Source organism: Xyrauchen texanus, chromosome 14 (assembly GCF_025860055.1).
Source record: "Xyrauchen texanus isolate HMW12.3.18 chromosome 14, RBS_HiC_50CHRs, whole genome shotgun sequence".
NCBI lineage: Eukaryota > Metazoa > Chordata > Actinopteri > Cypriniformes > Catostomidae > Xyrauchen > Xyrauchen texanus.
In genome coordinates, this window is record NC_068289.1 from 26,395,992 (window position 1) to 26,517,887 (window position 121,896).

The 121,896-nt window shown below is 40.1% G+C and overlaps 4 protein-coding genes, 3 long non-coding RNA genes and 1 pseudogene across 9 annotated transcripts; 3 read left to right on the forward strand and 5 right to left on the reverse strand.

The window, feature by feature from the left end:
- The first annotated feature begins 30,385 nt into the window (after positions 1-30,385).
- LOC127654909 (ribonuclease H2 subunit B-like) lies at positions 30,386-81,872 on the forward strand. Of its 3 annotated transcripts, XM_052142457.1 has the most exons (18): positions 30,392-30,507; positions 30,597-30,665; positions 30,813-30,907; positions 31,032-31,158; positions 31,245-31,365; positions 31,450-31,541; positions 31,674-31,758; positions 72,096-72,161; positions 74,091-74,162; positions 74,271-74,378; positions 74,484-74,560; positions 74,662-74,776; positions 74,878-74,942; positions 75,086-75,191; positions 75,275-75,356; positions 79,178-79,223; positions 81,434-81,511; positions 81,730-81,872. In XM_052142457.1, exons 3-18 carry the CDS (start codon positions 30,873-30,875, stop codon positions 81,835-81,837), a joined length of 1,383 nt encoding a protein of 460 aa, XP_051998417.1. In that variant the 5' UTR covers positions 30,392-30,507; positions 30,597-30,665; positions 30,813-30,872; the 3' UTR covers positions 81,838-81,872. The 3 variants fall into 3 exon arrangements, with proteins under 3 accessions (XP_051998418.1, XP_051998417.1, XP_051998420.1); XM_052142458.1 differs by lacking the exon at positions 30,813-30,907 and having other exon boundaries at positions 30,386-30,507; positions 81,730-81,844; XM_052142460.1 differs by lacking the exon at positions 30,813-30,907 and having other exon boundaries at positions 30,597-30,658; positions 81,730-81,844.
- LOC127654910 (uncharacterized) lies at positions 32,820-34,961 on the reverse strand. Its single transcript, XR_007971974.1, has 2 exons — positions 34,715-34,961; positions 32,820-32,998 (listed from the first exon to the last, which is right to left on the reverse strand). It is a non-coding gene; the product is annotated as an uncharacterized LOC127654910 (long non-coding RNA).
- LOC127654911 (uncharacterized) lies at positions 49,920-58,911 on the reverse strand. The gene is made up of 4 exons (XR_007971975.1): positions 58,516-58,911; positions 58,094-58,320; positions 57,087-57,264; positions 49,920-51,775 (listed from the first exon to the last, which is right to left on the reverse strand). It is a non-coding gene; the product is annotated as an uncharacterized LOC127654911 (long non-coding RNA).
- A 1,730-nt stretch (positions 81,873-83,602) lies between the features above and the next one.
- Positions 83,603-86,168, reverse strand: LOC127654724 (uncharacterized protein C13orf42). Its single transcript, XM_052142023.1, has 3 exons — positions 85,758-86,168; positions 85,290-85,434; positions 83,603-83,853 (listed from the first exon to the last, which is right to left on the reverse strand). Exons 1-3 carry the CDS (start codon positions 86,166-86,168, stop codon positions 83,603-83,605), a joined length of 807 nt encoding a protein of 268 aa, XP_051997983.1.
- Positions 86,169-94,075: 7,907 nt separating this feature from the next.
- On the forward strand, positions 94,076-94,942 carry LOC127654696 (TLR adapter interacting with SLC15A4 on the lysosome-like; annotated as a pseudogene).
- Positions 94,943-95,153: 211 nt separating this feature from the next.
- LOC127655347 (E3 ubiquitin-protein ligase TRIM39-like) lies at positions 95,154-104,052 on the reverse strand. The gene is made up of 6 exons (XM_052143112.1): positions 103,591-104,052; positions 98,353-98,448; positions 97,976-98,206; positions 97,817-97,839; positions 97,620-97,738; positions 95,154-97,528 (listed from the first exon to the last, which is right to left on the reverse strand). The coding sequence occupies exons 1-6, from the start codon at positions 104,050-104,052 to the stop codon at positions 96,993-96,995; spliced, it is 1,467 nt and encodes a 488-aa protein (XP_051999072.1). The 3' UTR covers positions 95,154-96,992.
- Positions 104,053-104,209: 157 nt separating this feature from the next.
- Positions 104,210-117,654, forward strand: LOC127655348 (uncharacterized). Its single transcript, XR_007972031.1, has 4 exons — positions 104,210-104,344; positions 115,674-115,789; positions 116,057-116,193; positions 117,328-117,654. It is a non-coding gene; the product is annotated as an uncharacterized LOC127655348 (long non-coding RNA).
- LOC127655346 (E3 ubiquitin-protein ligase TRIM35-like) lies at positions 114,280-121,595 on the reverse strand. Its single transcript, XM_052143111.1, has 7 exons — positions 121,301-121,595; positions 120,654-121,069; positions 117,037-117,132; positions 116,398-116,628; positions 116,248-116,270; positions 116,045-116,163; positions 114,280-115,956 (listed from the first exon to the last, which is right to left on the reverse strand). Exons 1-7 carry the CDS (start codon positions 121,512-121,514, stop codon positions 115,421-115,423), a joined length of 1,635 nt encoding a protein of 544 aa, XP_051999071.1. The 5' UTR covers positions 121,515-121,595; the 3' UTR covers positions 114,280-115,420.
- Positions 121,596-121,896: the final 301 nt, after the last annotated feature.

Genomic DNA, 121,896 nt, shown 5'->3' on the forward strand with positions numbered 1-121,896 from the left:
ATGATGAAACTTATTTGGCTTTAGACATTTTATACATGATGTATCTTGCGTTTTTCACACTTCTCAATGGTACATTTTTCAACACATCGGCAACAACATCATTGACCACTCCATCTTCAACAGGGGTAACAGATGTCTCTTTGTGGTAATGCAAGCGTTAATGTGTTACTATCCCGATCACCCTGTTTAACTACTGTTAAAAATCTTTGTAAAGCTGAGGTGTAAAGCTTTGCCTTCTGATGAGTATCCAAATTGTCTTTATACAAAATATTTCTTATAGCAACATCCAGTTCGTCTTCCACGGATTGTTGAATAGATTCTCGGGTATTGGACATCTTAAGTTTGTCTATTTGATTTTGAGGAACTAAAAACAGCTTCTCAGCATACTCCATCTTCAACCTTGTTTAGACGTTATCAGACTGGTTATAAAGGGGACTGCTATGCTCAAGAGCAGAAGAAGGAATCCTCCGTACTGGTTGATCATGTGTTTTTTTCTGGATACACCAATCTTTTTATTGGCTATGTATTTAATTTCAGTCCTTCTCCTCTTCAACCGGCAATGTTGCTGGGTCATTAGCGAAATTGTGCCATAGAGAACATTAAGTGTGACCTCACACAATGTTAAAATGAGCTCGTCGGATGCTGATTGCATAATAAGACGCCTTTGCATCGGGGTCGCTTTAAATAGCATTTTTAACAGGGGTAGGTTTCTAGATAGTCTAGAAGACATTTTACCAAAATCACTGTTTTCTTTTTTGAATGTAAACTACTGGCTGGTTTGAAAGTAACCCCGTTCTGAGACGAAAATGTTCAGGGGTTTTTGCTTTATAGTCTATTATGAGGTATCCAAAAGTTGGTTGGTAGCATCTTGATAGCATTCCATAAAATATTTTGTATTTCCGGGGTACATTTGTTTCCCCAACACATTTATCTGATTGTTATTACGAGGATTCTTAAACAATATTAAATAATTTGTATTCAAACTGATGGCTCTGCTGGATTTACCTTGGAAAAATAAATTCTGCACAATATAAATAGCGCTGAGGTTTCTATGGTGAACTTTTTGCGTGAATAACTTTTCCACATCAGAGTTTCCACTCGCCTCCATCGTGTCGTCAATTATCAACAGATTCGTTTTATTGACAGGTTCATTCAGAGATTGCGGTAATCCTTCCATAAATTTAATATTATACATTGTAATATTATTACAGTTCACCATACAGTGGTTGCCAGCAATCATAAATGTACACAATGTTTTCAATATTTTTAGAAATCATATTTACAGCAGTTTCCAACAACATTTTTACAAAATAAGACTTTCCAGAATTTGAAGGTCCACTTATTACACATGAAAAAGAATGTTGAAGTCTAAAATCAAAACCATCAACCTCCCGCACACTGCTGCGATTTAACTTTTTAACAACTGACTTGTGTTGCAAAGTGAAGTTCTTTTTATTCCTCATGATGTTGTCTGTGTAGGCTAGGATGTGTCTGGTATCATGCAATTTTACATAACTGTCAACAAGACCGATCAAAGTGTCTAATCTAATGGCCATGGAATTTTCGGCATTCAAAGTTATACCCTTTGCTTTCATACATCCGTATGATTTAGGCCCTCCTGAGCAAAATTCTGTGATGTGATCATCATTGCCAATTTCGTCAGTCAGATCTCCTAAATAAGGCCCCAGAGAAGGTTCCCAATTGCCATCTCTAGAGATAAAGATAACACTGTCTGTGTCGCTATACAACAATCTGTCACCCAGTTTATCCATAAGGCTATACAATTCTAACCGTGCATGTGCTGTTGTAAAGGTCCCAAGAAATATATTCACATCCCGTGTGTTGTTCATGGCGCCATCATCATGTCTGTACTGCACCAGCGCAATTTTATCAGACACACATGTGAAATATTTAATGTCATACTGACAGGCAAATATGATGTGAGCAAAGTCTTCTGGGTCTTTCAAAAGTCTAGAAGTGGGTAGATTTTCTCTCATTGAAAAACGTCCCCACAGAATATTCAGCAACAATTTGTTGATAGACCTCTGCGCAGGGTTGTGACAGATCTTTGCAGGATCGAGTTTAATCCCTTCTTTTTTAAAGTAATCATCGACATAGCCTTTTTTGTCTGACTCGGGTGACTACGTGAGAGGGGTAGTCTGAGGCCTCCTGTTTAAACTTCAGAAAGGTCTTTACATAATCGGAAAACAGTGTTTCTGATTTATGTGCAAAGTGCCACACCCCTGAGACATCCATCACAATATACCCCTTCTCAATCTCCTTCAACAATTCAGTGCTCACCCAGCAGCCTGAGATAGATCTCTCCTCATCTGTATGCGTACAAGATGTAACATTGATTTGTTTCTCAGCGCATGTTCTGCATAGAGGAAACATGAGTTTCCCTGCACCCCTGTAAGGAAGCACAGGATTAATAAATTCGTAATATTTTTCAAGGGGTTCAAAATCCTTGAAGATTATTTCAGGATGTCCAACAGGGTAACTTTTTCGAGCCTGACAGTAAGGATAAAGACTTGTGAAATCAACATATCTGATGATCTCATTTTCTGTGGTTTTGTGGTACAACTTGTAAGTGTTTGTACGCCCCCCAAAAATTGCATCACGCGGTTTCAGTCTCTCAGGTGCCGAATAAGTGGTCATAAACGCAATTACATGAGGGTCAGTTTGTTTAAGTTTCTTCCATACACACTCATGCATCACCTCAACGTCTAAAAGTATGCGTTCTTCAAAACATCAATCTTTTCATTAAACTGCCTCCTGAGCACTCCAAAAGGAATGTTTGACAGGGGGTTTGCATAGTCAGGTCTGTAACGATACTCGTGACCATGGTGAAAACATCTGGCAAATTCTAGAGCTCTTCGTACACCATAAACAAAGTACCCTCCAAATTTCACTTCGCCGTGATTTAGGGCATGGTGAATGTCTACGTCACAGGTTTTTTTCACATACTCAAGCCATTCAATAGAGATGTTAGAGCATGTCTTATACTGATTGACGTATGCATTATTATGCATCAGAGCCAGTGTATTTCTATAGAGAAATTGTGTCTTGAAAGTACCCATACAGCAACTAGCAAGAGTCACGAAGCTGAAAGGATCTACCTGTGTGTATCGCATGAACTCATCTCTAAATTGAATGCATGCATCACGTAATAAAACGATGTCGTTCATGCAATAGATGCCAATATCTTTTCTGAAATCAAAGACTTTACCATCGACTGTTGCGTACCAAGAAGGTGAACAAGGACAGCCTCCTCTCCTGTAGGAACAAAAGCACTGACCTAACTGCGCACCTCTGTGGGTCTTCGGCTCGGGAAGAACACTAATTTGCGAACAGGCGCCACTTTAGGGCGTAAAGATGCCTGGTAGAAGGGGCTCTGGCTTGGTTGATTGTGTCTATGACGATCGATGGTAGACCGGCTAGCTCTTCCGCGTCCCGTCCAAGGGCCAGATGTGGAGGTTCCAGAGGTCTGGGTGCGGATGCCAGAGCGTGCCCCATCCCTGAGAATGAAGGTCCTTCCTCAGGGGAATTCGCCAGGGAGGGGCTGTCGCGAGAAGCATGAGATCCGAGAACCAAGTCCGAGTGGGCCAATGGGGGCCACTAAGGTGACTTGCTCCTCATCCTCCCTGACCTTGCACAGCACCTGTGCAAGAAGGCTCACTGGGGGGAATGCGTACTTTTGCAGCCCCGTGGGCCAGCTGTGTGCCAATGCGTCTGCCCCGAGTGGAGCCGCTGTTAGGGCATACCAGAGCGGGCAATGGGAGGTTTCTTGGGAGGCAAACAGGTCTACCTGGGCCTTGCCGAACAGTTCCCAAATCAGCTGGACCGACTTGGGGTGAAGACTCCACTCTCCACTGGGCAAGCGTTGACATGACAGCGCGTCCGCTATCACATTGATGTTGCCGGGGATGTGAGTGGCTTGAGTCGTTGCTGGCTCCAAAGGAGGAGACGACGGGCAAGTTGTGACATGTGGTGGGAGTGTACTCCGCCTTGGCGATTTATGTACGCCACCACTGTGGTGCTGTCTGACCTGACCAGGACATGTTTGTCCCGAACTAAGGGGAGAATCTTCCTCAGGGCAAAGAAAACAGTCAGCAACTCTAGGCAGTTGATGTGCCAGCGCAGCGGGGACCCTTTGCAACGGCCCGCGGCTGTGTGCCCGTTCCACACGGCACCCCAACTCGATCTGGATGCGTCGGTCATGACCAGGACGTGTCGGAACACCTGCTGCAAGGGTACTCCTGCCCGCAGAATGCAGAGGTCTGTCCAGGGTTTGAGTGTCTCACGGTGCGTGCCCCGGTGCCATGCTCGTCTCGGGACTCGAGTCTGAAGCCAGTGCTGAAGTGGTCTCATATGCATCAACCCCAGCGGCGTGCCTGCCGCGGAGGATGCCACATACCCCAGGAGCCTTTGGAAAAGTTTTAAAGAGACCATAGTGCCTGGCTTGAAGGAAGCGAGGCATTTCAGCACCGAATGTGCACACTCGTTGGTGAGACGTGCTGACATTGAGACGGAGTCTAACTTCATGCCGAGAAAAGAGATGCTCTGCACCGGGGCGAGCTTGCTCTTTTCCCAGCTGACCTGAAGTCCCAAACGGCTGAGGTGCCTGAGCACCTGGAACAGGAAAAAATACTTTAGGGGAATTACAGTAATGTTTTCTTGAACTTATTAGTTTATTGTACGTACAGTAAGGGAGTTATTGTCAAAATTTCACCTGTAGTAAGTCAGTATGGTCACTAGGAAAGCACTACAGCCTTTGGAACAGGAAAAAATACTTTAGGGGAATTACAGTAATGTTTTCTTGAACTTATTAGTTTATTGTACGTACAGTAAGGGAGTTATTGTCAAAATTTCACCTGTAGTAAGTCAGTATGGTCACTAGGAAAGCACTACAGCCTTTGGAACAGGAAAAAATACTTTAGGGGAATTACAGTAATGTTTTCTTGAACTTATTAGTTTATTGTACGTACAGTAAGGGAGTTATTGTCAAAATTTCACCTGTAGTAAGTCAGTATGGTCACTAGGAAACCACTACAGCCATTGGAACAGGAAAAAATCCCTTTGGTGAATTACTGTAACTTTTACATAAAACATTTTTGCGTACTGTATGTACAATAGCCTACACAAAAGTACACTAAAGCAGTCTAGGTGAATACGCAGCAAATATCAAACCTGAAACTATTTTTACCCTGGTTGGGTTTTTATTTTTAAACTTGACTATGTTCATGGTGCTGTCCACGTAGGCTATGTGGTCCTGAAGGTCCTACATGATCAAGTCTGCAAGTTGCTTTTTATATTCGCTTCGCATATTTGCGGAGTTCCGCGTTCAATATCTCATGAGCTGAATATTGTTACTACACAAATAACATTGTTTTAATATTTTAATCTCCTCAAAACGAGCTTTCCTTCGGGTTTGCACTTTGCAGATGGTCCCTTCTTAGCAGCCTGTGCATAGAGATCAATGTATTTTGTCCAGTGCGAAGGAAAGATCGTTTTGAGGAAATTTATGTTGTAGCTTCTGGTGTTTTATCTGTAGTTATATGTGATAGGTGTTGTGTGTAGCAACAACGTTTAGTTCACGAGTTATTGAACGCGGAAGTCCGCGAATGTGCGAATATGCGAATATAAAACCAACTTTACCTAAGTGGTTTTTTAAGAGACTGACGATCGTCCATGATCAAGATTTGTTTTTGAGAGAAATTATTTTGTGATTCAGATAATTTGATCTATGCGTGCCGCGTGCGAGCTGCGCCACGCCATTTTGTTCCAGAAAGTTCCTGAGTTTTTCCTGGGCCACGCTGAAACATTTCTTGTGTTTTTTTTATTACCCTGCCATCCTTACGACATTTCACTGTCCTGTCTCAGCTGTTGTTCAAGTCATCGCAAGTCATCGCAAGTCATTGCATCAAAGTTGTTGTTGCCACAGACTGGTACAACAGTTCGATACACACACACGAACATTTCCCTGATAGGCCTATAGAGTGAACTAAACTGAGTGTTTGAATGAACTGAGGGTTTCAACTGTCAATTTGAAACTGTGTTTGTGATAACTGAGTCTATTGGAAACCAAATCATAAAATTGATCCATAAGAATCGTTTAAGTGGATCATTTGGGTGGAATGAGTTATTTGAAGTGAATCATTTGGATTGAACTATAAGAGTCATCGACATCCAGTGTTGTTTGTAAATCGGTTTGTGCCCTAAAACTGAAATTTATTTTTTGGAAACATTTCTGAGTGTTAAAAGAGTTTTTTTTTTTAAGTGTTAACCATTTGAAGGTTTTCAAGGACTTCCGAATAACTATTTTATTTTTGTTACTTTTTGTTATTTTATTCTATTGAAGTCCTTTCTGGAGAAATATAATTTCCTAAGGGAAGAAAAATAAATTATTAATTGTTAAAATTAAGACATTTGACAGTTATTTTTAAACTTACCTTGGGGTAGGGGCGTCTCACTTGCACTATTGAGATTAGGTAGGAGGGGATGTGAATTTTAGTTTTTTTCATCACATGCACTTCAGGAAGCCACCGTATCGACATACTCACCTGAAGCCTACACTACCCATTCCTCTAGATTATTCTAAAATAGTGTAAGGTACAACATATACACATAACGTGTATATTGAGGCTCAAAGCACTGGAGTGGGGACTAAGATCCTTCCGCTTCCAAGTCTTCCAGGGTAATGTTTTAATTTACCCTACGAGGCGAGACTTACAGTCCCGTTACATATACATCCAAGAATTAGTCACGCAATGAATCACTGTATACACTTTTGGTCTGCATATCGGTGTTAATAAATATCCATATCTGTGATTCTCCACACGCAATCGCCTACTAAAAATAATAACTAAAAAAACAGCCACAAACGCTCTTTTTCGTTGTAAAAAGCAAGCTGGACAGAATGTTGTTTTTGAAATCATATGTTCTTTTATTTCTGTAAGTGGTTAAACAGTTATTAGGTGTTATTTTTCTACAAAATGTTTTACAATGTTTATACACGTTTATTAATCAGTGGTCAATCTAAAAATGTTTTTATTTTAAGCCATAGTAAAAACTATTTACATTACATATGCTTCTTCAGATTTGAAAACCCACCCCATTTAAAACAAATGCCGAGTGTATTTTATATCCATTAAATTCTTTTAAAATGGCATTTATTTTATCCATGTGTGCGTTTCTTCACGCGCACTGGTCTGCTAAAAACAAGCTAATACATTCAATAGTATTATAATTAAAAACAGTTAATGAGTTAAATCACATGACAGAAAGACGTGCGGTAGTTAAATATATGGACAGCAGTTCGTGAGAGGGTGTCGATACGTATTTTTTGAGCTAGCCAATGAGGCAGGCGCCAATTGGTGGGAGTGGGGATATCCTGAGCAGCTCCGTCTATTTAAAACAGAATGTCCAGGGTCTTTTAGTCATCTGTCACCGCCATTCAGGAACATGTAAGAGACGACAGAGGATTCAACACATTAGGCCTATTCTATTTTAAAATGGCATTTATTTTCAGAAGTATGTGATTTTTTGAAATATTGGTGCTTTACAGGTTAAAAACGTACATTTTGGTATCTTGATTTTTAATTGGTTTTTAAACATTTTGTATGTGCGTAATTCAGGACATATCGACAAATATGAAAATCTGGATCGTATTGATCAACTGTGTAAGTATACGTAAAGATAATTTTTTCATGTATTTATATATTAGAAGTGTTTAGATATTATGTGACTATATCCTTGTTATTTTCAGTGACTGAACCGTTAATTAATAAAACAGCAAATCTGTCAACAGACCCACTCTGCAAGGTATGTACATTGTCTCCACGTTTTCACGGCACTCTGCCGCCAGATTTCAACAGTCCCGGCACACTGAATACGGACCACCGCCCACGACTGTTCCCTGAGTCTAGAGGACACCTGCACTGGACCTCCTCCTCAGGCACGAAACCACCCCCTGCCGGGCGCGCGGAGCAAGGTCAGTGCTTTGAGTTTGTTCTCAGCACCAAAGCCTCGGGACGCACCCTGCCTCCTGACGCCACACTACCTGCTCCGCCCCGTTTATACAACAATAAATATGCGAAGCGAATATAAAAAGCAACTTGCAGACTTGATCATGTAGGACCTTCAGGACCACATAGCCTACGTGGACAGCACCATGAACATAGTCAAGTTTAAAAATAAAAACCCAACCAGGGTAAAAATAGTTTCAGGTTTGATATTTGCTGCGTATTCACCTAGACTGCTTTAGTGTACTTTTGTGTAGGCTATTGTACATACAGTACGCAAAAATGTTTTATGTAAAAGTTACAGTAATTCACCAAAGGGATTTTTTCCTGTTCCAATGGCTGTAGTGGTTTCCTAGTGACCATACTGACTTACTACAGGTGAAATTTTGACAATAACTCCCTTACTGTACGTACAATAAACTAATAAGTTCAAGAAAACATTACTGTAATTCCCCTAAAGTATTTTTTCCTGTTCCAAAGGCTGTAGTGCTTTCCTAGTGACCATACTGACTTACTACAGGTGAAATTTTGACAATAACTCCCTTACTGTACGTGCAATAAACTAATAAGTTCAAGAAAACATTACTGTAATTCCCCTAAAGTATTTTTTCCTGTTCCAATGGCTGTAGTGCTTTCCTAGTGATCAGACTGACTTACTACAGGTGAAATTTTGACAATAACTCCCTTACTGTACGTACAATAAACTAATAAGTTCAAGAAAACATTACTGTAATTCCCCTAAAGTATTTTTTCCTGTTCCAAAGGCTGTAGTGCTTTCCTAGTGACCATACTGACTTACTACAGGTGAAATTTTGACAATAACTCCCTTACTGTACGTACAATAAACTAATAAGTTCAAGAAAACATTACTGTAATTCCCCTAAAGTATTTTTTCCTGTTCCAATGGCTGTAGTGCTTTCCTAGTGACCAGACTGACTTACTACAGGTGAAATTTTGACAATAACTCCCTTACTGTACGTACAATAAACTAATAAGTTCAAGAAAACATTACTGTAATTCCCCTAAAGTATTTTTTCCTGTTCCAAAGGCTGTAGTGCTTTCCTAGTGACCATACTGACTTACTACAGGTGAAATTTTGACAATAACTCCCTTACTGTACGTGCAATAAACTAATAAGTTCAAGAAAACATTACTGTAATTCCCCTAAAGTATTTTTTCCTGTTCCAATGGCTGTAGTGCTTTCCTAGTGATCAGACTGACTTACTACAGGTGAAATTTTGACAATAACTCCCTTACTGTACGTACAATAAACTAATAAGTTCAAGAAAACATTACTGTAATTCCCCTAAAGTATTTTTTCCTGTTCCAAAGGCTGTAGTGCTTTCCTAGTGACCATACTGACTTACTACAGGTGAAATTTTGACAATAACTCCCTTACTGTACGTACAATAAACTAATAAGTTCAAGAAAACATTACTGTAATTCCCCTAAAGTATTTTTTCCTGTTCCAATGGCTGTAGTGCTTTCCTAGTGACCAGACTGACTTACTACAGGTGAAATTTTGACAATAACTCCCTTACTGTACAATTATCACATATATTTATGTAATAAACATTATTACATGTGTTTATTACATATGTTTATGTAATAAACTGTAATTCCCCTATAGTGTTTTTTTATATTTATATTCAAATGGTTGTAGTGCTTTGCTAGTGATCAGACTGACTTACTACAGGTGAAATTTTGACAATAACTCCCTTACTGTACGTACAATAAACTAATAAGTTCTAGAAAACATTACTGTAATTCCCCTAAAGTATTTGTTCCTGTTCCAATGGCTGTAGTGCTTTCCTGGTGACCAGACTGACTTACTACAGGTGAAATTTTCACAATAACTCCCTTACTGTACAATTATCACTTATATTTATGTAATAAACATTATTACATGTGTTTATTACATATGTTTATGTAATAAACTGTAATTCCCCTATAGTGTTTTTTTATATTTATATTCAAATGGTTGTAGTGCTTTGCTAGTGATCAGACTGACTTACTACATGTTGAATACTGCCAATACCTACCTTACTGTAAGTATATTACAATCATATTATTCTGAAGAAATTATTCTATTTTCACCTTTTTTCATGTTCCAGAGGTTATAGCATGTTCCTAGTGATCACTGTACTCAATTAACTTCGATCAATGTATTAGGTAAAAGTATGTATTATAACTGCTGTTCCTTGTACAACACATTTCTTTCATTGATTTAAGAAATTCAGATACTTTACATTTATCATATTTTCAACGTTATAAATAAGCAACACCCTTATTGTAATGATTCAAGTTAAGTTTTTGTTATGAAGTCCTGAAGAAGTGGATTCTGGAATACAGGATAATGTATGGAATTCAGAACCATGGACAGCGCCGTTTCCAGCGTGCGAAAAACATGTGTTGTGCCAAATTTCAACCCCCGCCAAATTGTTACCCTCTATTGGTACGTTTAGGATTAGTTATGGGGAGTGGTTAGTGTTAGGATTAGGCAATCAGGTACTGACTTCAACGAGGGGGGGTAATAATTTGGCAAGGGGTCAAAATTCGGCACAACACCGGAAAGGACACGCCCACACACTCATCTTATGTTCAAAAAGCATTTCTATAATCACAATTCAGTCACTGCAAAGATTGAAAAAAAAAAAAACATCTTACCTTAAGTTAGAATAGAGTATTATGCCTTGGCTTGACTTCGATGTGAACCCAAAGTGTGTGAGTGATACACTCTGGTTTAGCTATCGCTTGCTTGCTAGACATTTTTAGTATGACTTCTCAGTTTCTTCTGTTTGGCGCACATGGTTAATTGGCATACGTGCACAGGACTGGTTGGCTCAGCTTGGCAAAAAATAGAACATTTGTGAATAAATGTTTTGAATTCTGAATACTGGACATGGTGAGCTTAAAAACAATTTAGTGACAATAACATTTTATTTAGAAATATTTATATTTTGCTTTTGATGCTTTCAGAGGGTCTCACCCAGCTAACACAAATACGTGACTTACATAACTGCAACATTTATAATAATATGGGAGGACATATTATAAGTGGTCTAATTTAAGTTGTCCTAATTGGCCCAAAACTATTTTAGGGACTTTTTCAACGACATATGAACGATACAGACTCAAAAATTCGTGCATTTACTATAGAACAAAGCACAAACAGCAAAAACAGTATGCAAACAGGTTATACATTTAAATGAACAAGGTTTTCCCCAAAAGCTTGACGTCTTCATTTTGGTGGCCCTAATAACAAAGCAAGAATAAGAAAAGAAAAATGCAAGAATAAGAACAGTTCAGTGTTTTCCAATTGAACATTTAAATACACAAAGCAATTAGCATTGAAAGATAGAATCTGCATAAGCAGACAGTTTTGTTTAAAAATCGCTCATATATTTTTCTAAACATTGTCACAAAGTTATGTTGTGGCAAGTGCATTATTTCCCTTTAAAAAATGTTTATAACTTCATGACATGTATCACTATAATCTAGAAAACCTTAGTTTGAAATCATTACTTGTTACATTTAATAATACATATTATTTTGTTTTTCTTCTTCTGAAGTTGTGATTACGATAAAAAAAAATTTTAACTAGGAAACTAGGCCTATTTATGATTATTGCTGAAGGCAGCATTAAACCCCCAAAATGTCAGGTGGTGGTGCAACTGTCTGAACAAATGAATAGACTAAGAAAACAATTTAACATGGTGTCTTAATAATAAAAAATTTGAAACAGTGCCATCATTTTAGGTTTGAAGCCTTTCATGTTATTGTTTTTTTTTTTTTATAAATATCAGTAGTTTTAAAGCTATTGAGGTAATTGAGAAACTTTTGGCCAGCAATTTGTATATTCTCAAATATTATTATGAATTTACAAGGTAATAACAGTAAACATGATAATGCATCATCCAGAGGAGCCTAACTGATCTCATTGGCAGAGTGAAAAAGTTTGTAGAGCTCTCTCAAATACTGATAAAAAATGCTAATTTCAAGTATGGGTAGGTTGGTGGTACACTTTCCATGTCAGGTGGTACAACATCATATTTTTGTTGTACCACCTGACATAAAAACTGAAATTATTTTAAACACTTTAAAATATCATTTAACATCTGAAAATTGTTTAAACACATTGTCTTCAAGAGTGTTGATGTCATTAGAAGTCTTACCAAGTGAGGCTGGATCCGAACTGGAGCTGCTGTAATCTCTAGTAAAATATGCTGAGCATCCTGAGATACAAACAACGAGACAACAGGAGAAAGATAGGATTGCTGCTGGTCATATTATTTCAGGCAAAAGATGGTCATGTGCACTTTTTACTATTTCATCACATAGTACAATATTATGATATGTGTTAATTGAATGCTTAGCTAAAGAGATGTGTCTTTAATCTAGATTTAAATTAGGATAGTGTTTCTGGGCCCCCAAACATTATCAGGGAGGTTATTCTAGAGTTATTGTCGTGGAATATCACGATGAATCTCTCTAAGTTGTAAGAAAACTCTCAGAGTCTTGAGTTCCAGATGCCAAAGTTGTAGTTTATTGAACACCAACAAACATGAGACCGGCCAGCTGTCTGCTCTGACATTATCCTCCTAAGTTCTCAGTTATATACCTTTTTGTTATCTTGTTACCCACTATCTCTGACTAACAAGGTCACTGCCTTGTTTCTTTCCCTCGCCACCAATATGTTTTATCTCCTTCATTAATTAAATATTGGTGGAAAATCCCCCGCCTATCTATTAAAAAGAAAACATACATCAGCTGGTAACTTCACATATCTTGGACATATGTCATAGTTCATGGGAACCCTTACAGTAAGGCGGCCTTGTTTATTTCGCGGCCTTGTCTGTTCCTTCACATTATCATGAAAGAAAATGCAAGCTCCACAGATTTTTAGCTCATCAAGAAAAACATCATGGCAGCAAGAAAAACATCATGGCAGAAAAACACCAGCCGCAAGATATCATACAAGACACCATTCATATTTTTTTTTTTGTTTGCTCATACACCTGTTTTTCAAGGTTATATACCATTCTTTGTGTTCTCTGCAGCATCAACACTTTTAGTGACCTCACATGCTCTCTCCTGGGTCACACAAAGGCCTGGAAACTCATATATGTATTTTGATATATAAAAACATACTAGAATATTGAAAATATACTATATATTTCCCTTACATTCTATAGGAAATCATCTGATTTTAATGAGAAATCATGGCCCAACGAGTCGTCATTTTAATTTAGTGCATTTTTATGTCTATGCACAAAAAAGGGGCTGACATTTAAGTGTTTTTTAAGGTTAGCACTGTTATGGGGTTAACAGCTGTCAGATCCAGGACCAGATATGATGAAAGAAGACCAGGAGTCGTGAAATTCAATCAAATAAGTAAAATTTTACTGAAGAATATTTTGCAGTTAAATTGGTAAAGCCAGCGTCAAAGTCACGAGGAGGTCGCAAGCCAACTCTACCTTACAAACAAATCTCACACAAGTATACCTTTTACAAGGACATGCATTACATCTTTGCTACTTCTGATTGGCTAAGACAACATAAAATCTAAACAATTATACATTTATACTTTATTCTTTAGAGACATACACATGAAAGAAGTAAGATTTTGTGAACTAGATCATGTAAATCACATAGAGGTTGACCCCTGTAACCTTTACTTGGTCAAGAAAAATCAGACACCATAATGCACTTAAAAATATAATGGTAGAAATGCTGACAACAAAATATGATTAAAACTATATATGAATCACTCTTTGAATATAGTAATGATTATATTGTTGAATATAGTAATGATTATATAACTTGATTCGCACTTGTTATAGGAATAATGTAAAAACTCAAAGGATATATAGATATAGTGAAGAGACAAGGGATTCTGACCGCAACCCTTCAGCACAAAATATAATTAATAATATGAAACTAAGATTAACTCAGTAAACTACATGCATGCATGAACTAAATCATTTTGATCACACATAGTATTTACATTACAACAGTACATCATCAGACATGCTAATTTACATGGATTCAAAACACACCATATTTTTTTTTTTGTGAGACATCTCTTACATTTAAGCAAGCTAACATATACCCTTCTTCAGTGGTTAAATTGGCTTTTGTAGGGAGGGGGAGCCCTTATTTACGGTGAATGGTCATCATTTAAAATCCCGCCGTAAAATGACTTAATGTGTTTTTACACCAAAGGGGCTCTTTTTCCAGTATTAATGTGTAAGTTAGGGTTGAGTAGTTATTCAAACAAAGACAAATACTTTACAATTCACTTATTTTATTATTATTTTTTATTTGTGCAATTTAGAAACGTTGAAGTCCCTTCGCACCTGTATGTTAATGTAACTCTTGCAGTAATTATTTATCATATTCATGCTGCCTGTGTTATTCTGTTGAGTGTTGAAAAACCATCGAGGAGAAACGCATCATGACAAGTTTTAGAAAGAAAAAAAAAAAAGAGTAAACTCGTCCGCTTTGCGACAAACATTAGTCGTTCTATACATTTTTTTATTATTATTATTATTAAAACTGAATAATAAATTAACTGGGAAGTAGAGATGGCAAAATAAATGTATAATCTCTGCCTTTATTGAGTTTTGTAATGCCTGATAGAAAAGTATCTATCTTTGTAGAGCAATACAATACTTTAGGCAATTGCAGAATAGTCCCATTAGTCACAGATACACTTCAGAAAATTGAGTACACAACTATTTCTGGGCTTAAAAGTTACAACAAACCAAATCAATGCAGAACATTGTATCTCAAAAGCATTACAATGTGGCCCCCTATGCACTACTTAAAGCCCGATGTGGCCCCTTTACCAAAATAGTTACAAATATTAATAATTACACACATCACCTTTACAAATTTGTTTCAGGATTTTACACAAGTAAAAGTAAAATGTTTCAGTTTCATATGAAATAATCTAAAGGTAGAATTATTAGAATTATTATTAGACATCAACAGTGGTCGTTTAAAGTTTCAAGATGTGTTTCAGCTAGTATTTATTTTTCATAAATACATTAATTTATTATTATTATTTAAGACTATAGCACACTGACCTAACCATGGAAATGAGGAGCCTTTCCTTCTGTGTAATATGTGTATAAATATGTAATATTATGTAATAAATGAGATAATAATGGGCCCATATTAAGTACAGTTTCTGTAGATTTTGACATCAACAACAAAAATAATGTCACATGATGCATGTCCTTGTACCGGAAAACCATGAACAAATCTATGCAACATAAAAGGAAATGCAACCCAGGATACATTAAATACAGGTTATGTTTAATCTATGGCAGGACGACACAGAGGCGTTTCCAAAACTTTTCAACTCGCAAGCAAAACTTTTCAACTCGCAAGCAAAATATTTACAGCGGCAAAAAAGACAGCAGAAAAGAGAGCAAAATGTGTGGGTTTGTGATGAAAAGTTTTTGAAGTGCACAAAAAAAAAAAGTTTTCAAAAGATTACACGCACTGCAAATAATTTTGTTATCAACTTCTTTATTTTTGAGCATTTAGAAGACTTTTTTGCACTCTTTTATTTTTTTTAATTACAAAATAATAAATTTTACTCTCAAACACAGTATGTTTGATTGAATAATAAAGACACAAAGGAAACTCCATAAGTACTATCCTCAACATCCTCTCTCCTCATCTGAATCATATGTGATGCAAAAGAACAGATACAGCACATAACTTATTGCAAATCAGCTTCAAACAACTAATTCATCAAGTGCTACATATTTCAAATTGTAGACCAATACCATTGAAGAAAATGTATTGGGAAGAGCAGATCAGTGGGATTGCCCTTAGATCTATCATGATTCTTGAATTTTCATGTAATTTAACATAAAGTCATCACAAAAGAGTTATATTATAGTGAGTAAAGTGAAGCAAAAAAAATTTTTTTATATAAATAATTTACATTTTTTGAAATAAATAGTCAAAATCATGTATAAGATCCTAAGTTAAAGCAATACATGAATGATTTTAGTCTAAGTTCATTGACACACTATGGCATCGAACTGTATATAATTCTCCATGTTCATCTGTCAAAATCCTTTGATTAGGATCATTGAGATAAACAATGTTTCACTTTTAACTTTCTCTAAAGTAAAGTGACTGATTAATTGTTACCAGTTTCCATGCCTGATTCTGGCACATCTTTGCTACCCTCAAAGTGTATATTTCCTACAAACTAATATCACAAAACAAGTCACACATACATTTTATGTTAATGCTTATTGGTTATCCTTAGCGAAAACAACACCTGATAAACAAGAAAATTATGCTACGAATAGGACTCGAACCGCGGTCTCCGGCGTGAGAGGAGCTTGAAATAACCACGAGGCCGGAGGCTATAACATATGATAGTAGGCGGTAGTGGATGTCTTGAGGTTTAGCCTACTGTGGGTGAAAGCCAGCTAGATGATGATTTTTTGACTTTAAGGACAAAAGCAAATGAGAATTCTTACCCACTGACTTCTTACGGACATTTTAGAAGCCCCATTTGCTTCATGTTTGCTGTCTTTCCTGCTAACTGCTGTTAACTCGCCACTAAGTAACGTTAGTTGATGTCAGCTCCTCCCCTACCTGCTGCATATTCAACAGAGAGGAATAAACGGAGTCGCCCATAGGCTACCGACAGCAAAGGAACTTATTCTATAGGCTAGATTATGCCTATGTCTATTTTTACAGGCTGTATGCAGTATGTGCAAAGCCAAAACACAATGAAATAATGCAACTTATGATTTCGGGGGTTTACATAGGCTTTTGTCCGGTTTCATATTTGTCAGTCAACTTTTCAAAATTCATTCGGGGCTACACTCAAAACATTCAAAATCGGCTGCCGCCGCCTCTGAAGGAGACGGAGCTGAGCTCCGTCAGGGTGTGTTGTGGACCTGAGGAGGCGGAGCTGCGCTCCGGTGCGCTCCGGCCCAATTTAACCTCTGCCCTTCTTCTTAACTCTTACAACAGTTATCTCGTACCACAGATAACATCTGCTCTTATCCTTCTAATCATTACCTTGTCACCCTAGGTAATTAAGTTTAAATGTCATCTTCACTGCCACTTTGACTGGAATCATATGTGTCACATACATGCAAATCATGATGATGTTGAAACGTAGATGACACAGCATTTCTAATCAATTGCATTACACATGGCCACAAACACAAGATCAACAAGAACGAGCAAACTATACAAATTACCATCATCATCGCATTTGTCACATTACTAAAAATACCTTTAAACCATCCCCATCCAAAAGAGAATGAATTAGTCTTTGACATGGAGGTCAAATTATGTATCCCTTCTTCAATGACATGGCCTTTTGCATCATTATCTGGAATGTATGTGCAGCACGTTTCTCCCACTATCACACAAACTCCACCTTGTGATGCCGTAAGTTGGTCTAAAACTAAACGATTCTGCAGAACCGTGAGTCTTAGTCCTCTCAGCTCCTCCTTGATGCCTTCCATCATAATATTTGTCGTGTCAATGAAAGAAATCAGTTCATACCTGGTTACCTGTACCTCTTCCATTACTGATGCAACAGCTATTCCAGGCACAAAAAAGCCAGCAATTTCTCAGCTATGTTCCAGATGTGATGATTTCTTGGCACTGGGCTGTCTTGCACAATGTTAAGCAGTCCCCTTTTCTTTGGTTTCATAACTTCATGTGGTTGGTGCTGTATGACCATTGCTCCTCCGTGCAGTTGAACTAGAGCACATGTTCCTGTCCAGTTTATAGGCAGAGACACATAGATTGCATACCCACACTGCCAGTATACATTTTCTAGTACTCCTGTGCCCTCTTCATCTGGTACATGCACAGTTGCACAAGCAGCCTTACATGCATCACGTATGGATTTGTGTGATTTCAAGTATTCGAAAGCCATTACAGCTTGTGTCGAACTCCCAATGGCAATAGTAGGGTCAAATAAGCATCTATAACAACGTCGTTGTGTGATAGGATTACTGTCGTTCTCTTTGTAGATTACGTTGCATTTACTCTTTGGTGTTTCCCCTAAAGCATAAGTTCCTGAAACTCTGCTGTAACATGTGAGATTAGTTGGTATGTTCCGAACAGTTGCTGCCTTGCCAAACACTCTTTTTGTCACCTTCATTGTTGTCCATTGCTTGTTGTTTAAAAAGAGGATAGTATTCTCGTTATATAAAGTTGCTGCCACAGCCAGTGTAGCCATGAAGGTTGATGTGTTGTGATCTTGGTGCGGCCACAAGTCCGCTCCAGCGGTACTGTGCGTGAACTGTGTGCACACGTAGCAGTTCGGAAACCCACTTTTCTTTGCTGTATGGTTGGTTAGTCTCCACCACAGGTTCGTAGCATATGGATGAGGAGGGCTGGGATGGTCCATCCAGGACTCAGATAAGCTTGCTAAAAAAATCTTCTGCTGTTTCTCGTACTCGTCTCGGTCGCAAAGTATGGTTAACTGAAGCAGTACCATTCCTCATCATTCTCACAGGCTCAGGATCAATGCCTTTTTTTGGAGTGAGCAGTAAAACAATCAATAATGACAGAACAACCAGTACGCATGTCGTAGCTCTCAGACCGCAGTGTCCAAGAATTCTCATAGGATGCCATGGTCGTCGGTGTAGCTCCATATTGCTCCCAGTAGCCTTAATTGATCTGGGTCATTCAAGTCCAGCCCGTGACACTGCGTGTTCAGCTCACAATACACTGGCTGTGTGTGCCTGTCTTTCCCAGAAATAACGACTTTAATTCCCCCCCAAAGAAAGTATGAATAACAATGGAAAGTTACCACAGGCCTCGATGTGAACTTTGTTTTATCTTATCACAAGTAGCGATAGGGTAAAAATGTTGTCCATCTCCAAACTTTCCCATAAGAAAGTTATGGGAACTTTCTTATGGGAAATGTTGTCCATCTCCGTTGTTATTCATACTGTAATCATCTGCTGGTCAGATGGAGTCAGAAACAATGACTCTGTGAGAAAGAGAGAGGGTCAGACATTTAGTGAGACAGTGAATAGGGATGTGGACGGCATAGTCAGACTTTGACACTATCTCTCACACTGTAGAATGGGGAGGCCTAAAAAAGGCACCACACCTGTAAGATCAGATCTATGTTCACAGGCTGGAGGGATTGATTCTATGATAAAGACGCTGCAGAAAGCTGATATTTTGAATAGAAACACAGAATATTCCTCAGAGATATGGTCCCAACTTGCCATAGATTTACTTAATGAAGACACACAGAAAAATCACCATTGGTTATGGGTCGTCTGGAATCACAACCGCAGAGGCCTGAGAGAACAAGTACATCTGGCTGCAGAACATCATACCAATGGGACTGAAGAAATCCAACCCGCAGATCAAGGTAAAATAATTCAATCACAATACTAAAATAAATAAGAAGCTTTTACAGTGTGCTTATTTATTTCAATATTTTATATTATTTGTTTAAGATAACAAAAGTATTAAAAGTTTTTATTCAGCTTTGGTACTATTTTCACAAGATGTACATTTTCCAAACTCTTAGTGCTAATATCACAACAGATCATCAAAAGTGCATTTTTTTCAAACATTTCATCATGTTTTCAATTGTGTAAGTACAATTCACAAAATCACAAAGTATCCTTTTCACAACACAAAATAAATGTTTCATCTACATGAATGTTTCATTCACAGTCACTGTCTTTCAGAAAGCTCTTACTATCAAACTTTTGATTTGCATCTCTTCTTGTTTAGTTTACTACATTTGTCTATTATTTAATCCAAATGATCTTAATGGTTAATCAATGAATCATTTGGTACACCTATGCATTTCTATAGATATTGATTCAATACACAGTTTCTATAGAACTTGTTTGCAATTTTTCGATATGGATAACCAAATGAATTATTTTTACATAAGTGATTTATAGATATTAACCACCACAATGTTCAAAGTGTGTGCACAAGCATGTGTGTGTGTGTGTGTGTGTGTGTGTGTGTGTGTGTGTGTGTGTGTGTGTGACAGAGAGAGAGAGAGAGAGAGAGAGAGAGACGGATAAATTTGTCATTTGTGCAAACACTGTAAAGCAGAATAGAGTGTAAGGGAGAGGAAACACTCAATGAAAACATCAGATTGATCAGAGATGCATCAATGGAAGGGAGACAGATGGAATAAAATGCATTTTACATTACAGTATGTATGCCATGTGATACTGTAAAAATGGTAGTTACATTATTGTAACTCAACCTTCATCTGTAAAGGTCCACTACTGTATAGATTTGGTCAAAGAGTGAAATCATTCACTGTATTACCAGCAAATTCTGTTAGCACAGAACCTCATGGCTGTACTTCATCACACCTTTTGATAACACACTGGATAATATTACAAACATTATGGATTCAATTACTTCTAATGTGGCAACTGTAGCCTGTACTGTATTGTAATTAATTCAGGAACAATGGTGATTTGAAACATGTATCTTGCATTGTTTGCTGTTGAATGAAGTGATTGTTAAAAGTACTAAATTGAAAGAAGATCATACTGTTTCGGGGATTAAACCAAACGTCCTCATGACATATTACAATAATCTTGTGTTTGAAACAATGATTATGTGGACTGAAAAGTGTATAACTGTAAGGAAAGCATGAGATCAGGTTCTGAAAGAATGACTAGCTGTTACAAGTGTGATCAGTTTGGATATTTGTACTAAGAGTTTTGAAAATGTTCACCTTGTGAAAATAGTACCCAAGCGAATAAATTAACTGTAATTAAATATAGAAATGAAATATGACAAATAACAAGGTTCTGTTTGGTCCTAATAGGGATACACTGAATTCCCCTTCTGTCGCTCTCTTACGTTGTGTCAGAGAACGACACTAGGGGTCTCTCTTGAGCGCCGATATTCACCTCTGTACTATGAAAAAAGGCCAATGAGAGTTGGCAGCCAGTATTTGCATGTCCCGCCCCCGGACATACGGGTTTTTAAGCGGCGCAAATACGGGAGTTCATTCAGAAAATTTCTTCGGAGCCGATGGTCGTGTTTGCAGTTTGCTGCGTGACTACACACCGAGTTCCTGCTATCCTCTGCTGCATGCTGTTGGATTCTGCGGCGCACAACAGCGGCTTTCTCCTGGTTGCACGGCTGTGCACTTCCTGCCCCTGAGCGCATCGACAGTTGCAGAAATAAGAAAGATCTCTCACGAGTCTTTCTTTCATAAAAGAGTTATTTCCTTCTAAAAGAGTAATTTCTCTAAAAGAGCAAAAACACAGCGGCGTGAACGTCCTTTTAAGGACGCCGTCTTTTAAAGATGCCCTTCCGCTCCTGTGTTGTTCCTGGATGCGGTAGAGTACTCTCCGCTTCCGACGGCCACAGGCGTTGTCTCGTGTGTCTGGGCAGTGATCACACCGAGGCTGCGTTTGTGGATGGTTCATGTTCTCACTGCGAGAACATGACCATGACAACGTTAGCGGTCGCAGCTTGCTTACAATCGTAAGCAAGCCACTCCAGCCGCCCCGTGTCGCTCCTTCTTCCCACGGGATTGAGGACGATGCGGCTGGCGATGGAGCCGATTTGGGGATGGCAGCGGTGCAGCTCGCCGGTACGCCCCTCGGACCACCCGCGCCCGGCACGCTCGTTGACTCCCGTCCTCGCTCGAGGTGGCGGCGACTCGCCTCACAGCCAGTCTGCCTATCCTCAGGCGATGGAAGCAGATGAGTTCACCGCGACATCGGAGGGCGTGGGCTCTGACGCTGAGGGCTCCTCTGGGCTGCCGCCTCGGGCTTGCACGCCCAGCAGGAGGCCGACGCGCAGATGTCCGATATGCTTTCCGGGCAGCCAATAGCGTGGGCCTGGATTGGAACCCTCCATCCTCCCCGCAGCCATCACGGCTAGACGATTGGTTTTTGGCCGTGGGCGCCGCCACAGCCTCGCCCCCAGTACCTTTCTTCCCGGAGGTGCATGATGAGCTGACGTCTTCGTGGAGAGCACCCCTCTCCACTCGCCGTGCCACCTGCTCATCCGCCCTCGCCACCCTCGACGGCGGAGCGAGCCACGGGTACACGGAGATCCCCAGGTGGATAGAGCTGTTGCGATCCATCTATGCCCGGAAGCACTACCACCTGGCGGGGCCGCCCTGTACTCCCTTCCCGGTCCTGTAGAGCAACATCCTCGCTCACCGCGAAGGCCTACAGCGCTACCGGAAGCGCCGCTTCCGCCCTGCATGCCATGGCTCTCCTGCAGGTCCATCAAGCCAAGGCACTCCGCAACATGCACGGGGGTGGCCCTGATCCCGACACGCTGCAGGAACTGTGCTCAGCGACCGACCTAGCCCTGAGAGCTACGAAGGTCACAGCGCGGGCACTCGGGCAGGCGATGGCCACTCTGGTGGTCCAGGAACGTCAGCAATGTCTGGACTTGGTTGAGATGCGTGAAGCCGACAAGACTCGCTTCCTCAACGCCCCTGTCTCCCAGTTCGGCCTCTTCGGTGACACCGTGGAGGACTTTGCCCAGCAGTTCTCCCTGGTGAAGAAGCAGACGGAGGCCATTTCTCACATCATGCCATCTGCTCGCCGAGGGCGTCCTCCTGCGGCCAGAAGACCTTCTGCTCCGCCCCAACCTGGGCCCAGCTCTCAGCCCCAGCGTCGAGCAAACCGCAGGAAGCGTACGCCCCCTGCCTCACGGACCCCGTCGAGGACACGGAAGGCTCCCAAACGTCCCTGAGACAGCGGACCCAGAGGACGAGAAGTTAGCTCCGGAGATGGTGAGACCGCTCCGTCCCCCGGTGGAGGGCCGGGAGGAGAATCTTGTGTTTTTCATTTGCCGCACCCCTGACGGGGCTGCGGTACCCAAATTCTCAATAAAAGAGCTATTTCCTTTACCTCTGGGTCACATGGCCCGCAAATGCCGTTCTCACGGCACTTTTGTTTCAGGCCTCAACAGTCCCGGCGCCCAGGATGCGGTGCTCCGCCCTCAGCCCCACGAATGTTCCCGGTCGGCCGGTTCAGACGGAGTCCAGAGGACGCCGACATCAGACCTCCTCCTCTGTCATGAACCCGCCCCTGCCGGGTGCGCGGAACAAGGTAAGTGCTTTGAGCTTATTCTCAGCACCAGAGCCTCGGGACGCCACAGAGCCTCCCGACGCTGCGTTACCTGTTCCGCGACCGCTGCGAAGCCCCGCCGGTACGTCCAAAATACTTGTCCCCTTGGTGCCCCTAGCACAGAGCGCAGAGGCATGGCTTTCTCTGCCCAGCTTGTCACGCTGGCTGCACCGGACCATTCGACTCGGTTACGCAATTCAGTTTGCCAGGTCTCCGCCCCCCTTCCTGGGCGTTCATTCCTCCGCAGTGCACGGCGAACATAACCTCTCCCTGCGCGAGGAAATCGCCTCCCTTCTAATCAAGGACGCGATAGAGCCTGTCCCTCCAACTTAAACGAAGAAGGGTTTCTACAGCCCTTACTTCGTTGTACCCAAGAAAGGCGGTGGCATACGACCGATCTTGGACCTGCGAGTTTTCAATCGGACCCTGTCCAAATTCCCGTTCAAAATGCTCACCCAGAAACAAATCCTATCTGGCGTTCGGCATCTAGATTGGTTCGCAGCGGTAGACATGAAGGACGCGTACTTTCACGTCTCAATTCGCCCTCGACACCGACCCTTTCTACGGTTCGCGTTCGACGGCCAGGCGTATCAGTACAAGGTCCTCCCTTTCGGCCTGTCTCTGTCCCTCGCGTCTTCACGAAGGTCGCAGAGGCGGCTCTTGCCCCGCTACGAGGAGCGGGCATACGCATACTCAATTACCTCGACAATTGGCTCATTCTGGCCCCCTCGCAGGAATTACTATGCGACACAGAGACCAGGTGCTCGAGCACCTCCGCGCTTGGGGCTTCAGGTCAACTGGGAGAAGAGCAAGCTCACCCCAGTCCAGAGCATCTCTTTTCTCGGTTTGGAGTTAGACTCAGTCTCAATGACAGCACGTCTCTCCAACGAGCGTGCTCAGTCAGTGCTGGAATGCCTCGCTTCCTTCAAGCCAGGCACCGTGGTCCCGTTGAAACGCTTCCAACAGCTCCTGGGGCATATGGCATCCTCCGCGGCGGTCGCGCCACTAGGGTTGATGCATATGAGACCACTTCAGCATTGGCTCCAGACTCGAGTCCCGAGACGAGCATGGCGCCACGGCACGCACGCCGTGGAAATTACCACTGCCTGCCTCCAAACCTTCAAACCCTGGACAGACCTCTGCTTTCTTCGGGCAGGGGTACCCTTGCAGCAGGTGTCCCGTCGCGTTCTGGTTACAACCGACGCCTCAAATTGGGTTGGGCGCCGTGTGCAACGGGCGCGAGTCGCAGGCCGGTGGAACCAAGGCCTGCTGCGCTGGCACATCAACTGCCTAGAGCTGCTGGCCATTCGTCTTGCCCTGAAGAAATTTCTTCCGATGATTCGTGGCAAACATGTCCTGGTCAGGACAGACAGCACCACGGTGGTGGCTTACATAAACCGCCAAGGCGGAGCACGCTCCCCACATGTCACAGCTCGCCCGTCGTCTCCTCCTTTGGAGTCAGCAGCGACTGGAGTCGCTGCGCGCCACTCACATCCCCGGCAACCTCAATGTGATAGCGGACGCGCTGTCAAGACAAACCTTGCCTGGCGGAGAGTGGAGGCTCCACCCCCAATCGGTCCAGCTGATTTGGGACAGGTTCGGCAAGGCCCAGGTAGACCTGTTTGCCTCCCAGGAAACCTCCCACTGTCCGCTCTGGTATGCCCTCACAGAGGCTCCCCTGGGGACAGATGCTCTGGCACACAGCTGGCCCGTGGGGCTGCGCAAGCACGCTTTTCCCCAGTGAGCCTTCTTGCACAGGTGCTATGCAAGGTCAGGGAGGACAAGGAGCAAGTCACTCTGGTGGCCCCCTACTGGCCCAACCGGATGTGGTTTTCGGATCTCATGCTCCTTATGACAGCCCCTCCCTGGCGAATTCCCCTGAGGAAGGACCTTCTTTCTCAGGGACGGGGCACGCTCTGGCACCCGCGCCCAGACCTCTGGAAACTCCATGTCTGGTCCCTGGACGGGACGCGGAGGGTCTAGCCGGCCTACCTTTAGCCGTCATAGACACTATTAACCAAGCCAGAGCCCCTTCGACCAGGCATCTTTACGCCCTGAAGTGGCGTCTGTTCGCGAACTGGTGTTCTTCCCAAGCCGAAGACCCGCAGAAGTGCACAGTTAGGTCAGTGCTCGTGTTTCTTCAGGAGAGGCTGGAGAGTAGGCTGTCCCCCTCCACCCTCAAGGTGTATGTTGCTGCTATCGCGCCCACCATGACACGGTAGACGGCAAGTCTCTTGGCAAGCACGACTTAATCGTCAGGTTCCTAAAAGGTGCCCGGAGGATGATTCCCTCCCGGCCTAACCTATTTCCCTCCTGGGATCTCTCGGTCGTCCTGATGGGACTCCGAAACCCCCTTCGAGCCGCTTGACTCAGTTGGACTCAGGGCCCTCTCTCTCAAGACTGCCCTGCTGATCGCTCGCCTCCATCAAGAGGGTCGGGGACCTGCATGCGTTCTCTGTTAGCGACGCCTGCCTGGAGTTCGGTCCGGCAGACACTTTCGTGATCCTAAGACCGCTGACCGGGCTACGTGCCCAAGGTTCCTACCACACCCTTCAGGGATCAGGTGGTGAACCTGCAAGCGCTGCCCCGGAGTAGGCAGACCCAGCCCTCTCACTGCTGTGTCCGTACGTGCCTTACGTATTTACCTGGACCGCACACAGAGCACCAGACGCTCTGAGCAGCTCTTCGTCTGCTTTGGGGACAGCAGAAAGGAACGCTGTCTCCAAGCAGAGACTCGCCCACTGGGTTGTCGATGCCATTTCCTGGCTTATCACACCCAGGCCGTGTCCCCCCTTTGTGGGTCCGAGCCCACTCCACCAGGAGTGTTAGCGTCCTCATGGGCACTGGCTAGGGGCACTGCCCTAGCAGACATTTGTAGAGCTGCGGGCTGGGCAACACCTAACACTTTTGCGAGATTCTACAATCTCCGAGTTGAGTCAGTTTCGTCCCGTGTTCTCTCAGGTACCGAGCCCGTAGAACTCGGTGGCATGCCGACGATCTGACCGGGTGGATCGCTTGCACCCAGCCCTTCCCCTAACCAGGGGAAACAGTGCGCCTTCTTCCCAGGAGATCCCAGGCTTGGGACACTGGTTGGCTCCTCCCTAGCCCTTGCGGGTCGCAGTTCTGCTGGAGGGACTCGCCGACCCAAACCACTGTGGGTACCGCTAGCTACCCTGTACTGGTATAGGGGCCCCACAGGTAAGGCCTCCTGCTCGGACTCCCCTGTGTGTAAAACCACGGTTCTGTCCCCTCACGTGAGTTGATGCCGTGTTTCCCTTAGGCAGTCACAGCTACCTCAGGTGCCATGCTGTGTGCTCCCCTCTCTGAGGCTGGTGCTACCACCGCGACTACTGTTCAGCATAAGGCCTAGGTATAGGCCATGCGATGTATGTGCCACTCAAATTTGCCTCCCCTCCGGGTAGGTGTGGCCTCCGCAGGGTCTTCCCCGCCCTACCAAGGGCTAAGACCCCCTTCCCTCAATGCGTGTAAGGGCCCCGGCCGTAGTTGCTCTATGCGAGAAACGTAGAGAGAAAGAGGCCCAGCCAGGCTGGCCCGCTCCCATGTTGGCGGCCGTCACCTTGTTCCCCCCTCCGGGGTAACGATAAGGAATCCTGATGGCTTAAATGGGGCATTGGGGAAGGGTACATGCGGCCTGATACAGTTGGTCGTTCTGCACGTAGGAATACCTGCTCGCTCCTGTATCAGCGGATCACGTACCCGGCTCAGCGCATGGCGCTTTTTAAGTGGACCCCTAGTGTCGTTCTCTGACACAACGTAAGAGAGCGACAGAAGGGGAACGTCTAGGTTACGTATGTAACCTCAGTTCCCCGATGGAGGAACGAGACGTTGTGTCCCCCTTGCCACGTCGCTGAGCCGAGCCCCTGTTGTGGCCGGACCATTTCCGGCTCCTCAGAAAAATCCTGAATGAACTCCCGTGATTTGCGCCGCTTAAATACCCGTATGTCCGGGGGCGGGACATGCAAATACTGGCTGCCAACTCTCATTGGCCTTTTTTCATAGTACAGAGGTGAATATCGGCGCTCAAGAGAGACCCCTAGTGTCGTTCTCTGACACAACGTCTCGTTCCCTCCATCGGGGAACTGAGGTTACATACGTAACCTAGACGTTTTTGTCCGAAAGAGAAAAAAGTCCAAAAATATCAACTGCAACTATGACGCCCCACTTATTTTAATATAGGGATATTTTCTGTTTAATTTTTGTGTTACTTTAAATAAAAGTGTGGTTATTTTATATTATTGCCTTTTTTTTATTGAGATTCAGTAAAATTATTGCTTTTAATTTAAAAGTATAATAATAATAATAATAATAATAATAATAATACAATTCTAAAAAATAATTGAAAATAATAAATTAATAACTATATATATATATTTGTTTTTTTGATTGTTTGTTTTTTAAGGACCAACATTTTTATTTCGGTGCATATATTTATTTATTCCTAATATTTTCTTTATTCATAATAAATAAAATATTTTTTCAGTCATTTTCCATTTATAAATGAAATGATTGTTAAAATTTGCACATAACAAAACATTTATTGTATTGGAAAAATGTATTAATTGATTAAAGTGATCTACCACAGATACAGAAGTGGCAGATGTGGAAACCCAGTTTGACACAGAGATTTTGAAAAGAGAGACAGACTTCGACTCACAACCTATTTACCAAGAGCCAGATACTGACTCGGAGGGTCTAAAGAGTACACCTGAGCCCACAAAGGTACAGGAAGGAGAGCCTGGAGTAAATGTTCAGAGACAATGTCCAGAGGTACCAAAACAATTTGTTATCTCTATGAAAAGAAAAATATGGAATGGGATCAAGCCACGAATATGGTCCTCAAAATTAAGACCACCTTGGACAGACCATGTGTATGACAGCTTTAAAGACCAAAATCCATGTTGTACTCTCTCATTTAAATATCAACATGCCAAGACTCCCTGGAGCAGAAAAAAAAAACTTCCATATTTACATATAAAGGCAGTCTGCACATTTTCAACTTGCCCAGCCAAATACACTTTCACAATGCAAAATAATCCTGCTGCACTGGGAAAATGTGATGTGAAAATGTTAGTCCAACAAACTGGAGATATACACCACAAACTTTCAGAGAAAAAGGCTAGGCCAGCAACCAAACTAAAAAGAGGGAAAATAGCAAAGGCCTTAACACATGGACCCAGTCAGTATTTTTACAGCGCACTACAATCAACACCAAACGAGCAGCTCCTGGCTGGGAACATGACGGAATCTCTCAATAAAAAAGTGTTGAAAGTTATAGGCTCAGAAATGAGGAAAAAGGAGTCCATTCACTCCAATGTCATGATGGAAATATACTTAATGCAGACATTGCTCAAGGAATGTGACACAAAATACTTCAAGGTACCAGGCTACGTACAGCTTTTCAGTATGAATCCGTTCATTGTTCATTCGTACACCGAGCTTGGCATCAGCATTCTTGTGCATCATTTGCGAAGTAAGTCTCCCGTGTCCCTCTATCTTGATGCCACTGGAGGAGTTGTGTCAAAAATACCGAACAGCCGAAGCGTGTGCTGTACTATGCACTCGTTCTTCCAGGGAACGCTAGAGATGCTCCACCTCTTCCCATCTGTGAAATGCTCTCCAACAATCACTCAATACCACCAATCACATTCTGGCTCATGCAATTTACATTGCATTTGTCAAAATACACACAAATAAATGTTCACCAGGTCGAGACTGATTACAGCTGGGCTTTAATACAAAGTGTAATGCTTGCTTTCAACAAAGAGCACATCAGCTCTTACCTCGACAGAGCATACAAGTTCTGCATTGGGAAAACATCATGGGATGAAATGAAGTCATATACTGTCTTGCACATTTGCTCTGCACACATTTTGAAAGCTGTCAGACAGGCAATCTCTAGGCAAACGGATGACAAAGGACTGAGAGACTTTGCCACGTATGCTTCAGTAAGACTCCAAAATGCCAACAACATGACTGAATCAAGAATTGTGTTCCGTGCATTTTGTGGCCTGCTCACAACCCCACAAAACACAAACCTTGTCTAAGAAAGTCTGTGTGTTTTGGAGAGTGTCATTTCAAGATCCAAAGAGGATACACTGGAAGAAACTTCCCAATCTGAAGACTGGGAAATGTGTGAAAGTGAAGAGAGAAGACATGCAATGACCATCATTGGCAGATCACCATTCACTGCTTTCTTCCAGTAGATCATGAAAGAGGTGAAGGAAGAAGAGGAAGGTGATGAGACATGTTTGGCCAAAGAGGACAACCCATACTTTTGTCCGGGCATCCTCACTGTCTACCTACTGATACCTACCTTGCCATTTTTCCTCTTTGGAGTGGCTTGCTGTTGGGAGACCTGACTACCGGTAGGTATGAATCTTGTGAACAGGATTTGGTGACAACATTGACACTACCAAAAACAAGAGATACCAATTGTCACATAGAAAGGTGGTTTGGAATTGTCAAACATTCCATAATGCATAAACAACAAAATGTCAAACCAGGAATCTTCATAAGAAAAATGCATCAGTCTCTGCAAACAAGATATACAGAGCACATCATTCTGCATAACCTTCCTCAAAAGCTGTTGCTCCAGCCTGAGCCACCTCTGAACCTTGATCAGTGTCAAGAAACTTGGATGAAGAAGAAGGAAGAACGTTTCCCAAACACCAAATCCAAATTCTTTTCTGTTCCTCAGAGAATGCCTGTTCCACAAAAAAAGAAAAGAAGGATCCACAAAGATAAGCCAAAAAGCCACAAACAGTCAAGTCCTGAGCCAATGCAGCTTCCTGCAGAGGCACTCCCTGTAGAGGAAGAGGTAATTAAGTTAGTACAACAAATGAAACTATTTATTGCATATATTCAGCTAACTTATTATTGACTATATGAAGTGTTTAACATTCACAGATTGACATGTTATGGACAAAACCGCACAATGAACTGGTTGTAGCCATTGTGAAGTCTGAAGATCAGAATCTGGAGTTCCTGTTACATCACAAGGAGTTCCTAACACTGAAGCCGCATGACTGGTTATTTGGAGAGGTACACATATCATAACAAAAATATATAGTAAATACAAAATTGTACTATATATACATTTATAAACTATAAAAAATGTTGTACCTAAGAAAAGTAAATGCCAGATTCTAAATGTTTTTTCTCAATGTACGTACTAATTGAAATAAATTGAATAATTGCAATGATTTATCTTTTTTTTTCCCAGACGATCGAAGTGCTATTTAAGAGCTGTACTTAATGCAAAGGGTGCAAATATCTACCAGCTAAGCCATTACACCACAAGTGTCATTTTAAATGGCCCAGAAGACCAGGTCATACGACAAGGTTTGAAAAAAGTGAGTGCAACTACTTATGATTCTGCATTTTTATATGTCCATGTATTTTACAGTACACAAATACGTTTATTTACATTTCTGATATATAGGTCAACTTTGAGCAATATGATGGGGTCATCTCTGTTGTAAATATCAGACACGTGCACTGGAGGTTTGTGGTAAGTAAAAATATATTATAAGTAAAAAATACAATTAATGTGTATGACTATTACAGATAAACATTGATACACCCATACATAAATGTTTGACCTTTTCACAGACATTTAATTGAATGACTAATTATTATTCTTTTTTTTTATATTTAGTATCTACATGCTACAACTAACACCATTTTCATACTTGACCCTCAACGTGGTAGTGATGAAATGAAACTTGCCACACAAGCATGCAAAAAAATTTTGTATGTTATGTTGTATAAAAAATCTGTAACCTTTTTCGATCTACAACACTAATATTGGAATATTAGCATATGGATGTTGCTGAAGACCACCACAACCCCACACACTGTATTTTTCCTACAACAGGGAATATTTCAGGAAGAGAGGAAACCAGCACGGAAGAAAAGACTGGGTGGACACTATGTGGAAGCCTGGGACAATACACCATTCGTTCCAGGAGGATGCTTTCAGCTGTGGTGTCTTTGTGATGCAGGTAAATGGAGGGAAAACTACTTTACATAAACACTGTTCTCACATTTTCCCATATGAGACTAGTAATGTTCTCCGCTCTCCTTCTAGATGGCCAAGCAGGTGGTGGAACACTTTCCAAACATTCCTGAGAGCATCAACATAATACCCAGCAAAGAGGAGATGTGCCACATCAGGAAAAATGTTGCCAAAACAATTTTGCAGGCATCAGGTATTGGCAAACTATTTGGAAAGAACAGTTTATTTCCAGAGACAGAGTGATGGAGTATAATTATCTACATTATCATAATCGCAGTGTCGAGAGATGAGTATTGCTCTGTATGTGGACAAAAAGACACTAAGAAAAAAAAAGGCCAAAAGGACCAAACAGAGGAGCTCTGCACCTGGGTATTCTTTATGTCATTATTGCCTATTTGTTGAAAGTGAAAAGAAATTGAAGAGAAAATGAGTTTTCACAAATACATTTCATAATTACAACAGTTTCTGAATAAATCTAACAATGTTCTATTTTTCTTCCAGGTTCAATGTGAATTATGCCAGAGGTGGTTTCATGTCCAGTGCCTCGAAATTAATCTGCCACCAAAAGAGGAACCATGGATTTGTGGTTTGTGTTTGTAAGCTATTCAGTTAGGAGCTCATGCTAAAAGTGTGTTTAAATTGTAAAAAATATGTATGTATTTGATGAAGCAGAAAAAATACATACATTTTCTTGCTTATGTTTTATCAGTTTTGCTTATGCTTTATCATTTAATCATTTGTATATTAAATATCATTTAACCAAATCTAATCACTCATATTGTAAGAAACATTACTATTAGGTTGATGTGTTTACCATTATTATCATTTGAAATGTATGCTTGCTGCTTTTCTTTTATTAATTTGTATGCCTCAAATGTAGCTGACTGATTTAGAAGTCTGTAAGTGTCCATAGACAGACCACAAATGCTTGAATGTCTCAGAATAAAGTGACAAATGAATGTTCTCTTAGCTAAACCTCTTGCAGAAGGGACATGTTGTGCAGTTCTGTATTGTGTATTGTATTAAGATGAACATAAAATAAACAACTTTCTGACTGACACTTTTAGGGTACCAGACAATGTGTGTATGCCTCACCCCACTTGTCCTGGCAAATTATCTCCGCCCCATAATTCCCTTTAGAAAACAGACAATATAATTTTCCTTCAATGACTTAATATCAACAAAATATCTCAACATTGCTGATTCCAGATTCATTTCTGGAAGCCGGGCTAAATTAGCAAGCACTGTTACTGCATTCAGATATCAGAAACAGACATTAAAGAATACATGAAAAGAACATTTCAGTAATTACACTGGTAAATTCTATAACAAAGTAAAATCTCACAAGCCTAGAGAAGTCATTCAACTCATGTGATATTTAGAAAGAAAAATATTGATGAATACCTTGATAAGTCACTTATTACATTTACATTGAAGCAGCAGTTTATTCCAAAATCCACACCCAAAATAAACATCTTGTTTGCTGTCATGTTTTCTGAGTACTTGTCAATAATCTGATGGATTCAGTACCACGGACAGTAATATTTCTGCAGGACTGTAAACATCAATCAATGTACATGAATTGTGTTATTGTTAGAGTTCCATGTTAAACACAGGTGTCATACAACAGGAAAACATAAAACAGTGTTTAGCCATTCTTTTTATTCAACACCTGGAGAACACTGTTACACACTCTTTATCACAGATAAAAACAGAAAAACAGAGGTGAATAAAACAGCAATACATGGGCTGTAGTATGTTCTGTAGAGTCCAGACAAGATGATCCAACTTGCTTTGTAGCAGTCGTCTCGATGCTTTTCAAAAACCTTTTGAAATAAATCATATGTCATTATTAAAACCACCACACACAGTTCTTTTTCATTTTTTTTTTCTCAAATAAATAAATAAATAAATATAAACGGTTGTAAAATGAAGCAATTAACTATGTTCAGGAGATTAAACATGATTTTCCTTTCTACAGTCTGGATTGTTACCAAATTACAGTTCATGTACAGATTCATTCATTATTATTTCTTATACTACAGGGCTGTTGAATGCTTGATTCTGATTGGTTGAGAACATTCTAAGGTGTGCAATTATTTTCAGGGAAACGCACGGCTAAAGTAGTTCCAGGCAGGTCTTGACCGCATTACAGTTCCATATCACTTCGCGTAGTCAACTGTAATAACGGAAAATAGGATACAATTCATAACAAGAAGTGACAGCGACAAATCCACTTCAATTTCAAGAGGAAAAAAAATGACAGACTATTTTGATTTTCCGTAAGTAAATTTTAATATTTATGGTGAACATAAACATTTTAACAACTGGGCGACCGCAGTATTGGATAGCTCAGATGAAAAAACAAATAAACGGAAGAGGACATCAAAGGCAGCCGGCAACAACAAAAGACATAAAACAATCAGCGAAGAACAGCTAGACCGACTCCAAAAAAAACAACAGCTTGGGCTGTCAATGTGTTTAACGTGCAGTTTAATTTTAATAAATAAATTCGTTCGAATTAACGAATGAATTATAAAGTATGAATTAATAAATAAATTAAATAATATGACGCACATGATTTTCTGTCTCATTATTGCAACCTCTGTCTCTCTAATAACTACACTAATAACTGCATTAGTCTGCTGTCAGTGGCTCAAACCTCCGTTACTAACTCTAAAATGACGTTTTGGAATTAGCAACGGAGGCATGGGATTAGATGCGTAAGAAATTAGTCCTACATACAAGAGCGTTTTAATGACAAAAACTTGACAAACGTCTAGAATCACATCATCTGAACAATGTTTCGAGGTGTGGTAACTGTAGTATAAGCGGAATAATTGACTCCGGGCCGTTGAATTATTAGAAAATAATGCACACCCGAGGTGTAACGGCCACTCCGCTTCGCGTCGTGACCGCATTACCACCCCGGGTGTGCATTATTTTTCTAATAATTCAACGGCCCGTCGTCAATTATTCCTTACATAAACACCTTTTTAAACACCATCATTATAATGCAGGTTTTGTTGCTAAAGGACATTCTATAGCATCAGAACACATAATGTGAGAGGCTACATCTGCAGTTGGCTAAAATGTAGTTGTCTGTTTGCACACGATGAAAAACAATATTAACTTTTTAGACGGTCCCTATCTTGGTTACGACACACATTGAATATTCATCTCTAAAGTACACGCTTAAAAATATACTTGCCCATTTTGATCGATTGTAAAAAATGTTGTAGTTCACAACCTTTGTTGTCAATATCATGTAGCTGCTTCGAATCTGAAAAAAAAAAAATAGCTTTATTGACTATTTAATTGAAAAAGTTCTTTAACGTGAATGTGCGAATATAAAACCAACTTTACCTAAGTTAAAAAAAAAAAAAAAAACGAATCACTCCTTCAAAACCGATTCGCCGAAAAAAAATCAATGTCTCTTGCTCCAACACAGTTTATGGATAACTCACAAAAACAGTAGGACTCTCAGAATTCTTACAGTCAGAATAACGGCAAAAAAAAACAGTGTTCTGAATGAAACTCACGGCTCCAACGACTCTCTCTCTCGCGTTCCCAGCCAGTCTCCAACACCGTTCTCTGTCCGATGACGCAATCGACCGAACTTCTGCTTTAACCTCGTCTCCAGTCTCACACAACAATGTTAATGTACACTAAACCCACCAAACTTAATCTGACCGTGCACCGCTGTCTTACATTACAGCGTCAGCGAAAACATGTCGACCTCTCGTACCGCGATCATGACGTGTCTGCCTCGTAACACTGCTCACTCCTCTTCTTCCCAGATGTCTTTGCATCTCCCGTGAACACGCCGGAGAAAGAAAAAACCTGTCAAAATAAAAGTCCCCATAGAGAAAAATACCTCCGTTACATATGTTTAGTTAAAAACTCTTTTAGAACTGAATAAAGCAACATTGGGATGTTTGATAGTTTAATCTATGCCTGAATCATTTAAAAGGACTGTCGATAGGCTATACTAAAAACCCCGTTTTTTGTTGTGAAATATTTCGGAGATCAAAGATTTAAAATGACACTGCGAAATCTTGTAGTGTCTTATCACAACAATACCCCATGAACGCGGATCCAATTAACACCCCTAAAGTCTGGTCAAAAATACAAATTTAATTAACCCCCAGTTGTTTCATCGAAAGGTCAAATGTACACCAATTAAGTCATAAATCAAAGGCCATAAATCATTTTTTGTCACAAGGTATATAATACTTACTACTGATATGGTAGAATGGGATTCTCATTTTAAGGTTTTGGTATATATACATGTTCGGAAATACTTTTATTGGACGGATTAAGTTACTTTATAAACACCCGGTAGCAGCGGTACAAACAAATTGATTAATTTGAGATTATTTTAATCTGGAGTCTGCATCTAGAAATGCAAGGGTTCACCTTATGCAATTCAAGATTTTACATAGAGTCTGTTTGACCCTCCCTAGATTGTATAGGCTTGATCTTAAAGACACACCCAACTGCTAGTGATGTCAACCAGAAGATGGAGACACAACCCATGTCTTTTGGGGATGTGTTAAGATCCAAGAAATTTGGTTGAGGATTCAGAGTTTTATGTGTGAGATATTGGGCTCTCAAATTGTATTTAGCCTCAGACTCTGTATTTTAGGTGATGGGGTGGTCATTAATATGGAGAATAAGCATGTACTGTAAAATAACTGGGTCCTAACTAGTATTATAATTGCCAGACAGATAAGTTTAAGGGGCTGGAAGTCAGCTGGAGCCCCCATTTCAGGAGTGGTGCTCGGAGATGGGCAGGGTGTCAGCTTTTGAGGCATCCAGAAGACTGGGGAGTTTAGACCAGTTTGTGGAGAAATAGGATATGTATCTGTCTTTTTTGGAGGGCTCTCGGGGAGGGACAGTGTAGAGAGAGGTGTAGTGGATGTGGGTGTTAATTATATTTAGTTTTTTGTTTTTTGTTTGTTTGTGTGTCTATGGTTGTGTGACCACTGGGGAGTTGTTGGGGGTCGGGCTGGGGGGGTAACTGTGAGGGTTAAATGTTGATTCTATTAGTGTGTGTTTTGTTTTTCATTGTTTAATAGTTGAATCAATAATAAATGTTAAATCACAAAAAAAAATTATATTACTGAAAGGGGATGTGCGTTTTCTTCTGTATAAGTCCTGGAATGTCCATCGGCTTTCTCCAGCCACTCCAGCCATTGCCCTTGCGCAGCTCCGTCGAGTGTTTCAGTTCAGGCCACGGGTCAGGAGGCTGGTTCTGTTCCCATCCTGGACACATATCACAGTGCACGCTCAGGTAGGGCCGCATCCAGCAATTCACAGCAACAGTGAGTGAGCCACCATTAACTTCTGATATGTTTCACATCCGGTTCTAATGCGCAGATCCAATTATATAACGTAAACTGCTTGTTCTGTTGTCCAATGACAAGCCGTCTTACATCCTCGAGTCGAAAGTTCAATGGATGCCCTCACGAGTCAACAGTCCAATGTTTTAACTCAATTCTCAGTTGGTTAAAGAAAAAGAAAAGGAAAACAAAAAGTAAAAGCAAAATGAAAAATAAGACATTGGCAAATGGGTGAGGAAAGGCAATTGGCAAATGACTTAAGAAAAGCAATTGCCAAATACCTTTTTAAAATGCAATTTAAAAGGTGCTTTTAAAGTGCATTAAAAGTGAATTAAAAGACTCATTAATGTACTCATTTATTGCTACATTTAATGACAATTTAAACATGAAATCTGATTTATTAATCCACAATTGTATTGTTAAATATAATGACATTTTAAACAAATTAATTAAAAAAAACATTTATGAGACGAAAAGATGGCGGACGAGTAGTAGAAATGTTTGACTCCCGTTCCCAAGGTCTTTCATATACTTTCATCTCTAAAAATCCATATTCCCTTCTCCATCTTCTGCAGCAAGTTTATATAACTTGTGAACATTGCATGGCCTTCGCAGATATGGCTTCTAAGGCTGCAAAGCAAAATAAAAAAGATACCGCGCCAAATGACTATGTAGCCACTAGCGACGTGAGCATGGCTGCACTGACCAACTTGCTGGAGGACCACAAAGCAGACCTTTCTGCTGAATTTAAGATGACCATCTCTACCCTTGAGTCTAAAATGTACCTGGTGCAAGCGACTGTGTGTAATAACGGGCAACGTATTACTTTGCTGGAGTCCAGCGCCGACTCGTTTGACGAAAGGCTGTCATCCTTGGAAGTTACGTGTGCAGAGCTAGCTGCTAGCAACGCCAAGCTGAAGGCCAATGCAGTGGACCTGGAGGCCCGCAGCCGCCGTAATAACATCTGCATAGTCGGACTCCCGGAGTCGATCGAGGGCCCTCAACCAACTGCCTTTTTCTCCTCACTACTACCCCAGCTTCTCGGCGAGCATACACTGCCCTCTCCTCCCGTTCAAGACCACACACACAGGTCACTAACAGCCAAAACGAAGGAGGGCGAGAGGCCGAGGCCCGTAATCATCCGGTTCCACAGCTACCAGACCAAAGACAAAGTCATCCGTGAGGCGTGGAAGAGGAGAGCGGAGCTACGCTATCAGGGTAAACCTATAGCCTTTTATGAGGACTATACATTCGAAGTTATGGAACAACGGGCAGTCTGTCGAGACGTCATGGCCAGGCTATACCAGAGAGGACTCAGACCTGCCCTCCAGTACCCTGCCAGGCTAGTGATCACGGCGGAGAATGGTGACAGAGTTTGGCTATCATCCATAAAAGAAGCCGAGAAGTTCCTCTCGTCCCGAGACACCTAGCATGGTCTGACATGGCAACTCTTAATAGCCTGAATGCTAACTAGCTGTATTGCCAGCTCCGGCTAATGCTAACTGAATAAGAGCTTGGACTTTGGACTCCACTGCTGCATATTGGTCTCATGTTGTTGTTTCCCGCAGCCATGTTTTTTTTGCCAACGTGGCAGCATGGTGGATAATGCCTCTAAGCTAGAGCTACCTGCAGATGTTTCTTTTCATTTTATTTTCTATTTTTCTCTCTATAACGGTTACTATCTGTCACGATTCACTGTTGTCTGCCCTGTGTTTTGCCTCTGTCATCTGTTCCCCATGGACTACACTTCCCATAATTCCCTGCCCTCATCACTGCCAGATGTCTTCTATTGTCCTCACCTGAGTTTGATCTACTCATTAGTCTTTTTGTATATTATGCCCTGTTGGTTGCTTGTTCTTTGTCAGTTGTTGAATGTATGAAATTGAATGTATCCTGACCTACCGTGTTTTGCCTGTGCCCTTCGTGGATGTTTTCTCCTGTCTATGTTTTTGTCTCCCCTCGTGGATGTTTTATTTTGTACCTGTGTCTCCCATTTATTTGTATTTGTTTATTTTTTCATTAAAATCCTTAGCTGCACCTAGATCCAGCTCTCTTGACTTCTTCCCTGCATTACACTATCAATACTGCTATTTACAGTGGCCTTGGATCTCTGAGGTGCCCTACAGTACTATGCACTCCAATGCAAACTTTAATTACCTCAGTTAACTGATGTTTACAATATTTGAATGCATATCCACCCTGTTGCTTTAGGGGTGCTGTTCTTTTGTGTATAAATGTATATAGGCATATGGGAAAATGCACCTCCAAACTGTTACACCCTAGTGCTTCTTTTGAGATAGGTGTGGGCATTAAGAATGTTTCATTTAGTAAACTTGTGAGTTCTGTTTTTCTCTTTTTAGGTTATTATTCTGGGGATGGCAGTTTTTGATGGGACAGAATTTTCTGCTACTTAGGAATGTATCCAGGGAGATACAAAAAAGGTTCTTTTTTTTTTATTAATTATTTTTTTTTGGTGTGTGTGTGTGTGTGTGTGTGTGTGTCAGTGTGTGTATCCCCCACCCCCACCCCTTTTTTTTCATGTCCGTTTCATTTCTTGGAACGCCAAAGACTTAAATAATACCACTAAAGCCAATAAGGTAATTTCGCATTTACAGCAGCTTAAAGGGGACATTCTCTTTTTACAAGAGACCCACCTTCACACTTCTGAAATCTCATGTATTAAAAGGCCATGGATGGGCCACTTCTTTCATTCTAGATTTTCCAAGAGGGCTAGAGGAGCGGCTATTATTATACACAGGGACATTGCTTTCGAACCCTACACTGTTATTTCTGAGCCCAATGGGCGATATATAATAGTATCAGGCAAGTTACAAAGTACTCCGGTGGTCCTGGCCTCGATATATGCCCCGACTTGGGATGACGAGAAATTTATAAATACTTTTTTCGCTGCTATTCCTAATCCCAATGATCATAATATCATTCTTGGTGGTGATTTCAATCGGGTTCAGGACACTGAACTTGACAAATCTTCCACCACACGACTTGCTGTCAAAATCGGCTGATTCACTAAAGTTCCATGCGGCACAACTGGGCCTAGCAGATCCTTGGAGGACCAAATTCCCTACCGGAAAATGGTTTTCGTTCTTCTTGCACGTCCATTGCACTTATTCACGAATCGACTATTTTTTACTTGACAAAAGGCTTCTGCACAACATAATTTCCTGTGACTACCACAGCATAGTGATATCTGACCACGCCCAGACTTCCATAGAAATCAATTTTCCTCACAGCAGCCAGCCTTCTAAATTCTGGTGATTCAACTCCCATTTGCTATGCGAGCCCAAATTCTCTGATATTCTTTCTTCACAAAGTCAGTTTTTCTTTGAAGTTAATGACACGCCAGACATGAGTAACAACACACTGTGGAAGACCTTTAAGGCTTATGTAAGGGGACAAATTATATCTTTTGTATCCTACCTTATGAAGTCTGAGCAAGCGAAATTAAGAGAAATATCAGACGATATCCAAAGACTTGACATCCAATATTCTGCCAATCCCTCTGCTTTGGTTTATAAAAAGCAGCTCCAGCTTCAATCTGAATATAATTTATTATCAACGGGTAAGGTCGAGAGGCAACTTTTGCAGACAAAACAGCAATTGTTTGAGTAGGGGGACAAGGCGGGCAAACTGCTTGCATATCAGGCTCGAGCGGCCAGTGCTTCTAGACTAGTCCCTAGCATTAAATCTCCTTCAGGAGACAATTCGACCGATCCTAAAGTAATTGGCAATGCGTTTTATGATTATTTTGCCTACCTTTACTCTTCTGAGTACTCCCCTCGTGACTGGGAAGGTCCTAACCCCCTTGATCATCTAATATATCCCCAGGTTAATGAAGAGCTTGCTGCCACCATTGGTGCACCCTTAACTGTTTCTGAAATAAAATATGCTATTAAATCCTTACAAAGTAACAAGTCACACTAAAGCTTTTTCTTCTGTACTTGCCCCTTACTTGGTCAGAGTTTTCAATGAAGCGGTATTGAAGGGTCACCTACCCCCCACATTATCGGAGGCCTAGGGTCACCTACCCCCCACATTATCAGAGGCCTCTATTACTTTATTGTTAAAAAAGGACAAAGACCCTCTTCTTTGTAGCAGTTACAGGCCTTTTTCACTATTGAATGTAGATTTCAAGATTTTAGCTAAAGCTCTGGCCTGCCGCCTTGAAAAAAATCATGCCAGCTCTGATAGACCCTGATCAGACCGGCTTTATTTCAGGAAGGCACTCATTTTCAAACACCAGGAGGTTGCTTAATATAATTTTTTCTCCTCCCACCGATTCGCCAGAAATTGTCCTCTCTCTGGATGCTGAAAAAGCTTTTGATCGGGTTGAATGGAATTACCTGTTTTATATACTTAACAAATTTGGTCTCAGCCCTGACTTTATAGCTTGGATCAGGCTCCTTTACACCTCCCCTGTTGCATCAATCAAAGTTAATGGTATTAAATCCCGCCTATTTTCATTGTCTCGTGGCACTCATCAAGGTTGCCCCTTGTCCCCATTGCTGTTTGCCCTGGCTGTCGAACCCTTGGCCATATGGCTCCATGCTGAGGAAAGATTGGAGGGTATCAGACGTTATGGTATGTCTCATAAACTTGCTTTGAATGCAGATGATCTTTTGCTTTATATTTCAAATCCTGCGTCCTCTCCCTGTAATTTTCGGCATTTTAGAAAGATTTGGGAAATACTCCGGTTACAAGATAAATCTCGGTAAAAGTGAGTATCTCCCAATTAACCCCTCTGCCGAGCAGCTTCCTCAAGATCTCCTTCCTGCTAAAGGGCCACTGAAGGTTTTAAATATCTGGGAATCCTTGTTACCAACTCATCCCAAGAGCTTTTTGCCAAAAATTTCAGCCCGCTTTTATATCGGTGTAAATCAGATTTTGCCAGATTGTCTTCCCTCCCTCTTTCACTAATGGGGCGGGTCAACCTAATGAAAATGGTGGTACTGCCCAAGTTTCTTTATGCTTCCCAAAACATTCCCATACTTATAAGTAAGTCTTTTTTCTCTTCTCTAGACCAGTTAACACACACTTTCTTATGGTGCGGTGGGCGTGCTCGCATTAGGAGAACAGTCCTCCAACTCCCTATGTCTAAGGGAGGACTAGCTTTGCCAAACCTTCGTCACTACTACTGGGCCTGCAGCATTAGTAGACTTCCATTCTGGAACACAAATAAACTACAGAGCAATCAACCTCAGTGGGCCCATATAGAAACTTCTTCCTCGCATCTCTCACTTTGGTCGGTGATCTGCTCCCAATTGCCACTTCCAATTAAGCAATTATCTTCAAATCTGACAGTGAGAAATACACTTAAAGTCTGGAGACAATTTAGGAGACAGTTTGGCCTACATACTTCATCAGGTCTGGCTCCAGTCCTTCATAACCATTCATTTCTTCCTTCTTGCTCATACCCAGCTTTCCAGATATGGTCAAACAATGGCCTGTTACTATCAACGACCTCTATGCTGATGGCATTTTCTATTCTTTTTTGGATTTATCAACAAAATGTAACCTTCCAAATAGCCATCTGTTCCACTACTTCCAAATTCGACACTTTACTATCTCAATCGCCTAACTTTCCTAAACAACCTCCAAGTTCTATGATTGATAAATTCCTATCACAAAACTCAAATCAACGGGGCCTCGTATCGACAGTTTATAATCTCATTTCAAACATGAAGTCAAACTGTTTGGACGCCCTAAGGACTACTTGGAGCCAGGATCTCTGAGTCACTTTAGCAGATGAGCAATGGGAGCAGATATTATCCTCTTCGATATGTGCAAGACACAGCCTTATACAGTGCAAGATTCTATACAGAGTCCACCTTACAAACGCAAGATTAGCTAGAATATACCCTGATAGAACTGATAAGTGCAACAGGTGTAATCAATCGCCTGCTGACTACATGCACATTTTTCTGCTCTGTCCCAAGTTATCAGCTTTCTGGTCTGGAGTATTTGGTACAATTAGCTCAGTCCTAGACAAACCTGTACACTTTGACCCCTTGTCTATTCTGTCTCTTCTGTCCTGGTGTGTGTGTGTGTGTGTGTGTGTGAGCGTGTATTTATCACTTTGTGGGGACCAAATGTCCCCATAAGGATAGTAAAACCCGAAATTTTTGACCTTGTGGGGACATTTTGTCGGTCCCCATGAGGAAAACAGCTTATAAATCATACTAAATTATGTTTTTTGAAAATGTAAAAATGCAGAAAGTTTTCTGTGAGGGTTAGGTTTAGGGGTAGGGTTAGGTTTAGGGGATAGAATATAAAGTTTGTACAGTATAAAAACCATTATGTCTATGGAAAGTCCCCATAAAACATGGAAACACAACATGTGTGTGTGTGTGTGTGTGTGTGTTTGTGTGTGTGCGTGTGTGAGTATGAGTGATGGGTTTTTGTTTTCTTTTTTGTGGGTGGGTTATAGGGAAGGTATTACAGGTGTGGGGAAGGTCCAGTAAATGGGTTTGAACCTCCTTCTGTTATTACTTATATGTACAACACTTTGTTTAAGCAAATGTAATAACTTGGAAAAACCAATAAAGAGATTTGAAAAACAAAACAAAAAAAACACATTTATATGTGTCTATTTATTTGTAATTTTTTAACTGGTTTATTTATTCACATTTAAATGTGTCTATTTATTTGTCCATTTATAAATTGGTTTATTTATTCACATTTATATTTTCAAATTAATAGATTGATAATTTATTCCTTCATTCTTTTTTAAATGGCACTCCTGGGCTACATTACCACGTACATATGCATGGAGGAAAAACCTGCAAAAATAATAAATAAATGTAATAATAAGAAAATATATAAAGGAATAAATGTCTTGATAAAACAAATATAATTAGATTTTAATGAAAGTTATTCCTGAATTTATTTTTGTATGACTTTTTTTTTCCTTTATTATTTTCTCTTTTTATTTTTATTCTTTAAAACTTTTTTTATTCTTTCATTTGTTTTTTTAAATTATGTATTTATTCCCACATGTATTTATTTCTATATATAAATATTCCCACATGTATTTATTTTTGTATTTATTCTTACATTTCTGTCTCTTGTATGATAATTATGTGGGCGGTCCTGCTTACCATTGACTTATTGTAGATTGAAGCGTGTGCTCGATTACTCTTGACTTGTTTCGATGTGACTTTAGGTCATAGCCATATCGTGTAAACTATAGCTATTTATGGGGCTAAAAACACAAGAGCTTAAGTCAATCCAAGATTTATTGGTTATACTACAATCACAAAATAAATGGGGAGCTGTTTCTTCAACGAAACCACAAAATGAGCAAGTTTCATAAATTACATGATTTAATCTTATACTTTTTCTTTTTTTTCGGTGTATATAACTTCATATTTTGATGTCCGCAAATCCATACTATTCTGTTGTTATGATTGTTCATTGTAAAAGATACAACCATGCTTCAATTCCCTGATCGTTTATGTATGTATGTATGTATACATCTGCACAAAAAAAAAAAACTTAGCTGACACTTCATATATCTAGAGAGTTGCGCAACTTGCGAATTAAGTCGATAACCACGCATCAAATGACTATGTTTCATTTAGAGTAGAGGTGCTTATTGATGTTTTAAGAGAGCTGTATGCTGGTATGAATGTCGAAGCACTGGCTGTTAAACTCTGCCAAACGTTTCCCTGCATATTCTAAATATGTGCGAGTCAGGGGGTGCTAAGGTGGGACGTCCATCTTATTTGCTTCCGAAACGTACTATTGAGCTCTCAACCAATGAGTCAAGTCAAGTCAAGTCAAGTGGTTTTTATTGTCGTTTCAACCATATACAGTTAGTACAGTACACAGCAAAACGAGACAACGTTCCTCCAGGACCATGGTGCTACATAAAAACAACAAAGGACCAACATAGGACCACATGAGACAACACAACGAAATAAAATACCTATATAAAAAACCTATATACCTATATAAAGTGCACGTGCAAACATGTGCAAAAAGTACAGGACAGTACAACAAATTACTGACAATGAACAGGACAATAGACAGTGCAGCGCCGACCAGTACTCAGTAGTGCAAAAAGATGACAGTTTCTAAAATGTAAACATAACATACTATGAGATAATGTTCTATGCACATAGCAGTTATTGAGGTAGCAGACAGTTATAAAGTGACAGTTATTAAAGTGCAACTCAGGACACGTGTGTGTCAAACCAGTCTCTGAGTATTGAGAAGTCTGATGGCTTGGGGAATAAGCTGTTACACAGTCTGGCCGTGAGGGCCCGAATGCTTCGGTACCTCTTGCCAGACGGGAGGAGGGTAAAGAGTTTGTGTGAGGGGTGTGTGGGGTCGTCCACAATGCTGGTTGCTTTATGGATACAGTGTTTTTTGTAAATGTCTTTCATGGAGGGAAGAGAGACCCCAATGATCTTCTCAGCTGTCCTCACTATCCTCTGCAGGGCTTTGCGGTCCGAAACGGTGCAAGTCCCAAACCAGGCAGTGATGCAGCTGCTCAGGATGCTCTCAATAGTCCCTCTATAGAATGTAGTGAGGATGGGGGTGGGAGATGTGCTTTCCTCAGCCTTCGAAGAAAGTAGAGACGCTGCTGGGCTTTCTTGGTGATAGAGCTGGTGTTGAGGGACCAGGTGAGGTTCTCCGCCAGGTGAACACCAAGGAATTTGGTGCTCTTGACGATCTCCACAGAGGAGCCGTCGATGTTCAGCGGAGTGTGTTCAGCTTGTGCTCTCCTAAAGTCAACAACCATCTCTTTTGTTTTGTCGACATTCAGGGACAGGTTGTTGGCTCTACACCAGTCTGTCAGCCGCTGCACCTCCTCTCTGTATGCTGACTCGTTGTTCTTGCTGATGAGACCAACCACGGTCGTGTCATCGGCGAACTTGATGATGTGATTCGAGCTGTGCATTGCTGCACAGTCGTGAGTCAGCAGAGTGAACAGCAGTGGACTGAGCACACAGCCCTGGGGGGCCCCAGTGCTCAGTGTGGTGGTGGTGGAGATGCTGTTCCCGATCCGGACTGACTGAGGTCTCCCAGTCAGGAAGTCCAGGATCCAGTTGCAGAGGGAGGTGTCCAGGCCCAGCAGGTTCAGCTTTCCAATCAGGTGCTGGGGAATGATTGTGTTGAATGCTGAGCTGAAATCTATGAACAGCATTCGAACGTATGAGTCCTTATTGTCTAGGTGGGTGAGGGCCAGATGGAGGGTTGTGGTGATGGCATCGTCCGTTGAACGGTTTGAACGATACGCAAACTGCAGTGGGTCTAGTGAGGGGGGCAACTGGGTCTTAATCTGCCTCATGACGAGCCTCTCGAAGCACTTCATGATGATGGGTGTAAGTGCGACGGGACGGTAGTCGTTGAGGCAGGACACTGAAGACTTCTTTGGCATGGGGATGATGGTGGTGGCCTTGAAGCACGTTGGAACAATGGCGCTGCTCAGAGAGATGTTGAAGATGTCGGTAAGAACATCTGCTAGCTGGTCTGCACATCCTCTGAGCACTCTGCCAGGAATGTTGTCTGGTCCAGCAGCCTTCCGTGGGTTGACTCTACGTAGAGTTTTCCTCACATCTGCCGTGGTAAGACAGATCACCTGGTCGTTGGGAGGAGGGGTGGACTTCCTCGCCATCACGTCGTTCTGCACTTCAAACCGAGCGTAGAAGTCGTTCAGCGCATCTGGAAGGGAGGCATCTTTGTCACAGGCAACTGATGTTGTCCTGTAGTTGGTGATGGCCTGGATGCCCTGCCACATGTGCCGCGTGTCACCGCTGTCCTGGAAGTGACTGTGGATTCTCTGGGCGTGGCGCGCTTTGCCTCTCTGATTGCCCGTGACAGTTTGGCCCTAGCTGTTCTTAGGGCTGCCTTATCGCCTGCTCTGAAGGCGGAGTCTCGGGACCTCAGCAGCGTGCGCACCTCCGCAGTCATCCACGGCTTCTGGTTGGAGCGTGTGGTGATGGTCTTGAGAAAGTGACATCATCAATGCACTTGCTGATGTAGCTGGTCACTGATGCTGTGTATTCCTCCAAGTTGGTAGAATCGCCATATGTTGCAGTCTCCCTGAACATGTGCCAGTCAGTACACTCAAAACAGTCCTGAAGAGCAGAGATGGCTCCTGCTGGCCAGGTTTTCACCTGCTTCTGAAGCGGTTTTGTGCGTCTGACGAGCGGTCTGTATGCTGGAATTAACATAACAGAGATGTGGTCTGAGTAGCCGAGGTGGGGGCGGGGCTCCGCCGGCACGCGCCTGGGATGTTTGTGTAAACAAGATCAAGCTGCTTCGCCCTCTCGTTGCAAAGTCCACATACTGATGGAATTTAGGGAGCACTGTCTTGAGATTTGCATGGTTGAAATCTCCGGCGACAATAAACAGTCCGTCGGGGTGAGCGTTCTGCAGTTCGCTCATAGCCCCATACAGTTCACAGAGCGCTTCCTTAGCGTTAGCGCTGGGGAATGTAAACTCGGTTATGCAAACAGTGGTGAATTCCGTGGTAGATAAAAAGGTCTGCATCTAACAGTCACAAGCTCCAACAGCGATGAACAGTAACTAGAGACTAGCATAGAGTTCTTGCACCATTCCGTGTTTATGTAAACACACAAGCCACCACCGCGAGTCTTACCGCAGAGAGCTGTATTTCTGTCGGCACGAAACGAGGCGAGCCCGTCTAGCTGAATAGCGGCATCCGAACTCTGTCGCTGAGCCACGTCTCCGTGAAAACAAAGACGCAGCAGTCTCTAAACTCACGCTGCGTAGCCTGCTGGAGTCGGATATAGTCCAGTTTATTGTCCAGGGAGCAAACATTTGAGAGCAGGATAGACGGGAGAGCCGGCCGGCTAGGGTTTGTTTTAGCCTAGCATGGACCCCGCCCTCTTTCCGCGCTTCGCTTTCGCGACACCGCTACGACGTCCTCTCCCCGCCACCGGCATCAGGCGACGCCGAGGGCTGGAGGCCTGGTCTCCGCAGCAAGCCGAGTACGCGTAGCGCCTCCTGCAGGTCATCATGCAGCTTGGTTTTTGCATGAGTCTTATATTTGTGTAGTGTCTGGCGATGGTAGACACGAACACTGGTTGCTCCGATGTCCATGTGTTGCAAAAGTCGGGCTTTTTTAACAAAAATAGCACCATTGTGGATCCGGAGTGGCCGCTGCGTGCTACCGCGCCGCCATCTTGGATCAATGATGCACTGGAGCAACGCAAGGACCTATAGAATCAATTCCATGCCACATATATTTGCAAAAATATAAAGTATTGAGCAAACAAAAAAAAAAAAATTTAAAACAAAAATTAAGTATCACAAACGTAAAATAAAGTATCGAGAGAAAAAAAGAAAGTTTTGCAAACAAAAATAAAGAATTGCAAAATATAAATAAAATATAGCAAAAACCAAGATGTAATTAATTGCAAAAATCAATGACTGTTGTAAAATAATCTAAAGATCTTTTATCCTTTTTTATCTCTGCAACAGATTTTTAGGCAGCAATGATTTTGCCACACATCTTTTTCTTTGCAATACCTACTAATTATTTTGCAATGCTCCTTTTAATCTGCATTTCCATCACGCGTGAGCTCGTGATACCGTTTTGCCTTTGCGCTTCACTTTTCTCTGCGTTTCACTTTATGGCACTGTTTTGACGTAGGGGTGGAGTCAGGGGATTGGGGCGTGTACAACTGGCTCAGTGATGCCTCTCTGGAAGTACGTCATTAGCTTGAGACACGGATCAAACATCATGGCTGAGCACAGGCATGCAGGTGGATCTCAGGTATATAAAGTTGATTGTTTAAGGAAACTCATTTTAAAATATTCAATGGGGTATACCCGTCAAGTGAATTTTTAAGACAACGGTTTAATTTTGAAGAAAATGCCTGTACTTTTTGTCAAATTGACAGAGACGTTCTGATCATCTTTTTTTCTCGTTTTTCTTCAAATACTTTTTGGGAAAATATGTCTTATTGGTTGGAATCAAAGATTCACTCACTGCCCACTTTTGCTAGGAAACATGTTATGTTTGGAGTGCTGTTGGACGAGAAAAGAAATGAATTTCTTATTAATGTAATGTTGATACTGGGCACATTTTTCATTCAGAAGTCCAAATGTATGAAGACGAAACCTTATTTTTCCCTTATTTAAAAGAGAATTGATTTCCAGCGTTGGAATGTATGTAAAGTAAAACGGCCCAGAAATTGGCTGGAATAATAAGAGACCTTGAGCTCTTAAAAGAGGAATAAAGAGACCCCTCTGTATTTGTATTTTTTATTTTATACATTTAATTTATTTATTTTATTTTAACTGATATGTGCCTTGCTTAATACTCATTTATAATACCTGTACTTACCAATGCCATTGTAGATGTACATTCTGTTTTTTGTTCTGTTCTTGGTGTTCAATAAAAAAAAAATAATTGTTTCCTTTTATTTAATTAGCATTAAATGTGCTTTAACAGCGTTTGCTTCAGATAAAGAAGTTAGAGATCAGTTAAAGCGGTGGATTTATTAGCCATACTCGCTAACATAGCCAGCATCTGCAGTTTATTCTCTCTCAATTAATTGACTGGACTATTGATTGATTCTTATGTTTACTTTATAGATTATAATTGTCTATACCATAGTATGTTGTCTTCTAAAAAAATGTAAACTCCATATTTAAAAATATATAAATAGATGTTACATTATCACTGTTAAAGGAGACAATAAATAGATTACAAATAAAAAGTTAAACGATCGTAACAAATAAGCATCCCAGGAAACGATCTACAAACAATAAAAGAACATCACTTATAATGTTAATTGTGCAAAAGCAAAACAAATTTAACAGATTGATTCTTAAGGGTAGGTGCTGATAACCTGGTTATATCCTGCTGATTATACTCGAGGCAGAGAAACAGCAGGAGAAAGCTGTTGTTGCTGCTGCTGACCCTGAGCTGCCTAAATATGACCAAAGCTTTCAGTCAGAACACTAAGATTCGTCACGACATCAGGATATTCTCTCTGCTAAATGTGACATGGCAAATCATTACATGAGATGACCTAGATACACGTACATTTACTGTGAGCATTGTAAGAACTTAAGTAGCTTGTGAACAGGTTCGTTGAGCAATGGAGGAGTCAGGAGACAGCGAAGCAGGTTTGAAATCAGCACTTTAATTTCTTTCACGAACATATAACGGTCACCGCCGTAGAAATGTAAACAAACAAAACAATATCACACTCAGTCTGTGGAGCTTTCTGGATCCACTCTCCCTCTCGACATTTGGCGTCCCTTTAAATGTCTTTCTCCGTATCACTACAACAAGACACAGGTGTTAGAGATAATTACAAACCAAGTGACAAGCCTAACCGCTCTCTCTCTCTCCCGCAGACCGACACACGACCATTGGGCGCGCCCCCCATGCCACATAGCTGTATAACGCAGGGTTAAGAATATAGGGGATGTGAACATTTTATATTTCAAAACTGTATTTTTATAGACAGAACACATGCACGTTTGTTACGATCGTTTAACTTTTTATTTGTAATCTATTTATTGTCTCCTTTAACAGTGATAATGTTACATCTAAATATGGAGTTTACATTTTTTTAGAAGACAACATACTATGGTATAGACAATGGGCTATATGCATGGAACATTAATGACAACTTCCGGAATAATATAAGCCAGCTCAAAAACTTCCGGTGAAACGTCACTTGCTGTAGCGGCATATTAAATTTTATGATAGACAGTGTAAATATAGCCTGTAAGGCGATATCAATCTTTTTTTTTTTTGCACACAGTTATTCACTTGTTTAAATCGATTACAAAAATAAGTGAACGAAATGAAAAAGACGTTTAAATTTCAGCATTTTGAGTGGACTTCAGCTGGGCACTGTTGCGTCCCTCATTGTTCATCCTCAGCTAAATTCAATTCGGCTATTAGTTTTCAAACTTACCCCTCCGGCGACCAACAACGGCCCGCCATGGTGCTATAACCGTTGTTTCTCCCCTCTTTGCTGGCTCAGTAAGTGACAAGCAGATCTTTGAAGAGTCAGGAATACTTACATCACTAAAATATCATTAAAATATGTGTATTGAAAATAATATGATATATTTTTAAAATAATTGTTTAAGAAATAAAATAATACAAATGCAAACGTGGCAACAACAAAAAATCCCTTGGTGTCCCCTTCAAAAATTGCTCTTGAGAATCGTTATGTTTATTGTCCCCCCAACATTTTGATGAAATTTTCGCCCCTGGGCTTTCTTAAGGATGACTGTGTGCCCTGTAAAGTGTACAGGCCTGCATTTCTTTCTGGGAGATTTCAGATGCCTGCACGCGAGGTCAGGGAGACCCAGACTATTGCATATCTGAGAGTGCATGATGAGCGCCTTATTCGCCGTTTAAAGGAACACAAATTCTTTGACATGGTTATCCCCTAAATATGTTTGGTAACATTAACCATCTCTATGTAGTTGCATGCCTTCTGTTAAATTACCAGAGCTTTTTGCTTTAAATTGCTGGGTCTAAATGTATGCATCAAGACCAGTGCTGCAGTTCTGTTTAGTATTGATACTATTTTACTGTTGTTAGCTACTGCTTTTGTTCAATGATAAAGAATGGATTTACATCTCTACATCATCATACAGGGATCTGTATTTTCCCCTCATTTTCAGTTTCATGCTTTCAGTGAATAAACCTACATTTGTTTGTAACTGCCTTTTTTAAAGGGCTCCCCAAAGCATTGTGTGTTTTATTGTGGCCATTACAAACAGCATTTAAACAATACTATTTTAGGTACTAATGAGATATAACCTCAAACACTCACATAAATAACATTTATAGGAAAATATGTAATTTAATAAATTAATGATGACATGTTCAACTACATAACATAATTTGTATACATTGTATACTAGAATTCTGTTCTATTAGAATATATTTGTGGCAGATGACAATAGTGAGCACATGAAAACTGCTAAGAAATGTAATGAAAACCAAACTATTTGAACTTTGTAAAAAAACTGATTGAAAGTTAACCATGGAAACTGACAAGCCAAAAGCATAGGTAGGTAAAAGTAATCAACCTTTTGTTTGATTGTTTTTATGACTCTCCCATCTCTGAATATTCTTTGAATAAACCATTTAATAAATGCTATTCCCATTGTTGTTGTGGGTGGAGCAGTTTCCCTTGGCATTCCTCGGTAAATCTCATTCACACGCAGAACTGACATGTCTGGAAGGTCACAGGTCCGGTCACAGGCCCCGTTGTACAAGTTACTCTTGAAAATATACACAACTGAACAGTTAGACAAGCATGTATGTACTGTTTGTTATTATCATAAATTAATGCTTGTCATGTCAAATTCTACTTCAGTGTTGTGTAGCTCTATGCTACAGAGATGTTGTGTGTGTGTGTGTGTGTGTGTCTCTCTCTGTATGGACATTCAGTTCAACTAGATTAAAAAGTTTGAGTACAAACTTTAAGTTGGCTTGTGAAAGTTTGGACCAGAAAGTTTGAAGTTTAAAGTAGTTTGAAGTTTAAATTACTTTAAATTAGTTTATAGTTTAAAGTAGTTTATAGTTTAAAGTAGTTTGAAGTTTAAAGTAGTTTAAATGAGTTTAAAGTAGTTTATAGTTTAAAGTAGTTTATAGTTTAAAGTAGTTTGAAATTTAAAGTAGTTTGAAGTTTAAAGTAGTTTGTAGTTTAAAGTTTAACTTAGTTGCTAGATAGATAGATAGATAGATAGATAGATAGATAGATAGATAGATAGATAGAGAGAGAGAGAGATAGATCGATCGATAGATAGATAGATAGACATTGACCCTCAAATAGATAGATAGACAACAGACAGACAGAGAGACAGATAGATAGATAGATAGATATTGACCCTCCGATAGATAGATAGATAGATTGATTGATCCTTGCTACCCTGAGTCCCATGAACAAAGCCAGAAGTCTTTATGTTGTTCTGTTGCAGAGATATGTGATTTGTTACTCGGTTGCTAGGGTAACCCCATCTGGTTGTTAGGCAGATACCATAGTGATACTTATCAAGTCTTCTTGCCATCCTGATTGAAATAAACCAACCCAGAAGTCTCTACGATTTTCTGTTGCAGAGATATGTGATTTGTTACTCGGTTGCTAGGGTAACCCCATCTGGTTGTTAGGCAGATACCATAGTGATACTTATCAAGTCTTCTTGCCATCCTGATTGAAATAAATCAACCTAGAAGTCTCTACGACTTTCTGTTGCAGAGATATGTGAATTGTTACTCGGTTGCTAGGGTAACCCCATCTGGTTGCTAGGCAGTTACCATAGTGATACTTATCAAGTCTCCTTGCCATCCTGATTGAAATAAATCAACCCAGAAGTCTCTCTGATTTTCTGGTGCAGAGATATGTGATTTGTTACTCGGTTGCTAAGGTAACCCCATGTGGTTGCTAGGCAGTTACCATAGTGATACTTATCAAGTCTCCTTGCCATCCTGATTGAAATAAATCAACCCAGAAGTCTCTCTGATTTTCTGGTGCAGAGATATGTGATTTGTTATTCGGTTGCTAGGGTAACCCCATGTGGTTGCTAGGCAGTTACCATAGTGATATTTATCAAGTCTCCTTGCCATCCTGATTGAAATAAATGAACCCAGAAGTCTCTCTGATTTTCTGGTGCAGAGATATAGTTATTGCTAAATGGTTGCTAGGGTACTCTGTTTAGTTGCTAGGGAGTGGCTTGACCATTGCCAATCATGAAACTCCAAAGGCTGCTTGTCAGTATGAATGATATAAACCAACTCCCATGCCTCTGTGACATTCAGAATGGAAGATATCCCTCTATGGATTTTGGTTGTTAAGGTGCTCGACAATGGTTGCTAGGGAGGGGCTAGGAAGTGTTGAGGTGATTCATGATTGGCTGTTTGCTGCCCCGAGTCAAACGAGACCACCCTTGTGTTTCTATGACACTTCTATCCGGAGATATCCCTTTGATATCTTTCATTAGAAGTCTATGGGAGTTGTTGCTAAGGTGCTTTAAATTGTTGCTAGGGCATGGCTTGATAGCTTCACAATGATCCCGAGAGACTGATTGGTCGTCTGAGTAAAATGAGCCCGCCTCCTTGTCTCTATGACACTGTGATCCAGAGCTATGTTCAATACAAAATCCAGGGCTGACAGGCCCTTTTTGTCTGTGTGTGTTCCCAAATTAATGACTCTAATGAGCCGGTTCTTTTGACTCTACAGTGTGAAACATACAGTGTGACCAGTGTAGTCTGATTCCCAAATTAATGACTCTAATGATCCAGTTCTTTTGACTCTACAATGTGAAACATACAGTGTGACCAGTGTAGTCTGATTCCCAAATTAATGACTCTAATGAGCCAGTTCTTTTGACTCTACCATGTGAAACATACAGTGTGACCAGTGTAGTCTGATTCCCAAATTAATGACTCTAATGAGCCAGTTCTTTTGACTCTACAATGTGAAACATACAGTGTGACCAGTGTAGTCTGATTCCCAAATGAATGACTCTAATGAGCCAGTTCTTTTGAATCTACAATGTGAAACATACAGTGTGACCAGTTTAGTCTGATTCCCAAATGAATGACTCTAATGAGCCAGTTCTTTTGAATCTACAATGTGAAACATACAGTGTGACCAGTTTAGTCTGATTCCCAAATGAATGACTCTAATGAGCCAGTTCTTTTGAATCTACAATGTGAAACATACAGTGTGACCAGTTTAGTCTGATTCCCAAATGAATGACTCTAATGAGCCAGTTCTTTTGAATCTACAATGTGAAACATACAGTGTGACCAGTGTAGTCTGATTCCCAAATGAATGACTCTAATGAGCCAGTTCTTTTGAATCTACAGTGTGAAACATACAGTGTGACCAGTGTAGTCTGATTCCCAAATGAATGACTCTAATGAGCCAGTTCTACAGTGTAGTGTTAAAAAGTTTAACTTAGTTGCTAGATAGATAGATAGATAGATAGATAGATAGATAGATAGATAGATAGATAGATATTTACCCTTAGATATATAGAGAGATAGATATAGATAGATAGAGAGAGAGAGATAGATATTTACCCTCAGCTAGATAGATAGATAGATAGATAGATAGATAGATAGATAGATAGATAGATAGATAGATAGATAGATACTGACCCTCAGATAGATGCTAGCACGTTTTTAGCATGTTTTAGCGTGTGGCTAGGAAGATTTTAGGTCATTACTTTTTGGCTGCTTGATAAAAGAAATCCTCTGAGGGAGAGAGAGAGGAGAGATGCAGGGCTGACAGGCCCTTTTTGTCTGTGTGTGTGAAAATGTCAGTTGGAATTTGAATTTCTGAACATTCCGCAATGTTAAGTCAATGGGAGTTTTTTCCGAGTTTGATCATCATTTTTAGGAAAACCGTAAGTCCGATCAGTTAGAAAAGATATAGCAACTCGAGTCAGAACAGTTTGAGTGTCTGAGCCGAGTTTGGAGTATGTGGAGTTAAAGCTCTAGGAGGAGTTATATATAGAAATTTCACCGCTAAGAAGAATAAGCGGAACTAGAAAAAGTTCGTCGAGACAAACTTTAAGTTGGCTTGTGAAAGTTTGGACCAGAAAGTTTGAAGAAGTTTAAAGTAGTTTGAATTTTAAATTAGTTTAAAGTAGTTTAAAGTAGTTTATAGTTTAAAGTAGTTTGAAGTTTAAAGTAGTTTGAAGTTTAAATGAGTTTAAAGTTTAAATTAGTTTAAAGTAGTTTGTAGTTTAAATTAGTTTAAAGTTTAAAGTAGTTTGTAGTTTAAAGTCGTTTAAAGTTTAACTTAGTTGCTAGATAGATAGATAGATAGATAGATAGATAGATAGATAGATAGATAGACACAGATAGATAGATAGATAGATAGATATTTACCCTCAGATAGATAGATAGATAGAGAGAGAGAGATAGATATTTACCCTCAGATAGATAGATAGATAGATATTGACCCTCAAATAGATAGATAGATAGATATTGACCCTCAGTTAGCATGATGCTAACACGTTTTTAGCATGTTTTAGCACTTCGCTAGGCAATGCTAGCATGTGTTAAGCATGATGCTAGCACGCTTTATCATGTTTTAGCAATTCGCTAGATGATGCTAGCATGTGTTAGCATGATGCTAACACGCTTTTAGCATATTTTAAGCACTTCGTTAGGCGATGCTAACATGTGTTAGCATGATGGTATCACGCTTTTAGAATTTTTTAGCACTTCGCTAGAGCGATGCTAGCATGTGTTACCATGATGCTAACACGTTTTCAGCATGTTTTCACACTTCGCTAGGCGATGTTAGCATGTGTTAGCATGATGCTAAGACGCTTTTAGCATGTTTTAACGACTTCGCTAGGCGATGCTAGCATGTGTTAGCATGATGCTTAGCACGTTTTTAGCATTTTTAGCACTTCGCTAGGCGATGCTAGCATGTGTTAAGCATGATGCTAAGACGCTTTTAGCATGTTTTAACGACTTCGCTAGGCGATGCTAAGCATGTGTTAAGCATGATGCTAAGCACGCTTTTAGCACGCTTTTAGCATTTTTAGCACTCGCTAGGCGATGCTAGACGTTTTTAGCATGTTTTAGCCCTTCGCTAGGCGATGCTAGCTTGTGTTAGCATGATGCTAGCACGTTTTTAGCATGTTTTAGCACTTCGCTAGGCGATTTTATCATGATGCTAGCACATTTTTAGCTTGTTTTAACACTTCGCTAGTCAATGCTAGCATGTGTTAGCATGATGCTAGCATGTTTTAGCGTGTGGCTATGAAGATTTTAGGTCATTACTTTTTGGCTGCTTGATAAAATAAATCCTCTGAGGGAGAGAGAGAGGGAGAGATGCAGGGCTGACAGGCCCTTTTTGTCTGTGTGTGTGAAAATGTCAGTTGAGATTTAAATTTCTGAACATTCCGCAATGTTAAGTCAATGGGAGTTTTTTCCGAGTTTGATCGTCATTTTTAGGAAAACCGTAAGTCCGATCAGTTAGAAAAGATATAGCAACTCGAATCAGAACAGTTTGAGTGTCTGTGCCGAGTTTGGAGTATGTGGAGTTAAAGCTCTAGGAGGAGATAGATATAGAAATTTCACCACTAAGAAGAATCGGAATAATAATAAGTTTAAGTAGGATTTCAGTAAGTTGGCTCTCACAAGCCAACTTAATAATAATAAGTTTAAGTAGGATTTCAGTAAGTTGGCTTTCACAAGCCAACTTAATTAGAGGTTCATCTTAAGTCTAATCAAGACTAGTCTAAAAATACAAAGTACAATTTTACATATCCAGTACATATTTTAATTCATGTAGCAGACATACTGCCCGTTACTACAGATTACCTGATCACTTCAGCCAATCTTCTCTCTTTGGCCTAGCTGACAACACCACCATCTCATTTGTTGGACCAGGCTTAAAGCCCGGTCAAGAAATTTGTACAAGAACTTATTTACTTTGTGTAAAAAATGTTTAGCTCATATGGTCATATTTTCAGAAGGAAGGATGCTGCATGGAGCCTTGAAAGTTGATGCGATTTATGTGACATAACCAGGAAGAAGTGAGACAGATAATGTTGAAAACATCACCTGGGTTCTAGGTTTGTGCCACTGTAGCTCAGACCCTGTGCAGCTGTGAGTAGGGGGACAGCCGTTACTCCCTGCTGGCTGTAATGTGAGGTCTGGTAGAGCAAATCTGCAACATGATTGCATAGTGCAAGCCCTGACAGGTCAACAGCTCAATGGGTTTAGAGTCTTTGAGAACAACCTGTAAAAAAAATAAAAATAAATAATTATCAATTGATACTGTATCTCATGTGTTTTGAGATTCAGGTAAATAATTGTATTGAGAGTGGCTGAGATTACTGAAATACATATTTAATAACAGAACTACATGGACTCACAGTGTAGCTAATTATGCGTTTTAAACATGCTCATGGTGTACAATGTCAAATGCTGGTAACCTACCTGCCTCTACTCTCTGGGAATTTCTACCTGTGTCCACGATGTCTACTACACAATAAACAGAGTGTACTATGTACTGTTGAGTAAAATACTTTTTGAAACACAGTGTAGGCCCTAGTTGGTGCACGGTTCTGTTGGTGCAACAGTAGGCTGTAGGTCCAAATAGCATTACAGTCACTATCTATTTTTCAGCCTATTTTATACTGGCACATGGAATTCCCAGAAAGCAGAACGTATTAACATTATTGAACCTGCTCTCATTCCCCTACACTCAAGTTGTGTGGTCTCTCTTTTTTCCTCATCGACCTGAAGCAGCTTGCCCTCACAGACACCTCTCCTGCCTTATTCTTGTCAGAAACTGAGGCAACGAATTAAGCAAGGACCACATAGCAAGACAAAATGTTATGCTAGTGCCAAGCCAGGTTATGTCAAGGAGAGTAGCGGGAGACAGATCTATATATCTAAATGCTGCCAACTTAGCGGTTATATTCTGTTTACCAATGCTAACATTAAACTATCGTTGGTCTTTCAACTTAACAGTAGCTAACTTACGTTCGATAACGTTAGCTAAGTTAGCTGTCTATAGCTAGCTTAAAGAACGAAATAATTATAGTGTACTTTTGCTAACTTACCTTCGTAGTCATGGATATAGCTGGATATAATACATCCCTTTTCACGTTTGCTTGATGAAGTCTTTGAATTTGAATGAATCAGGCGGTGTAAATCATCATTTGTGTTGACTCGAGGTAGATCCTGCAGGCAGCGCGTATAGAACATCTTCAGGAATGACAGTTGAACGGAAATGCCTGAGCTGGCTTATCTAAACCAGGAAGTAACCGTGCATATAGCCCATTATAATCTATAAAATAAACATAAGAATCAATCAATAGTCCAATCAATTGAGAGAGAATAAACTGCAGCTGCTGGCTATGTTAGCGAGTATGGCTAATAAATCCACCGCTTTAACTGATCTCTAACTTCTTTATCTGAAGCAAACGCTGTTAAAACACATTTAATGCTAATTAAATAAAAGGAAACAATCAACTTTATATACCTGAGATCCACCTGCATGCGTTTGCTCAGCCATGATGTTTGATCCGTGTCTCAAGCTAATGATGTAACTTCCAAAGAGGCATCACTGAGCCCGTTGTACACGCCCCAATCCCCTGACTCCACCCCCACGTCAAAACAGTGCCATAAAGTGAAACGCAGAGAAAAGTGAAGCGCAAAGGCAAAACGGTATCACGAGCTCACACGTGATGGAAATGCAGATTAAAAGGAGCATTGCAAAATAATTAGTAGGCATTGCAAAGAAAAAGATGTGTGGCAAAATCATTGCTGCCTAAAAATCTGTTGCAGAGATAAAAAAGGATAAAAGATCTTTAGATTATTTTACAACAGTCATTGATTTTTGCAATTAATTACATCTTGGTTTTTGCTATATTTTATTTATATTTTGCAATTCTTTATTTTTGTTTGCAAAACTTTCTTTTTTTCTCTCGATACTTTATTTTACGTTTGTGATACTTAATTTTTGTTTTAAAATTATTATTTTTTTTGTTTGCTCAATACTTTTTTTGTTTTGCAAAACTTTATTTTATTTTGCAATACTTTATATTTTTGCAAATATATGTGGCATGGAATTGATCCCATAAAGGACCGCCTCCCTCATTTCCATGTTGCACACAGATAAGTAAAAATAAATACTTGTATAAATAAATAAATAAATTTATATGGGAATATATAAATATTTAAATAAATATATGTGGGAATAAATAAATATAAAAAATATGTTAACACATAAATAAAAAAATATGCAAAATAAATGAATAAATAATTAAAAGTAAAAAAGAATAGAAATAAAGTTAAAAATACATATAGAAAATAATAAAGGAATAAAGTCATACAATAATACATTCAGGAATAAATGTAATTAAAAACGAATTATATTTGTTTTATCAAGACGTTTATTTTTTATTATTACATTTATTTATTTATTATTTTTGCACGTTTGGGCCTCCATACATATGTACATAACCCATTCTGTTATATGTCTTATTATTTGTATGTCTAGTTATAATTGTATCTTTTTTATATTCTGCGTCTCACTGTATATTCTGTGTGCACTCTTATCCTTCTGATTCTCATTCTATGCATATGATATTGTCGCCATCATGAGGCAACTTGATAGAAACATTTATTTTAAAAAGAGGTTGATATATTCTACATTTTGTGCTTAAATTGGTTGATTAAATTAAAAGCATGTTCTACAGGTAGGTTACTAATCTATGCAACACTTTGAACAATAACGCCCGTTTCACACATACTCCGTGTGCAGTGCGTATGCGGTTTCCGCACCGAGTCTATTTTTGCTGCGCTGCACCGCACTGAATTAAAGTGGCAGCGCATTGTTCACATTAAAATAGACATAGATTGACAAGAAACTGTAATAATTTCATCATAGGCTTACGCATAATTTCAGTTAATGTGTTCTACAGTTACTAAATTACAGGGTCAAGAAAAACAAAAAAGTATGATTATAGTCCCAAAAGTTGCTAAATGCCATCATATATGATTTTTTTACCCTAAAAAAAGACAGTGAACCCAAATGCGTCTCATTCTTCTCCTTCTTAGCAACAGATATAGCGCGATAGCTTTTCTTCTGTCAACAACTCGAACTACATGTAAAACCAAGAATCACAATGATTATTGTTGATGATGATAATTTTCATACTGTTTCAATGTCAAAGTTAACGTTTGGATTTAAAATCAAAATTACTTACACATTTTTGATTTTGTGGCACACATAAACTGCGGATCAAGTAGCGCACTGCAAACGCAGACTGCGGTCAAGCCAGCCGCCACTTCGAAATGAGCGGTCAAACTAGCCGCACCTATATTTCGTGGTGCGCGTATACACTTGTTATTGCGGTATGACCGTCAGAACTAAAACAAGTTAATTCCTGCTAAGGCAATTTCACATGCATTAATTTATTCTGTCTGTCTGTCTGTCTGTCAGAAAGAAAGGAAGACAGAACGAAAGAAAGAAAGATTTTAGCACACCTCACAACCTGTCACTGCATGATATATTGAAGTCCAAAATAAGAACCCCCCCAAAAAAAAACTCATATATTACCTTTTTTGTCCATACATTCAGAAAATCATAAAAATAAAACTCCTAGTTTCCACAGACCAATTTCACCTCAGATGGGGAGGACACCTTCTCAAGGTGTGAACTACAATGTTTCAGGACATTCTGATGTTATCTTCCAAAATAAGAGCCCCCCCAAACTCGAATATTAGATGTTTTGTTTACACATTCAGAAAATCATAAAAATAAAAGTCCTAGTTTCCACAGACCAATTTCACCTCAAGTGGGGAGGACACCTTCTCAAAGTGTGAACTACAATGTTTCTGGACATTCTGATGTTGAATTCCAAAATAAGAGCCCCCCAAAACTTACATATTAGATGTTTTGTGTACACATTCAGAAAAACATAAAAATAAAAGTCCTAGCTTCCACAGACCAATTTTACCTCAGGTGGGGAGGACACCTTCTCAAGGTGTGAACTACAATGTTTCAGGACATTCTGATGTTGTATTCCAAAATAAGAGCCCCCCCAAAACTCATATATTACCTTTTTTGTTCATACATTCAGAAAATCATAAAAATAAAAGTCCTAGTTTCCACAGACCAATTTCACCTCAGGTGGGGAGGACACCTTCTCAAGGTGTGAACTACAATGTTTCAGGACATTCTGATGTTGAATTCCAAAATAAGAGCCCCCCAATCTCATATATTACCTTTTTTTGTCCATACATTCAGAAAATCATAAAAATAAAAGTCCTAGTTTCCACAGACCAATTTCACCTCAGATGGGGAGGACACCTTCTCAAGGTGTGAACTACAATGTTTCAGGACATTCTGATGTTGTATTCCAAAATAAGAGTCCCCCCAAAACTCATATATTACCTTTTTTGTCCATACATTCAGAAAATCATAAAAATAAAAGTCCTAGTTTCCACAGACCAATTTCACCTCAGATGGGGAGGACGCCTTCTCAAGGTGTGAACTACAATGTTTCAGGACATTCTGATGTTGAATTCCAAAATAAGAGCCCCCCAAAACTTACATATTAGATGTTTTGTGTACACATTCAGAAAAACATAAAAATAAAAGTCCTAGCTTCCACAGACCAATTTTACCTCAGGTGGGGGGGACACCTTCTCAAGGTGTGAACTACAATGTTTCAGGACATTCTGATGTTGTCTTCCAAAATAAGAGCCCCCCCAAAACTCATATATTACCTTTTTGTCCATACATTCAGAAAATCATAAAAATAAAAGTCCTAGTTTCCACAGACCAATTTCACCTCAGATGGGGAGGACGCCTTCTCAAGGTGTGAACTACAATGTTTCAGGACATTCTGATGTTGAATTCCAAAATAAGAGCCCCCCCAACTCGAATACTAGATGTTTTGTTTACACATTCAGAAAATCATAAAAATAAAAGTCCTAGTTTCCACAGACCAATTTCACCTCAGGTGGGGAGGACACCTTCTCAAGGTGTGAACTACAATGTTTCAGGGCATTCTGATGTTGAATTCCAAAATAAGAGCCCCCCAAACTCGAATATTAGATGTTTAGTTTACACATTCAGAAAATCATAAAAATAAAAGTCCTAGTTTCCACAGACCAATTTCACCTCAGGTGGGGAGGACACCTTCTCAAGGTGTGAACTACAATGTTTCAGGACATTCTGATGTTGAATTCCAAAATAAGAGCCCCCCAAAACTTACATATTAGATGTTTTGTGTACACATTCAGAAAAACATAAAAATAAAAGTCCTAGCTTCCACAGACCAATTTTACCTCAGGTGGGGAGGACACCTTCTCAAGGTGTGCACTACAATGTTTCAGGACATTCTGATGTTGTCTTCCAAAATAAGAGCCCCCCCAAAACTCATATATTACCTTTTTTGTCCATACATTCAGAAAATCATAAAAATAAAAGTCCTAGTTTCCACAGACCAATTTCACCTCAGATGGGGAGGACACCTTCTCAAGGTGTGAACTACAATGTTTCAGGACATTCTGATGTTGTATTCTAAAATAAGAGTCCCCCCAAAACTCATATATTACCTTTTTTGTCCATACATTCAGAAAATCATAAAAATAAAAGTCCTAGTTTCCACAGACCAATTTCACCTCAGATGGGGAGGACACCTTCTCAAGGTGTGAACTAAAATGTTTCAGGACATTCTGATGTTGAATTCCAAAATAAGAGCCCCCCCAAAACTCATATATTACCTTTTTTGTCCATACATTCAGAAAATCATAAAAATAAAAGTCCTAGCTTCCACAGACCAATTTCACCTCATATGGAGAGGACACCTTCTCAAGGTGTCAACTACAATGTTTCAGGACATTCTGATGTTGTCTTCCAAAATAAGAGCCCCCCAAACTCGAATATTAGATGTTCCCCTTCTGTCGCTCTCTCAACGTTGTGTCAGAGAAGCAACACTAGGGATCTCTCTTGAGCACCGATATCCACCTCTGATCTATGAAAAAAGGCAAATGAAAGTTGGCAGCCAGTATTTGCATGTCCCGCCCCCGGACATACGGGAATTTAAGCGGCACAAATACGGGAGTTCATTCAGAAAATTTCTTCGGAGCCGATGGTCGTGTCTGCAATTGCTGCATGTTACACACCGAGTTCCTGTCATTCCTCTACTGCATGCTGTTGGATTCTACGGCACACAACAGCGGCTTTCTGTCAGAGAGGCTGCGTTTGTGGATGGTTCATGTTCTCACTGCGAGAACATGACCATGACAACGTTGCGGTTGCGGCTTGCTTACAACCGTAAGCAAGCCACTCCAGCCGCCCCCCGCGTCGCTCCTTCTTCCTACGGGATTGAGGACGATGCGGCTGGCGATGGAGGCGATTCAGAGATGGTAGCGTGTGCAGCTCTGCCGGGTACGCCCCCTCGGACCACCCGCGCCACGGCACGCTCATTGACTCCCATCCCCGCTCGAGGCGGCGGCGACTCGCCTCACAGCCAGTCTGCCTACCCTCTTGCGATGGAAGCAGACGAGTTCGCCGCGGAATCGGAGGGCGTGGTATCTGATGCTGAGGACTCCTCTGGGCTGCCGCCTTCGGGCCTGCATGCCCAGGAAGAGGCCGACGCACAGATGTCCGATATGCTTTCCTGGGCAGCCAACAGCGTGGGCTTGGATTGGAACCCTCCATCCTCCCCACAGCCATCACGGCTGGACGACTGGTTCCTGGGTGCTGTGCGCCGCTCACAGCCTTGCACCCCCCCCGGTCACGGCGATTCCCCAGGTGGATAGGGCTGTTGCGCTCCATCTATGCCCCAGAAGCCCTACCACCTGGCGGGGCCGCCCTGTACTCCCTTCCCGGACCTGTAGAGCAACATCCTCGCTGACCGCAAAGGCCTACAGCGCCACCGGACGCTCCGCTTCCGCCCTGCATTCCATGGCTCTCCTGCAGGTCCACCAAGCCAAGGCACTGCAAAACATGCACGGGGGTGGCCCTGATCCCGACACGCTGCAGAAACTGCGCTCAGCGACCGACCTCGTCCTGAGAGCGACGAAGGTCACAGCACAGGCGCTCGGGCAGGCGATGGCAACGCTGGTGGTCCAGGAATGCCAGCAATGGCTGAACTTGGTCGAGATGCGTGAAGCTGACAACACTCGCTTTCTCAACGCCCTTGTCTCCCAGTTTGGCCTCTTCGGCGACACCGTTCTCCATGGTGAAGAAGCAGACGGAGGCCATTTCCCACATCATGCCTCGCCGCAAGCCTGCCGCCACGGCCCATGCCCCGTATGCTCGCCGAGGGCGTCCTCCCGCGGCCAGAAGACCTTCTGCTCCACCTCAACCCGGGCCCAGCTCTCAGCCCCGGCGTCGAGCAAACCGCGGGAAGTGTACGCCCCCTGTCTCACGGACCCCCTCGAGGACCCGGAAGGCTCCCAGGCGCTCCTGAGACAACGTACCCAGAGTTCAAGAAGTTAGCTCCGGAGGTGGTAAGACCGCTCCGTCCCCTGGTGGAGGGCCGGGAAGAGAATCTTGTGTTTTTTCATTTGCCGCACCCCTCAACAGGGGCTGCGGTACCCAAATTCTCAATAAAAGAGCTATTTCCTTGTCTCTGGGCCATGTGGCCCGCAAATGCCGTTCTCACGGCACTCTACTTTCAGGCCTCAACAGTCCCGGCTCCCTGGACGCAGTGCCCCCGCCCTCAGCCCCACGACTGTTCCCCGGCTGGCCGTTTCAGACGAGTCCTGAAGACGCCAGCATCAGACCTCCTCCTCAGTCACGAACCCGTCCCCTGCCGGGTACGCGGAGCAAGGTAAGTGCTTTGAGTTTGTTCTCAGCACCAGAGCCTCGGGACGCTACGTTGCTTCCCGACGCCGTGTTACCTGTTCCGCACCGCTGCGAAGCCCCGCCGGGTACGTACAAAATACTTGTCCCCTTGGTGCCCCTAGCACGGAGCTTAGAGGCGTGGCTTTCACTGCCCAACCCGTCGCGCTGGCTGCACCGGACCATTCGACTCGGTTACGCAATTCAGTTTGCCAGGTCTCCGTCCCCCTTCGTGGGTGTTCATTTTTCCGCAGTGCACGACAAACATGCTCAGTCCCTGCGTGAAGAAATTGCCTCCCTTTTAATCAAGGACGCGATAGAGTCGTCCCTCCAACCGAAACGAAGAAGGGTTTCTACAGCTCTTACTTTGTTGTACCCAAGAAAGGCGGCGGCTTACGACCGATCTTGGACCTGCGAGTTTTCAATCGGACCTTGTCCAAACTCCCGTTCACAATGCTCACCCAGAAACAAATTCTATCTGGCGTCCGGCATCTAGATTGGTTTGCAGCGGTAGACCTGAAGGACGCGTACTTCCACGTCTCGATTCTCCCTCGACATCGTCCCTTCCTGCGGTTCGCGTTCGACGGCCAGGCATATCAGTACAAAGTCCTCCCCTTCGGCCTGTCTCTGTCCCTCGCGTCTTCACGAAAGTCGCAGAGGCGGCTCTTGCCCCGCTCCGAGGAGCTGGCATAGGCATACTCAATTACCTCGACGACTGGCTCATTCTGGCCCCCTCGCGAGAGTTACTATGCGTGCACAGAGACCAGGTGCTCAAGCACCTCAGCAGTTTGGGGTTTCAGGTCAACTGGGAGAAGCGCAAGCTCACCCCGGTCCAGAGCATCTCTTTTCTCGGTTTGGAGTTAGACTCAGTCTCAATGACGCACGTCTCTCCAACGAGCGTGCTCAGTCAGTGCTGAAATGCCTCGCTTCCTTCAAGCCAGGCGCCGTGGTCCCTCTAAAACGTTTCCAACAGCTCCTGGGGCATATGGCATCCTCCATGGCGGCCGTGCCGCTGGGGTTGATGCATATGAGACCACTTAAGCACTGGCTCCAGACTCGAGTCCTGAGACGAGCATGGTGCTGCGGCACGCACAACGTGAAAGTTACCACTGCCTGCCGCCGAGCCTTCAAACCCTGGACAGATCTCTGCTTTCTACGGGCAGGAGTTCCCTTGCAGCAGGTGTCCTGACGCGTTCTGGTTATAACCGACGCCTCCAAACTGGGTTGGGGCGCCGTGTGCAATGGGCACGCAGCCGCAGGCCGGTGGAACCGAGGCCCTCTGCGCTGGCACATCAACTGCCTAGAGCTGCTGGCTGTTTTTCTTGCCCTGAAGAGGTTTCTCCCGTTAATTCGGGGCAATCACGTCCTAGTCAGGACAGACAACACCACGGTGTAGCCTACATAAACCGCCAAGGCGGAGTACGCTCCCTCCACATGTCACAGTCGTCTCCTTCTTTGGAGCCAGCAGCGACTCAAGTCACTGCACGCCACTCACATCCCCGGCAACCTCAATGCGGTAGTGGACGCGCTGTCAAGACAGAGCTTGCCCGGCAGAGAGTGGAGGCTCCACCCCCAGTCGGTTCAGCTGATTTGGGACAGGTTCGTCAAGGCCCAGGTAGACCTGTTTGCCTCCCAGGAAACCTCCCACTGCCCGCTCTGGTATGCCCTGACAGAGGCTCCCCTCGGGGCAGATGCTCTGGTGCACAGCTGGCCCGCGGGGCTGGGCAAGTACGCATTTCCCCCAGTGAGCCTTCTTGCACAGGTGCTATGCGAGGTCAGAGAGGACGAAGAACAAGTCACTCTGGTGGCCCCCTACTGGCCCACCCGGACTTGGTTCTCGGACCTCACGCTCCTCACGACAGCCCCTCCCTGGCGAATTCCCCTGAGGAAGGATCTTCTTTCTCAGGGATGGGGCACGCTCTGACACCCGCACCCAGACCTCTGGAACCTCCACATCTGGCCCCTGGACGGGACGCGGAAGATCTAGCCGGCCTACCACCGACCGTCATAGATACTATCAACCAAGCCAGAGCCCCCTCGACCAGGCATCTTTACGCTCTAAAGTGGCGTCTGTTCGCATACTAGTGTTCTTCCCGAGCCGAAGACCGACAGAAGTGCGCGGTTAGGTCAGTGCTCGTGTTTCTACAGGAGAGGCTGGAGAGGAGGCTGTCCCCCTCCACCCTCAAGGTGTATGTCGCCGCCATCGTGGCTCACCATGATACGGTAGATGGCAAGTCTCTTGGTAAGCACGACTTCATTGTCAGGTTCCTAAAAGGTGCCCGGAGTTGAGTCAGTATCGTCCCGTGTTTTCTCAGGTCCGAGCCCGTAGAACTCGGTAGCACGCTGACGATCTGACCGGGTGAATCGCTTGCGCCTAGCGCCCTTTCTCTCAACCGAGGGAAAACAGTGCGCCTCCGTTCCCAGGAGATCCCATCTTCGGGTCGCTGGTTGACTCCTCCCTAGCCCTCGTGGGTCCGCAGTTCAGCGTAGGAACTCGCTGACCCAAGCCACTGCGGGTACCTCAAGCTACCCTGTACTGGTGGAATGACCTTCCCAACTCAATCCGGGAAGCTAACTCACTCTCTATCTATCGGCTAAGAACACATCTTTTCCAAAAGCACTTAACCGGTCACTAAAAAAAAAATAAAAATAATTAATTACATTTCTTGTTGCACTTAAATGTGTTTTGTATACTATTATGATGATAGTGAAACTTTGTAATATGGCACTTTTTGTACCACTGTCTCCCTAAGATGATTCGCTGATGTTCTTCCTCTTTTGTAAGTCGCTTTGGATAAAAGCGTCTGCCAAATGAATAAATGTAAATGTAAATGTAGAGGTGCTCCACAGGTAAGGCCTCCTGTTCGGACTCCCCCTGTGTGTAATGCCACGGTACTGTCCCCTCATGAGCGGACCCCCGTGTCTCCCTTATGCAGTTACAGCTGCCTCGGTCGCCGTGCTGTTCGCTACCCCCCCTATGAGGTTGGGTCTACCACTGCACCAACTTTTCCACATAGGTCCTAAGTTAGGCCATCTGATGTATTTGCCAATTTTTGCCTCCCCTGCCGGGTAGGTGTGGCCTCCGCAGGGTCTTCTCTGCCCTGAAAGAAGGGCTAAGACCCCCTTCCCTCAATGCGTGTAAGGGCCCCGGCCGTAGTTGCTCTATGCGAGAAACATAGAGAGAAAAGAGGCCCAGCCAGGCTGGAGTGGGATGGCTTAAATGGGGCATTGGGGAAGGGTACTTGCAGCCTGATACAGTTGGTCGTCCTGCACGTAAGAATACCTGCTCGCTCCTGTATTAGCAGTTCACGTACACGGCTCAGCGCATGGCACTTTATAAGTGGACCCCTAGTGTCGCTTCTCTGACACAACGTGGAGAGAGCGACAGAAGGGGAATGTCTAGGTTACGTATGTAACCTCCGTTCCCTGATGGAGGGAACGAGACGCTGTGTCTCCCCGCCACGCCGCTGAGCCGAGCCACTGTTGTGGCCGGACCATTTCGGCTCCTCAGAAAAATCCTGAATGAACTCCCGTATTTGCGCCGCTTAAATACCCGTATGTCCGGGGGCAGGACATGCAAATACTGGCTGCCAACTCTCATTGGCCTTTTTTCATAGATCAGAGGTGGACATCGGCGCTCAAGAGAGACCCCTAGTGTTGCTTCTCTGACACAACGTGGAGAGAGCGACAGAAGGGGAACATCTAATATTCGAGTTTTCGGGGGCTCTTATTTTGGAAGACAACATCAGAATGTCCTGAAACATTGTAGTTCACACCTTGAGAAGGTGTCCTCCCCACCTGAGGTGAAATTGGTCTGTGGAAGCTAGGACTTTTATTTTTATGATTTTCTGAATGTGTAAACAAAACATCTAATATTCGAGTTTGGGGGGCTCTTATTTTGGAATTCAACATCAGAATGTCCTGAAACATTGTAGTTCACACCTTGAGAAGGTGTCCTCCCCACCTGAGGTGAAACTGGTCTGTGGAAACTAGGACTTTTATTTTTATGATTTTCTGAATGTATGGACAAAAAAGGTAATATATGAGTTTTGGGGGGGCTCTTATTTTGGAATTCAACATCAGAATGTCCTGAAACATTGTAGTTCAGACCTTGAGAAGGTGTCCTCCCCATCTGAGGTGAAATTGGTCTGTGGAAACTAGGACTTTTATTTTTATGATTTTCTGAATGTATGGACAAAAAAGGTAATATATGAGTTTTGGGGGGCTCTTATTTTGGAAGACAACATCAGAATGTCCTGAAACATTGTAGTTCACACCTTGAGAAGGTGTCCTCCCCACCTGAGGTAAAATTGGCCTGTGGAAACTAGGACTTTCATTTTTATGATTTTCTGAATGTGTACACAAAACATCTAATATGTAAGTTTGGGGGGCTCTTATTTTGGAATTCAACATCAGAATGTCCTGAAACATTGTAGTTCAAACCTTGAGAAGGTGTCCTCCCCACCTGACGAAAAATTGGTCTGTCGAAGCTAGGACTTTTATTTTTATGTTTTTCTGAATGTGTACACAAAACATCTAATATGTAAGTTTTGGGGGGCTCTTATTTTGGAATTCAACATCAGAATGTCCTGAAACATTGTAGTTCACACCTTGAGAAGGTGTCCTCCCCACCTGAGGTGAAATTGGTCTGTGGAAACTAGGACTTTTATTTTTATAATTTTCTGAATGTGTAAACAAAACATCTAATATTTGAGGTTGGGGGGCTCTTATTTTGGAAGACAACATCAGAATGTCCTGAAACATTGTAGTTCACACCTTGAGAAGGTGTCCTCCCCACCTGAGGTGAAATTGGTCTGTGGAAACTAGGACTTTTATTTTTATGATTTTCTGAATGTATGGACAAAAAGGTAATATATGAGTTTTGGGGGGCTCTTATTTTGGAATACAACATCAGAATGTCCTGAAACATTGTAGTTCACACCTTGAGAAGGTGTCCTCCCCATCTGAGGTGAAATTGGTCTGTGGAAGCTAGGACTTTTATTTTTATGATTTTCTGAATGTATGGACAAAAAAAGGTAATATATGAGTTTGGGGGGGCTCTTATTTTGGAATTAAACATTAGAATGTCCTGAAACATTGTAGTTCACACCTTGAGAAGGTGTCCTCCCCATCTGAGGTGAAATTGGTCTGTGGAAACTAGGACTTTTATTTTTATGATTTTCTGAATGTGTAAACAAAACATCTAATATTCGAGTTTGGGGGGCTCTTATTTTGTAATTCAACATCAGAATGTCCTGCAACATTGTAGTTCACACCTTGAGAAGGTGTCCTCCCCATCTGAGGTGAAATTGGTCTGTGGAAACTAGGACTTTTATTTTTATGATTTTCTGAATGTATGGTCAAAAAAGGTAATATATGAGTTTTGGGGGGGGCTCTTATTTAGGAATACAACATCAGAATGTCCTGAAACATTGTAGTTCACACCTTGAGAAGGTGTCCTCTCCACCTGAGGTAAAATTGGTCTGTGGAAGCTAGGACTTTTATTTTTATGTTTTTCTAAATGTGTACACACAACATCTAATATGTAAGTTTTGGGGGGCTCTTATTTTGGAAGACAACATCAGAATGTCCTGAAACATTGTAGTTCACACCTTGAGAAGGTGTCCTCTCCATCTGAGTTGAAATTGCTCTGTGGAAGCTAGGACTTTTATTTTTATGATTTTCTGAATGTGTAAACAAAACATCTAATATTCGAGTTTGGGGGGCTCTTATTTTGGAATTCAACATCAGAATGTCCTGAAACATTGTAGTTCACACCTTGAGAAGGTGTCCTCCCCATCTGAGGTGAAATTGGTCTGTGGAAACTAGGCCTTTTATTTTTATGATTTTCTGAATGTATGGACAAAAAAGGTAATATATGAGTTTTGGGGGGCTCTTATTTTGGAATACAACATCAGAATGTCCTGAAACATTGTAGTTCACACCTTGAAAAGGTGTCCTCCCCATCTGAGGTGAAATTGGTCTGTGGAAACTAGGACTTTTATTTTTATGATTTTCTGAATGTGTAAACAAAACATCTAATATTCGAGTTTGGGGGGCTCTTATTTTGGAATTCAACATCAGAATGTCCTGAAACATTGTAGTTCACACCTTGAGAAGGTGTCCTCCCCACCTGAGGTGAAATTGGTCTGTGGAAGCTAGGACTTTTATTTTTATGATTTTCTGAATGTGTACACAAAACATCTAATATGTAAGTTTTGGGGGGCTCTTATTTTGGAATACAACATCAGAATGTCCTGAAACATTGTAGTTCACACCTTGAAAAGGTGTCCTCCCCATCTGAGGTGAAATTGGTCTGTGGAAACTAGGACTTTTATTTTTATGATTTTCTGAATGTGTAAACAAAACATCTAATATTCGAGTTTGGGGGGCTCTTATTTTGGAATTCAACATCAGAATGTCCTGAAACATTGTAGTTCACACCTTGAGAAGGTGTCCTCCCCACCTGATGTGAAATTGGTCTGTGGAAGCTAGGACTTTTATTTTTATGATTTTCTGAATGTGTACACAAAACATCTAATATGTAAGTTTTGGGGGGCTCTTATTTTGTAATTCAACATCAGAATGTCCTGAAACATTGTAGTTCACACCTTGAGAAGGTGTCCTCCACATCTGAGGTGAAATTGGTCTGTGGAAACTAGGAGTTTTATTTTTATGATTTTCTGAATGTGTAAACAAAACATCTAATATTCTAATATATATATGGGGGGGGGTTCTTATTTTGGACTTAAATATATCATGCAGTGACAGGTTGTGAGGTGTGCTAAAATCTTTCTTTCTTTCGTTCTGTCTTCCTTTCTTTCTGACAGACAGACAGAATAAATGAATGCATGTGAAATTGCCTTAGCAGGAATTAACTTGTTTTAGTTCTGACGGTCATACCGCAATAACCAGTGTATACGCGCATCACGAAATATAGGTGCGGCTAGTTTGACCGCTCCTTTCGAAGTGGCGGCTGGCTTGACCGCAGTAAACGCAGCATATGTGAAAGCACCGTATACGCACCGCATATGCACTGCAAACAGAGTATGTGTGAAACGGGCGTAAGCATGAATATAACATGTAGTTATGGTAACAGGCTAACAACATATTAAATTGATAACTTTAAATGTATTTTGTTTATTTAAATATTATTTTATACAAGGAATTATTAAACAATGTATAGAAGACTGTTGAGGATGCTCCAACTGTCCTTTTAAAAGTGCTGAAAAGAAATGTACTACTATGTCTTTAAGGAATTCTGCGAGATTGTACCGCTAGCCCAGTGTGGAAGCTGGAGGAGCTGAACACGCAGCGCTGGGGTTGGTGGGGCATTACATCCTCATGTATATGTGCAAAAGTGTAGTGTGTGTGTGTGTGTGTGTGTAGAATTAAAAATAAATAAATAATAATTTAAAAAACAGATGCATCACCCATGTTAGCTACTCAATAGGTGGCGGTAATACTCCTTAGGAGTGAGCGGCCATGAAGAAGAAGATTGCACCATTTTTGAGGGGTGGCTTGCTGGGTGGCTGTAGAAGGAGAGAATTGTGAAGTTTTTGCGATGTTTGCGAGTAAAAACTTTTTTGCATAAAACTGAGAAAGGGATTATATTGTAGAGCCATACTTAAAATATTAGCGGAATAAAACATTACGCCGAGTTTACACGCCCCTATATGAACTAAAAACTATTTGCCGCCATTTCTCTGGAACCCCACTGCTGCTGCGCTCTCTCTTGCTTAGAAATACAAGGAGCACTTACAATTTTAACGCTCAGTCCTTGAAATGACTACTAAAAAGAAACGCTCTACGCACACCAACAGAGACAGCTGGGTTGTCATTGTGCCAGGTACCTTTACGTTTACCGTGTTTACACTGTGTTGCATGCTACACATGAGTTTGAAAAAAAAAAAAAGTCGTCTGAAAAGGCTGTTGATTGCTTTCTTGCATGGTTTTGAGAAAGTCTTCAAGTCGTATTTACTGAGGCTTTATTACAGGGTTAGTTCACCTAAAAAGGAACACAAAAGGAGATGTTTGGCAGAATGACAGCCTCAGTCACCATTCACTTTCTCTATAAGAGTGAACGGTGATTGTGACTTTCAGTTCCTACCATTCTGCTTAATATTCTGGGCTCAAAACAAGTTAAGCTCAAATGACAGCATTTGTGACATTAAGTTGATTACCACAAAAATGTAATTACGATGTGTCCCTCCTTTTCTTAAAAAAAAAGCAAAAATCTGGGTAACAGTGAGGCACTTACAATTGAAGTGAATGGGGCCAATCCATAATATTAATATACTCACTGTTTTAAAAGTATAGCCACAAGACAAACAATATGCCTATATTCAGATACCCAAGTATGGGGCATAGAAGCCTTTGTGACTGGAATGATGCTGAATGTGGGTTCAGGGGTGTCCCGAGAGAATTTTTTAAAAAAAAAAAACATTTGTATATTTTCATTAAAGTGAGAGACTAGTCTACTATCTAGTAATTTTAGTCTTTGCTTATCCATTCCAGACATCTAATTATTTTTTCACAAAATTAGAACAGAAATCGATTTGTTTATTAAATTTGTTTATTATTAAAGGCTCGTAACATGCTGATTAATAAAGATGTGTAGATTAATAAAGATTAATAAAGTCATGTAGTCTTGCGGTGCGGATGGAATCAATCCGGTTTCTAACGTAGCCTAATCGTTAGCAAGGCAGCTAGCATTAGCAAGGTCATCCAGTCTGACCCTACGTTACCACAGGCACGTTGTGAGCGAAGCTGAGAGCGTTTTCAATTCATTCCTATGAAAGCTGAGCGTCATGCTCACAAGGTGGATTGTAGGATTGGGTGCGGAGCAAGCTCTCTCCTAGCGCTGTGAGCGACTTTGAGCGGATTTCGTCCGCCCCAGTGGAAACGCAGCCTGAGAAAGCCGAACTGCTAAGTGCTGTCGATTGGGCATAACTTGTATTGAACCCAGAATATTCTTTTAAATCAAAACTCCAGTTATCAAGTTCCAATCCTCCACGTCGTATGCCACTGAATAAAATCTATACTTTTTCTTCTCTTCCTTCCAAGGAAGAAAAAAGTTAATAGGAGTTTGAAATAATATATGCAAACATCCCTTTAAATTTTTTAAGTATGAACATGAACAGTTCAGTGCTTAGGAAGGATAAGTGTAACCTTTAAACCCATCTAAATCTATATTCTTTATTGTTATGCATTTGAGAAAAACATTTGTCATCTCATTTTTTTTTCTTCAGATTCAGTACTGGTCACAGGCAGTTCTGCGGACAGTGATCCAACATTTACAAAATTAAAGAATCCTGCTACAGGTGCTCGGCCTACTTTGCAATTCACTGACAGTTCTATTTGACTACTAAATCACATCCACAAAATAAACTGCATCTGACTGATGGTTCTTTCAATGTCTATGAATATAGAAAGTTCTTCGCTGTACCTGTTTGGTTGCGGTGATATCAGTATTTATGAGGTAAAAGCCTTTAATGAAGCGTTCCGGTCCTGGTTTATCGGACAGACAGTACAAAGAGGTAAGCGCACCTCACAGAAAGTTGATCATGTTGTCCTAAGCGTCCAGTAATTTGTTTATGCCATTTAAGTGGACTAACAGCTCTTCTATACCTGTGTGTGCTTAGATGGTAGACTGCTGTATGTGACTCCCATTGATTGTTTATTTCTGCTGTTGCCATACATTACAAGTGCTGCCACTGAGGTAAAATATTTTTATTTATTTAAATACAATACAAACGCACACTCAGAGATGTCTTTGTGCTGTTGGTTTCATCATGAGCAATGTCACCACTCCACTAATAGGGAAAGTTCCAGCCAGTGAAGCAGATGGTGATGGATGAGGATTTCCCTGGATGCACAAGGCTTCTGCAATGCAAACAGGGAATGGATGCCCTTCAACATGTTGCAGATGAAAAAGGTGTGTCTATGTTGAAGTGTGAAGGCATACAGAGAGAGTGTTGTGGTACGATATGCATATGTTGTGCCTGTTGGATTATCATATTGAATCCTCTTTTTCAGAGGTTGGTGGCCTGAAGTTCCACAGATATAACCAGGAAAAGACCATGGAGTGGCTTAAGAAAAAGGTTCATACCAGTTTTTATAAAAGGTTCAAACAAACATGTTTTAAAATCAAGTGATGTCAATAAAATTGAAGTGTTTTATGCAAAGATATTCACTATTATTTTTGCTGGTTGTTGAGATAGATTTTTTTAAATATTTCTCTCAGGTTCAAAGGACAGTAAGCACACTCAAAAAGAGTAATATATCAGTTGGTGTTGGAGTAAAGTCTAGCACATTTGTCAGAGTCAAACAGGAAGCAGATGCCACAGAAGGTAAAATATGAGTGAATTAGTAGAGATGGAGCTTATTTGTATAAATTATTTGCTAAAAGGTTTCTGCTTCGTTATCATTTCAGAGGATTACTTGCGTTACGCACATGGACTCATATCAGAGTACATCAGTGAAAACCTGAGCAAAGATCTCCTCAAGCATCTGCAGTATGTATACAGAGAAAACCATAGTATACAGTGCATCCGGAAAGTATTCTCAGCGCTTCACTTTTCCCACATTTTGTTATGTTACAGTCTTTTTCCTAAATGGATTCAATTCATTATTTTTCTCAAAATTCTACAATCAATTACCCATAATGACAACATGAAAGAAGTTTGTTTGAAATCTTTGCAAATTTATTAAAAAGTAAGAAAAATCACATGTACATAGAAGTATTCACAGCCTTTGCTCAATACTTTGTTGAAGCACCTTTGGCACAAATTACAGCCTCAAGTCTTTTTGTGTATGATGCTACAAGCTTATAACACCTATTTTTGGGCAGTTTCTCCCATTCTTATTTGCAGGACCTCTCAAGCTCCATCAGGTTGGATGGGGTGCGTCGGTGCACAGCCATTTTCAGATCTCTCCAGAGATTCAAGGACATTCACAGAGTTGTATCGTAGCCACTCCTTTGTTATCTTAGCTGTGTGCTCAGGGTCGTTGTCCTGTTGGAAGATGAACCTTCGCCCCAGTCTGAGGTCCAGAGCACTCTGGAGCAGGTTTTCAACAAGGATGTCTCTGTACATTGGGGAACTGGGAGGCTAGTCAGGATTGAGGGAAAGATGAATGCACTGAAAAACATACCCACAGCATGATGCTGCCACCACCATGCTTCACTGTAGGGATGGTATTGGCCAGGTGATGAGGTTTCCTCCAGATATGACGCTTGTCATTCAGGCCAAAGAGATCAATCTTTGTTTCATCAGACCAGAGAATTTTGTTTCTCATGGTCTGAGAGTCCTTCAGGTGCCTTTTGGCAAACTCCAGGTGGGCTGTCATGTGCCTTTTACTGAGCAGTGGCTTCCATCTGGCCACTCTACCATACAGGCCTGATTGGTGGAGTGCTGCAGAGATGGTTGTTCTTCTGGAAGGTTCTCCTCTCTCCACAGAGAAATGCTGGAGTTCTGTCAGAGTGACCATCGGGTTCTTGGTCATCTCCGTGACTAAGGTCCGTCTCCCCCGATCGCTCAGTTTGGCCGGGCAGCCAGCTCTAGGAAGAGTCCCGGTGGTTCCAATACGGATGATGGATGCCACTGTGCTCATTGGGACCTTCAATGCTGTAGACATTTTTCTGTACCCTTCCCCAGATCTGTGCCTTGATACAAGCCTGTCTTGGAGGTCTACAGACAATTCCTTGGACTTCATGGCTCGGTTTGTGCTCTGACATGCCCTGTTAACTGTGGGACCTTATATAGACTGGTGTGTGGCTTTCCAAATCATGTCCAATCAACTGAATTTACCACAGGAGGACTCCAATCAAGTTGTAGAAACATCTCAAGGATTATCAGTGGAAACAGGATGTACCTGAGCTCAATTTTGAGTGTCATGGCAAAGGCTGTGAATTCTTATGTACATGTGAATTTGCCATTTTTTATTTTTAATACATTTGCAAAGATTTCAAACAAACTCCTTTCAAGTTGTCATTATGGGGTATTGCTTGTAGAATTTTGACGAAAATAATGAATATAATCCATATTGGAATAAGGCTTTAACATAACAAAATGTGGAAAAAGCGAAGCATACTTTCCGGATGCACTGTATATAGTACACATGCATCCACATTAGTTTCGGATAAGTGATTTCATACATGATTGATCACTCACATCACAAACATATAAATGTATAGGCAGAATAACACAGCAGATTATGTCATTCACATCATGTCACAATTGCTATTCAGTAATGACATGCCACTGCATATGTTGTATACTCAGACGAGCCAAAACATTATGACTACCTGCCTAATATGCTATTGGTCCTCCACGTGCCACCAAAACTATCACCGACCCACCAAGGCATGGACTCTATAAGACCCCTGTAGGTTTTATTGACCCAGCCAAAAATTTTATTGCAGCCAATAATGTAAGAAATGATTACATTGTGGGCAAAAATGTATGTTATTGGTTCAGAAAGTTATTACATTATTGACTTTTATTACACTAAGAATGGAAAATGTATTACATTATTGCCAGTTTTTACATTAACGATATTTATTAGATTATTGGCTGCTAAAAACCCTCTGAGGGTGCCCTGATATTGCTTCTGGCACCTTGACATTAGCAGCAAATTATTCAAGTCCTGTAAGTTGCGAGGTGGAGCTGCTGTGGATCGGACTTGTTGGTCCAGCACATCCCACTGATGCTCAATCGGACTGAGATCTGGAGAATTTGAACTTCATCATGTTCCTTAAACCATTTTGAACAATGTGTGCATGTGTGGCAGGATGCATTATCCTGCTGAATGTGGTCACTTCTATCAGGGAATACAATTGCCATTAAGGGGTGTATGGTAGGTAGGTGGCATGTGTCAAATTGACATCCACATGAATGGCCAGACTCAGGGTTTCCCAGCAGAACATTGCCCACTGACTTGTCATCTTCCCACAGTGCATCCTGGTGCCATCACTTCCCCAAGTAAACGGTGCACACGTACATGGCCATCCACGTGATGGAAAATAAAACGGGTCTCATCAGACCAGGCAATCTTCTTCCACTACTCCAAGGTCCAGTTACGATGTTGGCGTGCCCATTGTAGGCAATTTCGACAGTGAACAGGGGTCATCATGGACACCCTGACTGGTCTGTGGCTATGCAGCCCCATACGCAGCAGGGTGCGATGCACTGTGTGTTGTAACGCATTCCTCCCTGAACCATCATTAATATTTTCTGTGACTCAGTTATGCCACAGTAGACCTTCTGTTGATTTGAACCAGACGGGATAGCCTTTGTTGCCTTCGCACAAAGATGAGCCTTAGGCATCCAACACCATGTCACCGGTTTGTGGTTTGTCCCTCCTCGGACCACTGTCAGTATGTACTCGCCACTGCTGACCTGGAGCACCCCAAAAGCCTTGCCATTTCAGAGCTCATCTGACCTAGTCATCTGGCGATCACAATTTGGCCTTTGTCAAAGTCCCTATGGTCTTTACTCCTACCCATTTCTCCTGAATTCAACACATTGACCACGAGAACTGATTGTTTGCTTTCCATCTAATCTACCCAGACCTTGACATGTGGCCTTTTTTAGAGGAGATAATCAGCATTATTCGCTTCACCTGTGAGTGGTCATAATGTTTTGGCTCATCAGTGTATTTATGCCTTTTTAAAGGAATATTCTGGGTTCAATACAAGTTAAGGTCATTCGACAGCATTTGTGGCATAAAGTTGATTACCACAAAAACATTTGACTCGTCCCTCTTTCTTAAAAAACAAAACGGCAATAATCTTGGTTCCAGTGAGGCACTTATAATGGAAATGAATGGGGAAATGAAATACTCACAGATTCAAAAGTATAGCCACAAGACATAAAGGATATGCATGTAAAAATTATTTTACTGTGATAAAATCACTTGCTAACCTTTTCTGTGTAAAGTTATAGCCAATTTTACAACTTTGTTACCATGACGATGTTATGTCAACAAACACTAGAATGACTGTAAAAATTACTATTTAAAAAACTTTACAGTGCAAATAATACACAAGTTTTAAAAAAAAATGAATGCAAGTGGTTCTATAAAATTATAAGCTTCACACTTCTGTTTAAACCCTCCAAAAACTGACCCCATCCATTTCCATTTTAAGTGCCTCACTGAAACCCAGATTTGTGCTTTTTTAAAGAAAAGGAGGGATGAGATTAAACAAATTTGTGTGATTATAAACATTATGCCATAAATGCTGTCGGTTGAGCTTAACTTGTATTAAACCCAGAACATTCCTTTAAGCATGCAATTACATTTAAGTAGGTATAATTTTTATTTGTCATGTTAAAAGGTTGGCCGAGATATCCAGCCCTAAAGAGACAGAGCCTCCTTCTAAGGTAAATAATTTTGCATACTGTCATGCTTGTATGTTAATGATATTTGGTTCTGCTTCACTTGATTTATTGCTTTTTTTTTATTCATAGCTACTTGTGATTACATTGTTTTACTTTCTGATTTCTAACTCTTTAACTCTGTCAGCTTAACCCTTGTGCGTCAATAAAAAAAATGTTACTCAGAGGTCCTTCAAGGACAAAAATGTCCATGTCAAAAAATTGCCATAATGATATTATATATTAATATTATTTTCTACTTTCAATAAGTACAATTTTCAACCAACATCAGTCCTGATCATAACTGCCAAATATTAATTCATTTTCAGTATTTTTACCCCTTTAAATGCCAATGTGTTTTTATAATGCCACTGTTTAAAAAAAAAAAAAATACATACACACTTTTCTCAATACCCACATACAAAACACACTCGACATCCATACCAACACACCCACGCAATCTTAGCTGCATAATTTATTCAATTGGCCTGCAGTGCTCTATGATACAGAAAATAGGAAAAAAGCATGTATCTGCTCCATAGGCTAAACATGAGAAAATCTGGTAAGAAAATGTAAGCCAAGGATCCGGAATGAAAATGAAATATCATAGAATTCATGATTTCATGCTTTAAATGGCACTGGTATTAAATATTGTGGTTTTAATGTATTTTCAATGGGGACATTTTTGTCCTGAAGGCCTGAGTCTAACTATTTTGTGTGCACAGTGTATTATAGATGTATTTTAGGAACGGAGGTTGAAATATCAAAATTCCCCAAAAATACACACCTTTGGCTAAATTGATGCCACTGGAATTAACACTGCCAAAATGATTGAAAAAACAAAAATGAAAGACAAAAATGTCCTGAATGTCACACAAGGGGTAAAGCAATAGTTCACCCAAAAGTCTCATTTGCTCACCCTCATGCCTTCCCAGATGTATTATTTTCTTTCTTCTGCAGAACACAAAGATTTTTAGACTAATTAATCTCAGCTCTGTAGGTCCATACAATGAAATTGAATGGTGACCAGACCTTTGAAGCTCCAAAAGCACAAAGTTGGCATAAAAGTAATCTATATGACTCCAGTGGTTTAATACACTGATTAGCCAAAAAATTATGACCACTTGCCTAATATACTGTTGGTCATCTGCGTGCCACCAAAACAGTGCTAACCCTCTGAGGCATAGACTCTACAAGACCCCTGAATGTGCCCTGTGGTATCTGGCACCAAGACATTAGCAGCAGATCCTTGAAGTTCTGCAAGTTGCGAGGCGGAGCCACAACTCATCGGACCAGGTGACCTTCTTCCACTTCTCCAAGGTCTAGTTCTGATGCTCGTGTGCCCATTGTTGGAATAGCTTTCGTTGCCCTCGCACATCGATGAGCCTTGGGCGTACAACACCCTGTTGCCTGTTTGTGGTTTGTCCCTCCTCGGACCACTGTCGGTAGGTACTCGACCGGGAGCACCCCACAAGCCTTGCCGTTTCAGAGATACTCTGACCTAGTCGTCTGGCCATCACAATTTGGCCCTTGTCAAAGTCGCTCGGGTCTTTACTCCTGCCCATTTCTCCTGCATTCAACACATTGAATACGAGAACTGATTGTTCGCTTACAATCTGATCTACCCAGACCGTGGCAAGTTGCCAAGTTAGGAGATGATCAGTGCTATTTGCTTCACCTGTGAATGGTCATAATGTTTTGGCTCATCAGTGTATATGTCTTCAGAAGTGATATGATAGGTGTGGGTAAGAAACAGATCAAGATTGAAGTCCTTCTTTTACTATAAATTTCCACTTTCACTTTCAGATGTGAAAGTGAAACTAAACTGGTGCCACATGTGACTTTCAGATATGAAAGTGAAAGTGGAGATTTATAGTGAAAAAAGGGGCTTAAATATTGATTACTTTCACACCCACACTTGTAATATGGCTTCTTAAGATATGGATTTAAACACTGGATTCTTATGGATTACTTTTATGCTGCCTTCGTGCTTTTTGAAGCTTCAGATTTCTGGCCACCATTCACAAGCATTGAAAGGACCAACAGAGCTTAAATATTCTTCTAAAAAATTCATTGGTGTACAGCAGAAGAAAGTAATACACCTTGAATGCCTTGTTTCTGAATGGAAGTTAGAAGAATGGTGTAGTTGTTAACTTGGATTTTAAATATCAGTTGGTGGTCATTATGTTGTTCTGGCTGGTGTCTTCCTTTGATAGAAACGAAAACTGTCAGATAAACCAGTAGAGGCCGGAGAAGACTACACCAAGTTTAACAGCGCAGAGTTTGCACGAAAAGTGAGTTAGAAGCATAGACACAGTGATGATAGTAGTGACACAAGCAGTCAAAGAAACATCATTAAACAAAACACAAACCATGTTGAACCCAATGCGTTCATGTATCTGTATGTCTATTTCACTTTGTCTAAATTAAAAATAATTTGGCTGTTCATGGTTCAACTATTCCTGCTTAATGTAGCTAACTATAATCATTAAAATATTGTTTGTTTTCTCAGGCTACGAAGATGACTGCAGCTCAGAAGACTCTTGCCAAAGTAGACAAAACTGGCATGAAGAGCATCTCAGCATTCTTCAGCCCTAAAATTAAGCAAGAGAAGAACTAAATTAGTGTCCCTGTGTTTATTTTTGCTAATAAATTAATTAAAAAAAAATACATTTTGTTCTACTCTTTCATTTATTAACTGCTCTCAATCAGCCATGTACAATGCTCGGTTTCTACACATAATTGACACATTCTGTATTTGCACATGATGTATTTGCAAAACTTCAGCTTAATTGTATACATTTTTATTTATTGTTACAGGCCCATTGCACCTGTTTCAGTGTGAGGTGTATTGTGTGATCTGATTTCCTATTATTCTGTTAAATTTTTTATTATTATGTAATACCCAATTCTTGCTTTTATTTTTTGCTTTAAAGATGAGTCTAGTAGAGTAAATTCATAACTATATTTGTTCCCCCCGCCTATTAATATTAGTGCAGATACATCATTTAAAAAGATAAATTGTACAAATCCACCATATAAGGCACTTAATACCAGTTTCATGGTTTTTTATTTGGATCTCTATAAAGAACCATTGCCACAGCAAATTAGCACCACATTTTTTTATGTTGTACACTACATCAGACAGAACCAGAATTGACACATTTAAATAAATACAGATGTTAATTTTGCATTCAGTTAATTAAAGGGATAGTTCATCCGAAAGTGAAAATTCTTATAATTTACTCAACCTCATGCAATCCCAGATGTGTATGACTTGTGAAATGAGGTTTTTATATTTCAGTTCTGTAAGTCCTCACAATGCAAGTGAATGTGATCAAATACTGGAAGCTCCAAAAAGCACATAAAGGAAGCGTAAAAGTAACCCATAAGACTCCAGTTAAATCCATGCATTCAGAAGAGATACAATAGGTGTGGGTGAGAAACAGATCAGTATTTAAGTCCTTTTTTACTACTAATTCTCTTCCCTGCCCAGCAGGTGGCAATATGCACAAAGAATGCAACTCGCTAAAAACAAATGAAGAAGAATGTAAAAGTGAAAGTGGAAATTTATAGTTAAAAAGGACTTAAATAATGATCTGTTTCTCACCCACACTTATAACGCTTCTGAAGACGGATTTAACCACTGGAGTCGTCTGGACTACATTTATGCTGTCTTTATGTACTTTTTTGAGATTAACATATTGGAACCCATTTACCTGCATTGTGAGGACCTACAGAGTGGAGATATTCTTCCAAAAATTTGTTTTCAGCAGAAGAAAAAAGTAATACACCTTTGGGATGGCATGAGGGTGAGTCAATGATGATAATTTTTATTTTTGGGTTAACTGTCCCTTTAAGTTGGGTTATGTTTACCTGTTTCTTATCAACTAGTGTAAATAGGCAGTAATGACCTGGCCCCTTGGCCTTAATGGGTTGTAAATCATCCATCTACCTTATTATCTGGCTTGTTCATCAGATCAGGGACCCTTTGATTTAAGTTATTGTGATAAGGAAATTACTATTTCTTAGCCTGGATGGAACCAGTGCACAGGATGATTGTCCTATGTCAAGCAGAGTGGTTATGCTATTGAGAGCTAATGAAAAGAGTCTCTGATCTGCTGTGCATAATTAATAAAGCTGGGGCAGTAAGCTCTAAAACACTTACATTACATCACAGAGCTTGCATCCATATTCTAAAACACAACTCTGTAGTTTTGCCATGTGGGTTGATTCAGTCTTCTAAGACTGTTCCTCAGTCTTTCTACCAGGTACAGTCTCACAAGGCACAACACTTGTTCACCTGAAAACACACCTGAAAAGTTGTCATCTGTGTACTAAACCTGGATTGTAACAGTGTTGCAACAGTTTGATTTCTTAAGTGGCTATTCTTTCTTCTTTAGCTTAGGTTTGAAGCGCAGTGTCTGAAAGGCACTCTCCACCACTTTTGGCAGGTGGATAGGGTTCTGTTGCAGGCGTCTTCTACTACCTGTGCTCCCCATGCCCACACTACGCTGGGCTTCCTGCCCAGGGATGATATCTGACGACTTGGGCTTTGACTCTGTCATAGAGATTCGACGAGGGTCCCGGAGCACCCAGTTAGAGTGAAGGTCATGCTCAAATGTACTAGTTGCCACTAGAAGAGATTGAAATGGGTGGAGAAAATCAGGCATGGAACAAACACTATATCCAACCAATAGAAGGTAGAAACCACGAATCAAAGAATGTTTTCTGAAGCTTCACACAGTACAAAATACTTTCATTTGACCAGTGAGGTTAATTAAAAGTCTGCAATTAGTCTGGCATTCCTCCTCTTAAAGAAATATTCCAGGTTCAATATAAGTTAAGCTTAGTTGAAAGCATTTGTGGTATAATGTTGATTGCCCCAAAAATAAATTTTGACTTGTCCCTGCTTTTCTTTAAATAAAGCAAAAATCTGGGTTACAAGAGGCACTTATAATGTAAGTGAATGGGGCCAATCTGTAAACGTTAAAATATGCACTATTTCAAAAGTATAACCACAAGACATAAACAATATGCATATTAACATGATTTTACTGTAACAAAATCACTCGCTAACCTTTTTATATCCAATTTTACAACTTTGTTGCAATGAGGTAATGTCAACAAACCTTAAAACGACAACTTTACAGCTCAAATAATATACACGTTTTAAATAACAGGAGAATTAAAGTATGTGCTTTAATACAATAAGCTTTGGCCTTTAAACCCTCCAAAAACAGGACCCATTCACATCCACTGTATAATATATATATATATATATATATATATATATATATATATATAAATATTTTATTTTTTTCTTTAAAGAAAAGGAGGGATGAGTCTAAATTATTTTTGTGGTAATCAACATTATGCCACAAATTATGTCGATTGAGCTTAACTTGTATTGAACACAGAAAATTCCTTTAACATTCCAGCTTCCTAAACTGCCTTCACAATACTCGTAACACTGTCAAGGGAAAATTCTCTCATTCTTTACTCATCCTCATGCCATCCCAGATATGTAACACTTTCTTCTGTAGAACAAGTATATCTCAGCTCTGTAGGTTCTAACAATGCAAGTGAATGGATACCAAAATGTCCAAAGCTCCAAAAATCACATAAAGGCCACATAAAAGTAATCCATAAAACTCCAGTGGTTTAATCCATATCTTCAGAAGCGATGCAATCACTTTGGGTGAGAAACAGATCAATATGTAAATCTCCACTTTCACATTTTGAAAGTGAAAGTGGAGAATTATAGTAAAAAGGATTTAAATATTGTTTCTCACCCAAAGTGATTATATCACTTCTAAAGATATGGATTAAACCACTGGAGTTTTATGGATTACTTTTATGTGGCCCTTATGTGATTTTTGAGCTTCAAAAGTCTGGTCACCATTCACTTGCATTGTATGGACCACCAGAGCTGAAATATTCTTCAAAAAATCTTTGTTTGTGTTCTACAGTAGAAAGAAAGTAATTCACATCTGAAATGGAATGACGGTGAGTAAATGATGAGAGAACTTTAATTTTAGGGTGACTTTAATAAATATGCTCCACACTCACCTATGAAGTCAACATCAGCATGCCCATTATCCATATGGAGTTTTCGTTTGGGCTCTGGGTCACAGCTTGCAATGACCGCATCAAAGAACTGGAGAGTGTCTTCCTCATTTGGGATAGGTGGTGCAGAAGGTTCAGGCCTTGAAATCTTTGTTATCCAGGAGATGATAGGTGTGATGTGCATATTGTTAGTAGTAGCATTGCAGATTCAAAGTTTCCAGATTTTACCAAACTAAAACTGTTGTAACTCATCTCTCAACATTTCTGACCTATGCCCTTTGAAATGGATTCAAAGTAAAATATGAATAATTTACAATCTTCTGACCACAATATACATAAAAGCAAATCACCATTACTTAAAACATGGATTATCATTTTTTTGTCATAGTGACATTATACACAAGTTAATGTAAGTATACAGTTCTAATAGCCTACCAACGTCATCGAAAACTATTGCACTAATCTTCTCACCTGTGTGACTCTATTTTGCGGTGGCTGGGGTGCGGGTTTCTTCCTGCGATATGTGCTCTCCTTCCGTTCGCCATTCTTGAGGTCACTGATACTCTTGGTGTATTGACGCCTGAGCGCAACCAGTTCCTGTAAGTACTCCAAGCAGTTCTGGTTTTGGGAAAGAAGCCATATTCGGTCCTCTCGGCTCTGGTAGTAGTACAGGGCCGTACTGGACACGACACTAGAGGCACTCACGCTCCGCTTCAGTGTGGAGTCCTGATGCACGCGACTGCTCTCTCCAACCACGAGCATCGACGTGCTCCGGACCAGTTTGACGGTGCACGCGCTGTGGTAGTCCCCTTTGGTCCTGAACCCGTCCCGCGCGCGATGCCCATGGTTTTGACGGAAAGCTGCGTTGATTTTCTTAAACATTACACTCACTTTCAAGGTGGTGTAGCCTCGTGGTTAAATATCTGGGCTGGTGACTGAAAGCATGTAGTTTCAAACCACACGAGGTGTCAATCACCATTGTGCCCTTGACACTAAAATATCTCGAAGGGGACTGAACCTATTTTTGTAATATAATTCACTTTACATTAAAGCATCTGCTAAATTACTTATCTTTCAAGTTTATAAACTATATACTCACTACTTTCCCATATCCCTTTTCACTCTGGTCCAGAAAACTTTTCTACACACGAAAGCTTTTCATTTCTTCGTTAAAACCGCTCAGGCCTAAAATGGGAATTTTGTTGGTTGATCTTGTCCATGGTGTTGAGCTCGTCTATTGTGCCAAACGGCTTGGAAGACAAAATAACAGTTTACATTACTTATCCTTGGTACGTTTCTGAGGCAGCCATGGTAACGGTACGCTTGTAACCCTATGCTAAAAATGAATAATTAATCAAACTTAGACAGATTAGGATACAGATATATCAGTAAGATTGGCTGGACATCACAGTTAGGATAATGACCTGGATTTTCTTTATATAATTTGCTTTAGTAAACATGGTTCCTGGAAAAATACCTTATTGGCAAGAATTGTAATAAAAAAGACATTAATAATGAAAAACAAATAATTTAATAATTTGATTACAATGACAAAAACTTACAGTATTTAAAGGATATCCTATACTAATTTATTTACACTAGTGGCCAAAAGTTTGCAATAATGTATTGATTTCAATGTTTCAGAAGGAAATTGGTACTTTAATTCACCATTGTGGCATACAAATGATCACAAAGTATAGTCAGGACATTACTGATGGAAAAAAACGGCATCATCACTATTTGAAAAAGTAATCATGCAAAATTGCTCATTTGGTACTAGAAAATCACTTGCCATTATATCAAACACTGCTGAAAGCTATTTAGTTCATTAAATGAAGCTTAACATTGACTTTTTGTTTGTTTTTGAAGGTCAATATCAGAACTATAGAATATACAGTCTTCAAAGACAAAGGACAACTGGCTCTAACAAGGACAGAAAGAGATGTGGAAGGCCAGAAGTTCATCAGAGGCTCTAGTTTGAGAAATAGACACATCGCATGTCCTCAGTTGACAGCTTCATTGAATTCTACCTGCTCAACACCAGTTTCATGTACAACAGTAAAGAGAAGACTCATGAAATTTAGCAATATAGCATGATTACTAAAGGATAAAGTGTTGGAGTGATGGCTGCTGGAAATGGGGCCTGTCTAGATTTGATCAAAAATTACTTTTTTTTTCAAATAGTGATGGTGCTGTTTTTTACATCAGTAATGTCCCGATTATACTTTGTGATCAGCTGATTGCCACTTTGGTGAATTAATACAAATTTCATTCCAAAACAGAAAAATCTGTACATTATTCCAAACTTTTGGCCACCAGTGTGTGTGTGTGTGTGTGTGTGTGTGTGTGTGTGTATATATATATATAGAGAGAGAGAGAGAGAGAGAGAGAGAGAGCAAAACTGCTGATGCTGAACGACACACACATAAATAAGCATATTATGTGAAATATTTGGGTGCTTGAATCGATCATTAAGAATGACTGTTGATCAAAACAGGTAATTTAAAGTAATCTTTTAATGTTCATAGCATAATTAATATTCATAGTTTTGCAGTACTGTCCACCATAGTACAATTTTCTGTACAGTTTTTTTTATATTTAGACCTAACTTTGTGTTAATCTTCACTTTCAAATGGATTATTCAGGCTGTTACAAAAGTGATAGGCCTATAGTACAGAACTTTATTTGCAGAATATCAAGGGATATGCATGCATTTTCCATCCATGGGTACACTTAACAAAATTATTTTTTTTTTGCCTGCATAAGGTGGTGATGTTTAGTCCAGACTTCCGGTTCTATATTTGAAGCTTAGGATCATTTAGAATTTGTTGATGTGTTTAATAGGCAATATATTGGTGCTCATAGCAAATTAATGAACATTTGTAATTTGATAGTGCCTCCAATTAATGAACTAGTACTTGTTGCAATGAAGCATGGTACTTTAATCCATAAGAACTATGCATGGGCGCTTGCTTTGGTGTTGTCCCCCTCATAGTCTGCATGCCACCCCATAAAAAACATTTCTAGATCCGCCCCTGCATCATAGTACACCAGCGTCAGAACGTACAATGTTTAGGTCACTGTGTCATTGGAAAAATAAATCTTGGGAGTCTGGGTAGCTCAGCAAGTACAGACTCTGACTACCTATTTGCAAGTTCGAATCCAGGTCGTGCTGAGTGACCAATTGGTCCAGTTTCTAGGGTGGGAAGAGTCGTGTTGGGCTAACCTCATCGTGGCCGCTATAATGTGGTTCTCGCTGTCGGCGGGGCGTGTGGCGAGTTGTGCGTGGATGACGCATAGTGTGAGCCTCCACACGCGCTATGTCTCCATGGTAATGCACTCAACAAGCCACTTGATAAGAAGCGCGGATTGACAGTCTCGGACATGGAGGTAACTGAGATTTGTCCTCCACCACCCGGATTGAGGTGAGTTACTATTCCACCACGAGGACTTGGAGCCATTGGGAATTTGCCATTAAAAAAATTTGGGAGAAAAAAAACAACTATTTAAACACATCTTGAGATCCCCAAGTTTGGATTTGCACTCCATCAAGCAGTTTTGAATGCAAGTACACCTCATGTGGTGCTGTCTGATGAAGGATTGGTTTATTCTCTATATAAGCTGCATGTTGCCTATACAGCTGAAATTTCGTTTACTGCTTGTATTGTTCAGTAATCTTCCTTATTACATTCAGGGGACATGATTGATTGCATAAATGTTTTAATGTGTTATTTTTCTCTAAAGTTAATCACTCTGAAATAACATGTTAAATCGACAGCCCTAATACATTCAGGTCCATAAATATTGGGACATCGACACAATTCTAATCTTTTTGGCTCTATACACCACCACAATGGATTTGAAATGAGACTTTCAGCTTTAATTTGAGGGTATTTACAACCAAATCAGGTGAACGGTGTAGGAATTACAACAGTTTGTATATGTGCCTCTCACTTTTTAAGGGACCAAAAGTAATGGGACAGATTAACAATCATAAATCAAACTTTCACTTTTTAATACTTGGTCAGCCTGAAGTCTGGAACGCATAGACATCACCAGATGCTGGGTTTCATCCCTGGTGATGCTCTGCCAGGCCTCTACTGCAACTGTCTTCAGTTCCTGCTTGTTCTTGGGGCATTTTCCCTTCAGTTTTGTCTTCAGCAAGTGAAATGCTTGCTCAATCAGATTCAGGTCAGGTGATTGACTTGGCCATTGCATAACATTCCACTTCTTTCCCTTAAAAAACTCTTTGGTTGCTTTCGCAGTATGCTTCGGGTCATTGTCCATCTGTACTGTGAAGCGCCGTCCAATGAGTTCTGAAGCATTTGGCTGAATATGAGCAGACAATATTGCCCGAAACACTTCAGAATTCATCCTGCTGCTTTTGTCAGCAGTCACATCATCAATAAATACAAGAGAACCAGTTCCATTGGCAGCCATACATGCCCACGCCATGACAATACCACCACCATGCTTCACTGATGAGGTGGTATGCTTTGGATCATGAGCAGTTCCTTTCCTTCTCCATACTCTTCTCTTCCCATCACTCTGGTACAAGTTGATCTTTGTCTCATCTGTTTATAGGATGTTGTTCCAGAACTGTGAAGGCTTTTTCAGATGTTGTTTGGCAAACTCTAATCTGTCCTTCCTGCTTTTGAGGCTCACCAATGGTTTACATCTTGTGGTGAACCCTCTGTATTCACTCTGGTGAAGTCTTCTCTTGATTGTTGACTTTGACACACATACACCTACATCCTGGAGAGTGTTCTTGATCTGGTGTTTTCTTCACTGCGGTCATCCACCACAGTTGTTTTCTGTGGTCTTCGGGGTCTTTTGGTGTTGCTGAGCTCACCGGTGCATTCTTTCTTTTTAAGAATGTTCCAAACAGTTGATTTGGCCACACCTAATGTTTTTGCTATCTCTCTGATGGGTTTGTTTTGATTTTTCAGCCTAATGATGGCTTGCTTCACTGATAGTGACAGCTCTTTGGATCTCATATTGAGAGTTGACAGCAACAGATTCCAAATGCAAATAGCACACTTGAAATGAAGTCTGGACCTTTTATCTGCTCCTTGTAAATGGGATAATGAGGGAATAACACACACCTGGCCATGGAATAGCTGAGCAGCCAATTGTCCCATTACTTTTGGTCCCTTAAAAAGTGGGAGGCACATATACAAACTGTTGTAATTCCTACACCATTCACCTGATTTGGATGTAAATACCCTCAAATTAAAGCTGAAAGTCTGCAGTTAAAGCACATCTTGTTTGTTTCATTTAAAAAAGATTAGAATTGTGTCGATGTCAATATTTATGTACCTGACTGCATATTCAGTTGAAGTCAGAAGTTTATATACACTTAGGTTGAAATCATTAAAATTAATTTTTTAACCACTGCACAGATTTCATATTAGCAAACTGTGTTTGTGGCAAGTTGTTTAGGACATCTACTTTGTGCATGACGTGAGTCATTTTTTCCAACAATTGTTTACAGGCAGATTTTGTCTGTTTTGACAGATTTGTATAGACAGTTTCACTTTTAATTGACTATATCACAATTTCAGTGGGTCAGATGTGTACGTACACTAAGTTAACTGTGCCTTTAAGCTAGAAAATTCCAGAAAATTATGTCAAGCTTTTAGGCAATTAGCTTCTAATAGGCAAATTGGAGTCAATTGGAGGTTTACCTGTTGATGTATTTTAGGGCCTACCTTCAAACTCAGTGCCTCTTTGCTTGACAACATGGGAAAATCAAAGTAAATCAGCCAAGACCTCAGAAAAAAATTGTGGCAAAAGGGCTTAAGGACTATAAAATAAGTCAAGGTATTGGAGTGGGCATCACAAAGCCCTGACCTTTTTGTATTCATTTGTATTCATTTGTACTCTTGTTCTCACATTAATGCGGAATAATGCCCTAAACCTATGTGGCACTTACCAATAGGATACATAATGAGAAAACCATCCAAAATGCTTCGAAACCAGCAGACTTCTGAGATATTGGAAATTATACAGTATACTGGACAATAGTTATTGTTAGAGCAGTAAAAAACATTTATAACTTTTTTTAAGCATTCATAAGTAAAATATTGTTCTGATGACAAAATAAGATAAGTGGCAAAGTATCGGTATCGTTATCGGCCAAAAGCTGTTTCTCTTAAAATTGGGATTTTATTTATATATATATATATATATATATATACTGTATGTATGTGTGTATATTTATATATATATATACATACTTTTTTTATTCACATATGTAGCACAAAAATTTATTAAACACAAGTTTAAGGCAGAGAAGATGTGTAGTAGAATACGTGTTCATATTCAACATATGAGTCTGATACCTGAGCTGAAGCCACTGGGATGGCTAAAGTTTCTGGTGGGGTGTTGGGTGGACTCTGGCAGCCATGTGGTCACCGGTCTCAACAATAGAAGTACTGATAAACAGAAAAACTGTTTGAAAGGATCATATTACACATTTTGTTATTTCAATGTTTTTTTTTTTTTCTTTTTCTGAGGTCCACTAATAGTAAAAAGTTATGATATGTTTACATAGTACAATAACATATTTGAACACAAATTATTATGGAAAATGTGATTCCTATTTTCCATCACTCAATATTCCATTGTCATGTTTTATTGTATATCTAATTCTCGTTTAACTCTGTGACAATCAGGACATTCATAAAGTCAACATGTTTTTAATTTAACCCAGTAACTGAGGATTTTTGAGACCGCATCTCAAAAACTTTTGAAATACATTTTGTAGAGGTTGTGCTTGTTTACTTGTTTATTTATTAGATAATCTGTCTTTTTTAAACTTTTATAGATGGATCATCACATGTACAATGAACGTCGGTGAGACAACATTTTGTGATCCACTCTTAAGCTAATTAACCCACATCAAGTTACATTGGAATTGTTCATTTGTTTTCAAAGGAGAAATTACTACTCATTGTTATACAACAAGAATTCTGCATGTCCCACTACATGGAGTAGACTTTAAATATACATTAAAATAATTTGACAACTTTGACAAGTATCACATTATTATTTTAACATTATGCATTGCCCTGTTATTTCGTGGTCTGGTGTAACTGAAGATACAAATTTTATTGTGGGATACTGAAATTTCAAACAGCTGCAGGTGCAAACCCTGATGGGTTACACATTAAAGGAAATGCGCTGCACAGAGATACTTTCTCTCATAAAACTGCAAAATATAACTCTTCCTCTCACAAGGCAAACAGTTGTATAAAGTATAGTGAGAGAGCGAGAAAGTAAAATGAAGAGAAACTGAGAATTACAAATAGTGCAACAATGTTCCTCTAAATGCCCACAACAGTACAACAGTTTTTTAAATAATCTAATTTATTATTATATTATTGACCATTAATATTAATAACTGCCATATATTTTATGTTTTAAATATTTATAGTTAATACATTTCAGGGATTTTACCCATTAGCTCCTTACTGAAGCAGGAAACCTAGGGGAAACACAGCAAAGATGGTGGTGTGTGCTCACCTGAAATGCTAGTGTTGTGGGTGTTTTCCAGTGTAGCTGTAAAGTGTCAAACCATTATGTGATACTTGTTAAAGTTGTCATCCATCCATCCATCGTCAACCGCTTATCCTGTGTACAGGGTCGCAGGGGGCTGGAGCCTATCCCAGCTAACATTGGGCGAAAGGCGGGGGACACCCTGGACAGGTCGCCAGTCCATCACAGGGCCACACATAGACAGACATACACTCACACCTAGGGCAATTTTTTTGGAGACACCAATTAACCTAGCCTGCATGTCTTTTGGATGGTGGGAGGAAGCCGGAGTACCCGGAGAGAACCCACGCAGACACAGGGAGAACATGCAAACTCCACACAGAAAGGCCGGGGCAACCAGGGTTTGAACCCACGACCTTCTTGCTGTGAGGCGACAGTGCTAACCGCTGCACCACCGTGCCGCCCTTAAATGTCATGTTGATGAAAATTATTTAAATGTATATTTAAAGTCTATTCCATGTAGTAGGACATGCAGAATTGTTGAATAACAATGAGTAGTCATTTCCCCTTTGAAACCAAATAATCAATTCCAATGTAACTTGATATGGGTTAATCAGCTTAAGAGTGAATCACAAAATCTTGTCTCACCAACATTCATTGTACATGTGATGATCCATCTATAAAAGTAAAAAAAAAAAAAGATTATCTAATAAATAAACAAGTCAACAAGCACAACCTCTTCAAAATGTATTTCAAATGTTTTTGAGATGCGGTCTCATTAAATCCGCAGTTACTGGGCTAAATGAAAAACATATCTTGACTTTTTACAACAAAAACTGTTTTTAGCTGAAAAAAAAAAAAACAACATGTCGATGGTAATAAATATAACAAGCTTGCATTATGTCAAGATGCACCAAACAAGAAACTTCCTTTTATAAACACACCTAAATATGATGTTGTATATTTACATGGAAGACCGAATCTCATCACACTCAATGCTTTCACTTCCTCCCTCAGTGGAGAATAAAAATAAAAAACTATACCACAGCTTTCACTTACAATGAAACAAAACCAATAAAGCAGTGACCCAGACCTAACTACACAGAGATTCTTCAGTGTAAAAGAAGGTAAGCTTTGGATTACTTACTGCAAGGTTTTGGAGAGATCACAACAGTAGTTTATCTCATATGTAGTTTATATCTATGTAATCTAGAGGTGGTAGTTTGGGCCAAGCAATAATAATAGCAGAAATGATGCCTACTTTAACTTCTGTGTCTGTCTACATACAGATGCTGTGTGAAAGTAAGTTGTGTGGAGTTTGATGTTTTGCTCTGAACCTGAATGTGTGAATCCTTCAACATGCTGCACAGTCAAATCGCCATCATCACCTCAGCTGTGCTATCGCTTTTCAGCCCAAATCCCATTCCACTCATCTCAAGAGCAGCATACCAAAACAACCTGGTGTGATGCCCATCTTTTCTCCATAGCCCCTGTGACAGGACAACAACTCTCCCTAGGTGTGGACATCCCCAGGCAGGCAGACTCACCACAGGCGGAGGCCTTTTTGGTGCCTTTTAGCTTCCACAGCATCTGTCAACACTACAGCGATTTACACATTGCTGGTGGACCCGGTACTGACAGGTGATGCACGGGGCAGTCACAGCCAGGACCCCCAGCCTGGGCCCTTCCTGATATCTGGAGACGTTCCTTCCCTCTCCCTTCTTCCTCCTTTGGTTCATAAGTACAGTAGCTCAAGGCGCTGGAGGGAAGAAAGTGGGCATGAGCGTTCCTCTCTTCTGCAGTTTGCTCAGCCCCTCTCTATCTCCCAGCTCAATGGCTACCTGAAACAGAAGCTTCTGGAGCTGTACAGGCAGTACCTGACCGAGGGGACCCCGGGGACAAGGCCCGTCATGGCCTCTGAGCTACTGCAGACTAGCCTGGACCAAATGATGCTACAGCTGACCCGTGAGCAGAACATGGAGGCCACACGAGCCAAAGACATGCTGCTCAGCTCTTTGCTGAAAGTCACCAGCAGTTTTCAGTCCTGTGAAATCAGCACCCCTCTACTGCAGATTTCCACTAAAACTAATTTAGTTTTATAGGAGGCAGAAGTGGGAAGAAAAAGACAGAGGAGTTTAATGAATGTTTGGTAACGAAAAAATAGTTGTGGCCGTAAATCCAAAGAGATTAAGCAATGCTTCTCAAAAGTGCAATTTAATAGCTTGAAAAAAGAATGTTAAAGTGATAGTTCACCCAAAAATTATAATTCAGTCCCTGTCATTATTTACTCACTCTCATGCTGTTCTAAACAAATGACTTTCTAGCATCTGTGAAAAGAAGTTTTGCAGAGTGTTATGGTCTGATAACCTCAGTCACCATTCACTTTCATTGCATGTTTTTTTCCATACAATGAAAGTGAACAGTGACTGAAACTGAACATTTTGTTAGACTAATGTCTCAGCATATTTTGTGTTACACAGAACAAAAGGAAATCATACATGCAGGTGAGTAAATGATAGCATTTTCATTTTATGGGTGATCTCTTTAATCAGTAACAATTTTTAATCGTAATGATGTTGATCATTGTCATAATGCATTTGATTCAGTAAAATCTAAACTTGAGACATAGCCTGATCATATGCACACATGCACGTACCATAACCAAGAGCAGAGAAAATATTAAATTAATAAATCTATACATAAAAACTGACCTAAGGGTGTTCACTGTTCCTCTGGGTTCACTGTAACATTGTGAGTGTTTTTTTACAAGAAAACATCTGGGTAAGGTGTTAATATATTTATACTGTGTTGATAAATTTAAGATACAGATTACGTTTTTTCTTACAAATGGGATTATGCAGCTGGTTGAGACAATATATTCAACATGCACAGGAATCAATATTACAGCATTGTAATCAATACTCTACACTCACTGAGCACTTACTTATTCATGTGATCATCTAATTAGCCAATCATGTGGCAGCAGTGCAATGCATAAAATCAAGCAGATATGGGTAAAGGGCTTCAGTTAATGTTCACATCAACCATCAGAATGGGGGAAAAATGAGTCTCAGCGATTTCGACAGTGGCATAATTGTTGGTGCTAGATGGACTGGTTTGAGTATTTCTGTAACTGCTGATCTCCTGGGATTTTCACATACAACAGTCTCTAGATTTTACTCAGTATGGTGTCAAAAACAAAAAAAAACATCCAGTGAGTGGCAGTTCTGCAGACAAAAATGCTTTTGTTGATTGAGAGAGGTCAACGAAGAACGGACAGACTGGTTCGAGCTGACAGAAAGGCTACGGTAACTCAGATAACCACTCTGTACAATTGTAGTGAGCAGAATAGCATCTCAGAATACACAAGTCGAAACTTGAGGCTGATGGGCTACAACAGGAGACCACGTCGGGCACTTTATTAAGACCAATGTTCCTAATAAAGTGTTCAGTTAGTGTATATTGAAGTTTTTTTTACTCACACATTTATCACACTCAGACTTACTTTTAGTGTTGTGACTTAACTGTACACTGTGAGAAACAATATTAAAAAGAAAAGTATTGTGCCTCTAGAGAGATTACACATTATCTTCTATTTGTTATTAATAACACAGCATAGGTTACACATCTAGCCTCAATAAACAGAGACTATGTAGAGATAGATACATGGATATGAAAAGGTGCTTAGTTAATTATGTTTTATCTAAGTAGAAACGCAGTGATGTGGAGATTGATTCTGGTCTCCTCTTCCCAGCAGTGTTAAAAAAAAACACAAAAAAACAGCAGTACCACATATATCCTAACCCTATCCCTAACTAAGACACCAGCAAATACTCATCTAGCAAGAGATAAGTTTAGAATGAGGTGTACCATTTAGAAATGAGCCAATCATGATGCGTCAAATTTTGAAGCAGTATGCTATCGCAAAATATATTTGATTGCAAAAATGGAGGGAGATATTATCAGTGAATGGGTGAAAGAGGTTTAGTAATATTAAAAACTATGTGTGTATTTTAGTAGTATCAGCGTTAAGTGGCAGTGTTTGCCCCGAGAACATCATTAAGAATGTACATCTTAGCCAGCGGAGCAAAAGAGTGTTAAACGAAAACAAACCTTTTCTGTAACTTTATGTTAAGATTCAGAAAACCAGTGATCTACGGAGATTCTCAACTATTACACACAATTTAATCTCTCATTGAATTCTAACTAAGCCTTGTTTAAAGAGGAATTTACAGGCAAGATCAGCAGAGGAGAAATGTTACAGCCAATGCCAAAAAATGGAAAGACTCTCTCAGTAAAGGTGCATTTAAAAGAGTGTATGTGTGTGTTAGTGAGAGGGTCAGAGAATGACAGCTTTCCACTGTCCCAGTCCAGCTGAACTCTGATCCTCTGAAGTTTCTCATTCACTGAGATAAGAGATGGTGACTGTGGTGGAATATGTGCCTTATATTCACCACAGAAATGCCCCACAAGCCATATTCCACTCCTGGAGAATATTTTATTCCTCCTTGGAGCAGATTCTGTCATCACACCGAGAAACCAGCCTGTACTGTCTCCGACCTCAACGTCCCAGCAGTGAGTCCCTGAGTCAAAGCCCTCTGAGCCCAGAACACATGCAAACATATCAAATCTCTCTGGACTATCAGGAAGTGTCTGTTCCTCATCACTATATCTCACACTGGTCAGATCTTCAGTTAGGATAAGATTACAATGAGCAGTGTTGGGGTCCAAAGTCACAGGAGCTGAAGAGAGATGACAAACACAAACATGCATAAAATAAGACAAATGAAAAGACCATTATTATGGAAATTCAATTTTGCATTTTGTACTCACTGTATTCAAAACTTCCCTTCATCTTCTGCAACACAGAAAACTTCAGATTGCTCAGGTGTTTTGGCACATTGATCAGCACTCCTGAAAAGTTCTCTGGATCCAGCAGTCTACACTGGGCTCTGGAAAAACATTCAGGAGTTACTGATGCTGTGGGGTCAGGATCAGAACTTAAAAAAAATTAAGAGAATGCACAATACCTTTTCACAGTAGCCTCATAGTTCTATATAAAAACATAAATCCAAAGTTATTAAGTGAAAATAAATTTGCGTTTTAATTTCTAAATAATTATTTGTCTAACAATGTATGGATGAATGAATATTGAATCTATAAGTTCTGTTAAAATACATGCTTCATACTTGTAGGAATAAAACATCTTCAGCTATTATCTCCTCCTCTATGGCTCTGATTGTGTCCGAAAGGCAAGAAATCTCTTTGTTTATTTTCTCCATCTTCTTCTTCACCATATTACTTTTTTCCTCTCTTTCACCTCTAAGTGCTTTAATCCTTGTTGCCTCTTCATTACATAAAATCTGGTGAAGTTTAACAAATGCCTCCTTAATCTGTGTCTCTGTGTGTTGAGCCTGAAACTGAAACGAGCAACATTTCAGAACAACGTATAATGGTGAAAGTAATCAATAATATAAGGAGTCAATATTCTATAAACGCATAAATACAAATTGACATATTTCCAAATTAGTGTTGTTTTACAAATTCAAATCTGTTAAATTCTAACCTTAATATGTTCTGCTGTTTGATGCAATGTCTGTTGAAACTCCTGATATATTCTCCACTTCTCCTGCAATGTTTTTAGTGCAGTTGTGAGTTTCTCCTGGAAGAAATCAACATGTTAATATTAGTTGGTTCCGGTCCTCAAATCTGATTGGATGAGAGGCATTACAATATTGCTAATAAAGCAGTACAACAGTACTGGGACGCTTTACAGTTTATATCACTCTGCTTGTGCCTGCGGCCAAATCACAGCAGTGCAGATATATGGGCACAACAGCACTCTTGCTTTAGTAGCTCCAAAGTAACAGTATCTCACTTTTAATTCATGTTCAAACGAGTAGGGCACTACTAAATTGTATTGCAACTCAATGTGACACACTGAACTGCAACATTGTGTACTCTTTTGTTAATTTAGCTAAATGTTCTGGTCCTGGAATCCACCAGTTCCAATCTGATTACTTAACCAACTAGGGCGCACAGGTTTTTAGCAGCCAAACGTTCCCAGGTTTCAAATGAGCACTTCCAATGATGAGCAGTCACTGGAATTTATAAGGTTTGCAAACTTTATGACCTAGAATCTATGAAATAAATTCAATAAGTTGTTAAAGACTATTAGTAATGTGAATTTATATTAGATGAGGCCTATCCATCTTTTTCCTGAATGCAGAAGTGTTCCACAATTCATAACAGAAGCCTGTTTTCACTTTCCAGTCTCCAGTGTTTTCACCCGCATCTGCGTATGTTCTTAGATAGGACTGGGTTTTGTAATTCGATTAGATTCCGATTCACAAGCTCTCGATTTTATTATAATTTGATTCAATATCAATTCATATAGGTATATTTTGGTTACAATGTCTATTTTTATATGAAAGAATTTCTCAGCTGATGCGGTTAATTATTCTAACCTTCTAGGCAATGGCGTAGACTTGGTTTGAACACCGGTCTTCTTTCCTCACCCTATAAAACAACTGATCATTTCTATGGACTACTTTAATATCTTCACTGACTCCACATATGACTCAAGTGATATATTTCATGTTTCCTAAATTAATACAAAGGTTTTGTGTGAGTAACAGATATACAGACTGAAATTGCATGTTGTCTGACTGCCTCTTGTTAGACAGAGTTTAATTCCTGCAGGGGCCACTTGATGCTCTGAAAACCGAATCCTCCAAGCATCCGCATTTAAATCTCAGAATGTTTTATATCCCTTTGGAGACATTTTACACTGGATAATATTTTTAAATAAAAACTGATAGTTGCAAAGATTCATAGCTGTGAATGAAAATTCGTTTAAGCATTCTATAAAAGCACTTTTTAAAATCATCTTCCAGAAATAAACTACTATAATTTGCTCATCTTGGCCAGCGCTCAGAAAAGTATCAGGTACCACGTGACACTGCTGTCTATGCTAGAGGGGGCATTGATACAAAATATATAAACAAGAACAGAACCATAATCGGGGGTTATATGTTATATAACATGTTTATTGTTTGCATGCATCATTTTAACCTAAGTAGAACACATGCTAAATCGGTACTGTCGCTTTAAGAAAACAAGCATTATCCAGTGAGCACAGAATAATTCTTCGGCTTCAAGCCTTTTCTCTGCAGTACTTGTAGATTGCTGGCAGTCAAACTCCATGCTCCTCTCTCGGACTCTGAGCAACTTCTATTATTGCTGGGCCTTGTCTCTTGTTCCTGCCGAATTGATGTTGCTGCACAGGCTCCTGTCTACTGCCCCAAACTTAACATCATCCCTAATGAACATCTCTATGGCAATCTGCTTCCTGGACTGCAAAGTGTATTTCACAGTCTGGATGGCACTAAATGTAGCAATGTTCATGCTGGTGCTTCTAGGGTCTATGATGACGCCCATCAGATTGAAAGACGATTCGACCATGGAAGATGGAGATGGCAGCTTTTACAGCTTGGCACAGGTCTTGATATTTTCCTGTTTCAAAGACAGGGACCCACAATGTCATAACATCTTCTCCCTCTTTGAAAGTGGGCAGGGTCTGGTCCACACTATACTGAAGAATATCCTGGTGAGTGTCAGCATGTTCAGTTCAAACCAAGTCACCAAGCCCTCTCACAACTGGATCCATGGCAGAAAAACACTGCAGGGTCTTGCTTTGCAAAGGCAGCTTTTTCTGAAGGTATTTGGCACATGTAGTGTATGCCCTGGAGACTTGTTGAAGGAATGGTTTCAGCAGCTGAAACAGAGATCAACAACAATAAGCACACATACACTACTGTACATATAATAATATAAACCCAGCAGAGGCTCCAAATTAATCATTCTATTTACTCACTGTTGTGGATGTGCCACTCTGAATCGATCAGCATCCCATCCCACATACATCTCCTTCACAGGTAGCAGTTTGCCATCAAAGTCCAGAATAGCAAGAGCTTTGGGTATTGGGTTCTGGTGTTGACTGAACAAAGCAGGCAAGGAAGATTGCAGCTGTTTGTCGTGCAGTTTATGGACAAGTGTCTGACTGCCCTGTGAGGAAAATAACATGAAGTTATGGTTTAATGTACAAAAATGCACACAAGGAATAAAAAAAATTATAACACATGACTTCAGAACGATAAGTAATAGGATTCACTTGGCATTATCTCAATTTGAAAAAGCATAAAAGAACATGTCTTAGGACCTGCAGACACCCTGTGCTCAAAGAAATTGTAATTAGTAGACATGACATTGCTATAATTTATTTTCTGGAGCCAGCATCACAGAATTGTTACATTTTTATCATTATAATCCAATTGTCATAATGTGGGATTTTAAAACAGATCAGGTGGCTTCAGGGCTCCTTTTTCATCATCAAAAAAGTTTGTTACCATAACTGCATCGAGAGCCGGTGTTTCAGTTTAAAGCAAAAACTCCAGCGTGCTTGCTGATTGGAAAATATTACAGACGTCCTCTGCCCCACATGACACCTGCTGTAGTGGGAGATAATTACATGATATATGACCAAAGTGAAGCTTATACGCAAATATTAAACACCCAAATTGTGGTTTCGCGACTTGGAATCATAAAACTGAAGAAAAAATGCTTCACTACTTTCACATATCTAAATTGAACACATTAGCAAACAACACTGATCATGTTAACTAGGGATGGACATTCATCAATAATTTGGTATTCGAATATTTAAGCTCATACATTTTTATTTTGTATTTTTATTTAAACAAGCAATGCGTGAATACAAAAAAAAGAATAGAATGAAAGCATTAAGCTCATGCAAAGCGAAGAAAAAGAAACCGCTAATGAAGTAGACTGACGCAGTTAACATACAGGACGATTATAAACACACGCCATATAAGTTATCATGTTTATATTGTTTCTCATGTCATGTTTTTGTTGAGGACCATATCCACATCCTCAGTAAACTATACTTATTTATACACACACCAGTTTAAATGATGGAATGTCCCTTACCTCAGCTAGTCTGTATTGTTTACAGAAGCGTCACAGGGATTACATTGCAACGGGGGACGTTGCTTTCTGACGAGCCGCACATATATGAGAGTAAAGTGTACACTGCTTATCCAGTACATTTAAACAGGAACTCAGCTTTCTCACAGTAAGCCACATTCTCGCAATAACCCACTTTTTTGGTGTCCATCTGAACGTACTTACATAATAGTTTGCTCCACATATGTGATCAACTTGTGTCCACACTCAACAGCGCCACCCAGTGCATTCTGTTACAACTGCCAGTTTTAGTTTGTGTTCAGGATTTAACATGCATCTCACTATATATATAGCCAGCAAAGCAAAACTTTCAGAAATTCGAATAGTATTTTTACTATTCGAATAATTATTGCAGAACGAATATTCGACTAATGCACATCCCTAATGTTAACACGTAACAATGGTAGACACGATCACTCATTAAAACACAAAGGGTCTTGTTTCATTACGTGTTCGTTTTTATTTCCCTTGCAGACAGATGTTAAAATCAGATAGAAATACGGATGCAGTGGGAGTTAACTTTAAACTCAGCAAAAGAATTCCGATTCATTCTGAACTGATGTTGTAATACACTGAAGTTAGCTTGTGTGCTAACAAGCTTACCAACAGGTTGGGAAAAGATTGATGGGGTAACGTTAGGAAAAATGGATCACAACACACTTAACTTACTAACCACCAAAGTAACTTGATTTGGCATGCTAATGTTACTGTAGCAACTAGTTACCTAAGGTTAAGTTAGTTAAAAAGCATTTCATCATTGGCAGCAAACTTACCTCAGAATATTAGTACCGCGAAAAGTTGTCTTGATCCATGGAAAAGAAGACGATGCCGTTATCTTGATTCTGATTGGCCAACAGAGTCGAGGCGCTGCATCACAGGTTTTATTGAGAAATTATAAAAAAAACTCTTCGGACCAACACGATTCACATAAATGACGATTTTCACCAAAAAGCGACTAGTTTGCAGGTATGTAATCAATGGAAAAGACAATGTATGTATTTAAAGGTAAACAAGCTACATGTAAAATATACTTGGAATGCCTTTGTATCCTTTACTTCAAATTTAGATTTTAGTAAGCTATTGAATGAGGCTGAAAGAAACAAGGTAGCTTGAATCAATAATTGTTTTCACTTCCATAAATCATATTTTTACAATTATTTAATATCTATACAAGTTTACTTTCACAGAATATCTATTTATTTGTTTATTACAAGAAAAAGAAAGTACTACATTCACACAAATAAATGAATTTCACATTGATTTTCTGTATACATGCCATTTCTTACTCAAGGTGGCGCTGATGTGAAGTAACTGACTTAATTTCCATTTGAAGGAGAAGCAACGTGAAAGTAAACTATAGCAAGTGTAACACATGAACAGTACTGATATTGATAACAGTACTGTGTGGAAGTAATGAATCCTGTTCTATATTTGTATTGATATATGAAAAATAAAACATAAAAATACATAATATATTCTAGTCTTGGAAATGTTTTGAAAATGTTACACTGTTTGGCCATTTTGTAGATCCATTTGTGATATGAGCGTTTATAAAAGTAGGCTTAATTTTCTTAATACAAAAAATAATGTAATTTAATAATATAATTTCTGTATTGATCTGGGGTTAAAAACGAGGTCCTAGGACCTTTTCTTGACAGGTTTCGTGATATTAGGGTCTTAGCTTGGCCTAAAATGTAGACAAAGTGTTTAATTGCTGGTCATAGAGTTTCCAGACAGATCAGATTATGAATTAACTCACCTTAGCAGCAGTAATGACTCCGGTAATTGTGGACTGTATCGAGGTGGATGCAGTATTGTTATCATTATCACCGCATGGTGGTGTGTCGATCAGTTCTCGTCGTCTCTTCACCTCTAGTGTAGGCGTTGCAGCCGCACAGCGTTTCTCTCTGGTCTTCATCCACATATCCTTAATAAGCAATTTCGTTCTTTCTACGTCTTTGGTTACACGATCATACCTCAAAAGGAGAGATCTGCATTGGCTGCAGACGGCAAGTGTCGTGTCGTGAAGTTTGCCAACAAATTCCTCCAACAAAACTGTGTACTCCGCTTTGTTTTTAGACTTCTGTCCTTGAAACAGTCGATGCTTATTACATCTAGACGGATAGAACCCCTTACCACAGAGCAAACAAACATCTTCCACTAATGATTTCCGTTTTATGTCTGCAACGTTTTGCTGAGACTCATGTGCCATTATTGTCATCGATTTCAGATTAATCCGCCCCCAAAACGAACTGAAGTAAATAACGAACTGTGATTGGTCTCTTTACATATCGGTCAAACGATCTCTTCCTGTCTAATCGGGCGGTTGGCCAGAACAGTATGAATGATGTCTTCGCACTTCGAAGGGAGAATTTTCATGATAGCCAGGCTGCAGGATCGTTCCATGCAGAGTCTCCACCTTTTTTCCTGAACGCGGAAGTGTTCCACGATTCGACTGTTTTCAATTTCCGGTCTCCAGTGTTTTCAATCGCATAGGCATACATTCTAAGCGGGTAATGTAATGTTTATTGTATTACATTTACAAGTCAAATTAATTTCTTTTTTTAATAGTGCCTTATCTAAGTGTGTAAATGACGTGACGCGATGGTCAGGGATAAGTTACGTTGATATCATTAAATATTCTGTATTTAATTTTATTTATTTATTTTTCACAAAAAGTTAATATCAAGTAACTGTCTACAAGTATAGCCAGCTTATAAATAAATGTATTATTGCTTCACCAACAAAAATGTTTGCAAAGCCAAAGCAACATCAAGCACTGAAATTCTTGTTAACAGAAAAGTGGGGAGATACAAGCAGGGGTGTAAAATGTACTCAGAAATTATACTTAAGTGAAAGTATGGATGCTGAGTGAAAATTTTACTCTGTTAAAAGTCTTTTAAAATTATTTCCGTTTAAAACACACTTGAGTGAAAGTGAAAAAGTATTCACATTAAATTGTACTTGAGTATTAAAAAGATAACGTGAGAGAGAATTTTAAATTGGTTTGTTAAGTCTCCGACAACATATGTCCTATTTCTCCCCCAGTAGTATTCATAAGCTGGTCATAGAATCATGTTACAATAACTACATTTTTGCATAATTATTTTTATGTTGTCTGTTGTATGCAGCATGGCAATTTCCTGGTGGAATCAACACTAGGGGTGCTAAAACAGTGACTTTTAAAACGGCAGATTATCAGTTCATAAACACATACTTTTTGCTCTGTTCCTCACACAATGTTATATTATGACATATAGCGCATTACTTTTAAGGTGACATCCTAACGTTTGCATTGAATAATCAACTACATTTACAATCTTGTTCAAATGTGATCAAGTTGCACAGAACCTCAACAACAGGATCAGGGTACGAGTTTTGAGGAGCATGTGCGACAGGTGAGCCAAAAGTGTAATAGAAGTACCACAAAATGACATGGTTGCTTCAGAAATTGTATTTTTCATCATACATTTGCTTGTTATGACACTATGGAACTGGAACTGCCCTGAGACTGGTATTGAACCACATAATTGTATTTTGCAAAAACGTTGCCACAGTCATGCATTGATCGTTAAATGGGAGAAGACACTCACAAATTATGATGTCAGGCCACCAGCCCCAGTGAGTAATGTTGTTGGTTTTGTGAATTGTTTTCTGAATTTACCACCAAACATTGCTGTTGAGCAGATGGATGAATTCAGTAAAATTCATAATGAATATTTACTCTGATTCCATTATTATTATCATTACCATTTCTGGTTTTATATTTATTATTAGATTCCTCTGGTAGGAGGAAATCTATTGTTATTGACGGTTTTATTATTATTGTTGTTATTAGATTCCTCCGGTAGGAGGAAATCTATTTTTATTGATGGTTTTATTATTATTATTCTCCTTGAGCCCGAATATCTCCAAAAGTCACTGGTCAAAATTTTCTAAATTGGCACATTGATACTACATGCCAACGGGTACCCCCACACCAAGAATGGCCCACATTCGCCCATAGGTGGCGCTACAGGCCACACCCAAAAACAATATTTTCAAAGTGATGACATTTCCACCCCATTTGTCCAATTATTCTGAAACTTGGTGTACATGCCACATTTCTCATGGGGAACAATAAACCTCAAGGACCCATAAATTCCGCCATGATGGATTTTCCTGTACAGTGAAAATTTTGGAAAACCTACAAAAATCTTCTTCTCCTGAACCGTAGTGCCAATTGACTTGAAATTGTCTTTCAATTTGTTACTTAGCAAAAATGAATACAACACAAAATGGCTGAAAGGGGCATATTTATGTAAATGTCCACATTGCCTCAATATATATGTGTCAATAAATCAAATGTCATTTTGACTGATGGTTTTTCAAACCTAACATTCTTCAAGATGACATCACTCTGAAGTACTGTGCAAAGAATGGCCCACATTCGCCCTTAGGGGGCGCTACAGGCCATGCCCAAATGTCACATTTTCGGGGCAAACATTTTCTAATTGTGTACATTGATACTACAGGCCAACAGGAACCCCCACACCAAGAATGGCCCACATTGCCCTTAGGGGGCACTACAGTCCATACACAAATGTCCCATTTTCAAAATGACGTAATTTCCACCCCTTTATCCAATTCTTCTGAAACTTGGTGTACATGCCTCATTTCTCATTTGGAACAAAAAAGCCTCAAGGATCCATAAGGTCCGGCATGATGGATGTTCCTGTACACAGAACATTTTTCATTTAGGATTCAGACAGAAAGACTGGATTTTAAAATTTTTGGATTCCTCAATTGGGAGGGTTTACCCCAACCCTCTACTGATTAGTTTTAAATAATTTGCCATTTTGAGGAGGAATCCGCATTGCTGCTTGCAGCTGTATTTATAATTAATAGTTGCCTAACAACAACTACAACAATTATTCAGCAAAAAGTGAGTAGATATGTACAGTTATGATTTAAAGGCAAGTGTACCGGTAGAAATTAATTATATGCATTTAATTACAAAAGCCTTTTGTTTATATATCTGGTGTGTGTAACCGTATTAATTATTAATATGCAACATGAATGATAATTCAAACATCATAACTGTCCTATCTGTAAGAAGTAGCAGACGTTTAGAATAAAGTTTTAAGACAAAAACCACTCACTTCGTGCTCATAGTTTTTAATGAATTCATCACATTCAGTCAGGCGTCACATACAGTCTAGTCACACAAATATTTCAACATATCCGAAGCTCAAATCAGCCCCAAAATTCCACCTCTGCAGATGGGCAGAACTCCACACAGCTGCTTTGCAACACTTGAAAAGACTGATCTCTGGTTTGTCAGTTGCAGTGAAAAGGTAGCTTTAATCCGAAAGTACTTTTCAGGTGTAAATAAAATTGTAAGGAGTAAAAAGTACTATTTTTTTTCTTTGGAAATGTAATTAAGTAAAAGTACCATTTAAATTGCACACGAGTAAAGTACAAATTCCAAAAAATTATACTTTTTGCTCAATTACTGTACACCCCTGGATACAAATAATGCAACATTCCAGTTGGAACATAGTTTAATTACTCAAAGGAATATTTTGGGTTCAGTACAAGTTAAGCTCAATCAACAGCATTTGTGGCATAATGTTGATTACCACAAAAAAAAATTTCAACTCATCCCTCCTTTTTTTAAATGCAAAAATCGAGATTTGGGTTACTGTGAGTTACTTACAATGGAATTGAATGGGGCTAGTTTTTGGAAGGTTTAAAAGGCAGGCATGTGAAGCTGATAATTTTATAAAAGCACTTACATTCATTATTCTGTTAAAACTCTTATTTGAGTGGTAAAGTTTTTAAATCATAATTTTTGGGTCTGTTGACTACATCGTCAAGGCAACGAAGTTATAAAATTAGCCATAACTTTACACAGAATAGGAGGAGACTTCCGGTTTGGGTGAGCATGTGAAAGCAGCGTTGTCTCAGGCTCCCGCAGCGGTAACTTTGAAAACTTACTTTTTCCTCAAACCCCCAACTAACTGAGAGTGCAAGAATTAACATTAGAACTTTGAACACCTTAGAGAAATGTCAAAAGCATCAAAAGCGTCTAAAAAGACTGAAGCAGACGCCTCTCCTACGGGCAGCAGTACAGCGCTAGCTGGCATAGCTAGTATGCTAGAAGACCACAGAGCTAGTATTGCAGCCGACTTCAAAGCAACATTCGCTGCTCTGGAATTGAGACTCGACAAAATGCAGACAACGATAACAGAACATGGTCAGCGAATGGACTCATTGGAATCCCACGCTGAGCTGCAAGCCCAACGAATTCAAGCACTGGAGGAGAGGTGTGTCGCATTAGCAGATGACAACGCTAAGCTAACAGCGAAGACTATCGATCTGGAGAGCCGCAGCAATAATATTAGAATAATCGGCCTCCCAGAATCAATCGAGGGACCCAGGCCCACGAGCTTTGTCGCCGAACTCTTGGCTGAAGTACTGGGCGACCAGATCCTTCAGGGTCCTCCTGAATTGGACCGAGCGCACAGAACGCTCACCGCTAAACCACAACCCGGCTCACGGCCCAGACCAGTTATACTTCGCCTTCATCGCTATCAGACCAAGGAGCTGATCATTCGGGAGGCTCGTAAGAGACGTGGGAAACTTCAGTACAGGGACACCAATCCAGATCTTTGAGGACTACACACCAGAAGTCGCCGGGGAACGAGCTAAATATCGAGCAGTGATGGCTGATCTTTACAACCTCGCTCTTCGGCCAGCACTTCTCTTCCCGGCCCGTTTACAGATTACTCTGGAGAGCGGAGCGAAGAAGAGATTCTCATCCCCTGAGGAAGCCACCACCTTCGCGGCCAAATATCAACAGGCCCCGATGCCCGACTAGCTTAACTGCTATTTTACCCACGGCTAATGTGGTCCATGTTAACCTAGCTGGCTCCCTTACAGGAGGAGCTGTGTTTGCATTGGTAAGTCTTAAAATTAAGAGGAGAACCTGCTGAGCCTTAGCGCCCATCATTTTTACAAGGACGATATACTAAGTGAGTTATTGTGTCTATCTCAAAGAGATTTAAGGACTGGTTGGACTCTGTGGGGCCTAAGTTTGATGTTTACCATTTAACTGCTATGCTGGACTAGCCCTGTATCTAGTTCGGCGGGTTCAGAAGCTGGTGTTGTGTATTACACTTCACTTAATTCGAATTTGAAGTTAATTAAAGAAAATAATAGCTTGTATTATTTTATTTCATATTTAAGTTAGAAGGTTATCAAGCCAATATAGGGTTATAAACGATCATTATGACGGAAGGGGTACTAAATCTGCAGTTCACTCGATGTTTAATCCTAAGTGATTAATACCCTGTATCTTATTTTTACATTTACCTTTTTATTTTTATTATTTTTTTTTGATTATCACTTTGTTACTTCTAAATCACTTTTTGGTATTCAGCGGCTCAGAAATTGGTGTTGTGTGTTACTTCACTTAATTCTAATTTGAAGTTAAAGAAAATAATAGCTTGTATTATTGTATTTCATATTTAAGTTAGAAGGTTGTCAAGCAAATATATGATTATAAACGATTATTATGATGGAAGGGGTACTAAATCTGCAGTTCGCTCGATTTTTAATCCTAAGTAATTAATACCCTGTATTTAATTTTTGCTCTACATTTACCTTTTTAATTAAAAAAAATTATTTATCACTTTGCTACTTCTGAATCACTCTTGGTATTCAGACTATCTTGATATCTACTCACACTATATAAGCGTCATGAAAAATGTGTTTAAGGTTCACGTTCATTACTTTAGGGGTCCCATCTAGCTTTTTAAGCTGCAGGAGCTGGGACAAATAAAGGAAAGACGACGCAGAAAGGGAAGTATGACTATTTGGGTTTAGTTTTGATGAATGGGACAGGGGAGAAGGGATGGGGAAGGATATATTCACTTGACATTGTTTATTTTGAGTTCTGTGCTATGTATTCATTTTACATTGGGCTGTTTCTGTACAGAAGATCCCACTTGCTGTTCGCTGCTTACTCCTTGAGACTGACCTGACAATCTTACCACGAGACGCTGAACCATGGCTAGTGTAACCAAAGGGGGTGCCGCTAGCGCACGGGCTGTGAGGATTAGCTCACTAAACACTGGTGGGCTAAACACTGCAATCAAACGCACAAAAGTTATGACACATATCAAAAACCTAAATGCGGACATAATGTTTCTTCAGGAGACGCATTTATGCAACTCTGACCATAGAAAATTAAATAGACCTTGGATTGACCAAACTTTTCACTCACAATTCAATGTAAAAACAAGGGGCACGGCTATATTAATCCGGAAAAATTTCCATTTCACCTCAGATAAAGTAATGACAGATTCAAACGGTCGCTATGTAATTGTTACCGGTACGTTATATGAAAAGCAGGTAATCCTGGTGTCCGTCTATGCTCCTAATTGGGACGACCATAACTTTGTGAGTTCATTGTTTGCTACTATTCCAAATTTAGATTCTCACCTTCTGATAATGGGAGGAGACATGAACTGTGTGATCGATGCAACATTGGACAGGTCTAGTCTAAGATCAACCACGGCCTTGAAAATGTCCCAGGCTTTTTCCACGTTTATGAGTCAATATGGATTGGTGGACCCATGGCGTTTTTCACATCCTTCTGTAAGAAAATACTCTTTTTTTCTCCCATGCACATCGTTCATTCTCATGCATAGACTATTTCTTGATAGATAAGCTTATTCCAGCGATCGTCTCCACCCAGTACTTACCCATAACAGTGTCGGATCATGCCACGGTGGTCTTGGACCTTCACTTTAGTATGAAGCCAAAGAGATTCAGACATTGGAGGCTAGACCCTCTCTTGCTGGCAGATGCCAACTTTTGCAAACATATTTCTGAATCGATCACCTTCCTACTGTGAAACTAATAAGAATGATGAAACCTCCCCGTCCACATTATGGGACACTCTCAAAGCCTACATAAGGGGTAAAATTATCACTTTTACGTCACATACGAATAAATTGCGCAGATCTCGGCGGAAGGAGCTGGAGGAAGCTATTGCAGATTTAGATAACTCGCTATCGTCCGCAAATTCACCTGATTTATGTAAAGAAAGAATAAGACTCCAAATGGAACTTGATCTCCTTCTCAATTTTGAGGCTGAACAGCTTCTCCTTCGCTCTCGGGGGTTGGTGTACGAACATGGTGACAAAGCTGGATGCCTTTTGGCGCATCAGCTGAAGGCAAAAGCAGCTTCAAATCAAATTACTCAGATAACCGATGAGTCAGACTTAATAACCTCTAACCCGGACAGAATAAATGACACTTTTAGATAATTCTTTTCCCAACTATATGCATCAGAGTCCCTCACAGATGAAAACCAACTAAATAACTTTTTTGAAAAATTGGACTTACCTAAAGTGTCACCCAAGGACAATCTGAGACTAGACGCTGCTCTCACTCTCTCAGAAATTAAAGAAACGATACAGTCAATGAACAGTGGCAAATCCCCAGGCCCTGACGGATACCCGGTCGAGTTCTATAAAAAATTCTCAGATCAGTTAGCTCCACTATTACTTGAAATGTTTGACCACTCATTTAATCAAGGCACCCTGCCGCCCACTCTTATAAAAGCTTCCATCTCCCTAATTTATAAGAAGGGTAAGGACCCACTGAGCTGCGCTTCTTATCGACCAATATCACTCCTCCCGGTAGATGTTAAAATACTCGCAAAAATCTTAGCTCGGCGATTGGAATCTGTCATGCCCAAGATCATTTCAGAGGACCAGACAGGATTTATAGTGGGAAGACACTCATACTCCAACATGAGAAGGCTTCTCGGTGTCATCCTCTCTCCATCTTCCTCTAACGTCCCAGAGGTAATAATATCTCTTGACGCCGAGAGGGCCTTCGACAGGGTGGAGTGGGCCTATCTCCTCTTTTCCCTGAGACAGTTTGGTTTTAGTACTAACTTAATTTCATGGGTCAGTTTGCTCTACTCCTCTCCTTGCGCCTCAGTGTGCACAAACAGCCAACGTTCTACTCCGTTTCCACTCTTTCGGGGAACACGACAGGGGTGCCCGCTATCCCCGTTATTATTTGCGTTAGCGATTGAACCATTATCAGCTGCTCTAAAAACGGAGGAGGGACTTGGGGGGATTGAAAGATGGGGCATAAGACATCAAGTTTCGTTATATGCAGATGATCTGCTTCTCTATGTAAGTGACCCTTTGACAAGCATCCCACGTATCCTGACTTTTTGAATTCTTTCGGTCATCTGTCGGGATATAAGCTAAATATCTCTAAAAGCGAATACTTCCCAATCAACCAATTAGCTGTAGCCATATCGCCATCAACTATACCCTTTAAAATAGCCAACACAGGATTTAAATACCTTGGCATTACAGTTACACGATCCTTGCGAACAATGCGAGAGCAAAATCTTACTTCATTAACAACGACGGTCAAGTCCGATTTACAAAGATGGAATTACCTTCCGTTGTCCTTGGCCGGTAGGATACAAATTATAAAAATGAATGTGTTACCAAGATACTTGTACATTTTTCAATGTCTGCCCATCTTTCTTCCCAAGTCCTTTTTCACAGCTATAAATGACATTATTTCATCATTCATCTGGGCCGGTAAACGGCCAAGGGCAAGTCGTACACTGCTTTGTAGGGATAGATCGGCTGGGGGACTGGGTCTGCCCAATCTAATGGGCTACTACTGGGCAGCCAACGTGCATAAGATAATATCTTGGTTTACTTCCCCTCAATCCAGTTGGTGCCAGAGTGAGTCAGCCTCTTGCTCCTCGTCGCTGCTAGCTTTAACATGTAGCACCTTGCCCTTCTCCCCGTCAAACTTTACCTCTAATCCGGTTGTTGTTGGAACTGTAAAAATTTGGACGCAAATAAGACGCCACTTCGGATGGCTCACCCCCCCTCTAGCAACTCCTATTTGCAACGATTCTCAGTTTTAGAAAACAAAGGGCTGCGTAGTTTGGGAGACCTGTACATTGATGGTATATTTGCGAGCTTCAACCAATTAATTTCTACCTTCAATCTACATAAATCAGACTTTTTCCGGTACTTCCAGTTGCAGGACTTTGCGAAAACACACACCACGTCATTCCCACAGATACCAACAGCCAGCGGGATGGACCAGGCTCTTGAGGATAGAACCCTGTCAAAGGGCCACATCTCCTTTTTTTTATAATTTATTGTCCTCAGCCAGTGAATCTATTTTACATAAGATCAAGATGAACTGGGAGTCAGACCTCCAATTGAACCTCTCTGAGAACTTCTGGGAGGGAGCCATGGGGGTTGTTAACTCGTCATCCAGCTGCGCGAGACTGTCACTAATACAATTTAAAGTCTTCCACAGGTTACACTATAGTAAGGACAAACTATCAAAGCTCTATCCAGACAAATTTGATGAGAATTGTAGTAGATGCACACAGGCTCCATGCAATCTTACCCACATGTTTTGGGCATGCCCCAAGTTGTCTGAATTCTGGCGACTATTCTTTAAAACAATTTCAGATATATTAGGCATAACTTTAACTCCAACCCCACATATCGCTATTTTCGGCAAGCCCCCGGACGGCCTCCGTACCACAATCATTCAAAATAACGTAATTGCCTTCGCCTCTCTTATTGCTCGCAAGAGAATTTTGTTATTGTGGATGTCTCCTCAACCACCATTAATCAAAGTCTGGCTGCACGACATTTTAGGTCTTCTGAAACTGGAGAAGATCAAATTCTCACTTAGGGGATCATCTGGCAGGTTCTATACTCAGTGGAGACCATTACTTAACTATCTAGATAAGCTGCCCGCTCGGGAAGTCTCTTTATAGAGTATGGTTATATATGTACTATTCCCTCTGATCCGGTCCGCCAGCGGCAGATAGCCCGATCACCCGATCTGTTCACACCAAGACATTTCAACATAACAGTTAACAACAGATAACTTGCTGTGGTGACAGAGGAGTGATCAGCAATTGATTGACATTTACTTTGTACAATTAATGTCTAGCACCATACATTGGTATTTTAATTATAACTGTGTAGGTATAGGTGTTTATAATTGTAGTTATGAGTACATATATAGTTTTTTTTATTTTTTTATGTTTAAGTGAATCGAGGGAGGGAGGGAGGGGAGAGGGAAGTGGGGGGTTGTTCATTTAAGTTCATAAAAAAGAAAAGACATTGTTTTCATGTATGCACTTTATGTCTGTTTTTGTACTTGATAAATAAAAACTATATTTATATATATAAAAAAAAAACTTTACACAGAATAGGTTAAGCGATTTTATCACACTAAAATAATTTAAATTGCTATACTTTTAAACCAGTGAGCATTTTAATGTTTACGGATTGGCTCCCATTCACTTCCATTGTAAGATCCTCACTGCAGCCCAGATGTAAAATTATTTTTTTTTTTAAATGAAAGGCATTTTTTGTGGTAATAGCTATCTTAACATTGTCGTTCATCTCAATGGCAGTTGCTTGACTGGTGCATGAAGCTCCAGAAGTACGTGACCTGGATGCAGCCATCTTTGCTTCATGTACACTGAGTTTCAGTAATTCGTTTTTTTTTTTGCCAAACGTCTGAGCCATAAATTTAAATCAGTTCAACTGTGCCTTGCCTTACTGATTGCAGAGATTTTCAGGTTGCAGTTGGGGGATGAGTTTAAAAGACAGCGGTCATGCTGGACACATTGTGCTTCCCGTAGTTTGTTGATTGCGTGATGTTTATTTTCTTTTTTGCAGACAAAGTGGATGCGATTGAAATTCAGAGAAACAGACGTGTGAATTTGACATGTTATAAACAGTGTTTTATTTTTATACCAATAAAAGGAGTCATGTCATTATCAGAGCTTGTGCAGCTTCTTGTGGGGCGGCAGGTCTCGCCGCACTTTGATGGCATACATCATTGCGGCACCGATTTATTTCGCTTTGTAAAGAGCCCTCCAAAAAAAATATGAATAAAAAAAAAAAATCAAGCATTGATGAAACGTTTACCTATATATAGACTTATGCAATTTACGTGTTGCTTACAAAGAAGTGTAATTTGTCTGAATTTAGAAATACTCTTTTTGCCTGCATAATTACGTAGTTGCAAAATCTACCAGCAGGTGGTTTTCTGCAAAAGGTAACCAGCAAAACCTTGATCCTCTGGTGCATACAGCCTTTATCGTTATAATCAGGGTGTTCTATCTAAATTGTTGTGCTAACCTTCAGGGGTTCTAGTTTGTTTTTTAGCAACCCTGCCATTTTAAGCATTTGACCACAATTATGATGTCTTTGTTTGATTTAAATAAAACGTTTTATTTAATTTTGCATATTTGTTATTCTATTTTATTGGCAGGTAGTTTAATTATTGCCTAAGGTATCAAGTGAGTGAAAACCACAACTGAATAAATTTGTACAATTTAGTAGTCTCAACATATTAAGACTTTTCAATTGAGCACTTTAGTAAGCATGTGCAAAACTACAGATTCTCAAAATCTGACATTCTTTTGGTTGTCTGAACTACTAAAAATGTTAAAGCACATGAGAATAACACTCTTTAACACATGATTGTGAAGCATTACAGACTTTTCATCTCTAATTAACATTTACAGAGGAATGAACTGGCAAGATCACCAATGGAGAAATGTTACAGCCAACACCAAAAAATGGCAAGACTCTCTCAGTAAACCTGTGTGTAAAAGAATGTATGGGTGTGTTATTGAGAGGGTCAAAGAATGTTAGTTTTCCACTGTCCCAGACAAGCTGAACTCTGATCCTCTGAAGTTTATCTTTCACTGGAAGGACAGTTGGTGATTTTGGTGGTATATGTGCCTTATATTCTCCACAGAAATGCCCCACAAGCCATATTCCACTCCTGGAGAATATTTTATTCCTCCTTGGAGCAGATTCTGTCATCACACCGAGGAACCATCCTGTACTGTCTCCAATCTCAACGTCCCAGCAGTGAGTCCCTGAGTCAAAGCCCTCTGAACCCAGAACACATGCAAACATATCAAATCTCTCTGGATTATCAGGAAGTGTCTGTTCCTCATCACTATATCTCACACTGGTCAGATCTTCAGTTAGGATAAGATTACAATGAGCAGTGTTGGGATCCAAAGTCACAGGAGCTGAAGAGAGATGACACAAACATTCACATTATGATGAGACAAATGATAATTATGATGAAAAAGCTGAATTCATTGTTGTATTCTGTACTTTGTTCAACAGTTTCTTGCATCTTCTGTAACACAGAAAACTGCAGATTGCTGAGGTGTTTTGGCACATTGATCAGCACTCCTGAAAAGTTCTCTGGATCCAGCAGTCTACACTGGGCTCTGGAAAAACATTCAAGAGTCAAAGATGCTGTGGGTTTGGGTTCAGATAATCAGGAGAGAGAAACAAATATACACAACACAAACCTTTTCATAGTGGCCTCATAGTTCTGTAAAAACAAATGCAGATTATTCAGTTTAACTGAAATTTGAAAGACATTTGTATATTTGCTTTTGTCTCAGGCATAATGAATACTGAATCTGCTGTAAGTTTAAACAAATAGAAATGATTCATACCAGTATGAATGAAACATCTTCAGCTATCATCTCCTCCTCCATGGTTCTGATTGTGGCTAAAAGAGATGAAATCTCTCTGCTCATATTTTCAATCCTCTTCTTTACCATCTGACTCTTTAGTTTTTCTTCCTCTCTCAGTGCATTTATTCTAGCTGCCTCTTCATTACATAAAAACTGATAAAGTTTCACAAACTTTCCATTAATCTGCTTCTCTGTGTGTTTAGCCTGGATCTGGAATGGATGAGATTTCAGAGAAAGGCAACAAGTAAACTAAAGTCTAAATATTAATAAACATTTCACAAATGATTTATAAAATGGAAATTTTCAACCTAGAATTCTGATTGAATGAGCAGCATTGGAAGCCATAGTAAAATGACTAATCGCACAATATAAATTGGACTGCTTATTAAATATACATGTCTTTAAAAATATTGCTGTTGCTGCCATTTTCTAAAATCAATAAGCTACTCAAGTCTTTGCATTACAGTGATTTTACCACAAGTAATGAGAGCTTTAGGTAAAAGATGAAGAAAACCCCTTACCTGTGGCAAAATCGCTGTAATGAACAGCCTTGCATGTCTTATTGCTTTAATAAATAGTGGTGCTTTACAACCTTAAATTACATTGTTAAATTCTTACCTTAATATATTCTGCAGTTTGATGCAAACTCTGTTGATACTCCTGAAATAATTTCAATTTCTCATGTAAGGGTTTTAGTTCAGCTTTTATTTTCTCCTGGAAAAAATAAACATGCATTTATTAAAAATATATTTATAATAGTTCAGATTATAATCTGATAGAACAGGCTATGTTCAAAAACTGTGGTAAATTAAACAATATGCACACACCTGTGAAAGTGAACATGAATCAATTGAATTCTGTATTAACCCTTCAAGGTCTGAAGTTTTTATTTTCTCCCCAATTTTTTAGGAATGACCAATTCCCAATGTGCTCCAAATACTCGTGATGGCGTAGTGGCTTGCCTCAATCCGGGTGGCGGAGGACGAAACTCAGCTGCCTCCACGTCTGAGACAGTCAATCCACGCATTTTATCACATGGCTTGTTGAGCGTGTTACCGCGTTGAGTGTGTTACCGCGGAGACATAGCGTGTGTAGAGGCTCACGGTATTCTCCGCGGCCTCCACCCACAACTCACCACACTGAGAGCGAGAACCACATTATAGCGACCAAGAGGAGGTTAACCCAATGCGACTCTACCCACCCCCAGTGTTTTTAAAGATTTCCTGTTTCAGTGGCATGCCCAAAATTAAAGGCATATAACTGTAAGAAAAAAAATTGTGTCTGATTTTAAATATATATATATGTATATATATATATATATATATATATATATATATATATATATATATATATATATATATATATATAGGTAGGTAGCTCTAACTGAGTACAATTTTGTGTTGATACAACAAAGCAATCAAAAGTTAAAGCATTACAAATATTATTTATCATAGTGTCCAAAAATGTCTCCAAGAGTCCAAAAGCCTCTCCAAACAAATACAACATAATAATTGTATATAAGAACTAGGGTTACGCAGTTTACTGGTACTAAGTATAGCGATACCAGAAAAATTAAAACAGTATGATACAATCTTGTTGCTAATTTCCATACCATATTACAGTATGCTTTTATTAGCAAAATTATGAGATTTTGACATGAAATCAATGACAATTTGAAAATAATAAAACCTCTGGGTATGGCCAAGTGTGATCTTTAAACAGCAGAAGGATGTAATTTAATTAAATATTATACAGTCGCATTCGTTGCACGCTACAGAATGCACAAGAGTTGCCGCTTTGCCAAGTCATCTGATGCACACACATCGCACATGTTCACACACTCACACAAACGCAACACGCACTACGTGTGCTTAATTTTGTATGCAGTGTATTTACAGTACAAATGTCTGTTAACATGTAAATTAACTCCGATGCAGCTCGGAGATTTCAGCTCAAGAGTGGCAATGGGGTTACCCCAGCATAAATGGGAAGCTTGATATAACTAACCAGTCACAAACCGGAAGAACTCAAAAGGTCTGTCAAAATAAAAGTCACGCTTAAATGAAAGCTCTTTTCAAATGGATGAGTCAAATTGAAGACTATTGTATAAAAACTCAATATTCAAAAAGTAGCAATAATACTCATAACAACAATTATATAATATGAATTGGTTGTTTTATTATTGTTATTATATTATTTGTAAGAAATATCACAAATGCAAGTGTTTATTCAGCATGTTGTGATTTAGCCATAACAGCCCTTTTTCATGAATGTTTTCATTAATACTGTGCAGCTCTGTTTTGCAGAATTTTATTTTACCCCAAAAAAAAAAAAAAATTTGTACAAATAAATTATATATATATATATATATATATATATATATATATATATATATATATATCATATTTTTATTTGATTAAAGCTATATGTATCAATTTGAATACCATTTGATCATAACATTTATTTAAAATATTTGTTATGTATCTGTGAGACTTTATGCAGTTCTTTTATTCAAGTTGTTTTCTGTGTAATTTCATAAAAATTTTACTATAGTATTGATTTAGTATCGACAAAATGTTGGTATATGAGCAACCCTAATAAGAACTAATTACAGATGCAAATGACTAAAGGTATGCTCTCTCCAAAGTATGAAGGCATGAGTATCAAGATCTTATTTGGCTAAATTCTGTGTTACCGTATCTGAGCCATAATTGAGTCTGTGAGTGAATAAAATAGGCTGGTTGTATTATTCTCTTTGAGAGCTTTCCAAATACATATGACACATAGCTATCTGATCAGTTTAATGTTTTTACCGATTACAATAAAAGTGCAAAATTATTAATAAGAAACACTTCTGGGGCTGGATTCATGAAACGTTCTTAAGAAATGTCTTCTTTACTACCAATTTCTTCTTAATTTCTAACATAAGAAAACATTTAAGAATATTTTATATTCCCAAAAAAACTATAAATATTGTTGTAAATAAAATCTTAGAGTTAGGATAACCTCACAGTTGTCTTAAATTCTAAAAGGTAACATTTTTTATTAATGTACTGGGCTTTTCATGTTGAGTCTTGTTTTCGTAGAAATGTGATTTTAGACCAAAAACGTTTTTGAATTTTGTGTTTTTTTTTTTTTTTTTCAGCTTGTAATCCATGTACATGTTATCACCAAATTCAAACAATAAATGCTGTTTTGAAGCTGACCAATCATGCAAATTAAAACGGATGCAATGCATATAACGCTCTCTCTCTCTGTGATCTTTAGAGTTCATAGAAACAAAATAATTATAACATTAGAAAGCAAAGTCTTTCTTTTTCACCGCCATCCACATCCCTATCGGAGTTGGGCAGATCAGAGACAGCCTCCGCAACCCTTTTCCATTTTCCTGCCTTGTACTTTCCGAAGTATTATTATCAAGTTTCCCAAGGATTTAATTTTTTCCTTGCATAAATTTCCTCAACAATAACACCCAGCTCTTGTAGATTTAGTTTATTTTCCTCCATGTCAAATTAAAAGTTATAAAATGGTTAGCAGCAAGTAAATTCTCAATTGATGGTTAATGTCATTAAACTAACACATCTCACACACATTACATTTTAAAAAATTATCATGAGGTGCTTGCTACTTTAAAAAAAAAAAAAAAAAAAAGGTTAATAGATAAATTTAGCATTACAATTTACCAGCGTTGAAGTTTTGAATTTGTTTTAGGCCACTAGACAAGGCAAATCCATTAGCAGGCTGATCAGACAATGTCAAATCCGGTCTTTTTATTCTTAAGAAAAAAAAATATTCTTAAGAAAATATTTGATAACTTCTTAAGAATTTTTCAAGAACTGCACTTAGGATAAATTATAAGACATTTGTAAGAACTTTCCTAAGATATTTCTTAATTTTTTCCTTAAGAACATTTTTGTGAATCCGGCTCCTGATCACTTCTGATTTGTCTGCTACTTTCAAAAGCACTTGTTCAGTTTTGATCATAATGCCTTGTAAAGTACAGCTTTTAAGCTTTAAAACAATACCTATTTTGTGTTAGTCAAGACTGTAGTTATTATTTTGATAATAATTTTTTCTGTGTGGAGAGCTTAAAGGGTTATTGTGCCAAGGTGCTATGTTGCTTTGCAACCATAAACAGCCTACAATTATGGACTATAACTGAGTTTTTGTAAGAGGTGTCAGAAACGAGATGGCAGGCTGGCCACCCGAGTCCAGGTCAGAAAATGAATAATCACCTTAGCTCCAGTGATGACTCCAGTGACTGTGGACTTTAGTGATGTAGATGCAGTGTTGACATCATTATATGATGATGTGTTCTGCTTTGTTGCACATCGTTCATCAAGTAGTCTCTGGCATGCATTGTTTAAGCTCTCACAAGTCGTTGAACCACATTTAGTTCTTCGTTCCTCCAACTCAAACTTCTCTGTGTTATTATATGGCTGTTCACTGTCTTGTGCCAGTGTCACTGCGGCTACATCTAAAAGGGTCTCTGCAACGAGCATTTCATCTTCTCTCATCTTTTTTACAGCTCTTCTTCGTTTGGATCGCAAATACCTGTTCAATTTAGAAGGGATGTTGGTTTCTTCTACTCCTAACTTTAGTGATGGGGCCCAATCCGGATTTGTTTCATCATGAAGGTAACTTGGTCTGCCTAAAAATAATTGTAAAAAAAACAATGGATTGTTGATATTTTCATTTACAGTATCATGAATAAATAAGAGGCTAGACTATTCATCCAGCTGGATAGAGATATGACAGCAAAATAGAAGGCTAGCATAATCCGACTGGTTAATGTAAAGAACAAATGTCAAGAAAAACAAGAACAATTAGCATTTAACATTTTCCATTGTTTAATAAAAAGAAAGAGATCTTCCCAGTTTACCCTGGATGAAGTGAGCAGAACACACTCTGCTGCCGTCCGAGGGCTTGAAGTTTTTTCTGTTTATTCTGGCTAACCATGTGGCCCTTCTGCGTTCACAGAGTGCTCTCGTTTCCTCTCCTTCGTGCTTCTTCACTCTTGGTATTCTAAAAAAACCCACTTTGGCATCTTTCGTGGACCGGTTACGGCAACAATGCACGATACACGTTGTAACCATTTTAAAGTAAATGCTTACACTTAATTAATCTTTCTCCGACTGACAGCACGTCCACACAAGTTGTTTGTTATGCCTACCAGAATGGTGCGGGCGCTCTTGAGTGACGTCACCGGACGACACGTCAAACAGAAGCGAACTGTGGTCGGTAACTTTACATGTCAATCAGTAGAGCATTTCAGAGATTTCCTGGTAAAGGGTGCGGGTCTAGGCCAAAATAGATAATTTATTGCTGCATTCCATTAATCTCAAAAAGTCATATTTTCCAACCTCTTACTTTGAAAAGTGCAATATAACGCCAATTGAAGTCGGAATTCCATCTGGGAAACTCGTTCGGAAATGTTCAACTCCGATTTCGCCGAGATGCAGGTTTGTGATGTCACAT

Excerpts from the sequence above, each read along its gene's own strand:
- LOC127654724 (XM_052142023.1), bottom strand. The coding sequence starts at position 86,168 with ATGTTTAAGAAAATCAACGCAGCTTTCCGTCAAAACCATGGGCATCGC. Across the intron at positions 85,435-85,757 it reads CGCAAAATAGAGTCACACAG|ATTTCAAGGCCTGAACCTTC; the intron begins GTGAGAAGATTA and ends TGGATAACAAAG. Across the intron at positions 83,854-85,289 it reads TGCTGATGTTGACTTCATAG|TGGCAACTAGTACATTTGAG; the intron begins GTGAGTGTGGAG and ends AATCTCTTCTAG.
- LOC127654909 (XM_052142457.1), top strand. The coding sequence starts at position 30,873 with ATGAAACTTGCCACACAAGCATGCAAAAAAATTTT. Across the intron at positions 31,366-31,449 it reads AACAATTTTGCAGGCATCAG|TGTCGAGAGATGAGTATTGC; the intron begins GTATTGGCAAAC and ends TCATAATCGCAG. Across the intron at positions 81,512-81,729 it reads GCGCAGAGTTTGCACGAAAA|GCTACGAAGATGACTGCAGC; the intron begins GTGAGTTAGAAG and ends TTGTTTTCTCAG.
- LOC127655347 (XM_052143112.1), bottom strand. The coding sequence starts at position 104,052 with ATGACAATAATGGCACATGAGTCTCAGCAAAACGTTGCAGACATAAAA. Across the intron at positions 97,739-97,816 it reads TATGAGGCTACTGTGAAAAG|AGCCCAGTGTAGACTGCTGG; the intron begins GTATTGTGCATT and ends ATGTTTTTCCAG. Across the intron at positions 97,529-97,619 it reads GAAGGGAAGTTTTGAATACA|CTCCTGTGACTTTGGACCCC; the intron begins GTGAGTACAAAA and ends ATCTCTCTTCAG.
- LOC127655346 (XM_052143111.1), bottom strand. The coding sequence starts at position 121,514 with ATGGTTACAACGTGTATCGTGCATTGTTGCCGTAACCGGTCCACGAAA. Across the intron at positions 117,133-120,653 it reads GAGTCATCACTGGAGCTAAG|GAGAAAATAAAAGCTGAACT; the intron begins GTGATTATTCAT and ends TATTTTTTCCAG. Across the intron at positions 116,629-117,036 it reads AAACTGCAGAATATATTAAG|ATCCAGGCTAAACACACAGA; the intron begins GTAAGAATTTAA and ends CATCCATTCCAG.